The 142839-nt window shown below is 44.8% G+C and overlaps 4 protein-coding genes across 6 annotated transcripts; 2 read left to right on the top strand and 2 right to left on the bottom strand.

The window, feature by feature from the left end:
- Nucleotides 1-25962: 25962 nt before the first annotated feature.
- CREB1 (cAMP responsive element binding protein 1) lies at nt 25963-68916 on the top strand. The gene is made up of 8 exons (XM_086616092.1): nt 25963-26131; nt 45639-45760; nt 49273-49419; nt 52306-52406; nt 55181-55323; nt 56768-56950; nt 58372-58522; nt 64183-68916. Exons 2-8 carry the CDS (start codon nt 45647-45649, stop codon nt 64325-64327), a joined length of 984 nt encoding a protein of 327 aa, XP_086472218.1. The 5' UTR covers nt 25963-26131; nt 45639-45646; the 3' UTR covers nt 64328-68916.
- Nucleotides 68917-74902: 5986 nt separating this feature from the next.
- On the bottom strand, nt 74903-77702 carry METTL21A (methyltransferase 21A, HSPA lysine). Its single transcript, XM_086615795.1, has 3 exons — nt 77556-77702; nt 76460-76571; nt 74903-75408 (listed from the first exon to the last, which is right to left on the bottom strand). The coding sequence occupies exons 1-3, from the start codon at nt 77700-77702 to the stop codon at nt 75011-75013; spliced, it is 657 nt and encodes a 218-aa protein (XP_086471921.1). The 3' UTR covers nt 74903-75010.
- Nucleotides 77703-90586: 12884 nt separating this feature from the next.
- On the top strand, nt 90587-124518 carry CCNYL1 (cyclin Y like 1). 3 transcript variants are annotated; one of them, XM_086615331.1, is made up of 11 exons: nt 90587-90643; nt 90698-90815; nt 103546-103620; nt 105875-105909; nt 107656-107756; nt 109264-109299; nt 109972-110023; nt 112609-112728; nt 115081-115247; nt 119744-119906; nt 122778-124518. In XM_086615331.1, exons 1-11 carry the CDS (start codon nt 90587-90589, stop codon nt 122892-122894), a joined length of 1041 nt encoding a protein of 346 aa, XP_086471457.1. In that variant the 3' UTR covers nt 122895-124518. The 3 variants fall into 3 exon arrangements, with proteins under 3 accessions (XP_086471457.1, XP_086471455.1, XP_086471458.1); XM_086615329.1 differs by having other exon boundaries at nt 90587-90815; XM_086615332.1 differs by lacking the exons at nt 107656-107756; nt 109972-110023 and having other exon boundaries at nt 90587-90815.
- Nucleotides 124519-130680: 6162 nt separating this feature from the next.
- Nucleotides 130681-132411, bottom strand: FZD5 (frizzled class receptor 5). The gene has a single exon (XM_009990177.2). The coding sequence runs from the start codon at nt 132409-132411 to the stop codon at nt 130681-130683; it is 1731 nt and encodes a 576-aa protein (XP_009988479.2).
- Between the last annotated feature and the right edge of the window lie 10428 nt (nt 132412-142839).

Raw genomic sequence — 142839 nt, 5'->3', positions numbered from 1 at the left:
CCATGCACAGATCCTTGCAGCTTACGGCATGCAGAGAGAATTGGTGTGGGAGGAAGAGGAAGGAAGTTTGCAGAGATGAATTTGGGGACGCTGATTTAAATAAATCCCACAGAAGGGTTTTCTCACAGGAAATGTATTTATTGGATCAAGAAGGCAATAAACTGAGCAGATGATCCTTATCGAGGCTTCTGTGCTCAGGAGGAGCCAGGCCAAAGGCAGCCATGATGATCACATGGACGACCTCAGTAACGATTTGCTTTGAGTGAAGCGCCAAAGTTTTACACTCTTCTCAGATGCCCTGTCATTCAGCCACTCTCCTTACTATAAAAAAAGGCTAATTGATGCAAACCACATTTTTTCCACCAGCGTGTGCCAAAGCAGCCAGCGTATTGTACACACACACATAACAACAACCACGCTTCCGCATGGCTTGAATTAGATGGATGACAAGAGCTACCAGGGGGAGTCAATTAAGCTGCAACCTTGGAGTCAAACTTGCAGATTTTATAACAGTGCCTAGTAAATAATGGGTACTTGCACATCTCCTTTCACTAAGAGGCACTAGCATATGTCTTTGAATATGTTCTCCTCGTAATTGCACAGGGAGTGTACACATTTGGTCCTGTTGTCTACTATGAATAATGCATAGTGAGGAGGGGGGAGCCAAAAGCGTCGAGCTGTTCCTTTTTAGATGGACTTTTTTATCATTGTTATTTAGATGTCACAGCCATTCTGCTAAAGAATTGTTTGTCTCCTTTGTCACTGCAAAAGTGCACTTATTTAGGAGGGGGGAAACAAAAAAATAAACCATGGACTAAAGCTAATCCGAGATTATCCATGCAAATTGGCAGCTGAGATTCAGATGTGAAAATCTAACCCGATAAAAATGACTAAGAGGATTTCTGCTGAATTTCGGTTTTTCTCCTGACTCACTAATCCATGCTGGGGGAAAATCCTCCAGTCCAGTCTTGTTTAGGTTGAGTAACATTAATAATCTGAAGTTGAGGGCAGCAGGTACCGGGATCCATTTTAAGAGCGTGCTGCTGCTGACTGCCGATGCGCTGCTCACAAAGCGGAGGCTTTGCTTCTCCCCTCGGTATTTCCCACATTCGCCTTAAATCAAAATGGTGAGTCAGCACAGCTGGCTCCTTTGCTTTCAACCTGCTGGGATTTTTTTTTCTTAGAACTCCCGCTCCAAAGGCAGAGTCAATTCAAAACCCAGGAAGCCTAAAGGCTAAGCAGGCTGCCCAGGGAGAATACAAAGAGTATGTGTTTGCAGGCTGAGACTTGAGTATGTCATAGGAGCCAGAACCCCAACTGTGTCTGGATTGTACCTTTGCAGTATTAGCATGGAACAGGAGCGTCTTTCGGAGATGTCGTCGTGCCAGCTCTACCCGGCGCCAGCAGCTGTGGCAGTGGGGATGCAGCGATGCCTCCCAGCCATGCAGGCAGTTCAGGTTGCCATTTCCAAGGAAAACTTGATGCCAGCTTAAAATTCATCTTGCTGGTTAGGTATTTACTGTTCACTGGTTTGCACCGTACATAATACAATATGTGAGTTACCTCCAGCAGCGGTGGTTAACTTGTGCAAATGCATTTAAAGCAGCCCAGGTACATGTTGCACGTGTCCATGCTCATGTATCCAGTATGCAATCGTTTGTCCCTTGTAACCACCTTTAACTGCATCTTTATAGCACGTGCAATGCAAATTGCTTGCTTCAGCTCAGTTAAGCTGAAGTAGATTGTTACTTATTAATACAAAGAGCTTTTTTTTTTTTTTCTTGTGACAAACCTCCTTGAAGCCCTTTGGGGATCCTGAACAGCACATGCTGAGGTGCACCTCCCGGTGGGGTTTTGCTCAGGGCTTAGGATAAATACACACCAGTAGCTATGGCTCTTGAAACGTTGCTTGAGACAGCTCAGCGCACGGGAGTGCTGGATCAAAACCACCAGTTCTCTCCATTGTATCCATTCTATCCATTGACTGAGGATGCCATGAGGCTCCTGGTGTGGGCAGAGGACAGTCATATAAATACCCCTTATTGTGGGACCTGGTGGCAGGCTGTGGAGGGAGGGGAAGATGCTCACACCAAACACCACCCGAGCACCCAAGTGCAGTGGCCATGTGGTGCCGTGGGGCCGGGAGTGCTGCCTGGTGTGGGACCTCCCCACACCATCGCCAGCCCCCCTTCCTTGGACACCCATCTCAGCCATGTAGTGTGGGGGCTGGCGAGGAGGGAAACGGCCATTTGTGGTTTTTCTTGTATTTTTCAAGGAGTTTTTGGTCTGCTTGCTTTTAATTTCGTTAAAATCCCAGATATTTGGACGCATTCCATGGCTGACTGAAATATGAGGGGGCTGGAAAGGATTATGTGAAAAAGTTGTCAACATATTCCTCTTCCCACACTCAGCTCTTCCCCCAAAGTGCCCCGAAAACTCCAAAAATGTCAATCAATAATAATTAGACTGTCAGACACGAGCGAGAAAATTCAGGCCCGGGAGCCGCTGCGTTCCCCCGCCGCGAACCCTGCCGCGGCACGCTGTGAAGCTGGCGGGTGCTGCTGCCAACCCTGAAACCTCACTGGGGGCGTGGGAGGATTTGGACGCGTCCGCAGCCTCGGTGCCAGCTCCGGGCACTGGCAGCCTTGGCAGCAGCAGCCATTTCTTCGGATGCTCATGTCCCACGGGGGTGCGGAGGCTGCAGGGCAGCGCAGACGTGTCCCCAGCGCCCTGGGTTTGGGCTGGAGGGAACCCACAGGGGTGGGCTTGTGGCCGGGGAACTGGAGGAGGGCACCAGCCCCCTGCCTTGCATGCCTGGGGGACATGGTCTGGCAGCCAAAATTAGCACCCAAGCAAAGTTATAGTCAGGAACTATCTCGCTTGGACAACTTGGAAACGTCAGGGCTGCATTTCACCGGCTCCCGTAAGCCCAGCTGTTGTTGCAGCAGCATTTTTTAACATCCCACAAGACAGCTAGTTTTCATGAAAAGCTTAGAAAGAGCTGCCAAGGCTTGTGCCAAAGACATTCTGGAGTGAAAGAGCATTTCTGCCCTCCCGCTGGTGAGTGCAGACCCCACCGCTTGCTATTAATCACACGTTGGTGGTGCCTGGCTCTAGTACAGGATTTTTTTCTCTAACGAAATTCCCCCGAACTAATGAATGCCATTTAGCTAGAGTGTTTCAGAGGCCTGAGTGCACCCAGGAAAGCATCCCTGGGCAGAGAGGCTTGGCTCTGCCAGAGGGAGCAGGGCCACTCTGGATACAAAGGCTGCTTGGTGTGTTTTAACATTGAGATGTCTGGAAAAAGTCTGTGTTTTCTGCAGGAAAACTGCCATTTTATTGTTGTCGCTTGATTTATGAACACACAAAAAAGGGCCCAGCTTCCAGGTTCAACTCTTACAATGGTTACCTTTTACCTAGCAGCAAACAGGTGAAATGCCTTTAGTCTTACTCCGTTGTGATGGGATTTCACTGGACTTTGGACTCTCACAGTGACTCTTGCTCCTCTCCGGTGGGTGCATTGCTCAGCTGCAAGGGGTCTCGGGGCTTCCTGTTTCTGGTGGCTGTAAGTAACTAAAATCACACCGTTTTCCAAACAAAAGCTAGCATGCACACACGTGCCCACATCCCCACACACATCCGTGCTGCAAATGATGCAACTGACGCTGGAAATGCATCAGGGTCCCTGAGGGAGCCGTCGGCGACTGGTGCTCCCAGAGGCCGTCATCCTCAGCCCTCTGCAGCAGCAAGACGCCGTGGTCGGATCACCGTGGCTGAGGGATGTTGCAAAATCAGGACAAGCGGTGCAGCTAGTGGAAAAGCTGATATATTTCACTTTGAGGACTCAGAGAAGGTTTACATTTTAATTATGCCATGTTTTAATTATTGATCTGTTGGTCCTCCAGTGAAGCAAGGTTGCCAAAAAGGGGGTTTTGGGACAGAGTGAAGACCATCTGCACCTCTTAGTTGCTCAAGGTGTATTTGGTAGGGCTGTTTTCTGTGCACTAAACCACAGGCAGTATGGAAAGGAGCTAGGTTCATTACTAAACACACTGCAGGCATCAGTCCATCAGGAGCCTGCCGTCCATTCATGTATTTCCCATCTCCTAGGACCACTGGTCATCAATATGCAGAAGAAAAGTCTGCTGCCTCTGTCCCACGGCTGGCAGTGACCTCCCCTTCGCAGAGCTTGGGCTATCTGAGCCCTGGCGCTGGCACACAACCTTCCCCACCTCTCTCTGCTTCTTCTGCCACCTCCCGCTGCTCTTCTCGCTCCTCCTTCCATCTCTGCCCCATCCCTCGGGACACTTCCAGGGCTGTCCTGGGGCTGCCAGAGGGGTCTGGCACCACGTACAGACATACCCACACCAGTGATGCGGCCCAGAGCAGTTGCACATCTGTGCTCAGCATGCAGTGCCCAGGATGGACAGATGGACGAGTACGGCATCCCAAAACCTCCTGGTCCCACAGGCAGTAAAGCCTGCAGGAGGACTCATGCTCTGGCAAGGGCAGAATAGCAAAATTGTCATGTAACAACCCATTTCGGCCATCACATGGAAAGGTGGGAAAGGGGACGGGATGAAGCACTGGCTCGTTTATTCCCAACCCCCCAGTTGCCCCTGTCCTTTCCTCTTCGGGGCCAGCACTGCCTGGTGGGGTCCGCACCGGTGGGTCCCATCCCACACCCTGGGGGCACTGGGCCACCGCCCCACCCTGCAGCCCTCCCCTGCAAACAGGGAGGCATGCACTTTGGTTTAGCAGCACGAGGAGTCCCACCGGGGCTAATTATAACTCCTAGGATTTTATCAACAATTAGCTCAGCACGGATGGTCACATTTCTGCACAGCGCAAGCTGTTACTATCGGCCGAGCTGGTAATAATGCTGGCTACTAATTTTCCCCAGCATTTCCCATTATAAAACCTTGCTTTTGGTCACTCACAGTGTTGCCAAACTTTTAACCATTTAGACAGAAATTTTCCATCCCAAGAATGTGCCTCCAAGGAGTTTTTTTATGTCTGGAAAGATTTAATTGAAGCTAAGAGAAAGAAATTGCTTTGCTCATGGAAAGCACTCTCTGGCTGCAGGCAGCTCTGAGCATTCCCTACTTTGGCTTTGGCAACTGGATACTTTGCAAATGTGTTTTTTAGCATACGTAACCAATGTAAACCACTGCTGAGCGACCTCAGGGGTTGGAAAGACTTCTTTTTGTTCCCTGACAGGGCAGGCAGTGGTCACAGTGTCATGTCAGGTGGCTTCTGGCTCGTTGCTTCTCTCTGGAGCCACCAGCACTTGAGATTTGCTGCCATTAACTACCATAGTGTCTGGCTACTTTTTTCCAGCACAGTCTGTACTGAGAGAAAACCAGCGCCGCAGCTGGGGGTGTGTATCTCACGTGGGTCTGCAACACGGCTGCTAACATAGGAGAAGATGCTGGCAAGGAAGCTGCCTCTGTAATAGTAACCGGGCACACGGGTGCCGTAGGAGCCACGTGGCAAAGCCCAGTGGTGTCGGGGCAGAGTGGCTCTGGCTAGGGGACCCAGTGGTCCCTGGGTGCTGGGACCAGCTGGACTGCAGGGATGAGGGGAGCTTGGGAAGGGAGGGCAGGATGAGCGTTCCTGGAGGAATCGCATCCTCTGAAAAGTGTCAGGGAGGAGGAGGGGGGTCTGGGCTGAGCAGGGGTGAAGCACAGCACATTGCTCAGCACCAGATCACTGCACACACCTCCAGGGAGCAAAGGGTTGAAGACGTGGAGAAAATTGGGAAAGAAAGGGGAAGAGCTGATGGGGGAGAGCTAGCAAGGAATGAAAGGACAGGGTGGAGACATAGGGCTGGCAGGATGATTAGCACCAGATGGCAGGTATCAATTATTTACCATTTATGTACAATAAAAAAATACACTTTAACGATGGGAAGAGCACAAAACAAGCTCAATAGCAATTCAAAAGCATATGGAAATAAAATGCGGCAATTTAAGGGGTTGTAATATATGTGCATCGTTGGTTGTAATGCCCCTGCAAGAATTACAAATGTTAAGCCTTAGTGAATTACACTTAAAAATAAATGTAACATAAAAAAGAAATTAGGTACACAAATAACTTTACATTCAGGCATTTGTAAAAGAAAATCTGTTTGCAGCAGCTAATTAGAAAAAGGGCTCTAATGAGCCACACTTTTCTTTACCTTAGAGACAAGGCTGAAATGTTAAATGTGGATATAGGTATGGTGGGTGCCATTAAAAACTCAACTTTCCTAACTTTCCAATGATTTCAGAAATGAGATATCTCTTTTCCAGAGGCGAGAGCTGAAATTGTGGTGCTGTTAAGCCTCCGCAGTGTCTGGAGAGGCCATCTGTACCTCTCTGCGGACGCCTGGATCCTGGCACCGACTTCCTTTAGTATTACCACTCTTACTCAATCACTGCATCAATAAATTAGTGTTGACTGGTGGGAAAAGAGGTGACCACCTTAAATTTGAAATGTGCAACTCCCAGCAAAGATGCTGCGTTGGTGTTAGCGGTGTTTTTTGGTTTACCATAGGATGGGTACTGTTCCGGTTGGAAGAATGATCCTACCGCAGTGAGCAGTGTCAGTGCCACCCGAGCGTTGCACTTTGGGAAAAGCAGCGTGTCAGAAACAAAACAAGGAGGTCAAAACAGATATCACTCATTTCTAGTGGATTAGAAACTTTCCATCAAAATATCATGAAAGTGATCACTTCCCACTGAGCATTTGCTTTTCACTGAACGGCACTTTCCAAGGGCAGCACTGTAAAATGAAGGCAGGCCAGCAGTGCTCTTTGCTCTGCTCCCCCACCCCGAATTATCAGGAACGACTTTCAAGGTCTCCACAAATGCCCTTTCACTGGACAGAGGCATTTCCCCCCCTCCTTTGCTAAGGAGCCCTGGTAGCAATGGGAGCTAATTGGGGCTGGCCTCGTGCCCTGCAGTTTCTCTTGCAGGAGTTGCATGGAGAGGGGGGAGATGCCCTGCGGGGGCTGCGGGCAGCCATGCTGTGGGCAGGCGATTGGCAGGGTGGCTGCTCCCAGCCTGGGGAAGCCTCACCAGGCGAGGAGGCAGCAGCAGGGCCACAGGACACTTGTGGACCACAAGCTGGCCACACCTGAAATGGCAGCATGAGCGCCTGGCTTGCTCCAGGAGGTTGTTCTCACCCGTCAGGATGGAGCGGGGAGGTGCCGCTTATCTAAAGTTCTTGCAGTCACCTCGCATGCCAGCAACACTTCCATATTTTTAAATATTTAATCTTTGCAGCCCAGTTGCCATGGGAACCTTCACGCAGAAATCTGGACTTGGGGTTAATCAGAAGGATCCTTCCCCCGGCTGGGCAGGAGCTGGATTTTCCCCCAGTGCGGTGCCAGCCCGGCGCCATCCCTCTCCGAGGGATTAGCTCTGTCCCGCTCGAGCCCAAGGGTATTTTAGTATCAGCCCTTGATATGCTGTCACCAAAGTCTTGGGAAATCCCCTCCCTAACACTCAAATAATTCCTACTGGAAGTCATGGGCTGCCTCGGAGTGCTTATTGTGGAAAAAGCTCTTTTCCACGAGCAGTCTAGGAAACAGCTGTGACAGGAGGTCAGACGCCACAGGCTGGCCCTGGCTCCCCCCGCACCCGCCACCGAGCTTTGAGCTTGCAGTGAAAGCGCCGAGGCCCTGAGCTGCCCTTCGCCCATCGGGGGAAAAGGGCTCCGAATTCTCATTGCCGGTTGAAGGTGGCCATTCCCTTGCTCATTCCAACACTCCTGCGGGCAGCAGGGACTCGGGCTGGGGGCGCCGAATAAAGCACGCAGGTTATCAGAAGGGCTCAGCCTCTCTGATTTGGCCAACATGCACCGCTGTGTGTGAAAAGAGAAGCCCGCTCAGGGATTTGGTAGTCCTTTCACAGACCACCTTTTTTGTCTTTCTTTATTTTCTGGTTTGTGGTGGCGTGGAGCACGAGCTGTCCCACCTCCTGCACGCTGGCAGCGAGACGAGATGTTCCCCTCAATCTGAGCCCCCTCCAGCAGACTCCTGCTCCCACATGACTCCTGTAATTCATCCTCCAGCCGAGCTACTGAAAACCACAGTCTGACTGAGTACAGACTTCTCGTCCCATACAGCTGCCCCTGTTACTCCCCAAAAGTTTCATCAGGCACAGGAGATGCCCGAGAGCATGAGATGCTGGCAGAAACACAGCAGTGGCCATGGCCACGCTGCCGGTGACACGGGGAGTCACAGAACAGAAACCAGCACTACACAGAATGTTTTACTACTCATAATGACTGGGGTGCATATCAGCCAGATCATTTTTACAGCCTCACCCCGAGCTTTTTGTTTGGTGTGGAGGATTCTTACATTACTAAGCCTCAACTGGGAGCAAATCGGTGGCTCCTGCACCGCTTTCCCAGCCACCTGCCCCTTGTGTCAGCCAGGGAAGGCAAGGTGTGAGCAGTGTCCCATGCTCCCAGCTCCTGCCAGTGGTGGGGAGGAGGAAAGCATGACCAGCATCGCTCCTTCCCTCTCTTCTATTTTTAGACTTCTCCTCCCACTCTCGTTTAAACATATTACCTAGATCCATAATATTTGCCAGCTGGGGGTAGTAATACTGACTCCCAAGGTGCCTGCGGCATTTACACAAAATTAGGCAATGGAAGGAAACCGTCTCAGCAATTATGTGAGACATGATGGTGAGCCAAAAAAGAAAAACGTATGCAAAAGGTGTGCTCTCCTGCCAACAAATTAGAGCTAAATTACAGAGTTCAGGAGTCTTCAAATAAGTTAAATGTTGTATTACAAATTTCATTTCAATTAACAAATTAAATAGGAAAACAAGCTCACTGCCTAGCAGCTACTGTACGAGGGGAGGTGTTTTGCAGCGACGACCTTTTCTCCTGTCACCAAATGATACAGTTAAACAAAAAAAACAAACCAAAATTAAAACAATTTCCTCAGTGCCCACGATCACAGCCCTCCTCTGCTCCAAGCTCGCTCTGGTGCCAAGGCCGGCCAGCAGCGCGTCAAAGCCTCACGTGCCTCTCCCAGGTCCTCTGAGCCCTGCCTGAGCCTTGGCATGTGCTGGTTATTCCATGACCTCCGTGCCTCCCGACCAGGGCCAAGACCCAGCCGTGTTCAGCTCCACCTCAGCCGCTCGCAGGCATGCCGGCTGCGGGGAGCGGGGCCAGGGCACAACGCATCCCCACAGGGCCGGTGGGTTGGGTGCTGTGGCCATCGGTAACGGCCACCCCGCCGCGTCCCCTCCGACAGTGTTTCAGCAAACAACCCGGTGCCGACTGCCCTTTTTTATTACTTTACAGCACAGTTTTTCCTCGAATTTTATGGCATTTCATTAAAGCCGCCAGAAGGTGATACTGCCCCCTTTCCAGAAGTGAAATAAATTCAAGTTTTATCGCTTCTGGAAATGCTGGAACAGCTGTCAGGACATTTGATGGATTTTCTCAATTACAGGACTTGTGGAGCATTTTATACTTACATCCGCACCAAAGTCTAATATACTGTACAAGATGTTTGTTCCCCCCCCCCGCCCCTTATCTCTTTGCATCTCCCTCCCTAATAATGGTCAACTTGTTATTTTTCTCTTAATTCCCTTTTTACTGTAACCTTTTTTCCTCCTCGATAATCATCTGGCATTTTCCTTCTTTATTTCCCAATAATGCTTAACTTTTCTATAAAAGCAGGTGGTGACCCCAGAGCTGGTGAGTGCCTCTGTGGCGGCTTAATCAAAAGAGCACACACACCCCCATCCTGGCCGCTTGAGGAGAGGGGCTGAGTGAGGAGGACTGACTCTCTGGGCTGCCCTGCACCTTCTTGGAATGCAATTCAATTTTCTCAGAAATAAATCCCCTCTGCCTCCTCAATTTTGAAGCTTCCTGGTGCAGGCAGTGTCCCAAACGCAGGGACTCATCCCCATCCACAGGTCCCACCGTCAGGGCCAGGGAGCGCAGGAGGCAGCTTGTGGCCATGTCCACCTTCTCCTACAGGCGTCCCTACCAGATGAACGCTCCTTTCGCAGCACTCCCAAGGGAGCCCTTCTCATCCAGGCTGCTCTGGGGACTGCTTTCCAAGCGGTCTACATGGAATAATTTCTCAGGCTCTTCTCTGCCCCGTCGTGTACCTGACAGGCTGTATCGGCTCACGCGCCGCCATGAACACATCCCGTACTGATGGAGGCATTTCTTCGCGTTGCATCTTTCGGTGAGAATGCCCCACTGAGGCCCAGGGACTGATGGAGCGACGTATTTTACCAGGGTAAAATTGTCTCAGCTCACCAATAAAATGCACAAGGATGCCAAATTACACCTTTCCCTTCTTCCTGGCTGTAATCAGAAGTGGAGCAGCAGCTGAGGGTCTGTGGCTCCATGAGGCAGCGAGCAGCACAGGGGCTCCGGATGGGAACATTCCCTTTCGGGCAGCTGTGTCGTCCCCGAAAAGTGAGGAGAGGGCTGAGGGTGGCAGAGCCAAGCTCCGCTCAAAAGGCTGCTGCTGCTTTGCACCACTTAAAACCAGCATTTAAAATCAGTGCCTTCCTCTGAGGCATAGGGAGAGGAAATCCTGCAGTAACCCAGCCTAGAAGACGTCCAGTATTTGTACCCTCTTTTGGCCGAGATCAGGCACCACCTGGGTTTCCCACACCCCACAGGCCACCCGTGAGAGCTGACAGAGAGGTCTGAAGGAGCTGCTCCACACAGAACACCACGGACCCTCAGCAAATTTCCACAAGCCAAGGTGTGATTCCAGATTTATTCAAATTAGAAAAATTAAGGCAATTAAAGGCAAAGAAGTGCTTGGGGAAGAGGGGGAACGACTACCAAACAGAATTGCTATTACAGTCTATCAAATTGACACAAAAAAGATTAAAAACCTGATTTACATTTTTTTAAAAGGAAAAAAAAAAAAGTCTAGCGTTCCCTAAAATAGATAACACGTCCTGCTGAGAAAATCACTCCACACATAAAAGAGAAGCAAAGGTGATTATATATAACAAAACTAATCTTCTCTATTGCTTTAATCACCTCAGACCGTTTCACCTGCTTCTTTGGAAACTGTTAACCCAAGGAAAAAACTATTGTGAGAATGTCCTCATTTCCAGCACTGCACTCAAACGGGCTTGTTTTCCTAAACATCCATCCCCAGAGTCTTTAACAATGGCCATTGCTCTGTAAGATAAATGTTTGCTTAAGACTATTCCGTAGTTAATACATATATTCATGACTTGAGCGTGATGCAGCGAGGCAAGAGGGTGCCAGGAAGCTGCAAGAGACCTGTCAGGGCCGTGGCAGGAGTCTGTCTGTCCTGTTGCTGCCAATAGCCAGCAGTAAATTTTACCCAAATTTTAGGGGAGCATAGCATGGGGGTCTGGTGAGCAGCAGGGGCACAGGGTGCACAAAAGCAGCCCTGCACGTTTTCTTCCCGAAAACCTGGCTCCTGAGGTCAGGATGGAGCTTATCTGGGGCTGGTCACAGAGCTAGTGATGTGGGCGTCTGTGAGATGAGCAAGATGAGGGGTGACCATCTCCCCTTTCATAGGACACCTTCCACCCTGGAGGCTCTGGGACCTCCTCACATGCCGAAACCGCCGTCGCTGGGACCCCATGGCTGATCAGCAGCTCGTACCTGCACCCTGTAGCAGATCAACACCAGAGGGGAGAACGCTGCTCATTGCAAATAGGAAGAGAGTCTTTAGGTTGGCAGTGCCATCGGTGGGGGTCAGTCTGGTGGAGCAGTGCGTGCGTGCACGCGTGTGCACACATGTAGGCGTGCGTGGCTCACAGCAGCACCCGGACGAGCGCAGAGCCCCTGCGTGCCCGCGACTGTTCCCCCTGCCCTGCACGCCAGACCCACGCAGAGCCTGCGAGCCATGGGCTCGCTGCCACACTCAAGGGGATGGGCTGGTGTGGTGAAGGGCACAGGAAAGGAAGTGCTGTTAAAGAAATGGGTTTCGTATGTTGATGCTCTGGCTTCCTGTCAGGATGAGCTGGGAAGAGCCCCAGCTTTCAGGTCCGCAGGGTTTATCAGCGCCTGCCGCCTCTCCGCTGCCAGTAAGCGCAGGAGTGCCTCGCCGGGCTGCCTTAACATGCTGCGTCCACAAAGATGAACGTGTTTGCCCTCTGCCATATGTGCATGGTTATCTCAATTATCTCTTAATCGTCCTTGATACTGAGACACAACACATCTTTTGCTAAATCAGCCATAGTACATTAAGCGCCAATTCTTTCTTTGCCCAAGTAGAAGCTTGTGAGATTTTATAGACAGTTTATTTTTATATGTCACCGCTTTGATCCAAAACCTGCTGAAGCCCACGGAAACCCACAGATGCAGCCGGTTTTGTGTCAGAGCTCTGGCGAGTGAATAAACACACAGAGAAGAGGCTCTCAAGCAGCAGCCTGGGCTGGCATTGGGGACTGCCACCGTCACAGGCAGCTCCATGTTGTGGCGGTAAATTCTTGTAGGTCTCCATAACTCACCCCAAACGCCTCACTCGTTTTTCTAACACATGCAGTTTCACCATCATCTCCAAATTCAGGGCTGGCATGAGTAACGTGCTATTCTGGGCTGTCAGCAAGGACAGGTTAAAAAAATTCCCTTTTCCAGTTACTGGTAAACAAATCAGTTTAGGCAGGAAATACATGCACTCCCCTCTCAGACACTAATTACCTCCAAAACCCAGGATATTCAGAAGAGGGGAAGACATGGAGCCGGGGAGCATGGAGGGAGTGGGAGGACCATAAGCGTCCTCCTCTTAGCTGTAAATCACAGAAATCAAATTAGATCATCTCAAATTGAGGGACAAAAAGCCAGTTATAGATCCATTTTGCAACGGCAGCCGACACAGCTTCCATTTGTGACTCGTTGAGTGACATTACTTATCCTGAGTGCTCCTCTGACAATATAAGCACTTAATGTGAAGACATGTGTAAAATCACAGCAAAATGAATGAAACCCAGGAAATTATGTAAAGTTTATGGGATTGCTTTTTTTTTTTTTTTTTCCTTTTTTGAGGCCTCCTCTCAATTTCTGCCTTCTAAATGAGGATCTGGGCAATGCATCAGCTGACAGTGCCTTCCCGGAGCAACGGGCTCTTCTGCTCTTGATGTATCTGAGCAACTTGAAGCTAATACTGGCGTGCACTGAACGGCAAACAGACCTTCATGTTGATGAGGCAAATCCTGCAGCGCTTAAAAGCAAGCTATGCGGAGGTGTCCCATGTATCTCCATCTTCAAAGTGCAACACGCTTATGGAAATTGCAGATGCTGTGGTGCTATTTGTCTGGAAGGAGACATTACAGATGACATATGAACCTGATTTCTCAAACAGATGAGGTCTGTGAGAGGATTAAGGAAACATCTATAAATTAAGATGCAGAATAAAGTTCCTGCTGTCTTCCTTGGACTCTCTCTCGTTGGCTCAAGAGTCAAGCACTCACAACTGCCTATTTGGCAGAGCGCCAGGCATCCCTCCCTTGCCTACTACCATAAAATGGGCAGATCTCATGCTGCAATCACCCTTTGGTGGAGCAGCAAAATGCCAGCATCCAGGGCTCTTGGCAGTGCCCCCTCCCCAGCCACCTGCAGCCAGCCCCTCAGCAACCAGCCCCTGTGAGCAAGGCATCCGGCATGCAAAATGCAGTTATCCGGACATTTTTTTTCTTTTTCTAGCTGTGCACTCCAAACCTGCATGGTGCTGATTCCTGAAAGCCATCAGAGGTAGTATGTAGATGGCATTCTGGCTGGAAGCACAGGCAAGCAGGGTGCTTGTGGGGCTGTGGTTTCAGCCTGCAGTCCCTGCACCAGATGGGAGATACCTAGAAAAGGTGATCACCTCAGTTCAAGACCCACATGGAGATTCCTGGCTTTCATTAGTGTTCTTTGTGCATGAAGTAGGGTTAAACGCAAGGGGAGGAAAGTTCATCTTTCTCTGCAGTGACCCCAGGAGCGCTGTAATTAAACCCATACCGCAGCCCCGTTTGCACTCTGCAGCAGCGCCCCGTGCAGCTGTGCTTCCCGAGGAGACAAAATGCAGCCAGGGAAACCAAATTCCTGCTGCCATCTTCAGCTCTGCCCCGATAACGTATATGCGGCGGGCTGTGCAGGGGCAGTGGTGCTGAGATAACCTGCAGCTCCTCAAAGCCTCCCTCAGGCAAATCCCATCCTGGCTGCACCCTCCGCTGTGCTGGGTACGGGCGCTGGCTGCCGAGCCAAGGACCTGTGCTGGACAGACACCACCCCAAAATCACCACCCGAGAAATAAGTGTCTAAAGTCCCAAGATGTTTGTATGATTCTCAGAGAGCATTTGCAGTGGCAGAGAAATGGGAAAGCATCAAAATACTTTTATTTTTCTTCAAATTAATTTTTTTGCTGTTGTTGCATTGGATATAGGTGAAATAACTAAAAGCCCCGAGGGGCTGTCCCAGCCAAAAATCAATCCAGATTGGGAGTTGGGACAACTTACAGATCTAAACTACATCTTTTTGCCTGACTTGGTCAGAAAAGACACTGTTTGCATGACTCCACAGACTGTGTAAGAGAAAACACACAATAAGAAATCACTCTTTTCTTTATGAGCACAAATCTGGGTGGATAAGGTCAAAGGTTGCCATACAGAGAGGTGGTGGATGCTCCATCCCTGGAGACGTTCAAGGCCAGGTTGGACAAGGCCCTGAGCAACCTGATCTAGTTGGAGATATCCCTGTTCCTTGCAGGGGGGTTGGACTAGATGACCTTCGAAGGTCCCTTCCAGCCCTAACCATTCTATGATTCTATGATTCTATGAAAGGTAGGAAGGCAAATAAAGGGAATAGAGATAACCCGGTCTGATGGAGGTTACAGCAGATGGCATTGCCAGTACCCATGTTTGGTTGAAGTAGACTGATGTCCAGTGCTATCCCCTCGGGACTCTACTGTCCGCATGAGGAGTTAGGAAGGAGCAAGAGGTGAAGGAGCAAGAGGTGAAGGAGTTTGCCTCCGTCTTTAGGCCCTCACCTTTCCTGATGGCTGTGGAAGCAGAGCAGCAGACGCCGAGCTGAGAGCAAGCCCCAGAAAGCAGCCTGGGAGCATTCAGGCTGCAGCACGAGTCACCTCGCAGAAGCCAGCTGCAAGCGATTTTCCTTTTTGTCAGCACAGTCTGCTTCACAGGAACAAGGAAAATCTCCAAACCTGGAACATAAAAAAAGGCATCAAAGAAAGACACAAAAGTATTTCCATTTGTTTCATTGCAGATAACGGGTGGCAGCTACCATTTCGAGATCAAGTCTTGCACTGCCGAAGACCTCCAGCTGACACATCACCAGTCATTTACGATCTGCCATTAAACATATACAGTCATTATAGCACTTTCCTCTGCTAGTTGCAGCCTCAGGACTTTTTGCTTGGGCCGCACATAAGTTCTTGTTTGGAAGATTTAAAAGGAGAAAAAAAATAACAATCTTGGTCTCCCAGAAGCTGTCTCGCAGTGCTAGGGAGAGAGATCGTGCTGGTGCCCCAGCAGGAGAGCAGCCCCATCCCGTTCAGCACTGGGCACGGCTTTCATGGAGGCGTTTCAAGGGAGAGCAGGGCAGCACGCCCCAGTGCAGAACCTCAGCAGGAAGGTGACTCTCCAGCCACCCTGCACCCCCAGCCAGGCTCCTCCGGCCCCGGTAATGGGGGCGGCTGCGGGAAGAGGTGGGGGAAGCAAGATCCTGCCTCTGCCTGGTCTTTGTCTTTCAACACCACTCCAACCTTCCCAAAAGCAAGGCCAGATGTGCAGGGAAAGGTGATTGATACCCTCCGTTGGACCCACTGCTGCAGTAAAAGCAGACAGTTGAGCTTTGGGACCACTGGCTTCCCGCAGGCCCCTTGGCAGCCGCCCCTGCCCCACGCTGCATGGAAGCATGGAGAAGGGCTTGGCCCAAAGTCTGCCTGGTTTTCCCAACTGCATTCTCTGTTCAGATCAGAAGTATCACCTCTCCCTACAAACCTTTCATCATTCGAGACACCTCCTCGCAGAAATGGCATGAGAGGAATGATGGGGAAATAGATGACCAAAGAATGTTATTATCAAGATTTTTGGCAGCTGAGCTATGATTCCAAACGTAGGCATGGCAGACACTGCTCCGAAGCATTGACGGGCTCATGGCTGTGTAGCAGCCCACGCAGGGTGAGGTGTCCTTAGCAAGCACGGATCCAGCACAACGAAATCAGTGCTGGGAAAAAAAGGACTTTACCCCAGACGGCTGATGTAGGGTAGTTCATGTGAGCTAGCCTAGCAGAGCAGACACCATCATCACAGGGGGATTGGAACTAGATGATCTTTAAGGTCTTTTCCAACCCCAACCATTCTCAGATTCTAAGATCACCTGAATTTTAACTTGGTTAAGTAACCAGCATCCAGCCCAGTGCCCTCTGCAGACAAAGCTAACCCCAGGTTATCTGGACTTCATCGCTGTTTAACCTGAGGTTATTCCTCTTGGATTGGGGTCAGTGTGCTCTAAGGGAGCTACAGTGCTGTGCTTACAGAAAGAGCATTTCCCAGGAATTAGTGCTGTAGCATTGTGCTTCCTCTTGCATTTCTGGGTTTCTATGGCTCTCACAACTCCGCCTTGCTGAGATGTTTGTGCCAGCCAACTCAAGAAAATCTGGCACAGAAATGGTACCGTGCTGCATTGTTTTCTCACTGTATAACTCGTGATCCCTCCCATTCCTCACAAACCACAATAATCGTAAGGGCTGTCAAGCCTCGAAGCCAAAAGCAGCTTTAGGATATTTATCCCACCTTCTTGTTTGACATGTCATAGTTGATGTTGTAGCCATGATGGAAGTGGCAGTGAAGGCAAGCCCAGAGAAGGAGAGGAGAATGAAATTCAGTGCTCAGGAGCACAAAAACTGCTGTAACTCAGGAGAGAGTCTCATGTCAACCATAAGAATCTGTAGTGGAAGACATCAGGAGGGAGGTGACACCTGACTATTGCTTTGGAAACTGCAAAGTTTCTACTGCCTTTCTATTTTGCAGAAATCAAGATTCATCCAGATGCAGTTCACTGGAAACTCCAAATTTCAGTGAGAAACCTGGGTAGACAGTGTCAAATTTGTTCCTTCTCTGCTAAAAGCATCCATGAATGAAACTAAACTGTTGCCATGGATCTTTACATTGGTTTTATTTGTTTGCTTATGCTCCCAGAAGAGCTAAATCTATTTGGCAGATTGAGACAGGTTGGTGGGCAGAGGGCTAGAGATCACCCATGCCCCGGAGCTAAATAAAAGTGAAGAAATATTCTCTGCTCAGCAAACTCAGGTCCCCATGTGCTGCTCTCCAGCAGTGTCCTTGCCGCTCTCCTCCTTAATCTCTTCCTACAGATAGAAATGGACGGGAAAGTTCCTCTTCGAATAACTTACTCTCCGTTCAGGGCAGAGTCATTCCAACATGATGCTATTCAAATTAAACCGCAAATCTTCTTTTCTAGGGATAAGACTCTGCTGTCTTCCCAAACCTGTTCTCGTTTTCTTTTGCCTTTTTGACACCATTAGCCTTCTGAAAATGCTAGCACACAGAGATAATACTGTTAATTTTATCGTGCTTAGAAAGGCACAGAACAGCCTAAACTCAGCTAAATGCTTCGCTTTGGCTTTTCCTTATTGTATAATATCCTTTTGTATACAGCTCTGCATGGCAACTCATTTATATCAAATCTTACCAGCTAAGGGAGGGGGCAAAAGGGGGCAATCAATAGTTATCTTGTCAAAGAGACCTGAAGTCAATGGCATCCTCTTTTCCCAGAGGCATGACAGCTCGTGTGGGTGCAGGCTGCCTGCTGCCCGGCCAGCCTGAGTGCTCTGCAACCAAAACGTTGGCCAGGAGACAAAAAAATGAGGAGCAGGCAGCACTTTGCACTTTGCAGTCTTCTGCTGCCTTGCAGCTCTCTGAGAGCCACGAGCATCTCCAGGCTGTCGGTCACGGCTGCAGGTTGGAAACGTGAAAGGTTTGTAGCCCTCAGGGTTAGAGGGAACGGCAGGGCAGGAGGGGAGCGTGCGCTTCCACAGCTGTAAGGACAGGGGCTTTCTAAAAAAAGGGATGCTTTGTATTTAAGCCACAGGTAAGGAGCTGCTCTTCAGACACTAATTTCTCGTGCAGATTTTCATGCAGACAGTCCCAGGACCGTTTCCCCAGCCCTCAGCAGCGGCTCACTGAGGCTCGCTGGCAGCAGCCGACAAGGTGGGTGCATGTTGCAGAGCTGCTGGGCAGCTGAAAATGCTGCTGAGCGTGTTCCTGGCAGTGGCATGTGGGGGTCACTTCAGTGGGACTGAGGGCCATCATCCCAAAGAGGGGGACACCAGGTCAGACCGGGGCCTCGGGGAAGGCTGGAGGCCATGTCCCACCACAGCCCTCAGCTGCCCTCAAGAGATCACACCCAGAGGGAGAGACAGAGGGAGAAAGCAAACATTTGTCCCCTGATCAACTGACCAAGATTTTTTAAATGAGTAGGTATCTTCTGTGTGCAGTTTTCACTTCAAGCATGGTGTAGAAAAAAAATCAATTTGTTTTTCTCAGTCCAATTCCCTTCTGTTTAATAGGTCTGTTCTAAATGCCAATTTTACTGTCATTTACACTGTGCCCATCAGAGCTATTTTATCAATAGTTAAATAAGAATACTTTAAAGTAATGTGATTTTTTATTTGAATTCCAATTTATGCTCAGATGGTTTGACACAAATCTAGTAAGGAAGGCTCACTATTTTCATAGAACAAATTAAATTATATGGTATATAGCCACACAAGTAAATATGTTATATAATTGGATAAATAAATACTTGTGATTAGATACAGTATCTCATTCTTACCTACATATAATAGCAAGGCTAGTGGAAGCGTTGTACAAATCACCCTGCTTTAACAGTTAGCAGTCCATGAAAATCGACCTGAAAGACAATAGGCAAGAACAAGCACACAAAAAGGCTAAACCTCGTTATTTGAACCAACGCTTCCTGCTTGCCTGTTGAAGCGCGACTCAAATCAGCTTAGAGTCATTTTGCACTTAAGCCAGTGCATCTGAGCAGCCAGGTCAAAGCGTAATTAGTTGTGCAGAAGATGGCGGTGGTGGATGAAAGGTGATGACGGACACTGCCGGTGGGACAGATGACAGATGGGGATGAACGATGGGGATGGGGATAGACGATGGCAGTGTGCCACCAGTTATAGGGCACGGTTAAAGCCTGCAGAACTGAAATCAGTACCTGGACAACCAAATGGTTGAGATTGTCTGTTTGCAAGGAGTTTGAGAGAGAGTGTCGATCTCGGTTTGTATTGTCAGACAACGCTTTCCTCCTGACTGTGGAAGAGAAAATCAGTTCCTTTTAAGCTGATAAACACAGCCCAGCTGGGACTCAATTTGTTGTTTGGATATTACAGGCTGAGAGACAGACCGGAGTCCTGGCATGTTTTAAAGAAATTGTGACTCCCTCGTGCAGCTAAATTAGTAATAGATAGCACACGCCTGTGATGGAAACCGAAGAAGGCTAATGGTAATCATGCCTCTCTTCCACCCACCCTCTTTTTTGCCCGCATTTTGCTTCAGATTGACCTGCACTACTTTTTAAATGTTTCCACTGCTTTTTCTCTTCTGAACAACCTCCCCCTCCCTCCCACAACTTCTGCAACCTGACTTTATAGTAAATGGACACGCTAAAAATTGGAGCTGTTCAACATACATAGACATTTGTTAAACCAAGACAGTGAGACAGTGGTCCTGAAACCAAGCACCACACACAGACTCTCCTCTTTCTGCCACCACCAAACTTATTCACCAAATTAGTGATTGCTAGCTTCTTGCATGAAGGAAAGACAGCTAAGGAGGTGTAAGATTTATTTTTTCAAAGTGTGAAAGTCTGTCTAAATAATAGTTTCTATATGATAGGAACAGACTCAAAACCAGCAGGCTGTGCCAATAGAAATGGAGTATTTACCAGCAGAGCAATGTAGAATACACCACCCACAGCAGCCGCCTTTAAGCTAAAATGTTGGCACTCAGGGCCAAAGCTGAGGATATTTCTAAGAACTATTCCCTAACAATTTCCCCGCCTCCTCTCCATTTCACTCTGACAGCAGTTATTGGGTTTGGTTTGGTCTTCCATTTCAGCTTCAACTTCCACTGGGCTTCCTCCAACAGCCTTTTCCTCCATATGTGGCAGATGAAATCCCATTCTCATTTGAAAGGAAAATCTCTCTGACCAGTGGGTTACTGGGAAGCCTGGATTCTTTCTCCCTTATGTGTAGGGTCGATGTGGCATCATGACAGCAATTGCTTCATGGCATGCAGGGTCCCAGATGTACCCACAGTGCCTATCAGGTCAGATTCCCGTTCATATTATTTTTGCCATGGCGGGTAGATTAATGAGCAATGATATCAGTCTCGTTTTTTCTACCTCTTAAAGCAACAGAAAGTTTTTGAGGATAGCCAGGCCCACAAGCCATGAAGTATGTGATAAAAGCGCTTAACAGACAAGAAAAAAGTCACCATTGTCTGGAGCATAACCAGGTAGTTATAGCATGTCTAAGCCCCTCCTTGGTCAGCAATTCATTTTAGTTCTCCCTTCTGTGTGACAGTCTGTCACGTGAAAACACAAGATGCTCTTCAAAGTTTATGTGACCTTTAGAGGTTCAGCCCAAAGCAGTTTTGCTGACATCTGGCACACGAGGGACTTGCCATAAGATGGAACAAGAACAATAACGAAGCTTCTGCAGGGTTGTCATCTGTCAATCCCAAGCTGCACAGAGAAGGAGGGAGCCAAAAAGACCCTACCTGAGCTTGGACTGCAGTGCCCAGGCTAAGTCATGGAGGGGACTGAGGTGGGGCAAAGGAGGCAGCCTAGCAGGAAGGGGGTTTTAGGGGGAACCCAAATCATCATTTATCTTTGGATAAAGAGTGGGTGCCCCCAGAAGACACTGGGACTATGTGAACCAGGATGTCTCTGCAATGGGAAGACACTGTGTGAAGAATTTGGTCTAAATTCACAGATAACTCAGAGCACACTAACCAAAACCAGAAATGGTTAAGCAGGAATTAAGCAGAGGTCAAGCAAAGTGAAAGGAAATTCAGCTTAATGAAGAAAACAAAGAAAAGTGGAGCTATAGTGACAAGAAAACACTGACTTTCAAGAGGCATTTTTCATGAACAGAAGAGGAAGTCTAGACTTTTCCCTAATCTGCATGGAATTGTTCAGACAGTGGGCTAGGCTGGGCTTGCTGTAGCATGCTCAGGGAGTCAGACGATTTATTTTACTGGCTATGCTTAGAAAACATAGTGCATTGTCAAAGCATTGAAAAGCTGCTTGTTCTCATCTGTTCCTGCGCTCCTGCCCCTGAAACACTTCCTCTGCTTCTGAGGTGGATGATATTTGATAATTCAGATATGAGCTGTTATTTAGCAGAGAATGTAACCAAAGGCGTTCAGGGCTCAGAAACTAATTGCTACGCTGGCTGGAACGACCAAATCCTGGTGCAGCAGCCTGCAAGCCGGGGAAGATCCTCTATTTCACACAAGGTGAGGCATGGTGGGGAACGACTGTGTCCCTGGCTCAGGATGGAGGATTTCCCCTCCCCGGCTGCTCCGTCAGTGGAAGAAATGTTATCGTGCTCCGGCGGGATGGTGCGGCAGCGGGGCTCCATATTTCAAACGGCAGGGGTTAAGCAAAGTGACCAATTTCCTTGGACTAATTGAGCATGCAATCTGCCTGCTTGTAAAGCCTCTATTTGGCCAGGAAGATTTATTACTTTTAGCAATGATGAATGTCCAAGAGCAGTGAGGGCAGACCTGAGCTGCAGTTCGTTAACTTTAAGTGGGATGATGTTGAAAAAACATTTCTATTTTTGGTTACTTTGTTCTGAGTTAGCTGTGAATTTAGACCTACTTCTGTAATAAAGTGCTCAGGGAGTCCAGTGAATCTCGTTCGCTGTGGCAGGCACTAAACCTGTAGGGTTTTGTCCTTATCCTGATGAGTAAGCAGTTTCAGCTGGTCCTGAAAGGCTATGAAATGATACAAGACTGCTCTGTACAGGAGTTTGAAGTTAAGTCTCCATCTATCTCAGAAGCAGAGACCGAAATAGAGGACTGACGTGCCTTTGCCACTGGGTTTCAGAATAACAGCTCTTTATTATCTTCATCTTCTCCTCAGAAAGTCATCATCAGTTCAGTGCTTTGTCTGTGCTACTGAATGGCCACGTCCATCACAGGATTATGGTGGCACCCCCTACCTTCCCCTACGTCTGCTTTAAAATCAGTTGCTCGCTTTGTATAGGATGGAAAGTGCAAAGCAATACTCCCTACACTGAAAAGTGCTGGACAGTTGACTAACTGCCCAACGTAACATCTGTCTCCCTCCACATTCATTATTCGCAAACACTCTCCTTTCCTCCCTTTCCTCGGGAGAATACCCGTTAGCAAATGTAGCTGTGAAGCCCTAGAGCAGAGCCTGCCTTCTTTTCTCCCCAGCAATACCCGTGCTTAATGTCAGACTTGTACAAAACACTCTCTCTCTGTCCCTGCACTGCAAGACCACACTGGTCCTCAAGTATTTGATGCTGAAAGATTATTGTGTTATAAATCATTCCCAGAGGTGGCTGTGGCCAGTAGAAAATACTCTTGTGTTGCTCTCTTTACAGCGGTGTGTAGACTGAAAAGGGTCTATCTGTGTTTCCACAATAAATGTTATCTTGCATGCTACCAGCGCCAGCAGTGCCAACTGCTCCAGATTGCAATGTGTGCTGTGTGGCTCTGCCACACCTTGCAGCCAAGCGCAAAGCTTTCTTGATCTGTATGTCACCTGCTAGCCCCTGTGAACCCTGGGCCACAGGCAATCAACCTGCAATGCTGTTCACTGCCCAGGATAACCAACCTGGAAGATGCAAAGCTAATGAATTTACCTCTGAGGCTTAACTGCAAGAAAATTAATTAAACTTGCTGAGTTTCACTCATCATCAAGCAAACTTTTGCTGATGAAGAAGAAAACTGCTGAGCATTCCAGTTTACTCCCCAAGTCAGCCTCTCCCTGTTGGACTTTGTTGGTAATTGGCACATCATTACTATCCCATTTTCTACAGATTCCCCAAGAGGCAACGGTGAAAGGAACATGTAGGTGTTAGTGAGGGAAAGGCAACTAAACCAAGACATGCATTTTAGTTGCCTTTCAAGGACCAGAGTTTATTCCCTTAAAGACTTGTTGCTGTGATTCTTCAGGCTTGCTGCATGAGGGTGAGCAATCAAGTTCTGGGAAAGATGCATGGGTGCAGAATGGATATGATTTTGGTCACTTGAGGGGGCAAAAGAAGCTGATGCAACACAAACATTAACACAAGGAGAAAGAGAAAGGGAAAACAAATAAAGAAATCCACGGATCAAACAAAAGACACTCAGATGGCTACATATGTTCTGTTAATTCGTTCTGTTACTTCTGTTTTAAGTACTTTACTTCTCCTAAGAGGAGCACAAAGGCCGATCCCTTACACTTTGATTTTAGAATCACTCCTTGAAATGCAGGTGTGAGCAAACACTAAAATCCACACCGCAAAATGTCCATGTTTTAGCAGAACTAAACCATATTTTTTAATCACCTAGTTTGATTTACCTCTTTATATGGTATCAAAATGCATAGAAGATACTTTATTAAACACACATTAAAATATTAAAACTCTGTGCAATGGGGCTAGAGTTCAAATGTCAAAACACTACCAAAAGCCACCCTCTACCTTAGTATCTAGTGGAATGAAATGAGAAGGACATGATCGTGAGACAAGTTTTTTGCACCTCTACTGGTGATTTGGAGTGAGAAGCATTTCCATTTACTGTCAATGAATAGACCAAATTAGAAACACTGATCTTAGATTTCTCACCTGTCTCAAAAGCTTTAAATGGCAGAAAAATTCTGCTCCCAATCAGAGTTGTAAAAAACCTACTAGTGAATCAAGCTCTCATATCCTAGCAGACTCTGAAAAAGAGAGAATAATTTCCAAAAATTATGTCAGCTGTACACTACAGACAGGATCAGATACGAGCCAAAGGCACAGCACAGGTCCACAACACCCAGGGGGAGAAGTGGGCATGGCGAGGGTGGCAGCCGAGGAATGCTGTGCTGCAACCTTGGGGCTCTTGTCTGCAGGCATGGCAGAGCGGAAAAGTGCAGCAGAAGCAGAAAATGAGCTGTGGCCCAAGCCATAGTAAGTGTTGTCAATAAAACAATGTTTTATCTGTTTAACTTGAGCTGCCTTTTTTTTTTAAAATCTCAAATATTTTTTCAGTTCATTTTAGAATAATTGTAATCAACAAAATCAAAGGCAAAGTAAACCTGTGATTGCTCTCTGCACCATCTCTTGTAAGTTTTGATGAAGTTAGATGAAACTCAGAGTAAGTAAAATCAGTTCAACCTTCTTGAGAAAACAAGACTTGACAAGAGCAAAACTAATTTAAATCACACTCCAGTGTCGTCCGATGCAGCACCTGCGGCAGTTATGGCCTCGCAGTGGTGTCTCGCTGGGTGTCTGTGCCAGGCTGGTTGCAAAAATGACCCAGATTTAGAGCTTCAAATCTTGTTATGTAGTGCCATCTTGAGGTTTTGTGAAACGAAAAGTAGTCTCTGTGAGGAAATGTATAGTTTTTATCTGGTTGTAGTCTGAGAAGTTCATTCTTCGGGGTGTATGATCAGGTGGACTCAACTGTGTTCATGAACTGGAGCAGACGGGGCTGGACTCACCCGGCCAGAGCACCGCTGGCCTGTTCCCTGCTCCATGGTGGCATCAACTCTTTGAAAAACCTTTCCTACAAAAAGTCCAGCATTTAAAACCCCCAGCAATGGATGTCACGCGGCACTGCAGAGAGGTTGAGGGCCGCAGCATGTGGCTGCTCCTCTTCTCTGACGAGACACAAACTCGTACCTCGTCCCCTGCCCCGTTGTGACAATGTCTCCCTCCTGAGACGTGACAAAGCTCGGAGCTGGTGCTCTGGGTGCCAACTGCCACCTCGGCCACCGCTGCTCTGACAATTGTGGGTTTACAGCTTTGGCGCCTGTTGTCTGTGCCTCCAAAAAAACAAAACAGGTTTGTCCCTCCAGCGCCGGTGGCAGCTGGTTGCTCAGGGCTGGGGGATTTCACAGGGATATTTGTGTCATGATGGAGCAGCGGTTGCCTTGCGCCTGGTTGTGAGTCACCATGGCTGGCGACAGGGCCCGTGAGGGCAGGGAGCAGGACAGCAGTCGCACCCTGGAGCGAGAACCAGGCAGAGTTTAGAGGAGCAACACGAGGAATGGGAGCACTTCATCGCATGGCGGGGGGGGACGGGGACACGGGGGACAGCGGAGACGCCAGGCAGCCAGGAGGCACGGAGGAGGAGTAGCATGGCTTCCTCACGGCACCTCACCCACATGCTGTGCCTGCGAAGACAAGGAGTGGTTGGGTCTTGGGGGGAAAACCGAGGTCCTGAGGAAGGGGGTCCAGATGGCTGCTCCGGCCTCGGAGCCCCTAGGAAAAGGGTCCCCCGGGGCGCCAGGGCGTGCGTGGGAACGCGCTTGATGAACTCGGCAGACCCGGCGCCCACAGCGGGGTCTCCCTCCGAGGGAGACACATCCGCGCTCGGCCACCCGCCTCCGGGGCGGCTCGGCCGGTTCCGTGAGCGATCGCGGCTTTCCAGCCTCCCTGGCCCCGCTCGGGGGGCAAAAGGGGAGCAAAGGGGCGCGCGCCCCGCCGCAGTCCCGCTCGCCGCTCTCCGCGCGGGCCGCCCCGGGCGGAAGCGCCATTCGCGCCTTCCCACAGCCGCTCGGCTCTTTCCGCCTCCCCTCCGGGGCGCTTCGTTCGTTTCCGCGGTCGCTCGGCTCTTTCCGCGGGGGCTGGCGGCGCGCTCGGCCGTTCCCGCCGCCTGCCGGGCGCTCGGCGTTTTCCGTGAGCGCTCGGCGGTTTCCGTACAGGCCGCGGCGCGCTCGGCGCTTGCTCCCTGGCTGGCGCTCCTCAGTCGGCCGCTGCCTGCCTGTCGCCGGGCTGGGAGCGCCTGTGTGTGTGTGAGTGACGCGGCGGAGGTGTAGTTTGACGCGGTGTGTTACGTGGGGGAGAGAATAAAACTGCGGCGAGATCCTAGGCGCGAACGAAAGCAGTGACGGAGCAGCCTGGTAACCGGTAAGAGGAGGAAGGCGCCCAGCAAACAGGGGCGGGGGGGAGGGAAGGAAATGGAGCCCGGCGGGGACCAGGGGAGCCGCCGGGCGGCAGGACGCGGGGGCCCGGCCTTGCACCGCCCGCGGGAGGGGCGCCCGCTTTAAAGATGGAGCCGAGCCCTGCAACATCCCCGCCGCCGCCGCGCCGCGAACAAAGGATAATGGCGGATGGGAGCCGGCCCCGGCGGCGGCTGCCACGGCCGGGCGGCGGCGGCGGCGACTCTGGCGGCAGCCAGCGGCGGCGCTCACCGCGGCGGGGAAGGGGGATCGCGGCCCCCGGCCCCCGGAGGAGGCGGCGGAGGAGAACGACGAGGGGGGAGCGGCGGCGGGGGGCGGCCGCGCGCCCACCCGCGCCCCCTCCCCGCGCCGCTCCGCCGCCTGCGCTCCAGCCCGCTTCCCCGCCGCCGCCGCCGCGCGCCCCTCTTCCTCCCCCCGGCGCTGCCCGCCTCGCTCGGCGGCGGCCCCGGGCGCGGCCTCCCGGCCGGCGCTGCCCCGCCGGGCTCCGGGGACGCGCGGCCGGCCGGGGCGGGCGGGCAGCCCTCCTGCGGAGCCGCCCGGGCCGCCTGCGCCCGCCGCTGCGCGCCCGGAGAGTTTCACTTCCCCGGTGCTCCCGAGTGCGCTGTGTAAATAAATAAACGAACTCTTGCCGTGGTGAAAACGAGTGCGTGGGGTGCTCGTAGGCTCTGTAACACGCTCCTAGGCTCTGTAACGAGAAGTTTTTAATAAAATCTGTGCACGGAAGCTCGGGCCAGCGCTTGGTCTGGTGGTTTGCCTTTATTTGCAGCGTGGGTTACGGCCGTCTCCAGGAGGCTGCCGAAGGGGTGATGGTACGCGGTCACCCAACACCGCGCTCCGGGGCAGTCTCGGAGCGAAGAGCGTTAAGCCCGATGCGCAGGTCACGTAACAGAGATACGGTTCCCTTTTGCTGCGTTATTTCTTTCCTGTTAGTATTTTTAACCCAAAGTGAACTTGAGCCTGGCCATGGCTGGTGAATCTCGGTTTGGGATTTGCTTTTTGCCAGTTTTCCACAGACTCTTAGGTGCTGCACAGCGAGCAGGATTTGACCTCTATCCCTGCTGTGATAGCAAGTGTCAACTCGACTGCCTTTTCCACCTTACACCTGCCTTGCCTCCCTGCAGCTCTGTTTTTTTTTTTCCCAGTTCGTTACCTAGAAGAAAATACATTATTTTGACTTTATTTCTACTTTCAAAACCTGGATATCTGCATTTTTGTGTACGCTAATAAGTAAAAATTACGTGGCAGCCTTCTAAAAAACTTTTAAGCAAAGATTGTTACACCTCTCAAATCTATACAAGGATAAAAAATTTTTATAGGTCATATGACTTTTCTTCACAAAAACGTTTTTTTTAAATCGTTTTTTTGTTGTTTTCCGGTCCCTTTTAAATGTTGAAATGCCTGCACATAATCTGCTTCTGGAATAACACCTGTCATGAAAAAAAAAATTCTGGGTTTAGGAATAAGTTTCCTATTTCTTAAATAAAGGACTAGAGGCTTATTTAGGAATATGGGATATCTCTGTTCAACCCCATTGTGACCACCAAATATACATTGTGACCATTTTGAAACACAGGAATTTTGAGATTCTCCTTGTGTGTAGTAGAGTCTCCACCTTTCCCTGTATCAACAAATACGGATTTTTTACAGTAAGATGTGAAGTCACTGAAATAAGTTTTTATTCAAGATGGATTTTTGTGATTCATATGTGTAGATAGGCCTGGCCTTCCTTGTATGTGAATTTCTTCTGTTTTCTGTTACTTCCACCACTTCTTTTGAAATGAAGGCCAAAGGTGCTCTACATCACTTCACTCTGAATAATACCAACATGACAAGAGGGTTTCTAAAGTTGTAATTGATTAATAGACATCAGGGGACTACAGTAAGCAATGTAGCTGTTGATAGTGATTAAAGAGAGAGTAGTGGTTGTTATATTTCCTTCATTCTTGGTTTGATGGAATACACACTTTATTTTAAATACAAAAATGTGACAGTAAATCCTTGCTTATTTTTTGTAGCTTTAGAAACACAACATTTTACTTTATTTGATTTCATAACAGAGTGAAAGGCTCTCAAATCCATATTTTCTAACACAGATCTCTACATTTCCTCACTGGCTTTGTATCCTCTTAGATCAGAGAGAAAAGGGAGCAGAGGTGGTTATGTATTTGCTAAGCATCACTTACAGGTGACCTAAAATGAAATACCTGCACATAGAAAAGAGGAGTGTGATAATTTTTAATGCTTTAATTTCATTGATAGAGCATCAATATTTAGATTAGTACTCATGGTTTTGTGTCTGGATCTGCAATGAATGGTCTGCATCTGATCTATATATTTATTTTCTTTTTTCTCCCATAGTTTCAGTGATAAGGGTGTCTGCTACCCTGGGTGAAAAAAAAAAAAAAACCACACAAAAAAGTCTGAAAGGAGAAGAGGGGTCTGCTGATACAGAAAATTTAGAAACATCTCATTTAGACTGTCAAATCGTCAATCTGTTTCCTGGAAGCCTGTACCAGCGTAGCTATTGCTGGTACTGATGTCAAATATAAAATATTCTGTAGTAGCTGATCTTATTCTGGAAAGTGGCTATTCTGCTGCAGTAAGAAGCAAACAACCTTTTCTTGCCTAAGTACTACAGCTCTGTAGGTGCAGATTTTGTAGTAGACAAGGCCCTGACTAGGAATTTCTGTTGACACCCTTGTGAAACAAATGGGATATTCACACTTCACTTCTATTTTCGGATCTCTGGAAGCAAATGGAGATCATGCCGCACTTCTCAAGGCTTTTGTGCAGTGAGAATGCTGCGCTAGCTTTCTGCCTGTAATCTAAAGTTAGTTTCATGAGACATGACAGCGATCCTCATCTACAGAAACAACCCTGCTGAATTTGATTTGAGCTCTTTGGTGCCCTAGCTGCATACAGTTGAAGTTTCATGTCAAGGCAGTGATTTTCCTTTGAGTCACAAGTTGCGTTGCCTCATCTGCAGTTTGTGCGGTCATGCTTCATGGTGATTATGAAAACCTGAGCAATCTGTGGTTAACGATCTTTGTATGTTGCCTAGCATGAAGGCATTGATACCTATTCTATTCTTCAAAACTTTTAGATCATTTGATTGTACTGCAGTTAAAAAGGTGAGTGAGAATGAATACAACACGTTCCATTTTTCCATGTTTCTAAAACAGTCTTTGTCAACTATGCAGGAAGTGAAGATGTGCCAGGGTCTGGTTCATCTTTTAGGTAAAAAAGCATTTGAAACCAGACAAGGATTTTCTCATTCATGCTGCTGCTGTTTTTTTCTGGCAGTGCTGGATTTGGAGTTTCCTGTGCAAGGTGGAAAGAATAGAAAACTGTAGATGATGGAAGAGCCACGTAAAGGGGAGAGGGTAAAGAATTCGGAGGAAATGTGTTCCTGTTTGGATGTGTGTGTGTATGTTTTATATATATTTAAGTCATGTACATACACGTGAGTTTAAAGCAGCACTGATGCTTGTTAGGTACTCTCAGTGATTCTGAACAAAGTGCATAGGTACAGGGTTTCTTTTACCACTTAAGATAAGTGGTAATAAGCATACCTGTTCTTCTCCTGAGAGTATTGTGAGTTTTGATGTTTTTCATAAATCAAGCCCATTAGGTGAAAGATGGAAAAATACTTCCATAGATAGGAGAATCCTGTGAATCGCTGTTCTGGATTTCATTACTTTTTAATAGGTCTCTGAGACAACATAACACTAGCTAGTTTAGACAAAGCTGCAAGAAGCCTTATAATGATCTATTTTGAAGCTACCTTCATGCAGGAAACTGAAACAAGAATGTCTACCCTTGATGTTTTCACACTTTTTGGAGGGGAGAGTTCAAGAGGTGTGTAAAAATCTCTGATGCTCTGAAGTGTTAGAGTGATAGTTTGTATGGTCAATGAGGTTATCAGCAAAGTTTCTTCCCTCTCATTTGGAAGAACTGTAAGGCTGGGTTATATTTTCCGCTTGTGGCAGAAACTTTTTCAGATAGCTTTCTAAACTCAGAAAAGAGCAGGTTCTTCTCTTGAACAGACTCAAAAAACCCCCAAAAATGATAGCCTGAAAAATCCAGAATTTCTTAAGTTTATCTACTTCCTGATGGACTGAAACCATAGTTACATGTACAGTTTTTTTGACAGTAATATTGGCTGAAGCAACCTCCATGTCGATTTGTTCATGTCTTCTCCATTGCACTGGCACAAATGTTTGGGCAACTGCATGGTAAATCTGACTGGAGAAATGATCCAGCAGAGTGAGGGGTGGGAACCCTGGTTATTTTTCACCTGTATCATTCCCTCCCCTGGCTGCTGCATGGCTGCACTGTATGGCTGCACTGTAGCCGTACCAGCAGAATCAGGGGAAGGGATGGGGCTGGAATGAGCAGGAAGATAAGGGCAGCTTGAACAGCAGTGCTGCTGAATGAGAAAATGCAACCTACATTGCTGTGTTTATCGCTAAACTGGGTGACATAGGTCCCATTGGAGTTGTTCTTGCTGCAGCAGTGGGTCATTTAGCTAAGTTTAAGGTTTTGTGTGGTACATACGAGCAAACGAACATGAGCAGCAGCTGTTCCCAAACTTTAGTATCATGTATACATACTGTTTGTTGTGCTGTTTATTTACTTGGCTTAAACATCTTTTGCGTGTGTTTTTTTAACAACTACTGTGTTCACCTCCTCAGTCCTGTTCTCACATGCTTTGTTCTAACTTCTAGCTTCCTGTCACTGTTCTCTGCAGCTCTTTGCTGCAGTCTCCTTGATCATCTATCCAGGAACTCTACAATCTCCTGTGACACTTTGCCTCAAATATTATGACACGCATTTTCTGATAGATGTTTCCCTAAACCTTCTCTCATTCTCTACTGCTAGTCAAATATCAATTTACTTTTGCTTTTCCTTGCACCTTTCCTAGGGCTTGAGTGTAATATCTCTTCTTATCTAGCTTATCTTTTATACTCTATGGAATAATGGATGGGAAGCGTTATTTTCCTGCCTTTATCTGATGACTCTTCCTCTGGCTCTGTGTAGTTGGCCTGGCCTCAAACTCTTCTGGTGCCTTTCCACTCCTGCAAGTGACATACAACATGAGCAGCGTTTGTAAATGTATGCCTTTGTAGATTGTAGAGAACTTTCTCTTGGAGAAAAAAAAGCCTAGGACATTACTACAGAAGTAGGACCCCTACCCCTCTTTGTGAAACTCATCCAAATTTTTCTCTTTTGTGCTGATAGGAAAATTCTAGGAGATACCAAGGGAGGGAAGACGTGAAAAAGGGCAGCGTGTACTAACACTACAGTGTAATACCAGCAGAAGTTGTCTGTTGCTGTGGTTTCATACAACCATATGTGGCTCTCAAGAGATGGGCATCTTACTCCTTGCTTCTCTCCTGCTCCTGGTTGTGTGGTGTTCACCCATCCTGTACGTTGGCTGTAAAATCTAACGAGCCAGTTCAAATCACTAAGCCAGAAGAAAAACATGCTTTTTTGTCTCATTAGTTTTCTTCTGTGTGAGTGAGCTGAATCGGGTGGTGATTGAGATGCTGTTAGCACCAACACTGGTGCAAATTCAGAGAGATCATCGGGAAAGGAAGGAGGGGGACACAACTTTCCCCCTTCCGTAGCAGAGAGCTGGGTCAGCAGACCCATTTCAGGGAACTGTGATACGTCCATGTGTGGATGTGAAGGGTCAGGCTCTGTCCATGGTGGTCACAGCCACATCAGTTTCTCGTTGCAGTTAGGAAAGCTAGAACACAGCAGGTGTCTTGGTTGAAGAAAAAAAAGTTTCCCTCTTTTGAAAGCCTGGTGGCACCTGCGTGGTTAAACTAGTTACTCCTCATCAGAGGCAGGTTTTAGTCTTCTCAAGAGATTGGATCAGGGTAGCTCTTTAGGTCCCTTTCTTTAAGAGGAACCCAGTGGATGGCGAGAATTATATATAACTTTTCTTTAACCAAGCCCAAGTTGAAAGATGAAGCTTCAGCAGGGGTCCAGGTCCAACACCGTGGTATAAACCCTGTCAGTTGGCCCAAGGCACCTGGGTGGTGAGCTCTCTTTAGTTTCACTGTTACTACAAACTGATGGATGCCTTGGCCTGTCTTCCTGTTTGTAGAATAATGCTTGTGGCTGAAACTACTAGCATGAAAGTTGTAGCGTAAGGAGTGTATAACCAGTGCACATTAACCTGGGCTGGGTAGAGGAAGAAGTATGTTACCTGCTGCAAACAGCTGCCTTGTCGGTGATGTGGCTGTTTGAAAAATGCGTGTCTCTGCCCAATCCTCAGAAGGCTAATGTTGACTATATAAAAATAATCATCCTGTTTCCAGCCTCCCACTCTTAAGCAGAGTCATCAGTAAAACAGTAATAATCAAATTACAGAATATAGATGTTTTCTTCAGCATCTTTGTTGAATTCCCACAGTCTTATGACACCTATACCCATGATTTGATCTACTTTGCTTTCATTTGCAGGCGGGGCCGCAGCAGGGTAGACTCTGCTCCACCTTCCGTGTTCCTGCTCCTGTGCCAGTAGCACCAATACGGCTGTCTGTGAGGCAGTGACATGAACTGGATTGAAGAACTGGTCTAGGATAAAAATAAGTTGTGTTTTTTGGTCTACCTGTAGTTGCCCAGTCTCATTTACTACACAGCCTCACAGACAGCTGTAAAGGTGTAAATAAGAGAGAATCTGGAGGAAAGCAGAGCCTGAGGTGGCAGTGCTGCCAACAGAAGTGCTTGTAAGACTGTAGTTGCAGAAAGCAAAATGGAGATTTTCTTTTGTGTGCAACACACTGATGCAAAACACAGATTCTCTTTCTTTCTCCGGCCCTTTCTGCTTCATCAGTGACTCCTGTTGCTTACTCAGGGTCATCGTTCTGTCCTTCGGTGTTACCAGCAAGTCATGTCTCTGTTCTGTTGAGACAGATGTGTTATCCACAGGTAATGCAGGTCTTAAACTCTAGTTAAGTATTTGAGAACCAAGATAAATTATTCTCTGTTCTGGAGATGATACTTTTGCAGAATAGATCTTCCTGGCAGATGTATGAGAGATCTTTCTCGTTTAAGAAGCTCTACTGCACTGTCCAGGCAAATATAAAAATACGTGAAAAACAGACTGGAACCCACTTGATTGATAACAGTCAAAATTTTTTTACTACAAAACTTGGTTACTGTTTCATTTAATTTGGTTTTTAGGGAGAGGGTGGTTCATCAATTTAACTTTGGTGCATTAAGCAAGATACTGTGTCTACCGTTGCTTCAAGACTAGTGCTAATTGACCAAGCAATGATGATTTCAGTACAACTAGTAAAACCAGAGCAATTTTAGGATTTAAAATACTTCCAAGTCTAAGCTGTAGCTTAAGCCCTGAATCTTTGGGTTTTAATGCTGCAATAAATTTTGTGAATAGGATGCATTCAGAAATTGGACACAAGCAAAGTTCGTAAGAAGGTGCTGTTTTTCTTGTGCATGCCTGGGCACACTCTACTGTAGCACTCCAACTGCAGAAAGAATTCGAAAGTTTTCACTTACTGGAGAGTGCTGAAGCAAAAAATAGTGTATATGGCCTGTTAAGAAGCAAACAAAGCTATTAAATCATAGCAAAAAGTATGTTGCTTGTACAGATACAGGTTATTTTTAATTCGTTTCAGACGTTTGACTTTATATCTGATAACTGTCAGCTTTGTGTAAATAATTCAGTCTATCGTACTTGCAGATGACCAGTTCTAAAGCTAATCTATTAATAAAACACTGAAAGCATTAGTCTGAAACATCCATTTTGTTGTGTTTTCTTTCTGAACTCACTAGAAGTGTTGTGTTTTTTTTAAACAAGACTTTGCAATATTTACCAAGTTACATAACTTCATGCTGTTACACGATAGGTTGAACTCTAGAAATACCACATACATTCCAAACATCAAATGGAAAGAGCAGTATTTGATTTCATAGTTTAGGCCTATAAAGCTTGCTGCATAAATACGTTAAGTGGCATTTTTTATGAATTAATACTTTAGTCACTGACACTCAGAAGTGGACTGGAAACATTAGCAATGGAGCTGTCCCTTCTCACCAACAGACAAAATCTCATCAGAGACACAAATTCTATCTGGAATTCTCTTGTCAAGTTTAACTATTCTACTGATAATGCCTAAAACTCCATGATTGCCTTGAATTTCTTAACACATTTGATAGTTCTCTGAAATAAAAGAATGATGTGAAAACAAGTGTGATCTGTGTCACTTCAGGATTCCAACATCTGACCCTCTTCAATCTGCAGTATTTTGCTAAGGTGACCTACAGTATTCCAACCTCAGGCTCTTTTGTTTGTTTTTGCATGAACAAAGCAAATGGATGATGAAATGCAGATCTCTAATTTAGTATTTTAGGCCAAATAAAGAACTTTAAATACTGCCAGTTGCCCTCCCTCATTATAGGATGGGAAAGGAAACATTTGCTTTATTCATGGGAAAGTCCCCTGAATTTCTGGGACTTTCCAGAAGATTAAGTTTCAGAATATAAATTTACATTCATATTACATTAGAGTGTCATCTTTAATCAGTGTAATCTCGAAGAACCTTCAGTCCAGTCTTACAGATGCTATTCTGATTAATGTGACATGTCTGTTAATATTTTCACACTGTAAAATTAACAGAGACTCTGAAGACGAGTTGCTTTGGAATGGAAAGATTTCAGGTAGTAATAAACATGTTTATATGGTTATCAGTCTTTATCACATTCCTGCATATGTTTCCAATAAATCATACCTGGTATGTGATTTAAATTACTACAATTAAAGAAACACCTGAATGGAGGTGATTCCTTTCTCTCTTACAGGTGTAAGATTACTATTTGTTTTATTCTTGGCCCTTGGGCTTGGAGCACTCAGGTTAACTAGACTGATTTGAGTCTGTGTCATGCTCTGGTTTTAATTTTTATTTTTTAATAAGTTCTTCCTGACCTGCTCTGAGCACCAAAAGAGAGCTGGGTGATTTTCTATGTAATTTGAAAGTAGCTTTAGCATTGTTCACTTTTTCCAAGCTTTTGTCATGGACCCAATGATTGAGACCATGTAAATCTCTGTACCACATATATATAGCAAAGCTTGTGCAGGAGGCAGTGTTATTAAATACCTTAACAACATCATAGTCCTGCTTCACTCTCTGTAGGTGAGTAGCTCTGTTGAGCAGTCCGTCATCACTCCTGTGGTTGTTTGCTGAGAACAAGTTTCAGTAGCTTCCCCACCTTGGAGATAACTGTCTATTTAATACAAATGTGTAGAGCCTTTCCCTGCGGAGTTGCACGCTGCCACAGGTTTGGGATTGCAGCAGTCCCTCCAGCTGATGCCTCTGACCTAGGATGTTTCAAGGTTGCTTGGCACATGGATGAAGATCTTTACAACATGTCAAAAGTTTTTCAAATTTTTCATGTACCTTGTAGGTGGGTCTTCTTCTTCCGGAATGAATGATAGGGCAGTAAAAGGCCGTAAGATACAGAAATGCTTCTGGAAGAGAACAAACACGATCCATCTGAACAGCTCTGGCAGGTCAAGTAGAAATCTCAAGTCCTGACAGGTCTACCCAGTGGAAAAAAGGAACACATGCACCTTCTTAGATGAATCTTCATTTTACTAACTTGTCATCGTTTTCTGCTCCGAATACTCTTTTCATTGTTGGTAGGGACACAGTCCTCTTTTCTAACAACATCTCCCATTTTATCCCTGTCACTGGGGAAGGAGGAAGTGTCTGTCTGCTTGCAGAATTAGCTCTCCTTTCTGCCACTCTGGACTGCCTTAACTCTTCTGCTGGAACACCTTCACATGCCAATCTTTGTTATGAAGGGAGGTGGCCCAAAACGTTCCGCTTGTTGACCAGCACAGCAGGATAAATTATTTATTTGGCATGTCTAGATAGCGGGGTGGTAACAGAGCACTCTTTCTAAATTGCTCACTGCCAGCCAGGTATAACCTACCTCCTTACACAGGGGTCACGTAGGTGGCTTTAGCGTGGCACTGAGCCCAAGCTAACAACCCATACTAAGGCGTAGGGTGTAGCAGCTTGGGCACAGGGCCTTGTGAGCAGAGCAGAGATGTTGGTTTATTGTACCTATTGCTGTACTCTCACTGCTTGGGTTCAGCTGCAGTAGTACACCCTGTGGCTTTTAGATGGGTATTGATGGTTCATGTCCAGCGAGCTTTCACCACGGGCTGAGCAGGGGCCGTCCCCACCTCGCTGTGTGAGGTACCTGCTGTTTGCAGAAAGGAGCAATACTGGTGAACTGCAGCATCTGGTAGCATCACAGAGGCTGCCTTTTGGAGTCACACACACACAAAAAGGTACCTCACTGGTCTCAGTACAGATGTAATCGTATCCTCTTTTTATTAAAAACTGCCATCAGAGTAGCGTGTGGTCACAGTTCAGCACTAAAGTTAGAAGTGTGAATATGAGAAGTGGCTGGCTATATGTCACCACAGTCAGTTGTGCTGAGAGGTCAGCTTCAGAGCTCATGGAGTCATTTATTTGTCAGTTCTTCACTCGCTGCTGTTTCAGTCAAAGGTCAAAGGAAGATTTGGCTAGGGCCAGAAATTAAACCTCGTTGTGAGTGCCTTTGCTGATTGTTAATGTGCTAGGCCTGTACCAGTCACAGAGAGCTTGTTCTGGAGTTCGTGATGCATTCAGTGGGAGCATTAGCTCCTAGATGTTGTCATACTTTTGATGCCTCTTTTTTATCATTTTTTTTAAGATGTCTGTGTACAAATAGTACTTTTCAGCTACATTTTTGTGATAATTTTTATTAAGTAATCAGCAGCTACACATCTCAGAGTAAGCCACAGTACTTTCAGCAGACACATGGAGAAAAGAGACATGTATTTTTACAATTCCATGTGGTTTCATTTTTGTGAAAGGAAGGCTGCTTTCTACAGTTAGTAGGAGTTACAAGAAATCAGCATAGATTGAAAATTAGGTGCTTTTTATGTTATAAGAATAATGTCAGAGAAAAGATGGTAAGCTGTAGTAAAATGCAGTCCGTTTGTATGTAAATACACTGCATAAATAGTGATACTGGCAACAAATGTGTAAGAACTACAAAATGTGCTGAATTCTCAGAACCACGCAAATCCTCATGAAGCCTTTGTGAATAGATTGTATGTACTGCCCAGGACATGCTTAAAAATCTCTGTTTTCTCTAAAATTCAGTTTGCAGGCATCTTTTGGAGTGGTTTGGGGTTTTTTTTCCTACACATATCCACTAACGGTGTTTATTAAGTAGTTACCACAATTCTGTTGCAAGTTAAGGATCACAGGCGTAAAGCATGTGAATTAGTCTTGCAATGCCCTAAGTGCATTCAATATGAGGACAGAGCATTTATAAATAGAACCTATTTATGGATTATATTTTCAATAATAATAGTAATTACCCAGTGACTTTATAACCTTCCTGGGATTTGTTTTGACGTTTTGTCTAAATGAAGCCTGACAGTATTTTGGGGGAATTTCTGAACTAGAAGGGGATAAATTATCAGTAGAATTAAAATATGTAGGTGTTTGTGTTTTTTTTTTTTTCCAAACTGGGCGGATAGGTTCATGCTTACTTTTAGTTCCCAGTTCACATTCTTGAAGGGAAAAGTTGTAATTCGGTTAGGGCCCTTGATGATTCTGTATTGAGCAAGAAAAGGCAGTATAGATTAAACTCAAATTATGTGTGTGTACCAAGTGCTTGCTGGATGCTCTTGTATTTATTCATAGAATCCGTGATACAAGAAATAAACTGCAGTTAGTTGCTGTCAGAGTCTCTTTTCCTTTTAAAAAGCTTGAAGACAGAAACCCTAGATGCTGCTACAATGCCAAGAGTGTGGAGACAGATCAGGAAAGTCCAGCAGCAAAGGGTGTTTAAACAGCTTTCACTCACGCCTTAACGTGCGCATGATGATTTAGGTGCTTGCCACTGTAGCTGTAAGATTAGATTTTTGGTCTTCTGCCCTTGTTTTAAAATCTGCCACTGCTTTTTCTTTAGAGAAAGGGAGGCTGAGCATGCAACTCAAGTAATTTGTTCCAGTACTTTCATCATTTACATATCTAAATCTGTTAAGTATGAGAAATTTTCACAGACTTTGGAAGTGCAGCTACAACTGCGCTAGAAGTTTTGTTGGAAAAGTTATGGCCAGAAAAGTTTGTTACACATAATCAAGGCTCCTGGTTGCATTTATTCCCTGATCTACATTGTTCACTTCTCTTGCATTGGCTATTACAGTGTTCAGTCAGCAGAGAGTTTTCAGACACTTCTCCAAGTGTCATATGGATGTAGACAGAAGTGGAACTGCAGGTATTGAGTTCACTGGGTGGTCTGAGTCTGCTTTATGCAAGATTTACAGTGAGATTAAATTTTTCTTGTAAATTCAAGATAAAATATTTTCACTTCAGTGACAATAAGAATTTTTCCAGCTTTTAATTTTTCAATTTACCTGGCAGATTGCTGTGTGTGAAAGCAAAAAATCTGAAGACTCTTCTCCATTTTTGGCATTTTCAGTGGATGTGGTTGTTGAGACCATTCTTTTACTTCCACTTCCACTTCCACTTCCACTTCCACTTCCACTTCCACTTCCACTTCCACTTCCACTTCCACTTCCACTTCCACTTCCACTTGGTTTCTCCAGCCCTTGCACTGCCCGGACCCAGAAGCAGGCACCACCATCTGGTGGCTATGTGGTGAACCTGTTCAGAGACGTGGTGGAAGGTAGATTTAAGATGAAGCACAGACGTAGGTTTGTGTTCACAGTATGGCACACAGTCTCGTCACCCAGAGGAGTGGGCAGGCCGGAGTCAACACCCAGAGCAGTGGCCCGGGCATTGCCAGCTTGGGATGACAGAGAAGAGCTGGTGTAAATTGCAGTTCCTGTGCCAACCCACTGTAGTCATTAGCGACAGAGAGAGATAATTATGGGCCTGTCTTGTCCTGTTGAGCATTTATTACTGGTTATTTGAAGTCCGATATGTTCGCTGTAAATAAAATTATTTTTCTCTGAACATTTTCAGTCTGGCAGCCATTGAATGGAGTTCGTAAAGCAGCTGTTGAGCCGCGGCTGAAAGGGCTGCTGTGCTGCAGGGTAACAGCGGAAATGTTTACAGATTCCCTGTGAATGTTCTCAGTAATTACACTGGAAAGGTGAAAACAAATAATAGCATACAAGAGCGGAGTTTGGTGACTTTTTCAGTGCTTTTGTGGTGGATCTGTGACTTTATAAAGCCGTATAAACATGGAGTGAGTCGAATGCCTGAAACTTTAAACAGTGGAGCTGTATTTGCTTCCTGAACAATTGTACTGGCATGCTTGCTATGAATAAAGCCGAATACAGGGTTTGTGAAACAGGCATTGCCTCCAGTTCCCTTCCCTCAGCCCCGTCGCTGCCCTGGCCCTTCATTGCCATGAGCAGCTGAGTGGCTGGATATTGAACTGGACCAGGAACCTATTGTGGCAGTAGAGGTGGCCTCTGCAGGTGATGGCTGGGTGAACGTCTGGCTGAATGTGGCACAAGTCAGGCTCTGAATGGGCGCAGGTTTGTTGGGTCTCTGCTCTGCGCTGTTTTTGGAGGCTGTCATGTTGTTCTTCAAAATCTGGGTGTGTAATAAAATAAAACCAGAAGTCGTCATCTAGCTGTGGAGGAGAAGGGAGACTTTAAAACATGTCACTTGGTAAAGCTGTTCTTGCTTGCGAGCGGGCTGTGACAGAATGTCTGAGGTGTAGAGCAAACCGTGTTGCCTCAAGGCCTTAGTTATATTTTATGGGCAATAACTGTCAGTGTAAGCATTAACTGATAACAGCGAATTGTCACCACAATGTTGCTGAAGACAAACTAAAGAAAGGCTTGCGGGGAGAAGTAGTATGTTTTACTGTGCCAACTGGCGCAACTGAAAAGCACAGAAAGCATTCAGGACCTTCGCATATGAAAGTGGATGGAAAGTTACATCTGCTGTAACAGCCACAGTGAAGTATTTTGGTTCTTGGATTTAGTGGTGTTTGGGAAAGGACCTCCATCTTTTTTCTTCAGTCCATCCTGGGAGACAAAAAGCAGCCTCGTCTGCAGAGCAGCAAAGCTCTATGGCTCATGCGAGCAAGAAGAAACCAAGGAGCAGCGCCTAATGTTCAGGAGAGATGCTGGAGTTTGTGAAGGCATTTGTTATAGGAGATAGAAAAAGAAGTAAGAAAGCAAAGTATACCAGGGAGACCACAGACGTGGGAAGCTGTGGGAAGACAGAATTATGTCTTCCTGGCTCAGTAAGCAGATGGGAGGAGTGGTAACTCTGCTCATGCTCTGAATACACAGCATAGATATGCACTTTAAATAACATAGATTACAGGAGTTACCATTATCTGTAGGGCACCTAGTTCAGCATCCTGTCTTTAAGATACTGAAGATCAGTAGGTACCTCAAAAGACTACTGGAACCTGCAAGAATTACATGTGACATAATCTTCCCCCTCATGAAAATCTTTATTTGATTTTTTTAAGGATTAGAGATTGATTTAAATCCTGACTCATGATGTTTTATCTTCCTTTCAGTTCTGCACTGTTTTCGTTATGAAATAACCACACTAATTCTGGATATTCTTGGATATTCTTGTTATCTGTGTGCATGTCTGATGCCTGTTTGAATCCTGATAAATTGCTTATCATCACCAGCATCAGTGCTCTATTTGTGCAGTACGTGAAGTATCAATTTTCATATTTTTAAAATAGATATTTTTTAATTTTAATTTTTATACTTTTCGATTTGCCACCTTTCAGCTTCACTGTTCTTATAATCAGACAGTGACTGTTTCTAGTTTACTTACTCTGCTACTAATTTAAATATATTTTTAGTGTTTGAAGCATTTCTCTCCTTTCTGGGGAAAATAATACAATTCTATCCAGTCTCTTCGTACAACAGGTTTTCATTGCCACAAATGGTTGCTTTCTCTCAACACTTTCCACAGAACCCATTTTAAAGATGGACTTCCAGCCTCTGTGCTGTAATCCAGCTGATGTATAGGGTCCATCCGTACAAATATAGTTTTTAAAGATTACCCTGTATCTTACTACTGTTGCAGTCTAACACTTTAGCTTTTCATATCATAGACACATACTAAGCAGAAATCTGATGTGAACTATCTGCAGCAGTGCCTGGGCCCCTTTCCCGGGTTTATGCAGCTAATGAGACAGGTTTATTTGGATTTTTTTAGAGTTTGTGTAGTTCAGTTTCCCCTGCATTCCACAACCATTTGTGTGTATTAGCATCTGTCTTCTGCTGTTGTGGTGTAAATTCAGCTAGTACAGTTAGTTATCTTCTGCTGAACTTCTTTCTCCTAGTCCTCATTTGGCTAAAACAAATTACTGGATGTCAGCTGAATGCTTCGCTGTTTGGTTCTTCACCTCCAGAGTTTCAGATCATTAGTAAGTATATTATTAAGAAAGTGTTAGTAAGTATAATTCTAGCTCTTTTGAACTAATAAAGAAAATTGTGTATTACCTAAAAGTCCGAAGTTAAACCACGTCTAACCAGGTAATCTCATCAGCTTTCTTAACCTGTGTTCAGAGTTCATAGCCATGGTGTTTTAGTCAAGCAGACTCTGGTTTTCCAACTCTGTTGTTAACAGCTAACTATTTTTTCAGTTAGTTTCATTTAGAATGCTTCGTTCAAGATGAACTACAGCAGTTACTAATTTTTTATCAAAGTGGGGATGCATGTCCTCTCCTGACAAGATGAAGAGTAGCCTGGAAGCAAGGAGGAATGAGAATAAAATGTGCTCCCTCTGCTCCCGTATGCCTTCCCTGCCCTGATACTTGTTCCCCACCAGGACGCTTTGGGATCCTCGCCTCCCTTCAAGAAGCCCCAGTGGGGAGCGGGATGGGCCACTGTGAATGGGGCAGGAGGAGCAAAAGGAAGGAGTGGTGGGGTGGGCCTGAGCACCCACAAGAACAGAAGGACACCAGGGTACTGGACAGCAAAGCTTGTCTAGACTAGGGATATATGAGAGCTTAGAAAGGAGATGTAAGGATTGCCATTCCATATACCATTCACATTGGTATATGTGAACAGGTTAAGGTTTCAAACCCAACATCATTTAATCTGTTAACTTAGTAAATTGCAAGACCTAATAGGAATTGATAACCTTAATTTCAGCCATCATGGTCTTATCCATAACACAATAAGTATTTATGTTCTAGGTGCCCGGTCTTGTATATCTTGGCAATCTTAATAATACTGTACAGTTAAAGCAAACGTGAAAGAATGTAGTCATCAGTGTATCTGGATTATGATGCCATGATGCTGAAGAGTCTGCTTCCTTCTTTTTCTCACAAGTTATTGTAAAAGGTAGCAGTGGAGATGTTAGAATGCAAATACTGTGATGTATAAGTGCAAGGTAAATTGAACCAAATTCAAGAGTACTTAGAACCTGCAAATAAAACAAGACTAAGAGCTTGTCAAAAAACCTGCAAGTTACATTGGAAGCTCACTTAAACTTCATGTGTCAAGATGTAAATCTTGCAGGCAGCTTCCTGCATTGCTTGGTGCTTACCCTATGTTATGAGGAGGTTCCTTTTAGGTGTTTGCAAGTCACGTTAAGAATTTGATTTCCCAAACGTTGGTGCTGTAGAGGAGGGATCACCTCAAACAGTTAATGCTTTTGCTGATTACATATGCAAAAGATGATGCAAGTGTAGAAACCAAGCTTGTAAAAACAGAGGTCTTTTGCTGAATAGTGTGTGAGAGGATTGGAAATTCTTCCTAGGAAAACATTGCATTTATCAGCAGGAATTTGGCAACATCTATCTTCACAGACATTGCCAAATACCTGATTCAAGAGACTCCTCGCTTGCACATTTGATCTATTTCTAATCCCATTTGTATTGCAGTTGACTTCATACTGGAGTCACGATTTCTATCAGCAAACAAAAAAGCATTATTAAGTTTTGCAACATACTTGAGTTTGTAGCTGGGAAATTGCTTTTTAAAGTTCCTTTCAGATACTTGGCTGGGAGATGTTGCTGATGCAAAAGATCTGCTCCTGAAATGGTTCCGATGAGGTAGTTCTTTGGCTGGAATCACCATGATACATGTATAGGAATTGGGAGAAAGTTGTTGATTTGCTTGTCTTGGACAAACTGGCTGATACTTGGGAAAAAAGTGATAAAACCGGATACCTCCTTAAAAATGATAAAAATCAAAGGGAAACCTGCAGTAGTCTGATCTATGGTTTGCACTTCTAAAAAAATGCAGACTACTCAAAAAGAAAAATCGGGTGTATAACATGGAGGACTAAGACTGTTAAAATATAATTCGTGTGTTAAAGTTGGGATAGAAAACCACTTAAACTTGTCATTAATGAAACCTTTAAGAACTGTTTGGTAATGTGTGTTACGAATAGTGCATGAGTTTTCTTTTGTGCTTTCTGGAAGATTAAATGCAACATGAAGACTTGGTTCTCTAGGAAAGAATGGGGTTATCGTATTTGCATGGACATAGGCTATTCTTGAAATTCTTAAAAAAATTGTAATGTCCAGACTAATTAAAATTGAGTGAATTTACAATTAATTTCTTTCATAGACTCTTTATCAGTACATACATATAGGTGGAGTTTTGTTTATCTGTGAGCATTTGTCAGACTATTACTTGGTTTATGTGGCACAAAATTCATGGCAACAGGGAGAGGCAGAACAAAATTCTAGATGCTTAGAAGAATTTAAATTACTTTTTCCAAAAATGTGTTTTCTTCCATAGTTTGTTTTTAAGGAAAATCAAGTTTAATTCTTTTCATTTCCTAAGAGTTTCTAAACTGTTGTTGGAACTAAATATTTGTTACTTAAACAGTTCAGTGTTCACACACACACAAACAAACACAAAAGCTCATTTGAACAGTCACTTTCAGTGCTAAATATACAGATTTTGATTTGTATACATTGACTTGCTTTCTTTTGATGTGAGATGCAGCTACGACTTTGAAAGGCTATTTTATCTTTGTGGATTAGCAATTGTTTACTGTAAGACAGAAATTTCATATTACACTCAGGGCTGAAATGTGACTCTGCTGCTTTAGGCAACCCATCTCCACAGAGTGTTCTCTTTCCTGTGACACTGGAGTATACTTTGCATTGAAATTGAAGTTTTCTTGACTTCGCATTTAAAATGAAATGTCTGGAATGTGATCACGGTACCATCACCTGTATTGACACTTGTAAGTCTTTTCCTTGAGGGGGCCAGTGAATTTGAGCAAGGAGAGGGGCAGTTCTCCTTCTTTCCACCTTTCTTCTGATCTGAGCATCCTCTGCCTCCTGGCCCTTTCCCAAAGCAGAAATGCTCTGCTGGTTGTTTTGCTCCAACTCTGAAGAGAGGTGTGCTGCCTCAGGATAGCCAGAGGCCTGGGTAGGTTGGGCAGCACAGGGCAGTACACAGGATTAGTATTGTGGCTATGGAGGTAGTATCCATTCTTAATATTTGGTATTTGGAGTTCTGTATAATACAGTGGTATTGCTCATATCACCATTGGGAGCATTTCCTTGTGTTTTGAAGTTCTTTTTTGTATATTAAATATTTTCATGTTAGTATTTAAAGAAGAACTAAAAAGTAATTTTCACAGATCGGTGCAGAATTTAACATTCATTGCACTCTGCCTACATGCATGGGTTTGGAAGTTATGCAACTTCTTTTTATAGAGTTATGTGCTCTGGCGATCTAGGCTTGCTCAGTTATTGCTCTAGAAATGTATTGCTTAGAAAGGAGCTATGTTTGGTACAAAACTTAGGTGATGACAAATTACAGTGTACCTCTAAATATAAAAATATTTATTTGCAATAAGGTTCAAGTAGAAATGGCTTCCATCGTTACGTATACTGTCTTTAGAATGACCGAGTAGAAAACACTAAATTGCTGTGACGTAGGGCCGTGCGCAGTCTGGTTGTGGAAAGAATTTGCATGGAGATATTGCATATTTAGTTCAGACAGAATAAGGCTGAAAACTAGGTGCCCAACACAGGAGCAATTGCTGTTGGTCATCTGCAAACTGCAGTTGAGGGGGGGAGAGGGAGGGCTGTGGCAGGGCATATTGTCACCTTGGCACTGAGAGAGTGCCCTTCCCGACAAACTGCCCGTCGTTATTCCAAATTGCGGCGGTACTGGATCATCATAGTGCAATTGCTCACGCATTTTTTTTTAAGATGAGCCAAATGCATTTTTTCTCATCTTGTTATTGGAGGAGACTGGACCTGTTTTTCAGAAACATTACACACAGAAAAGTCAACCTGAGGCAGACACTTGGCATGAAAAAAATTTGCCTTGAATGCTAATAATTTGGCAATATTTTAATAAGCAAATGAAAACAGTATGTAGTAATGGGAATTCAGCTGCAGTGATTGCTACCAGATCCACCAAGAATAATGGACTTGCATACCAACCCAGACTTACGACAAATATTGTGATTGTAGGTAACTAAATGACCATGGAATCTGGAGCAGAGAACCAGCAGAGTGGAGATGCAGCCGTTACAGAGGCAGAAACCCAACAGATGACAGTACAGGCACAACCACAGATTGCAACGTTAGCCCAGGTATAAAATCATACGGTGTCATAGTTTTACCTATTGAGTAATTTTTTTAAGAGGGATAATGTCTGCTCATGGGCCTGAGAGAAGGTTCCATTGATACAATTCTGAAACAGGTGTGATGTGTAGTTCCTTTAATATTTGTCTTCACATTTGTAAAGCAGTAGAGATTTTTAACTTCCCATCACACTCTGCTGTTAGTTCTGAAGAACTGTATGTGTCTAAACTGTGTAATGTTAACAGAATAATGAATTAAAATATTTCTAGCATTCTTTACCACAACCATACCACTAGAAGGTGTTTTTTTCAAAACATGTAATGTACTGTCTTTTTATATTGATTGGATTGTTTTGCTGTTGTGTTTTCTGTTAGAAACTTGTCTGTAGCAGTCAGTTTAATTCTGAAGAAAACAAACTGAAAATATAGATTAATAATGCAGCAAATACAACATCTTATCAGATGAATTTAATATTATAAACACCATAATCAAGTGGCACGACCTGGCATTTGACAGCTCGTGTTACCCTGTCGTCTCCAGAATTTCACAGAATTGTTGGCTGTTTACAGGGACAGTAGTAGATCATTTATTATCCCCAAAATATTTTGGAAAGACAAGAAATGTGATCCCAGCTACATCTCTAGTTTTGGAACCTGGCTTCGTTCTTGGATACACCGATGGTTGGCAGAAACAGCTCCATTGTTTAAATGAGGACGGAATCTGTTCGGCTCCCTTCTGTAACCATTCCATTTTAAAACTCTTTCCAGTCTGCAAAGAACAAACAGGTTTTTTAGATTTTACAGTTTGGGGAATTCAGTATCTTTTAAGTTGCACAAGTGTTAAATCATTTATTGTTTTATAAATGATTAATATCTTTTTACAGTCATTACACCTTTTGTTAAACCAGAGATAGTACACTTCCATTCAAGTGATAGTATAGAGATCGGAGCTGTTAAAATGCACAGGGTGATTTTGCTCAGTGAAGCTGTGGTGTGAATTTACAGGACACCAGCTGCCCTGCACCAGCTTGCCTCTTTGGGCAGTTTTCTCACTGTCTAACTTAGGCAGAGGATGTAGGTGGTGTGAATAACACTTCAGTGTGAACTGAGTGGAAGTATTTCTCTTGCAAAACCAGTAAACTGCTTCTCACTTGGTATGCATTAAGATTTAGTCCAGAGACGCAAGAATGTTTCAGCTTCGTGTGCTAACATACCAGCCTCCAGGTAGCAGAACTTACACATATGTAGTGGGTTGAATGCACTTTACTCGAGCAAAATTACCTCCGTACTTGAATGAGAATTTTTTCCGAGTAAGGAGAAACTATACAGCTATGGTTAAAATCCGTGTGATCCACAAAGAAATATGTTATATTTTTCCTAATTTCCTCTGCTGTCATTCACTGTAGTATTTACACCTTAGCTTTTCTGCAGGCTTTATATTCCTCGTGGAGGTGACAACATAGTAAACATTATATGAATATATGTTCACATATTATGTGAAAACATAGTAACAGTCTAAACATAATTCCTTGTCTAGTTCATATCAGTGTTACGTTATTACAATATTTTTAATATCTGAAGTGGCAGTGTTTGGCATTAGCGAGTGCCCTCAGAGGGTTAGGCAAATCTAAATAACTAATTATGTCAATTTAATTCTTCATTATCTCTTGTAAGGTTATCCCTCTTGTAAGCTTAGTTTAATTGCTGCGTTTTTACAGAGTTCAGGGTAGTTTTCAGAGTCAAAAGGAAACTCGTTCCAGTTCTACAAGGTATGAGTCAGAGACAGCTGCGGAAGTTAAACTCTGCTGTTGGCTTAATCTAACCGCAGAGCGGCCTCCAGTTGATCAGCTTTGCTGTCCTTGCCAAGGACTGTTTAGTCAGACATGCATTATTAAAGAAGGTTGCTTGGTAAAGGAATATAATTTGCCAGAGGAAAGGGCGGTCATGTTAATCTCAGCGCCGGCTTCTCTCAGATGCAAGTTAAGTACCGCCATGTAGTGCTGTGGCCCTTTTCCTGAAAAAGGAAGGTAAAAGCAAACAAATTTGTGGATTAGGGAGAGACGGCTCTGGAGGAGACAGGTCTACATGTAATTCCCCTTAATTTTGTTGTTAAGCAAGATTTCCTTGTAAGTGGCGGATGTTTATGGAAATGCAGACATCAGCTACTGCAGCTTTTTGAGAACCACATGTTCATGAGGACAGCAGAGGATTTACTTCGGCATCTGGTACACAGCAACTCTTTGAGATTAGGTAGGACAGCAGTGCAGCTCTTTCTTGCATTGTAGCTACATGGGTGGAATTTCTTGAAAATGCCATTGAACACTGGAGGATTGTCAAATTTTCCAAACTTGGATGTCTAGGAAAAGGCTGGCTAGTCAGTGACCCACGACCTGTCTGTGGTCTGCTGGAGCTCACGCTTGCCTGCAGTCCTTCCCTGAGGGCTGCAATGGTGTTAGACAGTGCAAACCAAGGGCCACGTGCACTGGTACGGCAGCCCTGGCACCCTCCTGCCTTTCGGGAACCCCCCAGCCGTGAACATGTGCATCGTGGCACCGGTAAGTGGCTGAGTACTGGATGGGCACCCGCGCATCTGCCCAGCTGCATAGCAGCCGTGGTGCCTGGCCCTTCAGCTGCCCATAAGAGTTCTTGTGACCTGCCAGAGTGAGGTGTCCCCGTGTGACATGAACAGCTTTGTGTGGGTATCACTGTCCTCGGAGCCTGAGCAGGACACGCGTGGCTGTGTACTCAGTGCTAACATACCATGCTGAAGTCATTAACATATCCCTGTTGGCATAGGCACTATGCCTGCAGGTCTGTACTGAAGAAACAAAGTTGTGTTTAGGAACCAAGGGTTTAAAATGTGGGCCGTTTTTCCTCGTAGAAATAGCTCTAAGACTAGAGTTTGTGTTAACCCGTTACACCGAATCACAATAATTGTCTATAAACTGTTTGTTTCCACTGCAAACCCATGGGTTTTCTGTCTGAAGACATGGTCAGTTTTCTTTATTTAAATGGACTTTGCCAGCTACTCAATATGGTTTAGTCTCTAGAAAGTCTGAAAGGTATGACTCCATAAGAATTTTGACTTCTTACATCTGGCAAACACTTGGCGTTTTCTTGAGTGAGAACAAAAATAGCTCCACTCCCATATGTTGCTGTCTTTGACTCAGCAGTATCTGTAGGAGTACACCCAAGTCCTAGCGGTATCTAACTGAAGTAAGCGAAGGGTAATAATATGCTTTATTAGGTTACCTCAAAATAGAGGCAGTTGTGTTTTTCTCATTCTTGTCAGTGGTTTTACAAGCGACGTTTTGAGCCTGCAGAAATTCTGCATTAGATTAATTTGTAAAGTAGGTCAGATGTTGGGCTTAGGCAGTGCAGGGGGTTTTATATTACGGTGGAACATTTGGGTCATCTGACTGGGGTCCAAAAGAGACATAATTCTTCACCAAAAGGTGTTCTTGGTAATGAAATAAGATTTTGCAATAACCTAATTTATGCTCACTGTCTCTTCTTTGCAGGTATCTATGCCAGCAGCTCACGCAACGTCTTCTGCACCCACGGTGACCTTAGTTCAGCTGCCCAATGGGCAGACGGTTCAAGTGCATGGAGTAATTCAGGCAGCCCAGCCGTCAGTTATTCAGTCTCCACAGGTCCAGACAGTTCAGGTACTGACTGAAGAAATTCCTAATACGTGAATTGGGTCTTTTGCATAGTCCTGCCCATTCACTGGTTTCTAATGCGTTTGTGTCCTGGATTGTGTTTTCGCTTATATAAACTTGAAGAGCATGTTGAAGGCAAAATCTATACAGTATTTGCTACTCTGTGACTTTTTTTCTGTTCTGGTTTAGCCACTTTTCACTTTCAAACATTGCTGAGTTTCGTTTCCCTCTAGAATTTGGTTGGCAAGTTTAACAGCTTCATGTGTGCACCCTCAGCAAGTTTGCTGACGACACCAAGCTGTGTGGTGTGGTCGGCACACTGGAGGGAAGGGATGCCATCCAGAGGGACCTTGACAGGCTGGAGAGCTGGGCCTGTGCAAACCTCGTGAAGTTCAACAAGGCCAAGAGCAAGGTCCTGCACATGGGTCAGGGCAATCCCGAGCACAAATACAGGCTGGGGGAGAATGGATTGAGAGCAGCCCTGAGGAGAAGGACTTGGTGGTGCTGGTTGATGCGAAGCTCAACATGAGCTGACAGTGTGCACTGGCAGCCCAGAAAGCCGACTGTATCCTGGGTTGCATCCAAAGAAGTGTGGCCAGCAGATTGAGGGAGGTGATTCTGCCCCTCTGCTCTGCTCTCGTGAGACCCCACCTGCAGTACTGCGTTCAGCTCTGGAGTCCCCAACAAAAGAAGGACATGGAGCTGCTGAAGCAAGTCCAGAGCTGGGTCACAAAAATGATCCAAGGGCTGGATCACCTCTCCTATGAAGACAGGCTGAGAGGGTTGGGGCTGTTCAGCCTGGAGAAGATAAGGCTCCTGGGAGACCTTCTGGCAGCCTTCCAGTACTTAAAGGGAGCCTACAGGAAAGCTGGAGATGGACTTTTTACAAGGGCATGTAGTGATAGGACAAGGGGCAATGGCTTTAAACTGAAAGAGGGAAGATTTAGATTAGATATAAGGAAGAAATTTTTCACTCAGAGGGTGGTGAGGCACTGGAACAGGTTGCCCAGAGAAGTTGTAGATGCCCCATCCCTGGAAGTGTTCAAGGCCAGGTTGGATGAGGCTTTGAGCAACCTGGTGTAGTGGAAGATATTCCTGCCCATGGCAGGGGGGTTGGAACTAGATGATCTTTGAGGTCCCTTCCAACCCAAACCATTCTATGATTCTATGTTTTTTCTTAGAGTATTTCTCTACTTTTTCTCTCTACTATATTTTCTTATGTCTTTATTGAGTAAGAGTTCATACTATTCTGAAGTGAACAAAAGGGACTTTATAATAATGTAATCTTTAATCATTAATAAGGCTGATATTCTGGGATAAGAGTCTTTGCTACTTAGAAAATATTTGCATTGGTTTACAAAACAGATGTCTGTAAGTTAATGGTCCTTAAAATAAACCCAGCAGTCCTCTCATAAAAATGGTTTTAAAATTTGCCTGTTGAATGTTGTTTGCTTTGTAAAGCCTTAGCATTTTCTTTTCTGTAAAGCAAGACAGATAATGCAATATAATGAGACAGCTTGAAGACATAGGAGACAAGTAGTCTGAAATCTTTAAAAACTAGCTTTTTTTTCTTTAACCACTTTAAGCCCAGCGTGCAGAAAGAGAAATTGCTTGGTGTACAGCAGCTACACAGGGCAAGGACCGTACATCATTCCTTTGCTGTTAGTACACTGAATGCACAAAAAAGTTTCATTTTAAAAAGTAGACTTTGTGACTATTTTATATAGATACTTACCTGGGTGTTATTTGTAAAAATAATAAGGCATGCATAATTTAAAACTAGGCCATTCTGATAATAATCTTTGTTCACTCCTTGTCAGGTTTAGTGCTGAGTTTCTAGCAGGCTCTACCCTCCTCAGCCATTGGAGTCAAAAGTTTAATCTGTTGGAGGAGAGCATTTTTCAGATAAGCGCACAAGGTACTAGCCCAGGGGTGGAAGATAAGAGTTTGACAATGAAACCATGCTTGGAATTCACCTGGCTCAGTGCAAAGCGGAAGGTGCTTGGAATGTTGTGATATTCAAAGCTGGGTAGTTCACAGTCAGCCTTGGACCTATTCAGGCCCTCTATGTGATAAGGGTGAGATTTGGGCAACGGCAAGCTTTTTGAGCCTTTAGGAGTCTTCCTTACAGTGCATAAAATATCAGGCTGAGAGCTATGTTTCTCACACAAGCATTTCTCTATTCACTAACTATCGTTAGCTTTTGTATATTTGTCACGTGAGTATAGCCTTTTGGAAAACAGTCTCTGTTTTTATGTATTGGAGATGTTTTTACATTTTTGGCACACTTTGAATTTAAAACTATCGAAATACGATTGATGCAAACATTTTAGCTTTCCTTTATAAATCTTTTTCTTGAGTTAGCACAGATGTTCAGAATTGCAGCACTGCATTATTTTTTAATGTCTTTATGTATGACATTTTCCTGACAATTTTCCCCCAAAAAGGCAGTCTCTCTATAACATATCTACCCAACTGTTTGTAAATTGGTGTTTCTCAACTGCAGTAGAATACTGCACTTAGTTTCCAAACGTTTCTGCTATCTTAATTTGCTTTCAGTTATTCTCTCTCTAAATTTTACTAAAAAAATCCTTCTTTGTTTCCTTAAAATGAATGGAAACAAGGAATCATGGAAAGCAAAAAGTGTATAGAATTACTGTTTACATTTTCCTATTGGAGTATTTGAATTATAAAGGATATTCTCACAGGTAGATAACTGACCATGGTCATTCTTCACTGGACCTGTTACTGAACAGCCTGCCTCTTTTGTTCATTGCCTAGGTAGAAGCACTGTAGAATACTTGCATTGTAGTGTTTTCCACAGGATGTCAACATTTCCTTAAAATAAAAACATTGTGTCTTGTTAAGTTTGATTGCTGTTCTTATTTACAGATCTCCACTATAGCAGAAAGTGAAGATTCACAGGAATCAGTAGACAGTGTCACAGACTCACAGAAACGAAGAGAAATTCTTTCCAGGCGACCCTCCTACAGGTACGAAGGTTGAAAGCAGAAGCACTTTGCTTGATGGATGCATTCTTCACATGGGGAGACAAACGTGATTTAGATCTACCATTTAATTGAAATCTCTATTCTGCAATGTCTTTCTGTGGAATAGGATGTAAGAGATAAGCAAATAGGAGGAGGAGGAAGAATCTTCAGCTGTACACTCAGTTAAAACAGAAGTGAGCTGAGAGTAAGCTAATTGCCAAATTTGTGAAACATCGAGGTATCATTGTGCTGGGTGCCTTTAGCTTTAATGGATACTTAATACGTGAAATACACTGAAGCTTTGCAAGAAAGTGGCTTCTGTATAATCCATAGTCTGCAAAAAATCAACTCTGTTGTTTTTCATTATCGTTGAAACGCTAGCAGCAATCAAACTTAATTCCTTTGTCCCATGAGTCTTTCAATGAACATGTGGTGTTCTGTGCCTCAGAGAGAATTTCTGCTTGAGCGAAATTGGTTGTGTTTAAAGTTTAAGAAGTCAGGGTATGAGCTGAATGTAGTGATAGGCATCTAGTATCTTTAGTTGTCATGGCAAATACTTCTGCGGTAAGACCAACTGAGGTGCTCCTTCACATGGTGTTAGTCATACGTTACTTCATTAATTATGCCCTTACGCAGCTTTTCTAGCTGTTCTAAATCTCACTTTTAATTCTTAAAACATGCTAAATAATGGTAAGGAATGGCTCTGGAATTCTGGATTCGTGCCACTTCAGAAAATTCAGATGCTCCTTTTTTCTTCGTGAGCATAGCCTTAGAGATATAAGCTAGACTCTCGGCCTGAGCATGTCTCGCCCATGTTTTTTTTTAGCACATGCAGATTATTTTCTACCTTCTCCAGCAGCCTTAAAGGCTGTTCTGCTGAAGACAGTGAAAATCGTTACTGAAGATCCCTAGCCGTGATAGATCTGGGAAAATAGTCTTATTTGTGAGGAGCAGTGTTGCTTAACATCAAGGCTGCCACAGACTTCCTTGCCGTCTGCTTCTGCAGTGAGACACTTGCTTTTGCTATTTATGGAAGAATGGCTGTATATCACGAGACAAGCTAAGTGAACAAGCAGCAAAGCTGAGAAGAGGGGTCTTGTGCCTGCTGACTTCTCATTGAGATGGACTCCTTTGCACACACTGGTGCCACACCACAGCCTGTGTTCTCAAACCAGATCCTGGTGACTCAGCAAAACGTTGTAATTGTAAACCTTGTACACGCAGCTCAGACTCTGGGCTGGCATAGGGGTCACGTCAAAAAGGCTAAGCCAGACTGCAGCTGTGTTTAGTGAGTTCCTGGTTGGCATTATTCGAGCTGCTGTGACTGGCCTCAGAGACAAGATAGGTGCAGATAGGTTTACAGAATTGAAAGCTATACCTCTTCCTCAGAAACTCCACTTTGATCGTGCTACTGAAGTACACCATGTGTTCCCCATGTCAGTTCATTGCTCCTATATTTGTAAAGCTACCACCTTACCTTCTATCTAAAATCCATCTTTATAATGGCAAAGTTAGGTTTTAACCACCAGATCATATCTGACACCAGCTTGAAATCTGACACCTGCTCTCTCCATGCTTTTTCATCTGTTTTGTCCAGTAGTGTTTCTGCTCTAATACCTATATTGCAAACTCTCTGGATAGTAATTTTTTATTTGTCCAAGTGGTGCTTAGCAAAGTGGAGTGCTTGTGCAATGCTGGGTTTCCTGCATGCACACAGAGTCAAAACAGCAACAGAAAAGGTTTGTTTTTTAAGTTGCTTAGCAGAGTAACTGCTCTCCCCAAATAGCTCGATACAGATGTTCTGGCTTCTGAAGCCCTAGGAGCCTTATTCAAGAAATGAGTGTTGTCTCGGAGCTTGGGGTCTACAGCTGTGTTTGCTTCATTAGACTTTGAGTTCTAGTGACAGTCCACAGGAAAACATATGAAGAGAATTACAAAAAATGTTGCCCTTCACCTAAGTAGCATTTTGCAGTGATGTAATAGAATATTGCAGCAGTGAAAAGGGCTTGACAGTCCTCTGAGGGACAGTGTTTGAGCTAAATGATGCAAATTGCAGTTAAGTGCTACGGTCAGTCTTGCAGTCATGTTCAGCAGGACCTGTAGCAGTTATGTTTTAGCAGTTTTGCCTTTGGATGATTAACCCATGGAAGTAATTAAACAAACCGTTCTTTCCTTTACCCATGCTAATCTCACAGCTTTCTCAGGCAGGGTGCCTGTAAACGAAACTGTCTGACTTTACTCCAACACTCAGCATTGTGTCCCAGGCAGGTGTTAGATTATAAACTGGTTGCTCTTTGCAAGAATTTCTGCTAACTTCCTTTATACTCAGCTCTCTGGCTGAGGCCTTTACGGTCTCTGAAACGGAGCAGTTCCCCTGATGTGAGGAGACAGGTTTTTACCTACATTTGCTTTCTCCAAATCTTTATGAGGCTAAAAGCAGGAAACAAGTAAAATGGATGAGAGAGAAACATGTTTTTAAGAAAAGGGAAGGTTGCGATAGCTATATCTTGGGTTGAGAAGAACCTGTTAAGAAGCACCTGTATCTTGTGTTGATAAGCACAGCTGTTCTGTGCTGGCTCCCTTGCCCATCTGTGCATGGCACGTTGAACAATCCTCTCCAGTAAGATTTTGAAGATAGTGCAGGTTTTTCATTCTGCACCCGTATTTTCCTTGCTGGCTTACTGCACTTTTCAGTTTTCTCCAGGATTATGTATCAAATAGACTTTTTTTTTTTTTCAATTTTTATTAAAATCTCTACAACGCACTGTCTTTGCCAGAAAAATTTTGAATGACTTGTCCTCAGACGCCCCAGGAGTGCCAAGGATTGAAGAAGAAAAGTCTGAAGAGGAAACAGCAGCACCTGCCATCGCCACTGTTACGGTGCCAACTCCCATTTACCAAACCAGCAGTGGGCAGTACAGTATGTAGTCTGAATTTCTCAGTGGTGCTAGTAAGTGGGGATGAGAAGATGAAGAACTGTTATTTCTATAACTGTTTGGACTAGGACAAAGCAGGAGGTGAAAACAAGTTTCCTTTAATTTGACTGTTTGATAACTCTGCTTTTTAAACACATTCTTATTGTAAGTATTTGAAATGTTCAATTAACATTCTGAGACTGCTTGGCAGTTAATGCAGCTTAATGCATCCCAAGGCAAAATATGAACTAACCATAATGCTATTGCAAACTTTTTCACTTCAGGAACCAGATGAGGTAATTCAGAAGTTTCTTTTTTTCCTGGCAGACTATTAATACTGGTTCACAAAATTGTAACCTCATTAATAGAAAAAACATTACCATCTGCAATTACATTTTTAGAAAGTCCTGAAAAAATATGAACTTAGCAACCTTATTTAAAATACGTAATAAATACAAGTTTCTGTGTTTTCTTTATCCATTAGGTTTTATAGCTATAGCGCTTTGACTTAAAGGATTTACAGCAGTAAAGCTAGAATTCATATGCTGTCTCACACAAACAAACACAGTATTAAATGTACAAAAAAGAGCTACTTGTTTACATATTTCTCTTAAAATTTCTTCAAATGTATCTCTGTTTACTTCTTAGTCACTGTGCCTAATACCTTACTTAATTTTATTGAAACTGATGTGGTTAACTCTGCTTTCCTACCATGACTGTAAAATAACTGCTTGTGCAGATACTTGAGATTTTGGTGTGTCTGTATATAGGAACACAGTGAAATTCTGTGGGATCACAAATGAGGGGTGATGTGTCAGCACACCTGCATGACAAGACTGAGGGAAAGAAAGGAAAAAAAACCACAGCAAAGTGAGACTGCTTGAAGGAAAAAAAAGGTGTGAAACTGGACCTTTATGAATGAAAACACTGCTAGGAAGGCGCTGAGGAAGTTGTAGAGAAGGGGGGATACAATCAGAAGAAAAAAAAAGTGGAAGAAGAAAGTGAAACACAAGACGGATAGCAATAGCAGCAGAGGAGACAGAAGGGCATAAAGCATGGAAGAGGAGAGGAATTTCAGATGAGAAGAAAAAAGAAAGGACTGAGGAAAAGACCTAAACCAACCGAGAAGAAAATTTTAACTAACAATTAAAAAGTATTCCCTGGGGGAGGATTGTAGCTCCTCTGTGTGATGCTGTTTTATCAGAGAAACTAATTTGTGTTTTAGGCTGGTTTTTAGGCCTCCCTAAAAATACGGCTCTCACGAAAAATTGAACTTACTTTCAAAGCATGATTTCTTTAACGTACATTAAAGCCATGTGTCTGATTTGAGATTGTATAAGGCTTCAAGGGATTTAACTCAGATCAGTATTCTTCCATATCTAGGTTTAATATTGTAAGTTAATGAGTAAATTAGTGTCTTAAATGCTGTGTTGATTTTTTTTCCTTCAGTTGCTATTACCCAAGGAGGAGCAATACAGTTGTCTAACAATGGCACAGATGGAGTACAAGGTCTCCAGACATTGACTATGACCAACGCAGCTGCAACCCAACCTGGCACCACCATCTTACAATATGCACAGACCACAGATGGACAACAGATACTTGTACCCAGCAACCAAGTGGTTGTACAAGGTGAGAAACTTCACAGCCAGCTATTCTGTTTAAAGTTTTCTCCATGCAGATATAAGTTGCCAACCTAACTCCTTCAAATGTGTCAGGAAATATAATTAACAGTTTTGGCACAGCTAAGTCTCCAAAATGAATAAAGGAAATTCTGGACAAAGCTATTTGTTGCATTTTCTTGGAGCCTTTCCCTTCATATTGATAAAATCATGGATATTTTGGGTTTGCTTCTTAAAATAATATATTTCGTTTTGGTTTTCCATTCTGTATTTCCTGTGTTTTGTCCACACAATATATTTTTTAATATATTCTGCAAAAACTGGTACCATTTTAGAGTTCTGAGTTCTCACAGATAGTCATCTGCAACAGTAGTATATTTAAAGTGAAGCATCGAAGTTAGGAAAGAAAGTTGTTTGATTGTTTCTATAAGGACACTTCAGTTTATTAGTAATTTTTTCCCTTTTTCATTTACAAGTCATAATTTCTTCCTGTTGTGGTTTTTGTAACTAGTCACCAAGTACTTATTCATTGAGTCTTAGAGTCATAGAATAATTCAGGAAAGTGCCTCAAGAGACCATTTGGTCTGGCCCTCCTCTTAAAGCAAGCAGGGCTACTTTAACTTAGAATAAGTTGGGATTTTTTTATTGTATTAAAATAATTGGTTTGGTTTATTAATAATTGGGGGATGTTAAAAATTGTTTATTAAAAATAACAGGAAAGCGTACTCCTGCTTTTATGATTGTAAAGCAGGTGATTTGAAAGTTATCCAGTGAAGAGGTCTCCAGGCATCAGTGAAAATACATAGCTGAGAAAAATACTATTGTTGTTTTGATCTTCTGCTCTTAAGGACATGTGATTTCTTCAGGTGGTATCGTATGTTCTTCACAAGCTCTTGCAAATATAACACGCTCCTGGGTTACAATGAACAACCAAAAGAAACCCAAGACCTTGTTCATTCCAGAGAAGTAGTGGAGTGCCTCGTTTGCACCGTTTCTCGTTAGAATAAATGTGACATTTCTACACCCTTTTTTCTGTGCCAGATACTTACACATGCAGTTTCTCCTTTTGTAGATAGACATTTGAAGCATAGCTAGAAATACTATTTGCCATCCTTGGTCTTCTTAAAACTGCTAAAACCGCAAAAAAAAACAGAGAAGTAAAAAGAAGTATACTAAGGGAGAAAGAAGTGCAGCAGTACAGCAAGACAAATCAAGTTACCAAGCACAAGTGAAGACTTCTTCAGGAAGAATGCCCAAAACCTTGCATACGTTAATAAACTAAGATTGAGATAGCAATGATGATCCAGATGATGGTCATCCCTCCTGTACTGTAGCACAAAGTGCATGGTTAGATAGGAGACTAGATGCTCTTTGCACCATGTTTAACAGCGCTGTCACCAAACGGAGGTCATGTTCGCTTGTGTCTTTCAGCTGCCTCAGGAGACGTGCAGACATACCAGATCCGCACCACCCCTACCAGCACCATTGCACCAGGCGTAGTTATGGCATCCTCTCCAGCACTTCCAACCCAGCCAGCAGAAGAGGCCGCACGGAAGAGAGAAGTGCGTCTAATGAAGAACAGGCATGTACATTTAGATCACTTTTTTTCCAGTCAGCTCTGTATAGAACTAGAGTGTTAAGAACTAAGAATCCTGATCTTTCTTAGTCGTTTTATGAAATGCTTTCTGAAGAGTTCGCCCTTATTTAAAGATACAAAGCAAAGAAGCACATCTGCTAATGCCATGTATTGTGACTGTGAAACCTTAAGTAAAGGTGTCAGACTCATTCTGTGAGGTGTGTGAATTTGTTTGTTGCCGTAAGGACAAAAGCCATTGGTGAGAGACTTGTATGACTGCAGATATGTTCTTACAAACACTGAGGTGAGTTGTTTTTTTTGAGTTAATACATTCATGTAGTTTCCTTTCCTGTATTCTTTACTTAGCCGTCTGCATGTATTCTCCTTGCTGCTGGCCCACCTGCACTCTTCACTCTTCTTGAATGTCTCACTTGTTCTCTTTAGCTGCTTACCCTTTGGGTTTTATCCTCCAGGGGCAGAAATAGTCAAGGAGAGGCTAAATGAGCACCTACTCCTTTTGAAGTCTTGTGGAGCCAGTAGTGGCAGCAGAGGGGCTGAAAGAGAGAGAGGAGACTTGACCCTGTAGGATTTAGTGTGTGAGGAGGAGCAGCCAAGCCTACTGAGGTGGGGCTTGGTGGGAGCAGCGAAGGAAGGGAGCAGCAGAGCGAAGTTGGGCGTGATGCTCTGTAAGCCTACTGCTGTGGGAGAGGGAAGGGGCGGGCCTGAGCTGACCCGTCACACCAAGCTTGCACTCCATCTGAAGGCCACAGATTGAGCCTGCATGTTATACTGTGACACTAGGAAAACTGCAATGCTTCCCTCCCCTCTGAGGAGGGGAAGCCCCATGAAAGCACTGTTTACTTCACCTGTCAATCTGAAAAAAATGGTAATGCTGTACAGGTGCATTTATCTTCTGTAGATTGCTGAGCTGCGAACACAATAGAAAGTTACATGAGCAGACCCAATGCTTATCTGAGGGGCTTTAATGAAGTAAATAATGCTTAACAGCAGAGTTCACTTTTTTTAAAGGTTTTTGTACAGAATGTCACTCATCTCCCCTTTTTATATATTTTATATATTTTTCTGATATCAGTGAATAGTAGATGTTACTGTATCAGGCTCTGCATTTGAGAAAAATTTAATTAGCATTCCGAATCCCCTCATTTAGTCAGCAGTCTTATTCCAGTAAAAGAAAGCTTTGTGTTTGGGAAAGCCAAGAAAAACAATGGGGAATTACCCCCACTTGAGTGAATTTGACAGTTTTTGCAACAGTATCGTGTTGCATGTGGTGCTTTTAGCCTGCCTGCTTAATAGGTATTTGCAAGTCTAAGCTCCATAGCAAAGCAAGGGAAAAGGATATAGAGAGGCAGATGGTGAGACGGTACTTACTGGAGGATTATGGCGTAAATATTCATAGATATTATTGTGCAAATTTTCTGTGCAAATTTTACATTTTAAAAGCTCTCTTGTAATTGAGTATAATTCTAGCTGTTCATAATGAATAACAAATGCACACAGACTTGAGGTGGCTTAATATACAGCCCAAGCTGGCACAAAAATCACAAAAAGAAAGAAAAAGTTGTCACCCAAGAAGACAGGTTGGTAGCTTGCACTGGGAGGCACTTCCTGATCCAGTGGTACTTAATCTTTTGGTGACAAGAGTAACACTCCAAAATTACTTAAATTCTAAATGTTGCACAAGGCCCACTGAAGTGCTGCAAGCATGTGAAATTGTATTTGTAGGAGTGACAAATGGATACCTGAGTCCTTTCAGGGCTTACAAACTAGGTTTTCTTCATCCTGTCTCATTTGTGGGGCTGAATTTCAGAATTACTTTTAGGGTCTTTTTACCAGGTAGATCCTGGAACAGACATTCTTTTTTACCGAGTACTACAACTACTATTTATCTGATAAGCAGAAGAACTGGGTTCCATTTTGTGCTCTCATTTCGCCGAACATTGACTGTATCACTGATCTATGTAGTGTTTGCAGGGACACCCAGGCTCTCCTTCTGAGGCTGCTCTGCTTTGAAGCTAAAGGTTAAGGGCAAACTTGCATGTAAATGTACATGCATCTGCAGTGTGCTGCTTTGACAAGCTGCATTGCAGGAGGAGAACCCTCTGCCTGGACTCCCATCTGCCTGCAGCTTTTAGCCTTCTGCTTACTTTGCACATTGGTACCATTACTGTTGCTGTGTAGGATAGCTTCTGCTTTGGTGTTACTGCCTTCAGGATGCACAGCAGCACATTAACACCTTTCAGGTATTTTTCATTGGTGTACTTAGTATGTTACCAAGTTACTTACACACTGCTCAGTCTTTATAAGCAAGCTTTAGAAGTTTCACTGTCTCGAGAAGTGCTTCAGCTTCAGCACATTAACACTGCCATGTTCTTGGCACAGCAGACAAGGACTAAGGAATGATATAGTTGCTAGTGACTGTTCTCTGATTTTTAATTTGAGTCATTTATATTGTCATTGCAGTGCTGCAGACATTATTAATAAAGTGAAAGTATTGCTCGAGAGCAAATATACGAATACTCTAAATAGAGCTGTTTTTTCACCGGTTTAACATCCTGACCATTAATATTTGGTTGCACTGCAGCAAAGGGAAGAGTTAAGACTATAAAGAGATTAATAGAGTAACAGTAGTCTTATCCATGTTTTTATTATTCATCTATTTATTATTATAATGTCATGGTTCAACCCCAGCCAGCAACTAAGCCCGACCCAGCCGCTCGCTCACCCTGCCCCTGGTGGGATCGGGGAGAGGATCAGAAGGGTAAAAGTGAGAAAACTCATGGGTTGAGATAAAGACAGTTTACTTAGTAAAGCAAACGCTGTGCATACAAGCAAAGGAAAACAAGAAATTTGTTCACCACTTCCCATCGGCAGGCAGGTGTTCAGCCATCTCCAGGAAAGCAAGGCCCCATCACATGTAACGGTTCCTTGAGAAGACAAAAGCCATCATTCCAAACATCCTCCCTTCCTTCTTCCTCCCCTGGCTTTATATGCTGAGTATGATGTCATATGGTGTGGAATATCCTTTTGGTCCATTGGAGTCAGCTGTCCCAGCTGTGTCCTTTCCCAGCTTCTTGTGCAGCCCCAGCCTGCTCAGTGGTGGGGTGGGGTGAGAAGCACAAAAGGCCTTGATGCTGTGTAAGCACTGCTCAGCAACAACTGAAACATCCCTGCATTATCAACACTGTTTTCAGCACAAATCCAAAACATGGCCCCATAGTAGCTGCTATGAAGAAAATTAACTCTACCCTAGCTAAACCCAGCACATTCTCCACTCCTTATTCCGTACCATTTATGTCATGCTCAGGGCCCACACTATCCCATACATTTTCATTTCCCACCACCACCCCTCCCATCCTTTGATATAATACACAGATATCATTGCCCCTGTGAAGTGTCTGTAAAGTGTCCTCAAATGTCCAGAAAATGTCCATTTAGTTCATTTAGTCCATGACTTTGGGTGCCATCTGTTACGGTGGTCAGTCAGGACAGGAGAAGTGGTGTGTTGAGTGGAGTTACTGGGCTCCGAAGCCAGCTCAGGTCAGGTCACTGCTGCACTTGCATTGCTTCTTGTAAGGCTTGTCCTCCATTGGTTCAGGTGGTTCCTGCTATAGTAATTCCTACCACACACAACTCAAATCCCAGGTTACAGCAATTTAAAGGTATTTCCATTACAGTCTCCACCCTTGATGCCTTTAGGCCAGGTTATAGGGTTTAAAATGGCAACGAACTCCTCCCATTGCCCCTGCTCCAGCTTGAACTTAGCCACAGACTGCAGTCTCTTAGGGTTGTACCTGCTCCAAGTGGAGCCTTATCTATAAGCCACAGTCTCTTCAGAGGTATACCTGCTGTGGCATAGGCTTATCCACAGCCACAGTCACTTTTGAGGTGCACCTGTTACAGCATGGCTTTATCCATGGAGCCACAATGCCTTTAGAGATACACCTACTCCAGCATGGCTTTATCCATGGGGCCACAATGTCTTCAGAGATCTACCTGCTCCAGCGTGGCCTTATCCACAGCAACAGTCCTTTCAGAAGCAAACCTGCTCCAATATGGCCTTACCCATGGCTGCAGTCCCTCCAGGGGTGTATCTGCTCTGTCATGGGCTTATCCATGGCCATATGCTTTGAGGTGCTCCAGCAAGACCTCATGCAGAGCCACTGATGCTTGAAGGTGAACGTGCTGCAGCACAGGCTTATCCACAGCCACAGATGCTTGGAGGTGTACCTTTTCCAGTGTGAACTTACCCGTGGACCACAATCTCTTCAGAGGTATACGTGCTGTGGCACAGCCATAACCGTGGCCACAGACACTTTAGGATGTCCTGCTCCCATGTGGACTCATCCACAGGTTACAGTCCCTGCCACTCGAGTTCACACTGGAGTTCCGTCTTGTCCAGTACAGCAGAAACAGCAGCGATGCCCTGGCCATCTGCCAGCCCAGGCGCATGGCCGTGGCTGTTATCAAAATGTGCCCAAGCACAGCAGAGTAAGACGATCAGCAGTACAGCAAGCAGCAAAAACAAAAAGCAGCCACTAATGGGCACTAGACTCCAACGTACAGTAAGGCAAGCGAGCCCCGTGCCAAGCACAGAAGCCTGCCGACTAATAGCTAAACAGCAGTAACAGTTACAGACTTGATCTAGCACATTCCAATCCAATCTGTCGTTATCTTGAACCCTTCAAGCCTCACATTGGGCACCAAAAAGGACTCTTGTGCTTTAACTCCCGGTGGCAACTAAGCCCCACACAGCCGCTCACTCACCCCACCCTCAGTGGGATGGGCGAGAGAATCAAAAGGCTAAAAGTGAGAAAACTCATGGATTGAGATAAAGACAGTTTAATAGGTAAAGCAAAAGCCATGCACACAAGCAAAGCAAAACAAGAAATTTGTTCACCACTTCCCATCGGCAGGCAGGTGTTCAGCCGTCTCCAGGAAGGCAGCCGTGACAGTTACTTGGGAAGACGAACACCATAACTCCGAACGTGCTCCTCTTCCTTCTTCTTTCCCTAGCTTTATATACTGAGCATGATGTCATATGGAATGCAATATCCCTTTGGTTAGTTGGAGTCAGCTGTCCCAGCTGTGTCCTCTCCCAGCTTCTTGTGCAGCCCTAGCCTCCTCGCTGGTGGGGTGGAGTGAGAAGCAGAAAAGGCCTTGACTCCGTGTAAGCACTGCTCAGCAATAACCGAAACATCTCTGCATTATCAACGCTGTTTTCAGCACAAATCCAAAACATGGCCCCATAGTAGCTACTATGAAGAAAATTAACTACTTCAGCCAAAACCAGCACAAATAAAATCAATGAAATTATTGTAGCAGCATTCGACTCGGCCTAAAGGCTCTAATGTAAATCCCGCAAGCAGAATTTTGTCATTGAGTAGGATCCTTTTCTCACAGAAGCAGAATTTTATTGGTGCTGACTTACTGGGATCTGCATGTTGAAATGATCTGTGGATTTAGAGCGTGTGTGATTTGTGAGGAGCAATTATTAGGAGCTCAGTGTTTCTTCCTAGCTTGCGTTTTTCACAATACCTCCATATTCTAAAAATGGCAGTATTAGGTAGACGTTTGACCTGAACTGTTAAGTAGCCCATGTCTGCAAGTAATGGTTCTGGATTTGAATGGCCTTTTTTGCTTTGCAGAGAGGCCGCACGTGAATGTCGCAGGAAGAAAAAGGAGTACGTGAAGTGTCTAGAAAATCGAGTGGCTGTGCTTGAAAACCAAAACAAGACACTGATTGAGGAGTTGAAAGCACTTAAGGACCTTTACTGCCACAAATCGGATTAATTTTGGATTCCCATTTTCACTTGTGCAGGTGGGATAGAGACTGGTTCTGACTATACCCAGAAAGACAAAGTAAACTTTTTATTTTCTAAACATTTCTTTTTTTCTATGCGCAAAACTGCCTGAAGCAACTACAGAATATACTTCATCTGTGCTTTGCATCAAACTGTGAATGTTCAAGTACTTGCCTCCACTTCTCCCCCTACAAGATTATTTTCATCATCGATCTCAGCGTGAAGAAGAACAGGCTTCTTTTTCGTCTCCCCGTCCTCTTCAAGGAGTAACAGTGATCACTTAGGAAGCTACTGTGGGGAGGGTCCTTTTGTAATGATTTCAAGAATTTGTGCTGAGCTCTTTCCATTGCCTTAGAGACAGAACCACCCCAGCCTCTTGGTCCAGAGAACTGTGGGCCACACACGTGGAGCATGCATGGTGCAATGAAGAAGCGATGGTTGCCAAATTGGTTTCACATACTCATTATGAACTGTAAAAATACACAGCTAAGCAGCATGCCAAATGAAAGGCGCTTCACAGTCATGTTCTTGGTGTGGAGAAAACATACCTTTTTCAACCTAGCCCAGGAGGGGTTTCGATTTGTGATCGTTATTAAGCCCTCCTGGACTAGTAGAAATGTCTCCATACCTCAGAAACAAATGCGTTAAAATGAGTTGCACTGGTCAGTCGCGTGCAAGTGTGTTCAGCATTCTGAATGCACAAAAAGCAAACACCAACTTCATAGGATAATTTTTTGGGAAATGATATTTGGATGGCGTTGGAAACAGTCACAGAGTAAGCAAGGATAACACATGAAAGCACTACCTATTTGTATGCAGAACAACTAAGCAGTTGAAGCATGGCCAACTCTACATACATAGTCCCTGATTACAGTATAGTCTGATCCCAAGTCCTCTCAAGCAACAAGGTTATTTCTGTTTCCCTACCGCTGTCTTATGTAATGGAAATTATTGTACTCAACAGAAACATCAGCCCAGTTTGCTCAGTTCTTTTTCAAACTTTGAGGCAGCCTTCCATACATAAATTAAATTTCGATATGACAACTACCAGGATAACCTCAAATATGGAAGATGACTTCAAACACAAATATTCCAACTTCTGCTTCGCAAGGGACGATATTAATTATTTGAACCCGGCCAGGCCATCTAAATTCTTAATATATTTGGAGGATTTTTTCATGTAAAGGGTGAGATTTACTGAGTAATTTACTGTAAGTAAAATTACTCGTGTGCCTCAGATGTTTGCAAGATCAACTTTTTCGTGTGCGGAAAAATGTGATCTGAGGAAATGTGATCTTTCCCAGATTTACGTTGTTGAAACAGGTAGTTCATATTTAAAAACAACTCTGTACTAAATTAGGACTTCATAAGAACCATGCTCAAAAAGAACCAAAAAAGAATGTCAAGAAGTCGTCAAAAAGAATGTCAAAGAATCATACAGTTTGTTTACTGGCCCTCTGAAGCCAGCCTCTTGATATATTAACTTGGGTCATTTGATGGAGTAAGTTTACTTTGGGCTTCTGCTCAAACTTTTATGTATAGAGACGTATGAATAAGACTCTGGTCTGTACTAATGCCTTGTCTAGTGAAGTATTAGCTAATATTTTTTTCCCATTCACTCTATCTCTTTTTAAGATAAATTTCAAACACGAGCTTCTAAAAGGTTACACAATCAATGTGACGTTGTAAGAAGGACATTTGGAAGACTCTGAGTGGTTGAGTCTCGAACAGCTAAGCAGTATTAAAAGTTCTATTTTTCTCATTTGAGAGGGCATTCAGTTTCTAAGAGACTTTAAAAGGAGCAGGGTTAAACTTATAGCATTATTGTTAAATCTAGAGTTATCAATAATTTCAAATTACATTTGTATTTCAAGAAGAGAACATACGTCTCAGAATTATGAAAGAATTCATTTTCACAAGTTTTGAGGGGTTTATAAATGGTCTATTTTTATCTGCCATAGAGAATTGATTTTCATGTTTTTATTTAATGGAAGATGAATTTATTAGTTTAGCAATGCAAATGTAAAGAAGACGCTAAATTCTCAGCAATGCTTTTATTAAAATTGTCTGATTCTTAGAGGATACAAATACATACAACAGTTACCAGCTTTTCAGAACCAGTGCTGAAGGAGCAATGTCGGTAACACAGGAGTCATTCTTGTAAAACATGAAGCTCACAATAGCCTGATTTACACAGTTATATGGAATGGTTCCTCCAACTTTGAGGAAGACGGAAAAGGCTATACATGCCTACATTAAGGCTGTTTCTTTTGTAGAACCATCTGTTTGCAAAAACTTGAGTTTTTGCAGAGAACCTGAATGAGGCTAGCTGTGATCTGAGAGCAGTTCCTAGTGAGTAATGAGCACTGTCTAGCGCCTGCTGATAGTCACTCAGCACAAAGCCTGGGAGCTGAATGGAATTGGGAGCCTAAACCACCCAGGAGCCTAAACCGGTACCCCGACGGGGGTTCGTCTGATACAGGGTTGGTGCAAATTTGTGTGGCAGTGGGAGGAGAACTGTGTTACCGGTTCCTCTGTGCGTGGTCTGCGAGTAGTCTGTAGTCTTATTAGTCTAGACCTCATTAGCAACTAACGTTTCACTAAGAAAAAGAACGTTATTTTAAAGTACATAGGGATCTGCAAGAATGTTTATTTTTATTTATGCTGCACTGAGGATTTAGGGACTTGAATTTCTTTAACAGAAATTTTAAATGACAAGAATAAAAAATGTATTAGACCAAGTACAGGGCTGGCTAGGGTTACCCATACATGCTTTACTGTTCATATTGACCCAGAAAGGGAAAGAACATGACGCAGGAATCCTTTCATATGTTATTTACCAAGTAGCGAGGTTGGGGTAATCAGCTTCTATGAACTAAGGCCATTTGGAAGATGGACGGAAATTATGCTGGCAGGGGGGAGGGAGGGTTAATTTTATATCTCACAGTCGTGAGTTTTCAAGAACTGATAGCCTGTTTTACCTGAAGAGAGGGTTAGAAAGGGCTAGATCCATTATGTTCATAATAAACAAGAATTGATTTGAAATATAATTTTTGTAATGTCATTATTTTGCAAAACAAAAGCACCAGTCAGGCAGTTAAGATATTGTCAGAGGTGCTCTTTTAATTTAGATATTCTTGGAAAATACATATGTATAATATATGTACATATATATATATATACACACAGTATATAATCTACAGCTCTGAGAGCTTTTAAGTCAGGAATGCTGAGTATTATAGTATATGGAGGTCAGAAGAAATTTTTACTTTTCTGTGTGTGTCTGAGTGTGTGTGGATGTGCGCGCGTGTGCGGAAGCTTCCCCTGCCCCAGTAGTTCTGGGCTGCATTATTCTAGCGCTTATTACTGATTTGTTTTGTGCTGTTTCTCAGTTAGCCATTTTCAAGAATTTTACTTCATCTTTCATGACTTTTGTGAGGTTTGGTTTTGTTTCTTATTGATGGAGATTTTTGAAATTACGTAAACAGTTGGTTTACAACCACCACCACCCCACCCCCCCAGAATAATTCACTTCTGTGCTTTTTCTCTTTGGCAGCTATGTATCAAAGGCAAAACAATTGGAAAGATTGTTAAGGTGTTAATTTCTAAAGGAACCACTGGTAAGACTTCCATTTTCCTCCTGAGGTAGTGGCGATGCATTTTTATTTAAGCAGCAGTTTCACCAGAATCAGGTCGTTGCCAGCACCATTGCTTGTATCTGAAAGCACAATTTTAGCCTGTCATGCTTGTCAGGACTGTACAGGCACCTGCAGGTTCTGGCTTTTCTATAAGTTGGCGTTTGTGTTGCAGACCACTGTCTTCTCTGGTACTTGTAGTTAATGAGAAAATTGGTGGAGTGTTTGGAAACATTAAGAGGCTCAGGAAAAAAAGAGTTCAATTTAATAAGGAAAAACAGCCCTGATAGTTTCTGGTCTAAATTTGTACTACAGGTTTTTTTAAAATCTGGACTTCCAGTAGACTGCAGCTCCAAGTAGTCATCTGTTAGCAAAAACTGGCCTCTGCTTTTTTATTTTATGTTTTTTTAATTTATGGCAGACAGCCAGTGCTTTTTGTGGGTTAAAGTAAAGACAAGTCTCCCCATGAAAGCAAGTTCCTTATCAGTGGTTGCAAATCTATGACAATTCATAGAGGATTTAATTGGTTTCCTAGGACCCTGTTTTTGTTGTGATCTTTTCACCCTGAAGCTGGTTAGTGATGTAACATTTGCCAATGATCTAACCAAAAGGTCATGTATTTATTTTTGTTACACTATATTCTTTGTAAATGTTTAATTAAAATGTGCACTTTTTAAAAAAAACACAGAACGAGAAAGAAAAAAAAAAAAGAGCTATCGGGTTTGCTTGAGATGCTGCCTGGCACAATTGTTGTAGTCCTGCTGCCTGCACACAACTTGCTTCTCTCCCCACAGCAGTGACTCCCCTGCCAGTTTATCTTGCTGATTAGCATCTGGCCGCCCAGCAAACATTACTTCAAAATGGCAGGAGATCTGAACTGGCAGCACTGAAGACTGGAAAGAATTAAGCATGTGGTGTCTCAGAGCACTATGTACAGGATGGATGTGAAATTATTTTTAGAATAGAACTAGTTCAGTGATCCCAAGTGAGAAAGGGAGGTTAATTTGGAAGGAAAGCTAAACTATTTTTCAGTCATTTTATTCCTCTTTTCTTAATTTGAGATTTGGCTGCAAATTTTACAAGCCGCGTTCCAAGAATAAATCAAAAGGCTTTCCAGTTCTTTGACACCAGGATGTAAAGGTACATTGACAATGTGTCACCCTGCTTTAAATGATTTTAAAAAAGCACAACTACCTTCCTTTTGCAGGGACAATGATAATTTAGCTATAACTCTGAAATCTGTCACTGTGAGCAGGTTTTAAAAGCACACAGTACATTGGTCCTTCTCTGTACTGTGCCTGGGAACTCGTTTCCCTGAGCTTTTAAATTTGCTAGCTCTAAAAGACACTGATTTTGCAGAAACCTGAATGTGTCATGAAGCTCAGTTGGTCTGGGAGCAGCCAGACCGATGAAGAGAACAAGGTGCTGAAATCCTGTCTGCTGTGTGCTTGTGACAGGTTCAGGTCTGCGGATGGATATGGCTTACACCTGTACATCTTTGGGGAAAAGGGACCAGATCCAGTTGGTGAAGAGGGTTTGCGTTTCAAGCGTTTTGCCTTGGAACGTGTTTTTTAAATGTATTGAAGCTCTGGCCTACAAAGAGACTTGCTCGGGCTAGTTTGCGTAGCACGAATTGAAGACAGTGACCTGTCTGCGTTCTGGTACTGCAGGTGCAGTTTGCGATTTGCCGTGTAAGTGGTGAGTTTAGGTCTCGCTTTCACCAGCGAGCAGCAGGCGAAGTCAGCTGTCCTCAGGAGCTGTGTGCTGGCAGGGAAAGGGCCAGGGACAGGCTGTAACGATCCACGGCTGGCTCGCTTCAGAAGCTGGCCACTTACTGTACTCACGACTTGGGAGCAGTCGGTTCGCTCAGTCTCAGCCTCAGCCATAGATTTCTCTAAACTAGGGGATAACTGAGTGAGAGCACGGGGAAGGAAGAGACCTTGAGCCAGGTAGTTATCTGGAAATGGCCACTCTTAAGAAGGATGTTCAGATGCTCTCCACAAGTTGTGTTTTATCCAGGTGCCACTCCATTTTTTGTGTGTGTAATGAGATTTATTTAAATTAAAACATTAATTTTAAAAAGTTGTAGAACTTCGAGTTTGTGTGAGATTTGAAACTGTGCTGCTCATGTGGTCTTCTAGGGATGGGAGGGCGAACAGGGCAAGATGAGGTGCTAGTTGGCAGCCAACCCCTCCACAGACTTGTCCGCAGAGTGGTCGCTCACTTCAAAAATGTGTTATTTCTACTATGGTTTATAATTAGAAATTGTTTTGGAACAATGTTTTTCAGGGAAGCTTCAGAGCGAGGTTTATTATTCTTCCTTTGTAGTGTAAGCTGGAAAGAGTAAGTTCACCTCATCTGCATTTCTCATTCTTTACCCAAACCATGCCAGCACAGAACAGGGTATTGGAGCTCGACTCCCACATACTTGTGGAACTTAAAAGACTAAATGAAAATCCATTACTGAGGGAAGATAAATTCTTATTTACATTTCCCCAAAAATCTAGAAACATCCCTGTTGTGTTTTGTTGTTTTTTTTTTTTTACTTAATTTTTTGTGCTTTATCTGTGTTTTTAAAAAAACGTACTGGGTTATAATGCATTTTATTAACACTATGTACATATTAGCTGCTTTGTGTTTCAGAATGGTAGTAATTGCTTTGTATATTAAAGTGATTCTTGTGAATTTGTGAATTATTGTCATAAAGAAGTGCTTTTTCTTACTGTAACCTTTGTGGTATCAACTGTCATAACTCCCTTTTTACACAAACATTTATGTGCAGTCACATAAACATGCTTTAAAAAACTCTACAAAGTCTCTTTTTTGAGCAGGATGTTCCATTTACACTAATTTAGTGGCAAATGGCAGCTAGATAGGAATATGGGAAAAGGCATGTTTTAAGCAGACTATGGTGCCCTCTCATGATCTGTGGCCTCCTGTAAGTATTCATGAGATATTTTCCCCAAAGGGGAGGTTTTTTAATCTTAATTAAATTGAATTAGATTAGTGAGAGATTAAATCCTGAAGAACAAAGTTTCTCTTCCACTTCTGATATTTTTAAACCTGCTTTCCAGCATCCATTCTGGTGGCCATTAGTTCTGTTGTTTAATAAAGTGTGGAAGACTTTTCCCTTTCACAGTTTAAGTAGGCTGTCTTTCCCACTTTTAAGCATTCCCGTAAACCATGTGCTACTGATGTTAATAACAGAGCAGAACAGAAGGCAGCAAACACTGCAAGGATCGCAACCCATTATGTAATCTGCAAGGCTGGATCCAAACACTGGGATGACAGCCAGAAGAACAAATTCAGTGCTGAGGTAAACACACCTCCAGTGTGTTTTTTCAAGGGGAAGCAGTAAGGTCAGCTCATTATGGCTGGGATTTTGTGGTTTTCACAACTGAGCGTTTTCGTAATGCCATTCACATCCTTGCTCAGAAAAATCTGCATCTCAGTAATGAGGGAGAATCCCAAACAGGAGTTAGTCCATGTGATAAAAATGCAGTTTGGCTTGAATTTCACACTGAAAGAATCTGGTAACACAGATCCCTGCGCAGTCAGTAGGTCAGCTAGTAAACCTGATTTCTTCTGGCACTGCTGCACCTTGAAGCTTTTCATCCATAAGATACAGAGCTGAAATTCATGCTCCATGTCTTGATATTAATCAAACATCACTTTAGTCGCAACAACATTTTAGAAAAGTTTGTTCCCTTGCAGTGTGGCATGTTGCAGGGATGGTTTCACAATCTCACAGCATGTTCACGTCTTATCTGGTCACTTCCCGGTGATGTGGATCCTCTCTGTAGGGTGAGTATTTTATTTCTCAAGAGACTGTTTAGGCATTGCCCCACTACTCAGGGACCCATGCCCAAATGTATCCTCCCTGCGGAGGAGTTCACATGGTCTGTTACAAAACAGGACCGATGCAATGCAACCACCCAGAGGGGAATCACAGTGACTGCTCTAGTGCTGGGATGAGCAGGGTGACAGAGAGTGCTTGGGCAGGGCGTTCGCGTGATTGCCAGACAGCCGCTGAAACATTAACGTGCATCTCATGGCAGGGCAGAAGCTCACCTCGGAGTGGGTTGGTCAGGGCACCAGAGTTTGCAGGAGTCATCAGGCAGCGCTGCGCTTTGCTCGCACACTGGGCAATTACACCTCTGCTACTTCGGTCCTGCGCCTCTGGTGTGGTTCATCTGCCCTGACGCCAAGTATGATGGGAGTATGAAAAAGCCGTGGAGCCCAACGAGGTACAACAGGAGGCACTGCTCAGTGCCTGGTGTGGGCGGCTGAACGGTCTCTAGGTTTCAGCCTGAGTTACATTCTCATGGTAGGTGCCTGCCCCTAAACACTGTAGCTTAAAAAGCAACTAATATGCCTGTGGTGGCCGAACAGCAATATTCCCGGGCCTGGCTTCCTGAGTCTAAAGGAGTGCCTGCACCCCAGCAGCAGTCAGAGATGTCTCTGTGAGGAGCTGAGGACGGGCCACCAAGAGCTCAGCTCTGCAGGTCAGAGGCGAAACGCTCACCTGAGCTGCCAGGGTCATCTCACGTTTTTCTCCACAACTATTTATTTGTGGGCAGTAGCATTGCCTCGGCCTTCCGTCGTAACTCCCTTGGGTTCGCGTACAGCTGCTGTGCAACAGCAACAGGGCAAAAAAGCCGAGCCTGGTCTCTTCCAGCACATGCCTGCTCTCGCAGGAAGGCTGTGGGCTCTAACACCAGCAACGGGAAAACAGACGCTGAAGGCTGCTAACAATTAGAAAGAGATGCAATTAAACTGATTTGTTTTAAAAGTACAAAACTTTTCCTATCGTCAAAGCAAGGCCTGGAGCAAAGCCCCCTTCTTAAAGCTGTGTATGCTGCTGCACAAGGCTTTATTCTGTACTACCCTGGGGTTTATTCCGTGCTATTGAAGCAGGCTTTTCAAGCACGTTCCTACTCTGCCAACAACACAAGCTGCCAAGGCTCTCGGTATCGCAAGCTGCAGCCTCTGGCGACGGCTGAGCACAGCCAGGTAGCAGCTTTCCCCACGGCCCGAGTCACGGGCACTCACAAGCCCGAGCACCAGCACGCTGCTTCCGGCCAGCTCCAGCCCGGGGGGAGCCCAACGTGCAATGACTACAGACCGGCTCGGAGACAGGGAAACACCAGTGGGGAGGAAAAGGAAGAGGAGTGGTGAGAACTTACAGCCACATTCCAAAAACTAGAGCCAGAGCGCGAGCCGTTGCTCAGCCAGTTGACAGGACAGAAAAAGCCATGTCTGGCACATTAAAGCTCATATCATGTTCTGGTTTTAATTAGAGGTCCTGTCTTCCCTCCCTCCAAGGGACTTCAACCGACCTTTCAGACTGCCAGTTCCCAGCCAGCTGCCTGAGTACTGTTTTAGTGACACCATGTGGCTTCCCAGGATACTGCTGTAAGCAAGTGTTTAAATTTTAGAGTCCAGAGCCAAGCAAGGAACAGCTGAAAACATGCGAGAGACGTGTCAGGGATGAAGCATAAGACCTTCAGGCCTCACTCATGAAAGCTAAGATGGTAAATATGTCATTTCCAGACCACGGTCTGCACTTCTGGACCACAGACCCTCTGCATCTTTTGCAATTAGTAAGTCTGATGGAAGCAGTAATGATAAAGAGCTCCTAACGTTCATGGACCAAAGAAGCTGCTGGTGTTTGCTGTTGCCCGTGCCAAAGACATGCACACACTTAAAGCCTGAACCTGACCTGGGGCTTTGTAAGTTAAGTTTAAAGAAAAAAAAGTTCCACATCCACCAAAAAAAAAAGTACTATAGCAATTCCTGCATTTAGAAGCGTAGCTGTCTTCTGTTAGCCTGTTGCTTTCACTAGTTTCATTCTTCCATCACTAGAAAGAGAAGGAAGTCTGCTGCTCACGCGAGCCCGATTCCAGGCTGCAGCATTTTTCACATAGGATCTTGTGCGATAAACACACGGAGGTGTTTTTACAAGCTCAAGGTATGAAATCAGTTACATAGAACACCGTCTAACCACCACTGCGTACAAAAAGCATGACGAAATCTAGACACTGCCCCAAGGTCCCAGGTGATACAAGAGTAAGTACTCTCCCAGGTACAAAGCCTTCACAGCAGCACCCTCCTCTCCTAAATAACAGCTCTCAGAGACAGATCGAGCCACAAACAAAGGCAGAAAGTAGAGCATTATTTAGCAGTACTTTGAAGAATTAAGGACTGATTTGATATTTAAAGAACAGTTTGAATCTCCTTGTTTCACTTTCCCTGCTGGCACATGCACGTGTATCTGCTCCAAGGAGCCTTGATCTGTGTGAGTGAAAGTTATCTTCTTAGGGACAACCCAAGAACCACGACTGCTTCGGTACTGCAGGCATAGCCTCCACACTTGCAAGTCAGGTAAAAACACCACTGATTTCTAAGTTGGCTTACCCTGAAATATTCCTTCCCAATCCCCCCTCCAGATCTCTTTCTGTGTTTCCCTATGCCTCTTCAATTCAGCAGTGACAGCAAGAGAACAACATTATAGCAGCTGCCTTTGTTGGTTTTGCCTTGTAAGTGGCTTCTTTTACCACAAATTTTAAGACGCAGAAGGCTAGAAGAGTTAAAGCATTGGGAGCTGGAATCTTAGCTTATATTTCATCCACACTTAATTTTCTAGAGTTAAGAAAGTGATAAAGGGAAAAAACCCACTCTAATGCATTTCTAAGTTTCCTACAGAAATTAAGTGTGGTTTGATTTTAAACAACGGATGTTTTGATGATATTTTTGATGACTGGAGATTTCTGCAACTTCCATCAGTTTCAGAATTTACATTTGATAAAAAGTCAGTGGAAGACCCTATACAACTCTACCGGGAAACGAAGCAGAGGTTCAACGTGCAGGACATAATTACAATCCTAACTGTATCAGACCAAGTGATCAGACAAGACCATCAGAACAACAAGCCACTGAAATAACACAACTGCAATTATATGCTCAGGAACAAGTGTATTGAGTAGAAACAAGAGGAGGATTGAACAGCATCAGTGGTTTACTAACAAAGCATAGAGTCAAAAGTCATCCTTGCGACTACCCCTCTGTGCTTTGTAGATGTGAACATCCTTACTGGAATCATAGTGGACCTCATATACAGAGAAATGGCCTCTCAGCATTTTCAAGAATTTGTGATCCCGTTCATAGCGGATACGACAGGAAAGAAGAATCACGCTTTGCTCTGAGCACAGGTGCTCCAGTGTCTGAAGCAGTTCTGCAAAAGTTTCTTCCAGATACACGATGTCCGCACCCAGGATGAAGTCAAATGCTCCTGGAGGGAAGTTGCCTAGGTCTTTTCCCCAAGTCAGTTCCTTCACCACAGCTCTCGGACGTAGTTCAGAAGGTAAGTTAGCCTGTACGTTTGACTCCAGGAACTCCAGTGCTGCCGCCCTGTCTGTGATGGTAACACGAGCACCTAAGCGGTACAGGAGTATATGTCTCAGACAAACAGTCAATGTCCATAAATATGGCATTTGGAATACAATGCTCTTAAGGCAAGCAGGCTTCCTAGTTCCTGTTGAACATTAACAACTCCCTTGAGCTGCCTGATTAAAAACAAACAAACAAAAGAACAAAACAAGCAAAAAGCCCACTATCTGCATACCTCCTACCCTTCATCAGTCACTTAAGATTATAAACTGTACTCCACATGAAGATTAAATTGGGTAGGGAACAAAAAGTGTTTGCTGGAGCTTTTTTTTAGTGCATGAAAGCAGGGAAGTTACTTTCTGCCTTTCCATAGGTGACAACAGAGTAAGTTACAGGGATTGTGACAACCTGCTCCAATTCTGTATTTGTTCAGAAGGAAGGAGGCAGCTAGAGAGCCTCTTTCACAGGTCAGACAAAAACTGTGCCTCTGTGATTTTGCATGGCATGATTGTATTTTGTCAAGCTGCTTTGTTTTTATTATTTCAATAGGCACCTTCCACAGCCTCTGAAGCTTTGAATTATGAAGTTAACCTGGGACAGTTAGTGCAGATTTAACATAGTACCCAGTCCCTGCCTCAGCCACAGACAGATCACAGGCAAATCACTTCATTTCTCCAGACCTTCGTTCCCCTGTCTGCAAGATAGGCTAACAAGGCTTACACAAGCTCAGAGAGTGGCTTCTGTCTGTAGCTTTATCTGCGCCGCATAGGAGGACAAGTGGAAGACTGCAAGCACGGCACTTGCTCCCTGGGGGAGAATCGCTGCAGAACTGAATGCTGCTGAGCTGAGTACCATGGTAACAGGCATCAGCTTAACAGGGTCCCACCATAAAGTAAACTGCAGTGGCACCATCGCTACAATAAATAACCCAGCAGGCTCTGAAGTCTAACAAGAAAGGCAGATGACTCAGAGAGGAAACATCACAGTTCACATATGTAGCTTTGGTGCTAACTTCTATACGAGACACGTAGATGTAAAAGTGCCAGTTTTACTACAGTTGTAAATCGCTTTAAACAAGCAAGTAAAAAAGTCCTTACCTAATAACGTGACCACTATTCCCAGCAATCCAGTTCCAGCTCCCAGCTCAATCACAGACCGATCCCTGAGATCAATGCCTCCCATCTCCAGATAAGCACAGAGGACAACAGCCTAAGCCAAGAGACAAGGGAAATTAAGCACAGGGCTCAATTCAGTCGTATGGAACACAAGATTTCTGCTTTAGACTGAGACAGAAGGTTATGGGAAGGGTCAGGCACTTCAGGTCTGCAGCAAGACTTTGTTCAGCCCTTCTCTGCTTCCTGTCTGCACATGTGGTCTTTGCAGGGGTTTTACGGAAGACTCTTACAGGCCAAAGAGAAAAAGAACCATGGAGGCTGCAGCTCGCGTGTGGCAACACTGCTCCATGAATCCCCAAACATAACAGGAGGCAGAAAGTGTTGCATTTGGAAAGAAAAAGCTGGGAGGGTGTCAAACGCTGGTGAATGAACACAGTATTGCAAAAGTCCAGGATAAGGATTCAAAGTATCTTGCATGCATGGTACTTCAGGAGGTTTCAGCACAACGCTGGCATGCTGTCAGGAAGGACATAGTGAAAGTAAAGTAGTTAGCATCTATCTGGTTGCATGTAATGTGTTATATTTTACAGAAATCTTGATGAGGAGTGCTCTCCATAGCAAATTCCGTCAAAGCTGATGTCGGGAAAGACCAACAGCCCTGTGCACCAATTCATTTGAGGAGTTTGCTAAAATTGCTGCGCTCGTTCTTTAAAACTAGAGGTAAAAAGTGCAATTTGTGTCCAGACAGAGACCCGACCAACGGGAAGCCCTTGCATTCCTACAGCGGTACTGCGGCCAACTGCCCTGCAGCCTTGGGCCCGCCACAAACCCCTCTGTTTTGGACGGCTCTTATCCCCAAGATAAGGTCTATCAGCAGTCCTCGACGCAGCAGGATCCGTACTGTGCTCCGAAGGGCGCTAAGCGAACATCACAGGCCACTGTTAAGAAATGGGTGAGAGTCCTGTGAGTTGTCCAGGATATTTCCTGCATGCGGCACTGGCCATGCAGGGTCTAAGCCGGCCCTCCAGGATCTCTCACGAGAAAAAACAAAACCCCTCCACCGGGTGCGAACACCTACCGCGTCCCAGACCACCGCCGCCACCCCCAGCCGCCGCCAGTCCTGCCGCACCCGGATGGTGCGGCCGGCGAAGCGGTACGTGGCCGCAGGGCTGTGCAGCTGCCGCGCTCCCCAGCCGGCTCCCTCCTCGTAGGGCACCAGGGCCATCCCCACGGCGGCCGGTCGCCTCCTGCGGCGCGGCGGGGCCCGGCGGGCACAGGCTCAGCGCTCCCGCGGCCTCCGCGCCCGGCGGGCAGGAGCCGGCGCCGCCGGGAGGGCCCTCCCCGAGCACCTCGCTCCCTCTCGGCCCGCCCCGCCCCGCGCCGCGCCGCCGCCCGAGGCCGAGCCGAGGGCAGGGCAAGGCCCGGGGCCGCCGCGGGGAAAGGCCCGGCTCTCCCCGCGGCCTGGGCCCGCGCCCGGCCCCTCGCCGCCCGGCCCGCGCCGCTACTCACGCGTCGCGGGCCCGGGGCCGCCGCGGAGCGCCCGGCGCGGAGCGCGGCGTCCTCCGGCCGCCACCCGGCTGGGAAACGGCGGCGGGGCCGGCGGCGCTCGGCGGCCTCCCCCGGCGAGCCGAGGGGGGGGGGGGGGGGTGGTGTGCGATCAGATTACGGGCAAAGAGGGATGAGGCGGGGGCTGCGCTGGAAGCGCTGCGGAGCGGTCCTGCCCCTCAGCCGCGGCGGGGCACGGGGGGAGGCGAGGCGGGCCGCGCGCCTCGGCTGTCCGCAGGGCGATGCCGGTGGCGGCCGTCACGGGCTTGGCAGCGCGGCGTGCGGCACCGGGAAGCCGCGGGCTGGGAAAGGGCTGTGCCTGCGCCCGGCCCGGGGAGATCGTCGGGGCATCCCGGAGGGGACAGGCATCGCGCTGCTTCCTGCGGGAGGCTGAGGCCGGGGGGCTTCTCGCATTGCAAGACCTACGTGCCACGGAAAAAGGCACGAGGTGCGAAACACCCTGTGGGACAGTCTGCTGTCCCCGCGGCCTCTCTGTGGTTCTGGCTTGTGGCTCTCCTTTCAAGGGTTTTTGGAAGTCAGCGTGAAGGAAAGGTGTTTGTCCAGCCCGCTGGCCTCGTCCTCCGTTGCCGGCATGGCGAACGTTGTCTCTGCGAGTGCTCGCCGCCAGCCTGGGCGCAGTCCTGCAGTAACGGGGTAACCACCACACACACACATCACTTCTTGTGTGTCTCGGTCAGGGCACTGGCTAAGGCGGTGAAGTCAAACCTGCTCCCGGGTGGTGCTGTACCCATAACGCTCCTCCAGCGATGTTTGTTCGTGGGCTTCTCTTCACCTTTGGCTCCGTTTAATCTCTTGTTTGGCAAAACAACACAGTGCGCCTCTCCTTTGTGTGTCTCCATCTCCAGTTACTTGAACTTCCTCCAAAGACTGCTAAAGGCTACGGGAGGGCCAGGGAAGCGTCCTGGCAGCACTTGCGCTCTGGCTGCCTGGCGGTGTTGCTGCAGGTACAGCGCCGAAAGGCGCAGGATGCAGCCATGCTCCCTGACCACTGCAAGGGGCCGGGCCTCGTGTGAAGGACCGCACACGGGGTAGCGAGGCAGGGGAGCCACGTACCTTCCTGTACCCATCTCCAGTGGCTTTGTGGCTCGGCAGCTCCCAGTGTCACCACTGATGGGGCGAGGCAGCCCTCAAAATTGGGGAGCATAACCAGTTCCATAAAACATCACCACTCTTTCCCGCAGGGAGCCTGCCTGGCAGATGAAAGCAAATGTGGTTGCATCGGAAAGCTGTTGATTTCAACAGAGTGGCTCAAGATCCGTGAAAGCCTTTGTGGAGGAGCATTACAGGCTGCACAGGGGTAGCAGGAATTAAAGCTCGTTTTTAGGGTTCTGCTACTGTAGGGGAATGGAAATCAGAATTTCATTTGCCCCAGACCAGTTCATACTTGTCTTATGGCAACTCAGACTTCTCCTCATAAACATGCCAGAGCAGGTGCGATGATTCAGCTTACTGTGGTTTTATGTCCTAAAGTGCTGGTCCCTTGCCACTACTCCTGCTCTTGAGAGTTTGAAACTGCTTGTGCCATTACCTCGATTATTTTTTTAATTATTTATATAGGCAGTGTGGGAAAAGCAATGAGAGTGATTACACTTGAAATGAGAACTCTGCTTGGATGAGTTTTTGAATCCCTTATGCTGTGCCTAGACTACACCATCAGGCAAATGGAGGGAAACTCCCAAACGGCACAAAGCTTTCACCTCCACCCCCTGCACCACATGCCGGCCCCGGGATCTCCAACCGAGATGTGGAGGACTGTGGCAGGCCTCCAGTGCTCCCAGCCGCCTCCTTTCTACCCACTCCCCCTCCATATTTCCTCCCCTGCAGTATTTCATAAGACCAAGGGTCTGGCTGAATAGCAACTAGAGTGAAAAAAGGCTCTATGTGAAAATTTATACATTTGTTCCCAAAGATGATAATGCAGCAAATGTTTTTATCCTGAGAACGTGGTTTTGTAACTCAGATATCCCTGAATATCCTTGGAGCCCAGCAGGTTCTCTACCAATCCTGCCATGCTTCCCAGAAGTATTTCCCCTTCTTCCCTGCTAATGTTACTTTGGCACTGACTTGATGAGCCTTAGACGAGAGATCAGAAGTTACTTTCCAGTTCATAAATGGATAGTAAAGCTATTAAAAGGGAATCAAGTCCACTAGAAGTTTAGTAAGGCCCCTGATTCTCCATGTTCATTCTAAGCCTATATTTGCCTGCTTTTCCCCTTTCCATATCCATTTTCTAAGAACATACAGTACCCAGGTATTATAGTGGCACAGAAAGACTTTGTGTCTGCCACCCTTCCTGACAGTAAAAGGATAAGGAAAACACAACAACAAGAATTATGACTAAAACAGTTACCCAGAACAGAAACACCAGAAACACTTTTTCTCCCAGCAGGGCTGGAGCTTAGGCACAACAATGAAGTTGCAAGGACATAGCCTGGTTCAGCTTTTAAACACTGCAGAAGGCTATAAGGACACCTAAGCTGCAGATAATCTTACAAAGTAGGAAATTGCTGATTTTAAGGTAAGCAAAAATGAATTAAAGTGTAAAGAAACACCAATTCAAGTCCATTCTCATCTCATTCAGCTACTTATAGGGCAGGAGTAATGTGTCCAATTATAAGTAAATCCTGCTACCTCAGATGCAGCTAAGCTGCTTGGGGTAATTAAGAAAAAGTGTATAAGAGCAATGGTGCTTTTAATACTTAGAAGATCAAAGAATCAAGTTGACGAGACAGAAATTAGTACAAATTATTTTGAATTATATATACTAATATACCTCCTTTTCCGAAATCTTCTCTTTCCTGCTTAATATTTAAAATCTTCTCTTAGAAGTGAATGTGACAGTTCTTGTGGTAGTTCTGCGGACACTGCGTGTACCGCATGGCTGCGCATGGATTTTGGAGCCATCCATAATGTGGGGAAAATACTGCATCCCTCATGCAGTCTCTGGTTACCAAGGCAAAGGCAATTATAAATAGAAACAATCTGATTATTTTTTTTTTTAACTCTATCTAGAAACCTGTGTTGTTGATAACCCTCTGACAGCAACGCCTTATTCCAAATGGTTCTGTTCCACATTTGTGTAGAAACTTCTGGTCATACACGTTTAATCCTCTTCTCTCTAAATAAATAGCAGTTACTTCTGGTTGTCGTTCCACTGAAATACAAAAACTGTATTTGAAGTAAAGTTTGGACAAATATCTGTTTTGCTAAGAGCATCAACCAAACAAATGTGAGCTACCTCAAAGCTCGAAGCAAAACCCAGGAAAGAAAGAGGTCTTTCTCCATAAGTACCACCAGAGGTGGCCGTTCAAACGACTAGCAGTGAAACAATTTTACAATTTTTACATTTTCATCTTCACCAGTAGCTTCCAGATTCTCCACATCAGTGAGATAGACGGAGTGGTGAATCACTTGCTGTTAATACAAAGGGAATGAACCAGAGATTAATTTGGCTGATGACAGCTTGCAGTTGCAGAATCAAGACAGCCTTGGCTTGAACTGATCTGGATCATCTTCAAAACCAATGGGGTGAATTAAAAATAAAAACTTAAGTTTCTGCAGAAACTGACTGGTTATCAGTAGACCTTATAACTTGCTGCTTCAGCAAGATCTCTGCAAAAAATGTTAAATATTGAAATAAATGTATGGTCTGATCTAGCGTGTCATTTCCTTTACACACAATAGAAGTAATGATCAAAAATATGAAGATGTATAATTTCATAAGTGCTTGAGCTGAGCTGAAACACAGGAAGTTTCTAGGCCTCTGAAGAGGGAATAGTTCCCGTTAGTAACATTACATTCACGCCTTCAACCTGGCATCTTGATACACTGTCATACATTATCACTACGTTTATTAAAATGTCTCGTTACAGAAAGATCACTTAGCTTTCAGTGGAATTATGCGACTGATCTCTCAAAGGCCTTGCAGGTCTGAAAGCTGACATTATTCTGAAGTTTTAATTAAGGAACAAAAATCAAAATGAGTAAGCTCTCCTTGGCAAGCAACCAGTGCCGTTCCAGTTGCACTTCATTTGCTGGAAACCTCCTCCACTTATCACTGCGCTTTCAGATGTTCGCAGACCCACAGCCTTACCCATGTCTCCAGCCACTGGACTTAGAGGCCATGAGATGCCACGTGTTGGGTCTTGTGACAGGAGAGTCCCTGACCCACCGGAGCATGGCTGACACAGGAGCAGGCGTCGGTGCACACGGAGAAGGGCTGTTCCAGCAGTGCTCCCGCCAGCACGGGGCCGTGGTGGGGAAATGGCAGTGTGAAGCTGTGATTTCCCTCCTCCGCCAGCAGCTTCTGTACTCGCTGCAGCTGGCTGATGGTTGCAGGCCAGGTTAACACGTGTCTGGTGTGCGGGATACTGGAGTGGGGAAAAAAGCTGCAAAAAGCTCCCTTTTATGAGGTCTGAGTATGGATCTAGAGGCTTTCCCTTTCTGAAATCTTCTCTTTCCTTTGTCCCTGTTTTAAATAGGGCATTCACAGAGGCGCTGATCGGCTCAGCCCTGGCCAGCGGGGATGGGGAGGGTCTGACCTGGCCAGAGGCTGGTCTGACCAGTTTTGGAGCTGGGGAAGCTTTTCATAGCAACTTACAGGGGCCATTTCTGCAGCCCCTCCCATAAACCCAGCACAAGTCCTTAGAAAGAAAATCCTTCAGACAATGGAGAATAAGGAAGAGTGAAGTCTAAGCAATTTCAGGTGCCTTAAAGCTAACAGGAAGGGCTCCTCAGCGCCATCTTCCAGGCTTTGGTGGCCTAGGATTGGAGTTAAAGCTTCAGAAGTTTACCCTAAACAAACTTACTGCAGAGCTTATGCATGCAATTTGACTTTTCTGAATGAAGTCACGCATTCATGTTAATGTTTGTGTTAAAATACTGGAAAACATTTTCCTTTTCCACATAGGAAGTTTCTATCCATGACCTCCAGTAACAGCTGTTTGTAACACTTGGTACATTAAAATCTTAGTTCTGCCCCAGAGCACAAAGAACACCTTTGCAGGCCTCTGTCTTTCTTGGCTCCAGCACATCTCAAACTCTCGTCTCGGTTATTAAGTCCCTATTAACTCTACCTTAGCCTTTGACAGCTGTGAAGCCAGTTTTATTTTTCCCTAATACAAAACGAAGGTAGGATCAGAAAAGAAAAGAAAAGCTAAGGTAAAGAAAACTTCACTGCCATGCGCTTGTGCTGTTGGTGTCCCTGCAGTGATCCAGATGCTCACGTGCTAGCCAAGAAGCCTCCGCGTCGCCTGTAATGACATCTTAGATTGCTGCAGAGGCAAAAGGACGGATTTAATCAATGACACCAGCACTGCGGTCTGTCCTGATGCTATAAAACAGCATGCTCCCAGCCCTGGTTTGCATGTATTCACTGCTAGCCAAGGGTACCACAGAAGATGATTTAAAAGTGTGAAAATTTAGGGCTACTAAATATCCACTCCATGTGTTCTGAACAACCTTGCTGGTTACTTTTTCCATGAGAACATTGGAAATTTCTGTTTCCCCAACTATTGCTTTGCTTCAGGCTTTTTCCCTTAAATGGCCATAGGTTTATGTTACTTGTTAGCTTCAAAAGACAATCACACATGCAATATTTTTATCCTGTCAGCTGGTAGTGGATTTCAAAACAGGATGCCTATTTTTCCCCCCATTATTTGCAACAGTGAGACAAAGAAGTCTGAGCTTTTGTTTTCAGTTGGTTATACAGGTTCAACCTGGTGATTCATTCTTCCTGCAGCTACATTTCCAGGAAAATTACAAAGTCCTGGCTCTTCTCCAAGTTATCCAAGCTTGAGAGTAAGATCAGAAAGCACTCCTTCTCCCACAGCTGGGACACTTTCTAAGAAGGGAGAAATTGAACAAAACACATCCCAGAGCTGGTGTTACTGCCCTGCAGATGAGCAAGGAGGACATGGCTTTGGAAAGGCAAGTGCAGTACTAAGTCAAGGTGAAGATAATGGCAGAATTTACAGGATTTAAGATTCTTGGCCCTATGGAGCACAACCAACCCTTTGCAAGGAGCCATTCTCCATTTCTGGGACTGAGGGTGACTGTGAAACTGGATGGCTTACGGAAAATCCTACAATATAATTTCAAGCATTTTAGGAGACTCTTGGCTTCTTGTTGCAGTTGGTGTGGTCAAGAACATACCCTTGGATTTGGGAATTTTTCAAGAGCCGTTATTCAGATAGGAGCTGGTAACTATGGTTTCAGATGTCTCCTCTCAGGGATACTGTTGCTCACAGATGAAGGGAAGCCTGGTTTTGCATCATGAGGATGGTCAGTCACTGGAACAAGCTCCCCAGGGAAGTGGTCACGGCACCAGGCCTGTCAGAGTTCAAGGAGCTTCTGGACAACATTCTTAAGTCATATGGTTTAGTTTGAGATAGTCCTGCGAGGAGCAGGGAGTTGGACTGGACGATCCTTACGGATCTCTTCCAACTTGAGATACTCTATGAAGCAAGGGACTATGGGGTTGTGTGGTTGTAGACGCAAGCACTAAGCTTCGGAGAGGGAGTTAAATAAAAACATGCACAAATCTACCTACAAGTAAGCATCGCAGGGAAAGCTTGAGGTAGGAAATGTAAAGACTTGTCTGAGAAGTGGAGTTCCTTTGAACACGAGCAGACACTGGCTCATATGTATGGGGCAAATGGGCCAAGTAAAGAGACAATTACCTTTGCCTGCGAGCCCACAAGCCAAAACACAGCTGGTAGCACTAATATTAGTCCTGTCAAGCCTGGCAGCCTTTATTATGCACCCTGCAAATAATTATACATATAGTTACGCTTACAGCTCAGAAGCTGCATTCAGTAGTGGGCAGGGTACGTTCCTCGCTGGTATAGATCCTTTAACCTCATTAGACTCACATCATGAGTGACTCTGGTCCTTTGTATTTTCAGAATAAATCATAGGTCTTTTTTATCTCTGCATCTTGGGAATATAGGTTGCTCCTCCTCCTTCAGCTCTCATCACGATATAACTTAGGTTTCGTTTCAGGGTTCCACCTGGGCTACCTTAAAGTCTGTGTGGAGTTCTCCTGGCAATTACAGCAACTTCCCCAGAGGGCTTAAATTAGGATTCATTTCCCATATTTTGGAAAGTTACTTTCCCTTTTGTGAAAATTAAAGCAAACATACTCTCTCCCTGCCACACATTATTAAAAGTTAAACATGAGCCATCACTTGGAGGAGGAATGAAGGTCTGTGTAACAAACTTGCTGTCTTTAGGGAATAGTGACATTAAGTGTCAAATTTATAAACTCCCATCCGCACCGGCATTAACACCACTGGAATCCACTCAGCAGTCAGTACCCTTGAGATATTACTTTGAAGGTTAATTTAGGTCACGTTTTCTTTGTGAACACAAATGCAAGAGAATTACTCTTTATCTTCATAAAAGCAAGATTCAGTTTGTTGTTTTTTTTTTTTAAAAAAAAAGGAAACCTACAAAGCAGAACAAGTCAAAAGCTGCTCTGCCTCTCTGTTCCCCAGAAGAAAGATGCAGTATGCTTTTAAGGAACAGACCTAGGGACCCTACTGAAGTTACTCCTACCCATGGTTTCCAGAGAGGTGCATCTCACCCCCAGCAGCTCTGTCCCTGCCCTGACCACATCCGTCCATTCTCTGGGTGTTGCAAATCCCCCGTCTGCCTGCCATGGCTCAGCTGGGTGGCACCTGGCAAGGAAACCTGCTATAACCCACTCACCAGGAAATGTTTGCCTTCACATTAAGGCATGGCTGCCTTGGTGGGGAATAGCTGGTGGGTGGGAGAGGAGATGCTCTTCCTGAGCTGAGCCGGGCATGATGCATGGTCGCTAGCTGTGGCGCAGTGGCAGCTCCCGCTGCATTACCCTGCTCTGTGCTCAGAGCCTGGCCAGTACACTGGGGGACTTCATTTTTATGTGCCAACGTTCAGGACAGTGCTGAGAGCCGGTCCTTCCCCATAGCGAGCAACTGAAACCTGTTAGGTATGCAACTGAAACAGGAAAAGGGAGAAAATTTAAAAACCCAGAACACCTTCATTCAAGGCTCACACCTGCCTAAAATCCAGGACATGGGTCTGTGCCCTGCTTGCCTGAGTTATCCTGCTCAAATGCAGCACTGAGGCAGTGTTCAGATGAAACAAAAAGTAACCCCTAAGAGGTTAATTGAGCACGAATGCTCAGCACTAATCCAAACTACAAATACTGCGTGCATTTAAAGCTAAGCGATAAACTGTTTTCTCATCCCATAAGAAAAAGCTTCACAATTTTGAGAAGTGTTTGTCCAGTGCAGAAGAGGACACAAGATCTTCCCAGTTTGTTTGAATTTTGTCTGCAAACATGCAGGTTCAGCCCCCACAGACTGTAGCTAATGATCGGGCTTCTTCCCAAGCATCTGCCTCTGGCTTGAAGAGAGCAAGCAAATACACCTGTGAATTCTATTTCCATCAACGTGCAAGTCTCTCTCACGGTGGTTTTCACCCAATACACCTTGAAGCTGGGGTGTCCTTCCCCAGCGAGATGTGGAAATGGCATGCTGCCATTGGTGGGACTGGCGCTTGCCAGTGTTACCCTCAGCTTCCCACTGGGAATAGCAGCGATTCTCCCCCTATTACCTGTCACATCATTATTGCTACTCTGCACTAGGATTTACTAATCTTTATGGGCCAGCCCTGTAATCAGGAGGGCTCAAGAAAATTGACCCACCCTCCTTGTACCATCATCTACACTGGGAATTGCCCTGCTCCAGCTGCAGCCCTGGTGAACCAGGACAGCCCTGAAACCAGGCAGGGGGAAAACACTGCAACTAAGAGAAAGCACTTCAAGTAGAGTGAAAAAACAGTTCCGTTCAATGGATTATGTAAAAGCATGGTATTTGGTGCTCGAGAGCGAGGGAATTTGTTACCCACTGGGTGTAGCTCTCAGAGAGAAGGGGCAGCGACTGAGGGTCCTGTGGCACAGACCCCTTTTCCTGGAGCAGGAGGAAAAAGAGTTGAACCTCAACGGTCTGTAATAAGCTATTTTCAGCCTATGCATTCATTATTGCCAAGATCCGACATCCAAAATGCCTACTTATCATGCAAAATGTGGAACTAGGTATGTGCTGCCCATTGTATATGAAAGTAATTGATTTTTTTACAATGGAAACTGTCTGATGACTCACTGGGGTAAATGAAGCAAAACAGTAGAAAGACGAGGCAGAAAATAGGAAGAGAACCAGGACTGGTAATAAATCATGATTGTATTCAGTATATTGCTATAGCAGTAAGCCAATAGAGTGCTAAGCTGCATATATAAAAGATAATGTGTTTCATCTCTGCAGGGTGTTGCTCAGGCTATACCTATTAAAAGGATCGCCTGGTTCTGCAGAAAATACACACAGCAACAGGTTTTGTCATATTACCCTGATAAATCAGATCTATATTAAGATTTTAAGGGTTACTTTGCCAAAATGGAGGGGGAAATGAATATTCCTCATTACTGCAGCTACAGGGAAACATGCACAGATATGGAAAAATACTCCTTACTGGCATGCTGAGGTATGTGGAAGCGGAAGCTTAAATTCTCCTGGAATGACGGGGCGGTGGGACAGTTTGCTGTTTGTGTGATTTCCAGGGATTAAAGTCGGCTTCCTCTTGCTTAGGACCTACATGAATAAGGCTACACAGGGAAACAGACTATTGATTTCTTTCCTCCCTCTGCATGTTTGTATAACTCCTGATTCTCTACGACAGTGCCAGTGCCGGGGAAGAGCAGCCCTAGTCCCTTCTCCTTTGCAGCATGACACACTGAGAACAAGGCTGAGACCCATGAGAAACTTCAGCCTCTGGGAGGCAGAGGAACCAAAACCTTCACGCTGAAATAGCAGTGAGACACGTCAAATGCTCCAGCCACTCCGAATTCCCAGCATTTCTCATCTATCGGGACGAGTATGTGGGGTTTTGGCTGTTGCCCTCAACGCTGGGTCCCAGCGCTCGGCTGCCTGGTGAGCCACTCTTGCTCACTTCTTCTTCCCCCTTGAACAAGGATTTTCCGCTGCCCAAAACCGCAGCTTTGGCAAAGGGCTCCCTGAGGCTGCTCTGAAGCCCAGACTGAGCAGAGGTCCCAACTTGCTGCTGGGATTCCACAAGACACTTGCTGCGGTTGTAGCTCCCTCGCAGAAGCTGGGCAGCCCCATCGCGTGCGCTGGCACGACTGCAAGGAGCAGGACGGACACGGTTTGCGAAATGGACACTCGCTGGTGTGGCTGTCTGTCTGAGATGTGCAGATTTGCCTGTGATTCCCACCACTGCTCTGGACAAAGCAGGCTCGCCAAGGTGGCATTGAGCCACTGGATAAGGCCTGGCAGGGCAGCGGGTGTGCAGCCTGCTCAGCCACCGCTGCTTTTTAAAATAGAGTCAGCCAGCTGCAAACAAGTAAGGGTATAGACTTTCTGGTGTAAGAGGGTAAATTACGCCTGTTTTAGCATTAAACAGCGCAGATGCAAGCCAGCTCTTATTCCTGCTTAAGAATTAATTTCTTCACTAAACTACACCAACCCTCCAGCGTTCTTCTCTTCCCCCACCATCCTCACCAAAAATCAGTGGATGCAATGCCAGAGGAATAAAACACCAACTTGTGAATGGCTGTTTTGTGTGAAACCCCTTTTTTCCCTCCCTGACTCAGATGAATCTCCTGTTCCACTCGATGGTTAAGTCCCAGTCCTCCCAAGACCTGAGCGTAACTATCACCCGCTGTCCAACAGCTTTCCAAGCAGAGTCCAGAGGCTGCGGAGGGACGTTGGGCTGAAGTGGTTCAAAAAGCACTGAAAGCAAATCTTCCCTGAGGCCCTCGTGTAATCCACAGCGAGGTCAGATTTCTCTGGAGTAACAAGGCTTTACAAACTGTCAGTAGTGCGTAGAGAGGCTTAGCTAACACGGCTTAGAGAACTTGCCAGCAAGTGAAAAAGTATAATTCATCAGTCCGAGAGAATAATCCTTGCATAAGACTATAAATCATTTAGTTCCTCCCTTTATTGTGCCTGGGATTAAGTTGTACAGATTCTAGAAACACAGCATCTATGACTTCCTCTCTTCAAAGTAACTAGGTATCGTTTTGTCTGAAAACTGCATCTGTGATCACATGGGAGAGCCAACATTAGCATTTGCCCTACAAAATGGAGTAAAACCCTGAGCCTGCCTATCTCTGGAATAACTGCCAGCACGATAGCAGTGTTTTGGAATACTTTGTGTATTCTTAAGTCTTCTGCAGAGCCATTCTTCTTATCAGAGGCCAGAGTTAAACTTCTGTAGCGATAGTGAGGTGATCCATTGCAGAACGACGTATGTTCGTGTTTATCAGGGCCTCTGACTGCTGTGTGTATCTTGCCCTCTAATCCGTCTTTCCTGGAGTATATTTGAGCATTCCACTCCTATGAGAAGCTCTCAGGTAGCTGAGACTCACCAAGCAGAACCGCAGCTGCTGGAGACTTTCAGCACAGCAAAAGCCCCTGAGAACGCCAATAGCTGCACGTAACGTTTCCTCCCCAGGCCGCTTGCCGGTGCAGCGCAGAGCAGCCGACCGTGAGCTGAAAGCGAGCAGCGGGACGCAGCGCTGCTTACGCTCAGCTGCTCGAGGGACTTCACCGCGAAGTCACGGGAACCGGCTGCAGAGCGCGGGGACAGGCGAGCAAAACACTCCAGACCAACCCAGAAGCCCTTAAAACCTTTAATACCTCTGATACTGGGGGGAAGGGGCAGGCGAGGCTCGCAAACAGCCTTTTGCACTCACAAGAGCCGCAGCAAGGGTGCCCGCCTCCCTCGCTACGCCTCTGCGCCGCCGCACGCCAGCGCCGCCCAGGCAGCACACGGGCGGGATAACATTGTTACTTATTAATACATTTAATTATTGTTTTATTATTATACTACATTACTACTTTTTATTATTTCGTTATTACAGCAGTAGCGCTGTTCCGATACTCCTGCTGCTGCAGCAGCCGCAGCACGTGACCGGCCGCGCGGCGCGGGCCACGCGCCCCGGGGGCGGGGCCAAGGGCGTGGCAGTGCCGGGGGCGGGGCCGGGGGCGGGGCCGAGGGGCAGCGGCCGGCGCTGCGTGTGCGTGCGCGCGTGTGGAAGTCAAGGGGCAGGCCCGGAAGGGCGCGGCGGCTGCCCCATGACGGCGCCCGCGCTCATTGGTGGAGCGGCGTCACGCGGCGCCCCGGCGGGAGGCGATTGGGTGGGAGCGAGGTGGGGCCGGGCTTCCCCCCCCCCCCGCCCGCCCCCCCTCCGCCCCTCCCCCGGCCCGGGGGAAGGTGGCCGCTCGCGCGAGGTCCGTTGCTCACCGCGCGCAGGAGGCGGCGGGGGTGGCTCGTGCGGCCGCTGGGGCGGGCGGGGGCCGCGGCCGCGTCGGGCCGGGGCGGAGGCGACGGTGACGGTGATGCGGCGCTGAGGCCCGCCCCGCCCTCCGTCCGTCCCGCCCTCCCTCCCTCAGCCCGGCGCCTCCGCTCCCCCTCCGCCCCCTCCCCCGCCCCAGCCCGGGAGCCGCGTAGCCGGAGCCCGGCGGGGGAGCTCCGAGCTCCATGGGCAACACCGTCACCTGCTGCGTATCCCCGGACGCCAGCCCCAAGCTCAGCCGGGCCCGCGGCGGCGGGGCAGCGCCGGGGCCCGACCGCTGGGCGGACGCGTATCAGGCGGCGGCGGCGGGCGGCGGCGGCGGCTCGGGATCGGCGGAGGCCGAGTCGGGGGACTCGGATCCCGCCGGCGGTGGCCCCCACCTCCAGCATATCAGCGACCGGGAGTTCCCGGATGGTGAGCGGCGGGGGGCGAGCGGCGGGGCCCGGCGGGCGGGCGGGCGGCAGGGAGCGCCGGGCACAGCATCCCCGCCTGGCCGGCAGCCGTCCCCGTGGTGCCCTCGCCCCGCTCCGCCGCGGCTGGGTGCCCGGGAGGACGGGCGGACCTGGGCGCGGCGCTTCCCCGACCGCGGCGCGCCCCCTTTGTCCCGGCGCGGGGGGAGCGTGCGGTCCGGCGGGCTGCTCGGGGGCGGGGGGCCGGCCTGCAGCCGCCGGGCCCCGCGCCCCGAGCCAAGTTCCCCGTGGCTGTCACCGCTCGGGCAGCTCCGGGGTTTTCTGCGGGTCCGCCGCCGTGCTGCCGCTGGACGGGGGAGATCAGCTGCGGGTCCGGGACCTCTTCCCGAAGTAAAAGACGCGGGGCCACGGCGGCCGGCGCGCCCGCTTAACAAGTGACCGGCCAAGGGCAGCAGAGGGGCCCGTTCCCCGCCCGTGCCTGGGGAGTGCCGTGCCGGGGTCCGGGCCGCTGGAGAGAGAGAGGTTGGGGAACCCGAAAGAGTCATGGCAGAACCGCAGGGTGCTCCCGTTTGAGGTGGAAGTCTGGCTGCTCGTTTCTCTTTAACTGTGGAGTCGTGACTCAGTCGTAATGTTCAGGCAGTTCACAAAAGCTGCTGCGTTTCCAGTCTCTGTTGAACAGGAGGAAGGAAGAGGGTGTGTGGGGAATAAGGGAATTAAGAATTACAAAGATTGTGTGCGTATGACATCATTGTGGCTGGACACGGGTAATTTATAATCTAGCTATGCAGGGTGCTCAGTTGTAGCTGCAGACTCGTTGCACTGAGGTTCCTTGTTATGTAGCTCAGCGTTCCAAATTTGCTTTCCTTGAGCTCACAGGAAAGTACGTGTTTGCTGTTCAGATTCCTTCCAGTTATACCTGGAGCACTGGTGTCACACAGGCTTGCTCTGTAATGCACCTCCTTTTCAGACATGCCTAGGAAGAGCTTGTGGGTGCGTGGCTGCAGTGAGTTAGCGAGACAACGTGTAACAGGTTAGGGGTGCTCCTGTCGGTCCACATGATACTGTAAGCATACAGCACAGTGTAATAGCTTATGGTATTCAAAACTTAGTTTTTTAATTGGCAAGCGTCTCGCCATTCCTTTTCATAGTTACAACCACACTATATGAAATATATTCATTTGAAAAAAGATAGCCTGTCAGACATCTTTAATGCATACAGTAACAATTATCACTGGCCCTATGCACTCGTCTTGAACTTAGGGAAAAAATTTTGGCGATCGGAGAGAAACTGGCTGCAGAAGAGTGTGAGGAAACCTTCAGTAATGGAATTATTAAACTCGCATGGTTCTGCACAGCACCATATGGTGCAGCTGTTACAGAAACGAGATGGAACAGTCAGCCCCTTGGATCTCCTTTGAGACAACTGTGCAGTACGGCAGTAGGAGAAATTATATTTGCCATCTAGGAGAAATAAAACTTTATTTTCGCAGGAAGATATTACAGAAGTCTCTCAGTTCTCCCATACTCATTAAGGGAGGAGGAGCTAAACTCTCTAAAGGTTCTAATAAGCCAAGCAAAAATGCCTAAGCTAAATAAATCTCAGGAATAAGGGTTGTATCTGTTTCACTCTTTAGTATGTGATCTTGTCAGCAGTGCCAAGTAACTAGGCTTAATTGTGAATTCATCCAGATGTCAGAAATGGCCTCGAAGTATGGAAGTACTTAATCTTTTGAATTTGCAGCCATTAATAAAAGTGTATAGTAGCTGTCTATCGCAAATTTTACTTTGGAAACTTTAGTCTTGAGGCAGGAGGTAATCCTAAAATTAGAACAGCATAAGTAGTCTATGTTTTAGATTATTTTAAAGATCACTTTTACAAGTGGTATGTGGTTCACTATTGCCTGGCCTCAGAAGTAGATCTGCTACAAATGATAGATGCTGTTTGTCCACGGTTTTCTGATTGATACAACTGTTCAGGGCTGCAAAAAGTATCAGTTTGATATCTTTATGAAAATACAATTCTGAATTGTCAATATTAGATGTAAAACTTTGTGAGTTCATTTGAATGTTACAAAGCGCTACCAGGGCAGGATTGAAGCAGTTAACTTAAAATGCAAAGCATAATTTGTGAAGTCTGAAATTGAGTGTTATGAAACAGACAGTATAATGAAATTTTAAGTGATACTGCTATCTTTAATTTAAGACCTTCTATGAAAGTAATAAATCTGTAAACTCAGCACTTGCAAATACCAGATAGCTATGCTTATCCCTCTTAGCTCTAGGATATAAAAGCTGTCAGCATACCCAAACCATGCAAGCAGCCTTCATGTTTCTTTGCTGTTGACTACTACAGAGCGTTAGCTTGTTGCTATAGTGGTAAGTAGTCCAGCAGTTTAATTTGAGGGATAAATATTACTCCTATAATCTTTTAATGTATAATATAATAGGTTAGCTAAGATGCCAGTTTTGTCAATAACAGAAGGCTGGGAACCTGCTAACTGACCTTTTCTTGAATGCTTTGGCAGGGGAAAAAAAGAGAGAAAACTACAGGGGAAAAAAGTGAAGACCATCTTGGCTATTTTTGTTCCATGCTGCTCAGTTCTAGGAGTTTCTAAGAGCACAGCTAAATATATCAGAAAGCTAGCATCCAAATGTGATGGAGGTGCTTCATTCCTTAAATTTCTGTCTTTAAGTTGTTTGTTATTCTTAAGCTGTCTTAATATTTTTGCACTTGTTTTGCTAAAATTACGTGTTTTGGTCATATCAGGAATGCAGAAGTTAACAGCAGAGCTTTGGACTTCTGGTTTTGTATTGTTTTGTCTTGCTTTTTTGTAGCAAGTGCAGTGTGGTCCTCACAGGTCTATGCTCTTAAATGAGGATTATTCTGTAGCTTCTCCAGCATGCTACTTAACAGGTACTGCTTTCCAGTCAGCACTGCTTAGATTGTCTGTATCAGATCAGAATTAAGCAAGAAAAATCCCACATTTTTAAAATGGGGAGGTTATGAAGTAGTATTTATGTAAGACAAAAAGGAGTGGTAAGTGGTATGGAGATAAAACACACTGTGAAACTGGGAATGTAATGTTTCAAAAAAAGTTAATTCAAATGGGAAGGGATTGCCGGATCCACTCCTAAGAGGGAATTTGAAGGATGACTTTGTATTTTATTGTTCTCAAGATCCTGAGCCATAACCTGTTCAGTGGGTGCATGCTTTTTCAGAATGAGAAATAAGCCTGCATTTGTGGTTTGATATGCTAAGCTAAGTTGTATTAAGTAAACGGGAATAAACATAACTTTGAAAATGATAATTTCTTCCAAATAGGTTCATACTTAATGTTAAATATCGAAATCTAAAATGAACCTGAAGCTGCTAGTTGACTGTTCAGCTGCACATTAAGTGTTCCTGCTTTCAGCTTGCAAGCGACAGTCCAGTTTGTATTGACCGAAAAGACTTTCCTCTCTAGTTTTAGAAATAGCAGCTCTTTGATCTTAGTTTGGGCTGTGCTGATTACTGGGGGCTTGGGGGATGGGGGTGGTGTTTGGATTTTGTTTCCTCAAATGTTGCCTACATGCCAGAGTTACTGAACAGTGTTGAAGATGAACAGATACTTGAATATATTGATTGTCTGTGATCTGATTTCACCAACAGGTTGTTTGTAAACCTCCTTGCAGAAGGACTGAATGCTGTTCATTTGTTCTTCTCTTATATAATGTCAGCTCACTTCAGGCATGTGGGTAGAGGGGTTTTTTTCCTGGTGTTTTTGTTTTTTTTTTTTTAAAAAACCCTGGTTAAAACGTTAGATAAGTTAGATAAAAAAAAAAAAAGATGAACACTTTCATGCAAGGAGTCAGCTTTTTGATGCCAGCAGTTTTCAGCAGAGGAAAGGCTTAACCATCTCGTGTTGTTTTTTTCTGCCTTTCTGTTTGAAGATCTGTAGCTGCATAGGCTGACACATACCCGTTGTCTAGTTAGACAAGTATGAAGTTGAGGGTGAAAATGAACTAATGCTATGGTCCCTGTTCTGGTGTTCCCTCTCCTTTTTGCCTTGTATTTGTCAAGTTTTTCACTTAACTTATGCTCACGCTTCTTTGCCCAGATCTCTCAACATCTCTTTCCTATATCTGACTAGGAATTAATTACCAACATATTTGTAGCAGTCACAAATAGTATGTGATCTTGACAAATGCAAAAGAAGTGACTCTCAACAAGCCTGAAACACCTTCCATGTTGTTGACTTAAGATGCCTAATGTCATGGACTTTACGAAATTATCTGTAAAGTGCCTGTAGTGGAAATGACTGATTCCGTAAGTTGATCAGAAACAATGATGATCTACAAATTTGGGAGTTGGAAATCATCGACGTAGTATAGTATCTGCATTTCTGTTCTTATGCTTGGGTACTGCTGACAGCTAAGGAATCCTCTGTCCTTTTCTCTCTTCACTAAATCTTAGAGACTTCTGCAGTGCACAAGTTTATGTAAGCCTTAGATTTTTAAGAGTAGTTGATTCGGTTTGTTAGAGTGTTTCTTCAGCTATTCTAACAGATTTTCATAAAATGGGAAATATTGAAAGGAAATTGTCAAGCATTGGAACAGGCTACCCAGGGAAGTGCTTGCGACACCGTCTATGGAGGTATTTAAAAGATGTGTAGATGTGGCACTTAGGGACATGGTTTAGCGGGACTTGACAGTGTTAGGTTTAAGGTTGGACTCAATGGTCTTAAAGATCTTTTCCAACCTAAATGATTCTGTTTTATAAAATATATGACTAACTTGAGGATTTTGATGAAACTTACGGAATTGAGGAAACAGAATTCATTTTCATCTTGACTTTTTTTTTTACTACGGTTTCCGTGTAACTTATCTCTAAGATCCTTTCCTTTTCTGGCTTGCTTTGCTCTTTTTCCTCCTGTGAGGGTAGATGTTGTAGAGGAACAAAAGTTTTGTGGCTGGAAGTATCTGTTCTCTCAAGTGCAATCAGTGTGGTGAGGTCATACTGAAAAGCTGACCAGCAGGGGAATAAACTCTTGCGCCAGCCAACAAAACACAAAACCCTACTCCTCCCAAATTCACATTGCACATTAAATTAAGGTTTCTAACAATGTTTCTACCACATATAGAAAGAAGTTACTGTAGGAGGCAGGAGGAAAATGCTACCAAACATTAAGAGCCCTGGATCTGTAGATCCTTGCCAGGAAGCTAATCTTGACGTTTCTAAATCTATTTGGTTTTAATTTATTACAGCTAGAGTTTGAATGTGCGCTTTTATTTCACTCACTAGAAAAATCATGTTTGCAGAAGAAAACTCTGAATGTTTCCACTTGGAGGGACAAAGAAAGACGCAACTGGCTTAAAAAGCTTGGTGCTATTAATTTAAATGTATAGTAAAGCCAGATGAATAAAACTGAAGATCTTACTTGCAGGTGATGCAAATATCAGGGTTACCTCATCATCTTACACAGAAATCCCACTGTCAGCCAGGCAGTGTTCTGCAGTGTTTGAGCTGTGTGTTTATAGCACAACTTTGCTTCTGTTTGGAGTTCTGAAAGGGTCTTAAGTCCTTGCAGTAATCAAACATAGTTGTTGAGGTTTTTCCAGTGTGAAAAGTAACACTGGCTTGTCATCAACTCTGATAATAAACTGTTGAATGCCAGTTTCTCTCAAAAATGAAAAAAAAAAAGCTTTTCTGTAAAACTGTTGAACATGTTTTGTTATGCAGATAGTTATTTTACTTTTAGAGAACAAACTGCAGGTAAGATGAGAATCCACAAAGCCACTGTAAAGAGTAACTGTGTTTGAGCTTGTGTCTAAAATGGCACAAAACTTGATGAAACTGTTAACTTTTATAAAAGCCCAAACTTCATTTGAAGTTTACATTAACGTAAGCAATTGGAAGAGGAGAAAAACCTTAACGTATGCCAGTCCATCAAGTGGCATATGCACCTAGCACGCAGTACAGTGCATCTTATTTTGGTTACCTGCAGACACTAGATAAGACTGGAATGGTACTTGCCAGTTTTTCTTTCTGAACCATGTCTTGTGAGAAGTAAGGCAGAGAGTATGTGAAGAGTTGTTATGGGGAAAGCTTCTCTTACACTTGCAGTTATCAGCATGGATCTAGGAGTGTAACATTCGTTTGGTCTTTAATGTGTACAGTTAGAAATTTTTATTTTGGCTTATCAATCAAAAAGTTAGAGCTGCAGAGTTCTAGAGTTCTGCTTTAGCTTCTCGTGGTAGTGAATTGTGTTACATGTGAAGGTCTATGTGGGGAATGAAAAGTGAACAGCATGGAACAGATTCTTTCTCCTCTTGTTAAATAGTCCTACCTTAGATGCAGTACTGAAACACATCTCTAACAAAATGTTACTTTCAAGATCTAGCTTGTGAACTACTGTTTTCCTTCTAGTTCCAACATAGAATCCTAGAGACATCTAGTTTTTTCTCCGTCTTAACTGGTCCTGCCTCCACCGTAGAATTTGGGGCACTCCTGACATCCTGCTGTTCTGCCTAGCTAAAATGTGTAGACGTGATTATAACCCATCATGAAACACATGGAAGCCTACTCGACTTTTTCCAGTCCCAGAAAGGCTAGGTATCGTGGTGGAATAGATCTCTTAATCATGGTTCCTCAACAGGAGCTGTGAACTGAGTGCAATAGGGTTGTGTTGAGGTTTGCTGTGGAGGCCAATGATAGTGGTGTGGATCCTCCTGCAGTTTAAGAAGTGCAAAGCACTAATGCTGCACTGATTTTTTATTTTTTATTTTTTTAAACCGCAGAAATTAATAGAAAACTTGAACCCTGGCTATCCCAAAGTGTTTAATAAATGGTCTACACTTTTGCTACTGAAATCAGAAGAGTTTAGAAAGCAAATTTGAAATGTTTACTGTGTCAATTTCTTGTTGAACCAGCCCAACTCAGGTGCGTGCTATAAAAAAGCAAAAAATTCCTTCTTGATTAAGAGATCTTGTTGTATATTGAAGTAATTTATGCAGCCTTCTAAAATATCACAGTGCACTTACGTATGTGCTGGGTATTGGTAGTGATTGCTGTACTCGTAGTAGTGCCGTAAGGAACGACTGACAGGTTTTCAATAGCTTTACAACATCCTTCTGCGTGTATTGTGTGAAGTCACGATCTTTAGAAATAATCTTTTAACAATGAGGGTGGTCAGACACTGGCACAGGTTGCCCAGAGAGGTTGTGAAGTCTGTGGAGATACAACCTGACGGATGCAGTCCTGCTGTGCCTGCTTGAGCTGACCCTGCTTGAGCAGGGAGTTGGACTTAGGGGATCTCAAGAGGTCTCTTCCAACCTACTCGATTCTGTCTTTATGTGAACAAAGGCCACTGTGTGGGTTGTTTTTAATTATTTTCCTTTTTAAATAAAGCAGGATTTCTTTTGGGAAACACAGTTAAGAGTGTTTTTAAGGGACCTATGCATATGCTAGTGTTGGTTGAGACTGTTTTCACCAAGATTCTCCCTTAAGACAGAGTTCCTTCCTGAGAACTGGATGTGTTTAAAAGCACTTCATTATGCAACAGATCCAGTCCTTTATGTATTCAAATTTGCTTGTATTAGTTGTGAAAACAGCAAGTTTTGTATCTTTTGTGTCTATCCCATTATGGAAGAGATGTGTTCTGTTGAAGATGAATAATCAGGAGATCAAAGTGCTTTCATTCTGTGCAAATCTGAGGAAGAAGCCACCGTGGAGTGTTTAAAGGATAGACTAACCTGTGTGTAACTGAGGACACAAAAGAAGGTGGCAAATGGAAAAAACAACCTACTTGTGCTGGGTTCCATGGTGCGTTTGGTGTTGCTGGTGAGGAGTAAACAAAGAAGACTGACTTTAGAAACCAGAATTGTAACTTTTAGGAAAGTTTTGGGGAATAGGAATAGAATAACCTAATTTAAAGGGTAAATAATTTTATATGAAGTTTAAATTTGTTTGTCTAATTTGTTTGAATTTTTAAATCCTTATTGGGAGTGTTAAGTAACTCTCATCTTTCATGCCGTAAGGTAATGAAATATGAAGGAAGCTCAAACATTAATCAAAGCCAGTAATCCACAGAGCAAGGGAACAAACTTGATTTACAGCAGAGAGATGATTTTATGATTTAATGCTTTAAATATATGCTATATCAAAATGTTACCTTTATTCATGAGATAAATACATGTAGCACGGTGTAGTGTGTAAAATGTGTTAATACTTAGAAATCACCTGTGGAGGTGTGTAAACCAGTAGGGAAGTAGCTAGCATTATAAATTCCTAAGATCCACACATATTCTTATATGGCATAGATGAGTAAAAGTAAGTCTCAGTGTGGATTTTGTGTTGAGGAAATGACATAAGATCTTGAGCTAGGGGCAGAGGTTTGCTTTTAAAAGCAATGTGATCTGCCCTGTGGAGGGCCGTATGCTCTCACCAGCACATGGGAGTGCACAGCAGCAGCAGAGGTAGCTGAGATTGTCTGAAGGGCAAGCAAGCTGCAAGGGATTCTTTAAAACGAAAATGGTGAGAGACCGAAGCAAGTTCAGGCTTCTCAGTGCTCCGCTTGGGGACAGGGTTGATCTGATAAGCTTGGTAGTACCACGTGAGTAAATAGCACAGAGAGATGCAGAGAAATAAGGGGGAAAGCTATTTTAAATATGCAGAGAGAGGTGCAGGGCCATTGTAGCGTAGCAACGTTATGTGTTGGTACCACAGACTTAATTTCTGGTGGGAATTTTCCCTTCTCACCTCTTTATCACTAAGTGTGAGTGTCTAATAGAAAATGTGTTTTGACTTCTGTTGAGTTGATAGCCTCTAGAATAAAAATGTTTTGGAGTTGTTTTCTTGCTTTTTGTATCATCCCGTTGCTTCTCTCATTCCTGTTTCTGTATATTTTAATTCCCATTATTTCTGTTCCTCCTGTGGCATACCATGCTTCTTTCTTTTTCTGTTAACTTTCTGTGAAGCTTGAGCTTTCTGTCATACATCTTCTGATGTAGCCCCTAATCAACTTACCCTTATTTTCAGAGCTAGATATCTTGATTTTGGACTTCTAAATGCTACTGGGATGAACTATTAGGAGATACACTTGGTTGTGAGTCAGATTGTTTGCAGACAGGTTAATCTCTTCCTCTGGCTTTTCTTTTGCTGTGTTTCCCATTACATTTTGCCTCTTCTCGTGTCCTTATCTGCCTCTTGCCTTATACTTCCTTCATCAGCTGTGTTGCTGTTGCTTTTTGGTTTCTCATGAGCAACACTGGCAGTTTAGGAAGAGCAAATCATATAACTGATTTTTTCATTGCTTGGAAAAAAACATTGTCCAGGGAGAACAGTGCGGAAAGGACCGTTAAAATTCTCTGGCTGCTTGGAAGAGTAAAGCCACAGAGAGGTGGCCTACTAAATGCACCTTTCTTTCTTTACAGTCTCTCGCAAGACAAAAGCAGATGTAACGTTTCTGCTAATGCCACGTTATTCTGGGATAAGAAGCCTGGCTACAGTTGGTCTTGATTGCTTCTTGTAGGGTTTTGTACCGAGGGCTGCACAATGTGTCTTGCACATCGTGAGTGCTGTAACTCCGGTTGTGTATGTGCCATGATACACCTGACTTTGCGCTGCAGAAAGCATTTTGTGTTTGACAGAGCTGCTGTGGAACTGAAGCCACTAAAGTCTATTTTCCTTTCATTGCTGTTCCTCTCCTCAAATGTGTGGGTCTGCTTGGGTTCAGGGGGGCAAGTTTGACTTGTGTGGCCGTGTCGATATTGTGTCTCTTGGTACATCCTGCAGTCCTGCGGATCTTAGACTCTTCTTGTCTGGGATGAAAGTTGGTTTTATTTGCGTGTGTTTAGTTCTTGTAGTACTGTTAGCCTTACACCTGATTGCTAACGTGTAAGAAGCATGGATATGGCACAAGAAGAGGCAAAAACAATGTAAGAAGCAAGCTTTAACAAGTCACATAGTTTCAAAGTAAATCAAAACCTCAGGGAAGTCAAGATGTTAGTGTAATTTTTTTATGGGGTGAGGGAGGATGGGTGTTATTCCGTACTATCTCTTCCCTGGAAAAAAGCACCTGTCCTGTTTAACATTTATCTGTGACCTGGAGGAGGCAATGGAGTGCACCCCAGTTGCAGATGACACCCAGTTGGGCAACAGGCAATATGCTGCAGGCTGCTCGTTCAGAGGGACTTAGATAGGCTGGAGGATTGGGCCAACAGGAGCCCTATGAAATTCAACAAGGAGAAACACAAAGTCCTGTGTTAGGAGTTACTGAATTTGGTAGCCATTTTCCCTGATTTCCTATGCTTGTTCCTCCCCAGCCTTCCTTGCTGCCTTCCCCTAAACAGAAGCCTTGTACAGTCCTACATGCTCTTCCCTACGATTCCATGGTGAGTCCCATAGTCCTATCCCCCTTGGTGGGAAAGGTGATCTGGGCTCTGTAGATCTTCATTGGAGGTTTTCAAGACTCAGCTGAATAAAGCCTTGAGCAACCTCGTTCTACCTCATAGCTGACCTTGTTTTCAGCAAGAGGTTGAACTAGAGACCTCCTGAGGTCCTTTGTAACTTGACTTACCCACTTATTCTAAAAGTTGCTGCTGAACTGTAAATAAATAAATTCTGAGTTGTTTGCTCTGTTTGCATCGTAACTTGCTAATAATAATCTGTATTTTAAATCTGCATATTGCAGTTGTGTTCTGCCTGTTGATGATACTTAAGTTATTCGGTAGACTAGCAAAATACTTTCATTTCTGAATTTCTCTCAAATCTAAAAAGTTGTTTAATATTTGCCATTATTAGTGAATTCCTTGGTCTGTGTCAAAGTTTGGTGGTTTGTTTTTGGTTGTGTTGGGTTTTTTTGTTTGTTTTTTACTAGAGCGCAAGCATTAGAAACTAGAGTTGATCTCTATACTGTCTCTTAAAAGTGATTTTGATAAGTCAGTGTTAGAAACTTGTCAACGTTGTGGGCAAGTTTTAAACAACAGTTACATTATTTTGTTGAGAATGTTACAAATGGTAGCTAAAATGTGCTAGTATGGCATAGTGTGCTGAATTTCTTTTTCAGAGTGTGTATTAGTGGGACTTCAGGTATGAGCTGTAAGGCAAATTCCATTCTAGGGCTTCTAAACCAGGACTTCTTACATTTTAACTACATGATTAAATTCAGGTATCTGTTCACTGTGTGCCATGACTGAGCACAGTAAGGTGAAAACAGAAATACTGGTTTTGTAAGTTAGCTTTTAGAAACTGCTCAAGATGGTTTGCTTTCATAGCTGACTCTGGCCTTTTTTGAGAGGGAGGGCAAATTCCTGGTTGAACAATCTTTGTGTTCCTAAACAGACGTTGGCTACCTTACTTACACAGTAGAGAATCAAAATTACAATGGTCTGCATCCTGGACAGTGTCAGAGCAATACTGTTGGACTAAGATCAGTGGTGTTGTAAGCCAAGTACTTGGAAAACAGCCAGGTCTGGATACCAACGATGTGTACCAGTGGGAATCTGGAATGAGCAGTCTTGGGGACATACGTGCTTTTGCAGTGACGTTCACTAGCTGACGCATGAGGGCCGTGGCTGTGCAGTGGGTTAAGTGCAGTAGCACAAAACATTCACGTAGTTAAGACTTCCAGCACCAAGACAGTTTGTGCATGTGTTGGCTACTATTTAACCAGAGTTCTGTTGGTTGAGTGCATAAAAAGCCCTTCAGATATTTTTTTTCTTTTTTTGTTAGAAATTGATGGCAATTCTTAGATGACGTTGGTTTTTAAGGGGGTGGCAACTGCACTGGCATACCGCCGTGGAACGCTAACGTGCAAGTTTCCGAGCTTGCATACTTTATGGTTAGCACACAGGAAGATCAGAATGACAAATGTAAATTGATGCGAATTTGCTCTTTCTAGGTTGTACAGGATCACAGTACTGGATTATTCTGTTCATATGTTCACATAAGTCAGTGTGTCTGTAGTGTGACTTCCTCAGAACAGCTGTTTCTTCTGTCAAAGCTAATGCAGCTCAAAATTTCATCATTATGTTTAGTTTCATCAACAAACTTTTTAGTGATCCCTCCCATCTTAATCTAAGGGAGTAATATATCCTCATCTAATGTCATCACTGGTTGATTGTGGCAAAGAATTAAAGCAATCATTTTGTTCTTCAATAATTGTATATTAGCTGTACAGGGCTTTAAGTGAAATTCCAAAAGAACAGAATAGTGCAAGATCCATGTTTTGATACTTACCAACACTGTAAAAGTTACTTTTTAGGCTTTTTAAGACCACAGAGATTGTTTCCTGCTGTACTGGGTACTTAAAGCATAGAGTGAAAGATCAGCACTGTCTTTTTTTTTTTTCTTTTTAAATTTTGCTCTTGCCAAAGTTCTAGCTTTCTGCTTTCTATTGAGCACAGGCTTCACATCCAGCTGTCCTAATATTCAGGAGCGCATAGTGACTTTTGAAGATGTATGTTGTTTTCTGAGATGTCCGTCACTTCTGTTTCGATGGAAACTATTAAGTTACTTCAGAGCTTCATGGCAGTAGGAATAAGTCCACAGGCTCTTTTTTTCAGAGGAGAAAATGTCAGATTTTTATTTATCATGGCAAAAGTAAGGTTTTGCTTTAGAGAGACGGTCCATTCTATATGTTTCTGATCTTGTCTCCATCACTGTGCTTGAGCATTTTCAGCCTGGGTGGGAATCGCTGTGGTAATCATCATCATCTGTTAAAGGTATCTTGTTTTTTTTGTCCTTTCTGTTTCAGATTTAGCTTTGGAATCTAATCCATCTGATCATCCCAGAGCAAGCACAATTTTCCTAAGCAAGTCTCAAACAGATGGTAAGCCAACCTTTTTCCAATTTAAAAAAAGGAGGGAGAAAAACTGGAAAAATAACTGCCTATTTTAATTATACAGCTCGAACACTTTAATTGCTTTAATTCTTTGAAATCATAGAGGTTAATAATTTGCATGTTTACACACATATGTGTTGTAGTCTATTTTACTTAACACTTAAAATCACATATTGTTCTAAATGCTTAAATATCAGGAGATTTCAGAGTCTGGATCCTAGTAGTCTAAAGGAGTAAGGCCTTCTTCACTAGTGTAATTCAAGCTTCAAGCAATGATGGGTTTTTACGACCAAGGACTGTTTTAAAAATTGCTTTAAATGGAAAAAAAAATATTCAAGGACAGTTTTCTGTAAGGAATAGTAAGCCTAAGCCATCAGTCTATATCAGTTGCTTTTGAATATGTTGTTTTAAACTGCTTGAATAGTTTCAGTAGCATAATTATTCTTGAATCCTGGTTTTAATTACATGGATATACTGGGATTTTCAGTTTCTTTGCAGATCCCTTGTTTACTTAATAAAGTAAATTTTGAACAATTATTATAGCTTGTGCATTCCAAAATGCTGTTAAAAAGTGGAGGCATTTCCATATTGCACAAATAAAAAAGAATTCTGACGATAGTAAATTTTGAAGTTGCAACTAAAAAGGAGTTCAAGATATTCTCTTAATGTTTCTGTTCCTTTCCTAGTTGGTTCTTGTTCGAAGCACTGTTTTTATAAGACAGTGTTGCACTTGAGATTGGATGTGTTGATGGAAAGCTGCAGTGTGTCTTCTACCTTGGCATAGCTTTGCCACAGAGGAGTAGAATTATTTTGACAGGTCTGTCAGTTGCAGTCCTGCTATTTAAGTCTTATGGCAAGTAGTAAAATTGTCAGTTGTATCAACTCCGCAATGCTCAGATAATCTGTGAGCAGTGGAAACAAGCAGTAGCACGATTCTCCAGAAGAGATGATACCAAGGAAACATAGACCTCTTTTCCTCAAGGCCTCTAAGGTCAGTCTTCAAACAGAGAGAGGATCTGACCTGCACATTTCAAACACCTCTTAGAGGAGCGCTGCTTAAGTTGCAATTAGCAAGTTGACACAGTTCTTGAACGTCGTCGTGCAGCTTCACCGTGCAGCCTTCAGCCTTGCTGCAAATAACGTTCAAACTACATGAACATCCTTGTTGGGAGTAGTATTGCTTTTAAACATGATTTGGTATTCTTCAAATGTCATGTATTGAAATGTATACACTTGTGTTCATGTAGAGAAATGATCTGCTAGGTGAGGTAATCACTATTAAACTATTCTCTGAAGTTTGTATTAGTTGGATGGGTTGATTTTTTTACAGGGTATTTTTACAGACAAGTCAGAAGAATTTACTTTCTAATTTCACAGGATCTTAGTTAACCTTTCATAGAACTAGTAGAATTAATATCCGTAAGTTCTCTCTCACTGAGATGTTACCAGGATTATGAGTTTTGATTTATGCAAAAAGAAAATTTGGATGCTCTCTTCCAATTAGTTCTTCTAAATATGTAACAGAATGTGTCCCACTAAGAAGTGGTAATGATCTGAGATCAAAACTTTGGAGAAGTCACCTGTCCAAGCTGGTCACGTTTGTATAGCTTTCTGCATGTGTGCAACTCTCAGCTCTCCTTTAACAACACCGTTTTACTGCTGCTGTTACAGCTGGAAGTTAAACTTTACAGTCTTTTTTGAAAGGCTGACACAGTTTAAAATGATCAAATAACATGGTTGCAGTTATATGATAAATAGGCATAGCTTGTGCCAGCATCTTCTGTATAATGAAATACCTTGGAGAAAGAACATGTATATAATGCTGGGCACCTCACTTCCTCCTTGTGTGCCTTTGGCACGTTCTGTGTGTGATGTTTCTAGTTCTGTTTGCTAAGTGGTTGCTGTTGGATGTTGGACATAGTTCAAATAGACATTTTGATCATCCAGTTTTTCATGATGCATAGCATCTTTTCAAAGCTGAGATGTTTTTCCCTTAGTGTGATGGGTAGAAGTAGTTCTTAAATGTACATGTGGATAGATGGAAGTAGTGTGTATCTTACTAGCTTGATAAAACTCACTATTTTTTTGCTCAAACTACTTTTCCAGACACCTAAAGTCAAATTTGAAACTTTTAATTCTCGTATACTTCAGAAGACTGGGTTAATAGAATGGCTTTATTGAATGTAAATTGAGATTGTATTTTAGAAACCTTTCAGTTCGCATTCTTTCTCCCTCTTTCTAGTGCGAGAGAAGAGGAAGAGTAACCACATCAATCATGTAAGTAAAACAGATTCTTAGTGTGCTATATAGATAATATTAGCATAGTGGGACAAAGACAAATTCAAGGAACAACTGTAGGAGTTCTAGGTATATAGTCCTGCACATGTTTCAAATCCTCCTTAGCAAGATAAAACTGAATTATCTTTGCCTGTCTTTAAAAAATGAACAAACAGGCACAGTATCACAGAGCATAGAATGGCTGATGCCAAAAGAATAAGAATGGAATTTGATTTTGTATCAGTCTTCAGCATTTCAGAACACTGAAGGAGAAAATATAAGTCAAACTGCCTACATTATGGGTTTTTTTTAAACAGAAATAAAACTGGATTAATTTTTCAGATGAGATCACAAGTCTTAAATGACTTGCTGTTTGAACATCACTGCAGGACGTATTATAAGAAATGTATCCAGCATGGGAAGAGAATAATGAACAAACATTATCATCAGCATGATAAATAAATAATAATCCATTAGTTTCAAAATCTGAAAATACGCTCTAAGGTTCTTCTGTAAATATTAGTTGATTTTGACACTTGACTTACCAAAAAATATACCAAAAAGATGTAATGTAATCAATAAGTAGATTAAAAATTATTGACTAGTAAAGCTAAGAATAGAAGTTAGTAACACAAAGTTTAAAAAATACTGTAGCAGAAGTGTCTACTGATAAGTTACTGATAAGATAATGATATTTCAAGTCTGTTATATTTAATATCATTATATATTAATATAATTATGATATATTTAATATCATTATGGGAGGTGTTTTTTTTTTTCTTTTTCAATTACAGTTCCAGCTTTAGTCTCCAGCACCAAGGTGAAGTGCAATTGTATTGCTTTTGCTGGCAAACTTCAGCTAAAATGGGACATATTCCCAGGCAGCCATTGAGTTGTGAAGGGTGCCAACATTTTCATATGGAAGACTTTCAAGTTTTTAGACAAGGCATTTAAAAAGATTCTGGCAAAAACTAATGAACCTTGAATTTCTTGATGAAAACTCCTCTGTCAGTTATGACGTCCTAGCTCTAGTGCAAGGCATTCTCTAAAAATGCTCAGGGAAGCTTGACTTAGTATTACATAGGAAGATTTCTTACAGTATAAAATCTACAGGATTAGGATAGATGATGGAACGTATTGCTAGCTCTAAATAGTAAAAGTAAGGGTAATAGTAGTACTTTATTTCCAGATTCCAGACACTAAACAAGACATGATTGAAGCAAGCAATGTCAGGAAGAGTTTCTTTGTTTCTAAAATGTAAAAAGACAAAACCCCAAATGCATTACTGTTTTTACAGGGATCGATACTGGATAACCAGAAAATTTAAAGGTATAGGATATAAAAAAGGGAGATGATGATTACGAAGTCACAGGGGAGTCTAATAAAGTACGTCATAGAGAGGGAAGACTGAGAGCTGAATTGGCAAGAATGGAATGAAGGAGAACTGAGAAAATCAGAGGACTTGCTGCTTTAACTGCAGCTATTTCTACTGAAAATTACTTACCTAGAAACATCATGCTGTATATTTCAAGAGGTGATTTATAAACCTACCTTACACAGAGGGTATCCTCAGGAGCTTGATGGCTATAGGGTACCTTGCACAGCAGGAGTAATCATCTACAAAGACCTCTGCAGTAACTACTTCAGGTGTAAAGCCAGTGTTCAATGTTTGGTAAACCAAAGCTTACAGAATCCCTCTTCTTGAATGTGTTTCTGTTTTGTATTGCTTTGTTTTTTCTCCCTAAGGTTTCTCCTGGGCAGCTTACGAAAAAATACAGCTCATGCTCAACGATATTTATAGATGACAGCACTGTCAGTCAACCTAACCTTAGAAGCACAATAAAGTGGTAAGAACCATTTGTCATCAGCAAGGGGCTGAGTAGCATTACAAAGTTTATTTGGGATTTTGTGGTGGTCTTGTCTGTTCCAAAGCCAGTCATAGACTTGAATGAGAGGAGCACAGCACTGCTTATTCAGGTTGGTCATGGAAGGAGTGTAGAGGTCTGGTTAATTTTGACTGCTGAAGCAAGCTTTTGGGTTTGTGTTTTTAGTTACAGAGCTAATGTACAGAGCTGATCTTGTATTTCAAAGCAGTTATCATTGTGCATTTGCGCATCTGAGGCAGTGCAAAGTGTGTCAGCATTTTGAGTTTAAAAGTGTGTGTTGGGGTGGGGAGCTGAAAGGCTTCTGTCGAAAGCCAAATCCAGAAACTCAATCTGGGAAAAACTTGAAATGGATTTTTGTATGGAGTTGCAGGAAGTTAGTAGGACTGTGTTTGCTACTTGCCAGTGGTATTAGTCTGCCCTCTAGTTGTGGATAAGAGTATGTTGCTGGCTTTGGTTTTAGTTCCAGCCTTTCTACTTTTTCTTCGTATATTTGTTCTTTCAGGCAGGTGAGTTTGATAATTATTTAGTCATCTTGGTTCTCCAGTGGAAACAGCTATTTGACCTATTGTTTTGGGTATCACAGAGACAGTTCTTTGTGCATAGATGATACCAGCCGAAAACTGAGAATGAGTTTTACTTGTGCTTGAAGAGAAAGTAAGGCAAAGTAGCTTCAGGCCCAGAAGGCTTTACTGTCTTAACACTTAGTAGAGTTTGGAAATGTCTAAGTTGATTTGTCGCTTTTAAATTTGATTTCAAACAGAGATATCTATCATGTCACTTCTCCTTTTCTAGAAGGAAAAAAAAAAGCTTAAAAGATGATGCTTGTGCCATTTTGAAGCGATGTACAGCTGACAATAGATCAGAGCTTCCCTGTGATGGATCCCTGTGATAGCAGTGTTCCTGTTGTCACTGCCAGTAAAGTAGCTGAAATTTGGCCACAGTAGATGAGTGTCAATATGAAATCTATTGCCTTACTTGACTCAGCAGAGACTGAGATTTGTTCTTGTCCCCTTCTTGGATTATGCTGGCATAATATCATCCTTATTGTTCTCTTTTTTTAAGACAGGTTCTAAATTAGACAGCCAGAAATACAGAGTTAAAACATCAGCAGAATCTCTACAACAGTATATGTAACATCAAGTAGAACTTTTATTGTATTTTAGTTGTGAATAGTCCACATTTTCAATAAATGTCACCTAATCAGGCAATGAAAGCAGTATAATGTTTATTTTGTGGCACAAATGCCTGTACAATGAATATAAAAGTAGTTGGGCTAGCCAATCTGATTCGGCCAGTTTCTGTTCAGGCAGGTAAACATTCAAAATGAGACGCAGAGTACTCGAGAATGTGAGAAGAAGTCAATACATAATGGATTCTGAACGTTTTGACCTGAACAACAGCTTTTGCAGTGGAATAGTGTGCACAGAATGTGCTTTAAGTCTTTTCTTTTTTTCTTTCTCTTTTTTAGTGTAACGTTAGCAATATTCTACCATATAAAGAACAGGTGAGTGAACTTTTTTTTTCTGAAACACAACAACTTTCTTTTTGAGCCAGGGATGTGGTCTTGGTCACTTCAGTAACAGCTAGTATAACTTAAAAGAGTTGAAAAATCTAAGACTTCATGCTGTTATCTGCTTCGTCTTTGTACTCCCTCTTGAGCTGATATGGAAAGGTCAGTAATACACCCATCCAATGGCACATGCTTCATTGAGAATGAAGCATAAGAAGTCAAAACAGAGGAAGTGAGGAGAATACACTGAACTCACTACAAATCAGCCTTTGAACTTTGTTTCCTGAATACAGAGATACAGGTTAGTTTTGATGGGTGAAGGAACACTGTCCAATGTACAATATAGCTAGTTACAGTGTATGCTTCAAAATCACAGATGCTTTTTTGAAAGAAATGCTATTAATGAGATTGTTTCACAGTTTAAGGGAGAACTATACTAAGCGTAATATGAGAACATGGATTCATTGTTTAGCTTCCTAAATATTCGGTTGTAAGATCTCATCATTAAATGCTTTGGAAAAATACAATATAACTTCATATGATATTCTAGGAAAAGCTGAACTATAAAGTATGTCCCTTTATCCTCTTTAATGAATAACACTTTTTAGTGGAGCATAGCATTACCAAGTAACTCTTGTGGCTAAACCAGAGATTTTTATTTTGTAGAGATTCCGACAGATCATTGGATATTTTTGATGAAAAATCTCATCCTCTCACAGTAAGTGTAACTTTTTGATCCTCTGAACGTATATCAATATACACAGTTTTAAACATCTTGATTTGTATTGTATAAGTCATAAAAATGTCTTAGCATCAGGTCATGAGCAAATTGATCTTAAATTGTATCTTTATACGTAGAACAGTGCAGACAATGTCCTCTGGACTTCTGATGTCAGCTAGATCATGAACAGAACTCAGTCTCTCTAAATGTTGCAGAGTATGTTTGATTTTCTGTGCTTTATCTGAATATAAATAGAAAGCAAGCACATGCTGATTCTTGCGTATTTGACATCAGAACTTTCTTGTCTGATTCCTTTCTTCCCCTCTTTAACACTACTTTAATTACAAGTCTTTCCTGTTTATTTAGGAAGGCACAGTTAGTAGATACGTGCCTAACCTTTTAAATGACTGCAAACAGGAGAACATAATATATGAAGCATCACACAAAGTAGGAGACAGTGAGTCTGGTCTTTAAAAAACCTGAAAGGCAAAATTTTAAAGCAAATACGCTTAATGCTGCTTGCAGTAATAGCCAGGAGCATTCAGCATGTGATTTTAATGTGACTGGTCCTGGTGCACCTTTTTAGAAAATATTTAAGGTGCAAAACCTCATAGCACAACCAAGCTCAGGAGTGGTGCGTGTGCTTTTTATGTCCAGTTTGAGCACTACTAGCTTAATGACTGTCCTACAGAACCACTTTGTTTTTTATTTGAAATGAATTTAGCAAAGCTCTAGAGGCTTTAAAAATGCTGTTTGGTCTGGGACTTACCTGAGTGAATGCAGCTTAATCTATCTCGAACATCTGGCTTGTTAATAAACAGGTTTTAATAAAAAAGTAAATATTTTAAGTTTGTTAGAATTTTATCCCTAAACATGACCCATTGTGCTAGGAATTGTACACTTGAATAAATACAACTCTATACTCCATAAAATAATGAACTTCAGGAGAAGAGCTATATAGGAGATTTCTTGTATGGACTGTGGTACTTCAAGAGAAAAGTCTGATCCAAAATTGTTTAAACAGCCTGAATCTGTTGTTTCACATTGAAAATTCTTTACGATAAACTCCACTTCATTGTACAATTTCTTTTTTTTTTATTTAGCAATGTGACATCTTTCGAATGTTAAATGCTTAAAGGTCTTTTCTATCTTACTGCAGTGTACAGACAGAACTATAGTCATGGCCATGTGTCATACTTCTGAGGGGAAAGATACAAATGGCTTGTTAGTTTCTGTAGCAGTGGGGTTTTGACTGGGTACCTACAGTTCCTTTAAAAAAGTTAATTATCTGGATGAAATCTCTGAACACCTTGTCCTCTAAAGATTGAGTCACATGGAGTCCAAATCCAGGCTCTATTGACCCTAATAGCAGAAGTAACAAACTTCAAGTTGCCAGCATCACAAGGCTTGGTGACAAATACCAGTCCAGTCATTTCCTCCTCAGTTCTAGTCAGCAAAAATGTGCTTCCAGATGTGCTTTTGTACTGCTCATAGCGCAGGAGTTATGCAAAGGGGATCCTACTTGTGTTACTCCTAATGTTGCATGCCCACCTCAGAGAGGTAACCTCCCTTGGTTAGTGGTGCATTAGAAGGCTGTGTGGAAAGCACAACATTAACTTACCTCTTCGTTTTATTGACACTCTTGCCTGGCTATTTTAAACTACAAAACCACGTGACGCTTGCTGCTTTGCTTACCTTATGACTACTTGTTTAATGTCAAGCAGCTATGCTGTTCTCAGCTAGTATCTTTACCATACTATAGGTCTAACTTGGACCATAGATAGAAACCTAATCCACTATCAGTCTTGCAGAACCAATGCGTAAAGCTGAGCTCTTGAAGTTTCATCCCTCCAAGAAGGGTGCTGAGCATCAGAATGTCTAGGAGGACAGAGTCAGAATACTCAAATGCTCATTTTAGGCTTGCTTTTACAGACTGCTTATTTCTAAGCTTTTCTTCTCCCCTGTATTTAGAAACAGTTTAGCATCGCATCAAAGTTAAATCTAGCTCTTCATTAGCTTTGTTGCATTTCTGGAATCTCTCAAGAATGAGTCCTGTGAAGACAGCGTAAGTTACCTTCCAGTTCTACCTGTGACAGAATTATTGACATGTGTTCTTCAGCTCTTTCTCAGCTGAATTCAGCTGGGGAATCTTATGAAGTCTATTAATTTTGCCTTTTGAAGAGCCAGTGCTTCCCTACTGTGTATATATCTCTGGTTTTCTTTCAGGGAGAAACTTTTTTTTTAAAATCTCTTTTATTCTGTAAAATGTTCCATGGACCATAGTTAGCAGTGGTAATAGTTATCATAGTAATTACAATGGTAGTTCATGCTCTTTCCATTATCCTTACAGATCAAAAAAGTGTTCAATGCAAAGATATCAGCTAAAGCTATTGTGCTGTGTTTGGATTATGCATAATACTGCAAGGCTGCTTCCTGCTTTCAGTGTAGGATTTTATTTTTGTCTCTGTGACAGAGAAGGGTTGTGTACACTTCTGCCCAGTGAGAAGAAACAACTGTGTTTGGCCGTTCTTTAAAGTATTAAGTAAGACGGATTTTCAGTAATTCAGAGAACTTTCTTTCAGCGGGAAGAAGTTCCAGATGACTACTACAAGCATGATCCTGATCACAAGCACATCTACCGGTTTGTTCGGACGCTTTTCAGTGCTGCACAGCTGACAGCTGAATGTGCAATAGTGACACTGGTAAGAGATGCCTGATTACTGAAACTTGTTTTGGAAGACTTTCTCCTCTCAATCAAGTGAACTGGCCTGAAGTGACATTTAAATAGTTATAGGATCTTGTGAAACCTTGCTAATAATGAAGACACTGTATAAGTGAGTTCATTAGAGGATATTTCTAAGTAGTCACAGAGTGGTTAACTAAAAAGGAACTTACCTTTTCTGTATGAGTATGTAATGCTTAATTACTTGTCCAATCAAACATTGTTTCATAATATATAACTCGCTGAAGAAGCTTGAGGAAGGCGAAACAGTGGGACACCATGAACAGTGTGGTATAATAAGATCAGACACAAAGACATCTTCTATTCCAGTTGTGTGGAGGGGAAAGAGGGTTAACCAGAAAAGTACAAGTAACATCACCTAAGGGGTCAAGGATCAATAGTGTAGGAACTACAAGATTAGCTTTCTTATTATTACATCTGTCAGTCATTGCCACCTTTCTCTCAAACTTTCTTTTTATTAAACCAGAGAGACTACAACTTTTTTTCCAGGTGACATGGAGATATTTGGAACGTAAGAAAGTAATCTCATTACAGTTTTTTGTTTGATTTTAGAAAGCAAGATGGATTATTTATACACACACATATATGCATGCATGTGCAAAAACCACAACCCATACAATTGCTACATTAGACAGTCTCTTAAACTGCGCTCTATTGCATACTGGACTAAAGTCTTCATTGTGGATTATTTCTGAAAAACAGTCTGAAAGGAGAACAGAAGAAAACTGCCACCAAAAGACAATGTGGCAATTAAGCTAACTCAGCTTGAAGGACTCTCTTTAATGAGGAAATAAGTAATTAAAAAGGCCAGATAGTTAGAGCTATTGTAACTCTGAAAGCAGTTCGAGGTTTTTGCTTTTCCAAAGACATGCAAGCAATCTTGACAGAACAAGATTATAGCTAAACCCCGGACAAACTAGCCAGCCGAAGCATTTACAAAAGAATGGAAATAGAGTTAGATCTTAAAGTGGATTTTACCACTAGGTGGCCCTGTTACTATAGGTTTAGTTCACTGGAATGTATAGTTTACTATACATTTAGTTCACTGGAAGGCTACAAGCAAAGGATAGGAAGAAAGTGTGGGGAGACCCTAGAAATAAAGATTGATTGTGCCCGTAGACCTGTACAACAGCTTCCTGCACCTGCTAGTTTATTAGTTTCATTAGGTTTCATTAGCACCTCGGATTTAGTTTAGGGCATAGAACATTAAAAACAATTTATGTTCAAATTTGAAAGTGCAAATTACTTAGTACGTGGATCATTATAGGAACGTGAAATAGCAGCTAGCTTCTAAGCAAGGGCCTGATTCAACATCTTTGGGCTGATTTGAGATTATGTGAGAAGACCGAGTAGAAGACCAAGACTTATCTTTGGACTTGGGTATCTTTCACTACCTAAGCAGTTGGTGATATAGATGAAAGCAGAGGATGACATTGTTGTAGGTGAAGGACTGAATCTCTTCTTTACAGGGTGAAGTAGAAATAGCATTGTAACACCTTTCATTGTGGAAAGATAGCAATTAATGCATCTTCGTCCCATCACAATGCAGGTTTTAGCACTTCCTGTTAAGCTACAAGTGCTGAACCTTAACTGTGATCACAGAATCGCAGAATGGGTTGTGTTGGAAGAGACCTTAAAGATCATCTAGTGCCAGCCCCTCTGCCATGGGCAGGCACACCTTTCCCTATGTCAGGTTGCTCAAAGCCTCATCCAACCTGGCCTTGAACACTTCCAGGGATGGGGCATCCACAGCTTCTCTGGGCAACCTGTTCCAGAGCTTCACCACCCACAGAGTGAAGAATTTCTTCCTTAGATCTAATCTAAATTTCCCCTCTTTCAGTTTAAAACCATTGCCCCTTGTCCTATCACTACATGCCGTTGTAAAAAGTCCCTCTCCAGCTTTCTTGTAGGCCCCCTTTAAGTTCTGGAAGGCTGCTGTGATGAAAGGTTAGTGTGAAGTTCAGTGATTTACTAACCCACATAGGCCTTAATGAGACTGTGACTATGATGAATAGAACTCTAGCAGTGTCTCGCTGAAACAGCACTGCTCATTGCTCAGAACTGATTCTTCAGTATCTTTATTGTATACCGTGGTGGTCCAGTTCTTGTGCTGTGCTAAAAAATGGAACCTGTAACTCCTGAAAGTTTGGGTTCTAAAGTGTAAGTAGTAATCACTAATACTTATTTTGACACACTTAATGATAATGGGATAAAATAGTCATACAAGACTGGTATACTTGCTGCTCAGAACTCAACTCCAGGTCTTAATTACACATATAAAACTGTTATGTCTGTTTTTTTCTTTTAATAGGTTTATTTGGAAAGGCTTTTAACCTATGCAGAGATTGACATATGCCCTAGTAACTGGAAGAGGATAGTCCTAGGAGCTATTCTGCTGGCTTCTAAAGTCTGGGATGATCAGGCTGTGTGGAATGTGGATTATTGCCAAATATTGAAGGACATTACTGTTGAGGACATGTAAGTTTCAAGGTTTGGCTACTCTGCAGTGGTTTGGGTTTTTTTGGGGTTTTTCTTGGAATGGCAGTTTTTGTGATCATACGGAAAAAATGTTGGTCTCTGGTGCTATGATATATGTACATGATGTGTATCTGGTGTCCGGCCTCATTCCCTTTTTTAACCTAGGAAACTTTGGATAACTCTATTTTGAGACAAATTTGTATTAATATTTCTAATGACTTGAGTGATTAACTTGAAAGTTAGTTTTCTTTACCTTCTTTCCCCCAGTGATGAACTGTGGGACTGGCTGCTTGTTTCCATTATTTTTTTGCATTGGTGTAACTCTGAAATGCCCAATTTATAGTCTTACCAAAAGTCTTTTTGGGAAGAAAGAAAAACAAGAAGTGAACTAAATTTGTCCCCTGCCTTTTCTGTTTTAGAATTTGAAAACCTGCAAGGTAAGCTGTAACTTGCGACTTAGGTGTCTGCTCTTGTATTATCAACTAAGGCCTAAATATCTCAAAGTCTGAATTCTCAGCCACTGCTGCTGGCAGACAGGTGTCATTTGTGTCAGTATCTGTGGTTGCATGTGTTACATCCAGCTGTTGCTGCAGCTCATCTTCTTTGGGTGAGTACTTAGACTTGCCTACAGTGCTGAGAACAAAATTCTCACTACTTCTTGTTTATGTAAGGCTATTTCTTTTATATACTCTTACCTCAGATGTAGATTTCAGTTTTTCAGAAGTTTTGAATCTGCTCTCTTTTCTTGGTGTGCTCAACTTTAAGCCCTACAGTTTCTGCAGTTTCAGAGGATGTTCATCCTTCTGCTGCCAGGCTCATACTACGGGCTGGAGGTGTGTTTATGTGGAGTGATTTGGCCCATTAGATTTTCTGTTAAATTCCTGCTTGCAAAGTTCTATCTCTGAGAGCTTCGAGATGTCAACATTATTGTTTTAATTCTACTTGCCAGCTTGTTCCCCAGTTTCCCTTATTACCACAGTGCTAGAAATGCTAGAAGGCTAGCTTAATATCAGGCTTTCTGGCCTTAATAAACTTCATGACATATTTTATGTGGTTTTGCGTTTTATCCCACTGTTGTGCTGTAATCGAACATGTGTCCAGGCCAAAGTAGTAACAGTCAGCTCTAGCACAGGAGCCGACTGAGGGGCTGCTTATCTGAGAGTGTGTTCTTGCCCTAAGCTCTCTTCCCTAGATTCAGACTAAAGCTAATGTCTAAAATACAGTGAGTAATTATTTATCTGGGACTCTTCAGGGGGAGAAATATCCAGTTTTCTTCCTTTTAGGTGGAGGGGCAGCATTTCTAAAAACAGGGGGTTTATCCACACCAAAACAATTTTTGTTACTCAGGTTATTTCACATCACAAGCAGTAACAGCAAACGTAGTAGCTTGTTTTATACATACCCCTTGCCTGCGAGTTCTTTGTCTCCAAATGCAGGGCTGCGCCAGCCATGCTTTCAGGAAAGCATAATTAGTGATTTTATACAGTGTACATCTTCACTCAACCTGGCTCAGAGTGCTCATCTGTCTGAGGAACATACTTGAAGCGTTGCAGCAAATAACTCTGAGATGGCTGAAGTGGGGTCAGTGATGCTAGGAGTGCTGGAGTATACATCTTGCTCTTTTTGATGTCTCTTCTTCTGGCCCTATTTGGGGCAAATCAAACTGATAGCACTGAAAATATCTGTAACAAGCAGGATGTTTATTCTCTATTGCCAATGCTGGGTCTCCTGAAATTGTGAGTACTTATATTTTCAAAGCAGTGTAGGTGGTAGGGAAAATAGACTGAATTTAGGCTTATTTTTTCCCCCAATTTGAAGATGGGATTTTTGTAATCTCATCTCATTTGAAATGACTTAGACCTTTGAATTTAGGTAGGGGCAGGAACTGTACAACCCTTTTCTGACAGTGACCCGGGGTGTCCATCCCAAGCCCAGCACTGCTGCAACTTGGCAGACTTCACTGCTCGTGGGTTAGATAACATCATCAAGATCAGGACCTTGGAAAACTGCTTAAAGTACTCTGCAAAATTGAGTTTTAAGTTTGTAAGTCTACTTTCAATTAATAGTTGGTACTATAGTTAATTGTAACTTTCTTTGTTCCAATATTTTTAAAACTAGTCAGTTGGTGAGTATTAGATATTCTGAATACAAGCGTTACGGAGAGAAAACATTTGGCAAAGGTTTTTTCAGGCGTAGTTGCATTCTGATGTTGGAGATGGCTGGTGATGCTGCCAAAAAACCCACCAAAAACCCTAGCAGCTCTCCAGGTAAAGATTGTTTGGCAGGATTCTGCCAGGTATCGTTCCCTGGGTGGGCCATTCTGTGTGGTAAAGACCTGTCTACCAGGACCGGTGGCAAGTTTGATGTGAATTTTCTGCGAATTTTCTTCTTGGCTCTGCATATAATCTCACTAACCTGACGGCTACTCTTGTTGAGCCACTGCAAGTCAAGCATGAGAGTTACACCACTCTGGAACTGGCAAAAGGGTTTATATCTGGTTTAGTTCACCCAGCTTAAAAATACGTGTGTGTGTGTACGTACAAGCCAGGCACCTCTTCTGAAGGCAGCGTAGGTGCACCTCGTTCCCATCAAACACATTCTCCTTACTGCTTCAAGACACTTGTTTGGCAGATCCATTTCACAACTGTGTTTGCAGCGTGACTGCACGGCTCTCGCAGAAACTGCTCATGGGTTCAAGTTTGTTAAAGGATATGTGATCCAGGCCTCGCAGCTGGCAGCTGAGTTAATTTGCCTTAGCCTTTTCCTACTCCACATAGGTAAAGCATTCATCTTGCTTTTTCTGTCACAAGCCCTTTCTTATTTGACCAAAGCAAAGTTGTGGTTTTTACTGAAAGGGTTTGTTTTTTGTTTGCCTTTTTTTTTTTTTGAGGGTGGGTTTTTTTGGTTTATTTTACTTATTTCTAATGGGGAAACAAATCAAAGGAAATTAAATTGATGTTTAGAAGTCATCCTTTGTGAAAACTTGTTTGCTTTGATGAGAGTGAATCCATAATCACTGGAAAAATTAAGTGTTGCAGCTGCTAATCTTGCTATGATTGCTTGTAAGGGGACACACGCTATTCATTCTTTTGGCTACATATGTTTGTAAATAAGGCACAGAGAACACATGGGCATTATCCTTTCCCAGGTTTTAAACCGCTGTTAATAGACTTGTTAATCCAATGAAGAATTGTATTTTTACACAATTAAAATGTATTAGCGTAGTGAGTACAAAAGGAGCAGTGAAGAGCGTTTATTTGCAGGGTAAATCAAGCTCTGATCAGCTGATCATCAAAACATTATCTGATTTACATTTCTGTAGGCTTATGACCGTATGAACAGGAAATTAATTTTGGCACTAGGTTCAATGGTACTCAAGTCCACCATGCTACAAACAAGCACAAAGCTGCTATTCATAGTGAGTTCTGCCATCCAATACAGGACACAACCTGGATGATTCCTCGATTCAACACACACACACACTCCCCTACTTTCCCCCCTGCTAGATAACACATCCATTTTAAAAGCTCTCAAAAAGCAGGAACAGCCTTGGCACTGAATTTGTGCAGCTTATCTTCTGGTGTTTTCACAGTTGGCCTATACAGCTGCTAAATTCTGTTGGGACAGGTCTGCTACCAGTAGGAACAATCATTGAGTTAGTGTTGAACTGAATTGCTTGGTTTGGGAACCACCAGTTTCTTTTAGGTGAATTTGTAAAACATTGGTTTTCCTCTGTAGAACATCTTTGGTTTAGCTGACTGTGGTACAGTAGCTGAAGCAGCCTTTTTCATGTCATGGCTCTCTCCCCACTTTCCTCCAAATATTTTGTCCAGTGAAAATAGACAAGAGTGAAAACTGGACAGTGCCCTTTGACATAGTACTTTGTTATCCTGCCTAATGCTATTGAGGAGAAAATTCCTTCTCCCACCTAATGCTGCTTATTTATTTATTTATTGGAGATGAATCCATGTTGCTTCAAGAGGCTTTTTTCTGTGAGATAATAGCAGCAGCTCTTCATAGATCCATTTGTTGCCGTGGTGATCTGCCTACTCCTTTTGTTAGTCCGCCTCTACTTCAATAAACCCCCTTCCTGTTATCAGCCTGGTGAAAATGTCTGCAAGTTCTTCAGAGCTAATAAACAGCATACATCATTCCTTTCATCTGATCACTATAGTGTGGGGCCGTACGAGAGTGAGAATGGCGCATGAATTGTACAGCTGCACTAATGGAACTCTGAAGAATGAACCTCCCCGGTCAGCCAAGCGAGTGCACGACAGGGCACTACCTTTCTCTCCGAGTCGGAGGTGCCAGGACTCTAAAGCTGCACCTTGTTTTGAGCACTAGTGATTAACGTGTCTCTCAAAACTAATAATGCAAAGCTCTTGATGACTATTTCAAAGTTGCTAGTTTTAAAAACAAGCTTGAGCTCTCTTCAGCGTTTTCAGCCAGCTAAACCAATCTTTTTTCCTTTGTCTTCTGTACCTTACGCCTCCTAGGAACGAGATGGAAAGACACTTCTTGGAACTACTGCAGTTTAATATCAATGTTCCTGCCAGTGTTTACGCCAAATACTACTTCGATCTTCGCTCCCTAGCAGATGACAATAACCTGAGCTTTCTGCTGGAGCCTCTCAGTAAAGAGAGAGCACAGAAACTGGAGGTAATGGTCTGAGATTGGCTGAGCAGGGGACTCTGTATGTGTAGTAAGAGCATCTGTTGCTAATCATATTAAGTGGCGGTTAGGAAAACTAAAAAGCTTTCAGATTAGTGTATTACAGGCTAATTTAACCCCTTTTAAACTACAGTTAGCACTTCTAAACCCATGCCTAGTCTAAACTAGTATTCTGAGGAAAGGAAGGGACAGATTATGGAAGTCTAACAGATCGCAAAATAAAATGGATGTTATTCTGGGAACCGTAGCTCAGCTAGGCTATTTAAGATTGAAAGGATTAGTGTCATATGTAATGGATTGTCTGTCCTTCCCTGGTCACAGTCTGTATTCCAAGCACCTAGAGACAGTCACACTCAGACCTTTCTAAATACTACCAGCTGAAGGTTTCCCACTGCATCCCACTGCACAGCTGCTTTTAGATTTAGAGGGAGTGCTCTTACTGCTCTCATAGTGTAATAAACCATTTGTCTGGGGACAGCTGCAGAAATGATAATATGTTTCTTTTCACAACTTCTAGAACCTCTGCCTCTACCTTTCCAAAGAAATGTTGCGTTCAGATAAACTTTTGGAATAGCCGCTTCTTAGGAGTCTTTCAGAATGTCCAGAGTGTAAATGTAGATTACTGGCCCTTTCTGCTCCATGGGAAAGGCTGCCCTTCTGTGAGTCCACACAGCTTTCTTTGGTATGAAGGCTCATTTTAAAAAACGAATTTTTTCAGAGTCAGTCTTTCTTCCTAGTTGTTGGAGATATGTAAGACATTTTGAAAATATCTGAATTACCTGGGTTCCCAGGCAGAATTTCTTGTTGGATCAATGCAGCCTTTCATCTGTCCAGGTTTAATTGATGACTCTGCATGTTATTTTGTTGACCTTTCAACAAAGGCATTACCACAGGCCCTGTGTACACTGATACCATAGCCCCTTTCAAAGAGGGGTGTGCTGCCGTATTCTTGGCTTATATTGTTCTATTGTCCACCCCCAATAATTCTGCCAAGTGCCAGGCTTTTTATTTCGTCCCAGAAGTGGCTGAACTTTGGGAATAAGCATGATCCCTCCTGGTCTTTTGGAATGATAGGTATGGTAGGCCTACAAATTCCTCTATTTAAAGTTAAGCAATGCAACTCTTCTGCTTTGTCTCACCCTTGTTACTTGCACTTTAAGCTAACACTGTCACTAATTGTAAATGTGGTTGTAGGGCAGTTCATATTCCACAGGAAATTGTTTATTGAACTGCTCAGTGCCCAGGCATAAGTGGATGATTTACATATCGTGAGCCTGTTTTGTTTCTTCTTTGCTAACATGTGGGGGCTTGGTATTTAAAACCAGAATAATTTTCAGTACAGTGTGTGATTTGCCATGATGCACTTACTAATGCGTGTATATAGGACATTTTGTGTTTTAATTCTGAAGTGTGATGAATATTTCAACCATTTGCTAAAATGTTTTATTCTACCTTTCGATTAGAAGCACACGGGCAGTTGGAGCCTGTATGAAGCAGTGAATTAGTATTCCAGAGATTGAAAACTGATTTATGCCATATGGGCGAGTGGAGCTAAATATGTCAAAACAGGTTGCTTTATGATTGATGATGCTAGCATTAAAACAGGATGGAGAGTCTGTCTGGTGTTGCACCAGGAGCTCACGCAGCCAGTGTCTCAAAGAATGCCACTCTTGAGCCAAATGCATGCCTCCAGAAGGTCGGCAGAAATAAATGTAAATAATTATTTTAAAATACACTTAGGAGTTTATTCATGCTCAGAGTGCTTTTCACCTTTTGAACTTCCAGAACACTGGGCTGTGCTGAATGGGTGCTGCCTTAAAGGGAAGGTGTAGGCTTGTAGCTGATTGCAGGACTCTGAAAGTTCATCTGGTGATAGGTGGTAAATTATTAATGGAAGTAAACGTTCAGGACTGAAATTCAGTTCAGCCTTTTATTACTGGTATCCTTATTTATTTGCATTGATAATGCCTGAAGGCTCCAATCAGAAATAGGCCTTGCAGGGGAGAACACAGTATTTTCTGGACAATCATGTGTTATTAGGATTTAAATAATTAGGCTTGTTATTGGAATAGCTGCACCAGAGTAAGGGCTGTTTGACTAGCCTAGGTAAGCAGAGCAGAGGCAAGCCAATAAATGGGTGAAAAAGCAGTTAAATACTAAGTTGCCCACATGTGCTGATAATGAATAGCTGTATTAAAGTGCCATGGCTATTGCCATGCCATCGAGCAGTGGGCTGTGCTCCCTTCTCAGACCTCTTCAGGAACCTGATCATGTGGGTGATCCTGGGAAGAGCATGTTGGGAGTGAGGGTGTAGAGAAGGTAAAAGCAAAGCAGACGTCCTAGTAGAACTTCATTTCCTAGGCTCACTTGCACTGAGTGGCCAAGAGCAAGGTGCCTGAGGGAGTGCAGAAACCTTTTCAGTTTGAACCTTTTCTCTCTTAGAAATGGCTGTGTGGGGTTTTTTTACTGTTGAAATAAAATTTTGGTTCTGCTGCCTGCAGCAGACCTAGCTACTAGGTGCAATTTTGAACACAACTTCCATAAACTCTTAAGTCTGAAATGGATCCAAGTTTTCCATTAGATAGTGAGACCAGTAAAAGAATGAAGATACTTGGATATGGAAACCACTCATCATCTTTGTCTTACTTTCTGATGGATAGGGTTTTGTTAACATGGGGACAGACACTCTTAATATTTTCCCTCCAAAGTAGTTCTTACTGTCATTCTAGGTAAAAAAGCCAGTAGCATCACTGCTACAGAGTGCCTGCTCTGTTGGTATTACACTTGTAAAAGCTTCCTTGAAATGTTGGAATTTTCCTAATGTGTACTTTTCATTTTGTATCTGAACATGGTACCCAGGCTATCTCCCGGCTGTGCGAAGACAAATACAAAGACTTGTCAAAAGCTGCTATGAGACGATCTTTCAGTGCTGATAACTTAGTTGGTATCCGCCGTTCTAATGCCATCCTCTCCTGAGGAGAGAGAAAGGTGCAGCACCATGAACCAGCATCCATATGAATCGGAGGAATACCACCACTCCATGCACACAAGCCAGCGGTGATGGTGTCTTCCAGCAAGAGGAGGAGAGGATGGTAAACTAGCCAAGGGAGCCCAGAGCCTGAGGAGCATACCTGGTGCAAAAGACAAGACCTTTGTCAAATCAGCTCTCTCTTCCTTCTCATGTATCCAGAGGTGCAAAAACAAACTTCTCTCCTTCTCTCCCCCACAGATGTTTGCTTACTATGTAGGCCTATAGCTGTGAACTCTTGAGGTTTTTAATAATAAGTAGTTTTAAATTTTAGAATTTAAACACTAACGACATGACTATAGTTACAATGTTCTTCCCTCCTCCCCTCTATCATCCAGAGTCTCACTGCATTTGTATTTCAGGTTGATGCAGTGTTAACAAAAACAAAACAAAACATGGGACTCTTAAAGTATAAAGCCACTCTGGAGCTGAAAACAGTAGCATAGACACGTGTTGATGGCTTTTCCCTGGTTTGGCTATTAAAAGCTGCTATTATTGGTGATCTGTTCATAATCAAGAAGCTGCCCAGCAGGAAGGAATTCCAACTCTGCACCCACAACTTCACTCCAGTAGAGATTGTCAAAAGACTTTGAATGTTTTGACTGGGGGCAGAGATATGGTTTTATGTATTGTTAAAATGTATAGGGTCCATGCTGCATTTCTTGTGAATTATGGTGCTTCTCTCATTTTCTAATACTTCTACTGCTCTGGAAGAGGCGCAATTGGTGTATTGTTCTGAGGCATTGAATGAGAAAGTTGGTCTGGAAACATCATCACCATCCCAAACAGTGTAGCAATCGAGTGGTGAATGGCGTGTGTGCAGCACTGCTGCTCTGACTTCTACTGCAGATCTCTTGTGCTATATACAGTGGAGTTCCTAAAGCTGATGTTGTGCATCCATCTGGCTCTCCTTAGGCTTTTGTTTCCTGGGAGGGATTTACGTTCATAATGACACAGTAATGAGTTGGAGAATTCTGGACTACCTAACAAGGTAGATGGAAAAATATTGTGTTCAATTGAGAATTAGCAAAAAGCTTTCTATAAAACCTATTTTTAATTATGTTCCGTTTTTTTTCCCAAAGTGAATTTTATCTTGTACAACTGCTCTAGAGACTTGGGTTTTGCTCTTTCTGAGACTTTGGAACAGAGCTTACTTTCAGGCTCTGAAACTGAACTCTAAACAGGATAAGTATTATTAGACTCTTCCTGTTACAAGTCTTTGTAGTATCTTCCCTTCTTGGATCCAAATAGATTCTAGGAGATTTGTCCTAGGAGCAGATCTCCCTCCGAATGGCATGGGTTTTGTGCACTTCCTCTTCCAGCCAAGGCCCAGAAACTTACACTGAATAGCAAGTCCGTGTGCCTTTGAGAGTGGGGCTGTAGGAGTGTAATCATCAGTTTGGCTGCACTCAACTGTTAAAATGGTGCATATTGCCTTTTGCAGTGTGCAAATATGCCAGCCCCTGGCTCCCAAATCCATGGAACTTGGCACTTCAGGTATTGATCACAATTCAATTTTGAAAATAACGCTACATCTTCAGGTGGTTTTCCTTTCTCATGTTTGTATTAAAAGAAAAGCTAATAAACTCTATTTTAATTAAAGTTAAAGGTGAATTGTGTGTTCTGTACAGCTGTCTGATTTCATTTCCCCTCATAAGTATTTGGAGCTTTGCAGCTTCTTTTAGGTATGAAAAAAGAAAGAGAGAACCTGAGTGGTGTGCGTCAGGGCCCTGCCGTTCCCCGTGCCTGCCCCTCGCCTTCGTTTTATCACAGTGCCTTGCGAATGTGTGGGCAGGCGGCAGCAGAAGTCACTGGGCACTGAGAGCCACTGGGCAGCCTGGGGCAGGGTGCCGGCAGCCCGCGTCAGCTGAAGGTGCAGTGGAGCCTTGCAGAGCTGCCTGCCTATTCCCTCGTGTCCCTTGGATTTAGAATTTGACTCGGGCTGCTCACATAACTACTCACTGACAGTTTCTTTGCACTTAAATGGCCTGTTAAGCAGGGCCAGTCTCTCTGCAGGTCACTTGATGTTTTTTGAGTCTTCCCTTGAGAAGCACTAAATTAGAAGCTACAAGTGACCAACTCCTGGATTGACTTGTGACCTAATTGCTAACGAGCTTTTCTTCCCTTGGCACCGCCAGCTGCCTTCAGCTTTGTGGGATTGGTCTGGATGTGCTTTGCTGTGGGCTGGCACATGGCTTCTGCAGATGCAGCTGTTCAGCTGCGCGGTGCTCGGCAGAAACCCAGGGCAGTCAGTTACCTTTTTTGCCAAATGAGATGAAGGCTCTTCCTGCTGATCTGGATGGCAGGTAAATGACAACTCGATCTGACGGCTGCTTCTGCGATATATCCTGCAGGAGACTGCTGCCCCAAACTTAATTTTTCCTCCAACCTTAACTGGCTTTAATTTTACTGTAGCATATCCCAGAGCACATTGTCAATAGGATTTTGATCTGTTCAACAGATGCTAAACAGGGCTCAACTACAACTCCTTAAGAGAGGAAAAATAGCAATTTTGTTTAACATTCTGGTCCCCCTAAAAGATTCTGGAAAGTGCAGCTAGTGGCTTTCTTAGGTAAACAAGAAAAAGCAAACCATACAGCTCCCTTTTGAAGGGATAAGCAGTGATAGTGTTTCAGAAGGAATTACATTTAGGTGGATCTGCTGGAAGATGAACTGGAGGAGGAAGGATGCCTGTAACTTTCACTATTCTTTTCTTAAAAAGGCAAAAGAAAAAAATATAGTTAGAATACTGGAGTTACCTACCTCTGCTCACATGGGAGAGCAACCAGCTACAAAATCGCTGTACCTTGTTTCTCTTTACATGACAGCTGAATAATATTTAGTCTACATTGAGGTGACCTCTGCCTGCATTCAGTTCCAGGGCAGCACTCCCCATCTGCAGGAAATACTATTTGCAGAGACAATAGCCATGTTACGGCCCGGCAAGAATAATGTGAGCACCAACAAGAACAACACGAGCATCGTGTGTGAGCGGTCAGCAGGGGCAGGGAGTCATGGACGTGTTTGTGGGCTACGTGATGCCCTTGGGCTTCAGCAGCCCTTTCCCTTTGTGTATGAGGACTGTGTATTTCGTTTCTAAGGGAATTTTATGAGAAGTACTTCAATGTGGGTTTGGCAGTTAAGAGGACAGGCACTTCAGGGATGGAATAAATGTCAAGACCATCGCTTCTGGGTAAGAGTATAGGCGTCAAGCATAACCTGAGCAGGCAGAAGAGGACAGAAGAGCAATTGAGGCAAGCACTTGCACAGGGGTTGGCACGCACGAGTGGGGCAGGGTGTGCTGGTGCGTTCAGAGCGCGGTGCTGGGCAGGCTCCTGCCTCCATCCTGTGCTGGTGTTTCCCACAGCACAATAGTGCAGTAGCATTAGGTAGGACTGACTTTCCGTAACCTTATCTAGGAAAACTACACTTGCAACAAGTAAGTTGTTTGACAGTATACAGTGAATTATAGGGTGCTGCTGAAGTGATTGTAGTGCACTTACTTAACACACATCTCCCCCCCAAAAAAAATCAATGAGCTAGGGAAAGAGTATTTACCTGACTAAAGACGGGTTTGTTTGTCAGAGGATTAGCAAAGTCTTGGGCTGCCTTTGTGGACAAGGCATTTTTTTTTTGTCTTCTGCTCTGTGATATTAAAACCTATTTGAGAAGCTATATAGTCCCCATGCTGTCAGACACTGTCATGCCCCATACCACCCAGTCTGAAATTGTGCTACATTTGCCCTGTTTAACCCCAAGGAAGCCAGTGGCTGCCTCGAGGCTGGCCTAAGTTGACCAAATGGGATACAGAGAACATGGGAGCAACATAGCAGTGCAAGTGTTAGGCTGGGCCACGTGCAACCGTGCGTGCACTCACAGGAACAGAGTCCTGGAGGTGCTTTGCAAACAGCTGCCTGCAGTAACGGCCCTCCCCTTGCTCCGAAGCAGTGGCTCGAGGTAGGCAGTGGCTGGCCACTCGGCCAAACTTCTGCTTACTGAGTTGCTGAGGACACAGTGGTTTCCCCGGGGTTGGTGAGGATGACAACAAGGCTGCCAGTGAGGTGCTGGAGTTACTTCAGAAGGCAGGTACTGTCCACAGCTCCTTAAGAACGTGGTGCTGAGATGGTGCATGTCCCCTCCACACCCCAAAACAGTTGCCCTGTGCAAGATAGGATCAGCCTCTGACAGCATGTTTTGCCTGTACTTGAGCATGGGGAGGCAGATCATCCAGCACTGAGGAATCAGGTGAGTCATTCTGTGGCTGTCAGGTTTATCGCTGGCTGCTGGAATGCTGTTTCCAGGTAAGAGATCCTATCTAGTGGGATCTGGTGTGTGCCTACACACCTAACTAGATAGCAGAGTCCTGCACCATTAGTCACCACGCAGCCAGCCTTAACCCCTTGCTGTTCTTCCTAAAGTGCTCCTCCCAACATGCCAGAGCGCACAGCAGATGGCAACACGGACATTGAAATTGGTGTGCAGCAGCCCACTGGCTAAAAGCTGTTATCTGCTTGGCCTGAAAAGTATCAAAGGGCAACTCTTCAGGGCCTGATCTCAGCACAGGGTGACTGACTGATACAGTGCAAACTGTAGAACGCCAATAAAAGTTGATAGTTAACCCTCTTCTACCAGCGTGGTGTGACCTTGGCCTGTCAAGGAAACATGCTGTCAGCAAGGTCATGGGCACCAGCCAGCAGCACGGCAGCCCCTGAGGGTTAAACCCAATTCAGTGCAGAGCTGGGCTGCTGCACCCGGACTGGGATGCACAGCACTGTGGTGGGCCACTCACTGCAGGCCAGCAGTGAGGGTCTGGGTGCATGACAGCCCCACGCAGAGGGCAGCGCTGCATGCGGTTGTGTACACAGAACGTGCTATTCCCACGCCATGCAAGTGTAGCTGCTGCACCATCGCTAGGGATAAAAGCCCTGCACATTTCTCCACCACACGCCTCTCCATCCCCCCCACAGTTAAGTCTTTGTGGTAATTAAGAGTCTAGCAGAAGCAAAGAAAACAACACACAATCTTTTTTTTTTTTTTTGGTCCTCATAAATAACTAATCTCGATACTTCTCTTTGAATAAAATTTCTTCAGCTTTTCACAAAATATAGTACAGTTATTTAAACAATATGTTGAATAACATCAGTAACGGAAGAGGCAAAAACCAACAGGTAAATTGGCTGCAACATACAGGGCACACGGCAACGGCTCCTTTCCCCTGCCTGCCACTTGTTGCTGAGAAGCCAGGCTCAGACACAAGTTGATTGTATTAACCTACCATTAGATCAAAGCTGAAAATGCTCTTGTATTTTTCAACAGGCAACAGTTAGTAGCTAATCTTGGATTTTTTTTTTTTTAAAAAAAGCTTTACACGGTCAGTTGCACTTCGAAAAAAAAACAGAAACAACAAAACACCACCTTTGACATGGTTTTGTTCATTGTATTGCATGATGTGTGTTTAGCCGTATCTACAAAAGGCACTATAGAAAGAGAGGAGTCCAGTGAGGCGTGGATCGGAGCAGGTTGGAGCCATTTAATGCCCTGGATTACCACACAAGACTACCAACCGCACCTCCGAGCTTGACCTGCCTCACTGCTGAGAACACACCTGTCCCAAACCTGTACCAAAGGTCACTACGGCTGCTGTATGTACAAACCAGGCTATAATACAACTATTTACAGTGAGTAACACAACATGGTGAAATTCTGTCCACGGTGAAGTACTGCAACACGCAGGAGGGAGCGAGCCCTCTGTCACAAGAGTGCCGATACGTGCAGCCGAGAAGTCTCTGCCAAGCCCTCCATCCCGGCACTGCTGGCTGCTCTGGCCAGAATGCCCCAGAGACGCTCATGCAGTGCCTTGGCAATACCTTTATCAGTAGATGTACCACTCGAGAGGCTCCTCACTTCCCAGGCTTTGATTTTAAAATGAGGTGGAAACCTTCTTGACTGAAGTAGTCCAAGGGTGTCGAGAACAACTTCAGATCTTTGCAGTTCTGCAGAAGCAAAGGTGGCAGTTGTTCTCCAGTGCGCGAGTGCCAGGTCATGGTGCCATGCTTGAAGGAGGGCAAAAAAGAACTCAGGTAATGGCTGGGTGGTTACATATGTGATCACCACTTGGGGCATGAAAAAAATTTAAAAAAAAAAAATTAAAAAAAATCGGGCTTTCACAAGCGGGTTGAAGCCAGAGGCAGCCTTGTCTTGCCAGCCGTGCCCCACCCCGTGCCACAGCTGAAGCCCCTTGCCTGGGCTGCATTCGGTGAAGGTGACAACAGGTGTGTGTCCCCCTCACCCTGCCATCATTCTGCTTATTGAAACCCGGCCGTCACCACTGCCTAATGCCAGGCACCAGCTCTGTCACTGCTCTGCTGCTGCCTGAACTGGGGAAGTGAAAAAGGCTTGGGAAGCTGGAGGAAAGGGAGTACGAGTGCTTTGCTGAGTTTTCCTAAATTAACTGCTAACTCTCGAACCCGACACTGTCTCTGACAGAGGTGCAGCTTTGAAAAAAAACAGCAAGAAGCGTTGCAGCTGACTGGTAAACCCAGCTGCTGCCCAGGAGAGACAGACTGCTGCGGGGCTCGGAACCCCCCACGCACTCACACGTGCAGCCAGCCCCGTCGGGTTGGCTGTGCCCCACTCAGCCGCTGCCCTGCAAGCCCTGGCCGGCCAGCGGGGTGCCGGGGCTGCCCACCTTGCCCCAGTAACCTGCACAGCATGAGGGAGACATAAGAAACACCCTCGGCTGCAGGAGTGAGAGGTGCGGAGCAGCCACGATCCCTTTCCGGAGCACACGGTGGCTCAGGAGGAGGCTGTCCTCAGTGCCGGAGCCAGCAGTGTCCCGGGCTCCTCGCAACCCCAGTGCTGGGCAGGCAGCACCGCCGCTGCTGCTCACGCAGTCCCTTGGCTCTCCGGGACAAGTTGCTCCACAAAGGCGGCAGCCGGAGCTGCAGAGCTGAGCCCACCAGCACCAGCCCCCACCTGCCCCAAGCCCCCCACCCAGGGAGAGCCGGCACGCGTCTGCCTTGGGGAGAAGGGACCTGCAGAGCCACCTGGGCCCTGCTGGGACCCTGCCCCTTCCCACCTTGAGGGCTGGATGGCAGATCTTCTCTGCAGCCTCTTCCTCCTGCACTGCCACCACCGGCACAGCCCCTTCCCCCCTGCCCAGCCGAGCAGGCCCAGTGGCAGCATCGCACCCGGGACCCCAGCCCTCTCCTCCGCCACACACAGCTGTGCCCAGGGTGCAGGGAGGCAGCCCCCACTGCCAGCTCTGCCCAGCCCCCTCGCATCCACCCGGGCTCTGGTGAGCCCCTCGGTGACAGCACCAGCACATCACCCCAGGTTGGGCGCCATCACCCGCCCTGCCAGTTGCAGCTTCTCCCCTTCACCCCGGCACCAGCAAGACCTGCTCAGAGGCTCATGGTGGGACACAAATCAGCACTCGAGGGCTACTTGACCCCAAACAGGGCACGGGACACCAAACGGGGCATACATCATAGCACCAGACTCCATGCCTCCCTGTCCCTCTGCCCCCACATCGCTGGCAGCACCTCTACCTGACCTGCCCGGGGCCACAGCTGCTCTGCGCCCCACAGGCGCACACACTTGGTCCTGGGCAGCACCACCATGGTGGGGCTGAGGACTCCCGGGGGTGGCCCAGCTGCCACCCCCCTCTTCTGTGGCCCAGGGTCTTTGCAACCCTCTCCTCCCTGTGGCTGGGGTCACCGAGGCTCCCTCTGGTCACACGTGGGACAGCGGGACCTGCTTGTGGTAGGAGGCCATGCTGGGCAACACCGTCCTGCCCGCCAGTGCCGGGCTGGCCTCACCGTACATGGAGGCGCCTGTGGGCTTCCTGGCCCGACAGCAGCGGGCTGTGAAGCGCCTCCAGGACTCAAGTGTCTTGCTGGACCAGATCCAGACGCCAGAGGTAATGCCCACCACAAGGCACATGAAGTACTTGAGCATGAAGACAGCATAGTCAGGCTTGGGGCGGTGGGGGTCCCCCGGGCAGGAGCAGTTCTGCGCCCGCTCCCACGCCTCCCGGTTGTGCTGCTCGTAGATGTAGCAGGCGATGACGATGGTAGCGGGCACAGTGTAGAGCACAGTGAAAATGCCGATACGAATCATAAGCTTCTCCAGTTTGTCGGTCTTGGTGCCACCCTGCTTGATCACGCTGCGGATGCGAAAGAGTGAAATGAAGCCAGCCAGCAGAAAGAGGCTGCCGGTAAAGAGATAAACCACCAGCGGTGCCAGCACGAAGCCCCGCAGGTTCTCTAGGCTCTGGTTGCCCACATAGCAAACCCCGGCCACTGGGTCACCATCCACGGAGCTGAGTGCCAGCACAGCAATGGATTTGGCGCTGGGGATGAGCCAGGCGGCCAGGTGGAAGTATTGCGCGTAGCTAGCAATGGCCTCATTGCCCCACTTCATGCCAGCTGCCAGGAACCAGGTAAGGGACAGGATGACCCACCAGATGGAGCTGGCCATGCCGAAGAAATAGAGGAGAAGGAAAACTACGGTGCAGAGGGCAGGGCCCGTGGTCTCATAGTGGATGTGGTGGTGCTCCGGGTTGCAAGCCACATTGGCATGCCCTGCCACCAGCCGTACGATGTAGCCCACAGAGACGAACAGGTAGCAAGCAGAGAGGAAGATGATGGGGCGCTCGGGGTACTTGAAGCGCTCCATGTCGATGAGGAAGGTGGCCACAGTGGTGGAGGTGGAGAGGAAGCAAAGGATGGACCAGAGGCCAATCCAGAAGGTGGCGAAGGTCTTCTCATCCTGGGTGAAGTAGGGCTGGTAGCAGGGGATGGCGCAGTTAGGTACCTGCCCAGTCCTGATGCGGTTATACAGCGGATGGGACTCCTTGGAGATGGGGATCAGGGGCGCTTTGCACTTGCAAGTCCGGCCACAGTCCGGCCCCGAGGGGCGCTGCCCGCCAAGCGGCGTCAGGTTTTTGGCTGCATCCTTGGCCGGGCGTGTGGGCTTCCCGAAGAAAGGCGGCAAGGTGGTGGCTTCCGTGCGGTTGTATCCCATGCAGAGCACCTCAGTGTCCCCCAGCACCGGCAGGCTGTCGCAGCTCATCCTCTCGGGCCAGGCAAAGCCGTACTGCTGCATGATGGGCGAGCAGCCCGCCTTGGCCCGCTCGCAGACGGAGCGGCACGGGGGCAGCGGCTTGGTGTAGTCGGGCAGGCAGATGGGGGTGTACATGCTGCAGAGGAAGAAGCGCAGGTCCGGGGAGCACTGGATCTCCACCAGCGGCCAGAACTGGTGCACCTCTAGCCCGGCCTCGTCCTGCGTGTCGTGGTTGAACTGGTTGGGCATGTAGGTGAGGTTGTAGCCGATGCCCTTGCACATCGGCACCGTGATCTCCTGGCACACCAGCGCCTTGGAGGCGGCGCGCCCCGCCGCCGGCAGCCCCAGCAGCAGCGGCAGCCCCAGCAGCAGCGGCACCGGCAGCCCCCGGCCACCCATCGCCGCCGCACGTCCTACCGCCGCCGCATGCCCCGGGCGCCCGCCGCCGCCCGCCGCCGCCGCCGCCGCGCCGGGAGCGGGGCCCCGCCGGGACCGCCGCTGCCGCCGCCGCCGCCGCCACCTGCGCTCTGGGGCGGGCGGGCGCCCTCGCGCCGCGCCGCGCCCGCGCCCCGCCCCTTGCCCCGCCCCCCGCCCCGGGACCGCCCCGGGACCGCCCCCAGCCCCGCCCCCCGCGCTGGCCCCGCCCCCGCCGACGCTCCCGAGGGCCGCGCCCGCCCCGGGGCACCGAGTCCCGCGGCGGCGGAGCGAGGCGCCCCGCCGGGACACCGCGCTGCCCTCGGCCCCCCCCTTCCCCTGCCCGGCCCTGGCTGTCGGAAGCGGCCTGGCGGACCCTCCGCCCGCCCAGCGGGAACCGGCGGCGCCGCCAGCCCCAGCGCCGCGCCGGCCCGGCTTCCCCTCCTCGGCGTGAAGAGCAAAGCGGGACGGGGGCAGCGGCCAGAGGAGGAGGAGGCAGGCGGCGTCTGCGGTGCTGCTGCCGCTTCGCGCCCTCCTCTTCGGGCCCTTCAGCCCCTCTCCGCGGGAAGGGGCCGGAGCCTCACCCTGCCCTAACGGGATGGAGGGAAAGGCGTGCGGGGGCCCTGGCCCGCTTTTGCCTCGCTCCGGCCATCGCACGCCAGCCCGGGTACAAGGGTCACGGCAGCATCTCCCGCTGCCTCCTGCTGCTGCTGCCTGGCGGGGCAGCGCTCCCGCCTCCCGGAAAGCTGAGCCTCCGCAGGGAAGGGAAACCGGCCCTGCCCGCGCCCGCCCAGCTGGCAGGGCGCAGGCAGCTGTGCTACCACATTCCTGGCCTGGGCTCCCGGCCGGCTCCCTGCTCCACCTCGGAGCCGCAGGAGATGTTTGCTGAACTGTTTTCCTCCCAAGCAGGCGGCAGGCGTTGGAGCGCAGCGCGAATGAACGAAGCCGGCGCTTTCGAGAGACCCTGCCCGGGGCAGAGGTCCCTTCCCACGGCTCCGGGAAACGCGGGCTCCTGCCGGAGCTACGGCCATGATGGCACTCAGCTGCCCGGCATAAGGAGTGTGAATCTGTGTCCTAGCAAACACCTGAATTACCAGCTCGGGTTTCAGCTGCTTCCACCGCTCCTGAAGTCCACAGCACATCCAGGGTACGCAGCGGAACAGACCTGCTTCACAAACCAGATTTGGGGATCACAGGCTGCACCCGCTAGGGTAGTGCCCTTATTCTGGCCAAAGAGGAAGGCTGCTCCCAAGCCCTTGCACAGGAGCTCCTCACTCCTCCTCTGTGGAGGGGGATGGAAGGGCAATTTGGACCAAAGTACTCGCATCCAGCACTCCATCTGGTTCTGCTTGAAACCACTAGTCAAGACATACCCTCAGCACATCACAGAGTCAGCTCATGTTCAGGCCTGGTGCTGGGGAATGCCAGCACCCAAAATCTCATGCACTCAAAATCCCCTCACCTGCATCCACAGCCCAGAAAGCAAAGACTCAAAGCACATGTCTTCCTCCCAGAGGTAAAACCTGGCTTGTCTACCACTGTGTGGCCAGCGACTCTTGTGCCTATCAACAGAGCACTGATTGCTGCTACCACACACCAAAGTTCTCAGGGATTTTAAGGCCAGAGACCTCATTACCACCTCCTAAATCCTCTGTGTCTTCGAGTCCACCCAGTCTAGGCATGCACATCATTTGGCACAGTCAACCTTGACATTTAACAACTTTAAAAAGAAGGCAAAATAAAAGTTCAAGTCTCCATACTTTTTTGCTTTACGCCGTAAGTTTTGCCTGTAATAAAGACATATGGAAGAGAATTACAAGTCGTGTTCCTTTGGAACACAGTGGCACATCCCCGTAGCAGGAGACATAACTTTTAATTCTCTTCAACAACAAGTTTCTGTGAACTAGCAGCCCAGCAGAAAGCAATCACAGACAGTTTCATTATGGCTTTCAGTTGATTATCCACATTATAGCTGAGAGCAGAGGGCAGCCTTTTTATTATCATCATTGCTGTACAATTAGAAAATGCTGATGAAACTCCACAAGAGCAGAAATTCTCTTTTTTTGCTGGTATTTTTTTCATTTTTATAAGTGTTTCCTTGGGCAGTATCTTGGTTTGATTTGACACACAATGCAGAACAGGTACGTAGGTGGGAAGAGAAAAGATAAGAAAGGGAAAATGGGGCAGCTCTTCATTTCAGTTAATCTATCAACTCTTGTAGCCTGGTTCAGGTTTCGCCACTCCTCCAGATGTATCTAATTCTTAGAGCCTGGCTATAAATAATGTCGTATTTGCTACACTGGGGACACATAAAATCCAATTAAAAGCCAGGTAGACATCTGTTGGCTTGCTCTGTGCTTCTGTTTCCTTTTTGTTTTTTATGAATACGTAGCAGAGCAACCAGAACAGGATTAAATATGGTGTAAGTGCAAGTACAGTTGATAGGCTTGTTATTCATCTTTACAGTGCAGTATGAGAGTACGGTGCTATATCCAGCACTATTAGTGACAGAAGCTGTGCCTGCACAAAACCTACCCTGACAAACCCTGGAGACAAAAGAGAAAGTGTTTCCCACCATTAAGAACTTGCTGTTGTTGTTAAAAAACTCTACAAATTGTTAGGAAATTGGTTTACCTTTAATCCATGTGCAGAGGTATTCATGAAGCTCCACCATGTAGGCAGGTCTGCTTGGGAGTCCAGCTAGCACCCCACGTGTGGCTCCAGCCCAGATGATATTGGGCATAGGCTGACAAAACGCGTCCTCATGGACATTGCTTCTACCCATTGAGGCATTTTCAGCTGGGATGCAGAAGTTTCTGACAGAAGCAGAAAGGAAAAAGGTGGTAAATATTTCTGTATTTGGTTCTTTCACTGCTGTATTGTCAGCCTGCGCTGTTTACCTGGACAAACTGCCTTTGTGAAGGATATTGTGACTTTGAAAAGAGTTTAGAAAAGGACTGTTAAGTGACCTTCCTTAGTAAAGACTAGCTATTGCCCTTGCCCTTGTCAGAAAAGTCAGCAGACTTTTGCAAAGAGCTTTTCAGTCCAGGCTCTGAGAAGGGACAAACCTGGGGAGCACTGATCTCACTCTTGGCTTTGCCTGTGCCAAAGCGGGGCAGGAGCCTCCTGCTCCTCTTGTGGCAGGACCAGCATGCTATCCCTGGCCCTCAACCCTTCTTGCTTGGAGCAGCAAATCCCAGTTCTGCCTGCACTGCTGACAAGTCTCTGGCTCCCAGGAAGGGTGCAGTGGGGGCCCAGTGCAGGTGACTATGGGCTCCCAGCACCGGTGGGCAGCCTGCCAGCCACCCCAGCTGGAGGCTGTGCTAACTCAGGCACTGCTCAAATTAGCAGTGACCCTTGATAATGAACTGCTTGAGCGAGGGGATGCTGGGGACCACGGGGTGGTTTGCAGCAGCACAAGACTGGCATGGCTGTGCCTTACAGCCTGCCACAGGTGCAGGAACGGACAGCCATCACGTCTGGCATCATGATGCAGCCCCCAGCCAGCTCCAGCACAGCAGACCCACCATGTACTGGTACAAAATGAGATCGGTGGTTCCTGTACGCACAAGACACGGTCGTACGCTGCACCAAGACATGTGTGCTTCTGCTCCCACCTGTGCTAAGTGTTTGCGTTCCCGCTTCAGAGTCGCAAGGCTGCGGGCTGCCAGCACTGCAAAGCCCACCACCAAGACTGACCTCGAGTAACTGGACCTGGAAGGGGCTCCTAAGTAAGAGACCAAGGTCCTTGCTGCCTCGCAGGCAGGGGGGACCTGGCAGGTAGGGAGACAGGGTGGGTCTTAGCCCTTCGCGAGCAGGCGGAGCAGAACGAGAATCTCCGCTGGCGTTTGTAGAAGGACCCTGGCACCTGAATCCTACTGAAGTGCAACAGCAGCAGGGGCAAACGTTTTCTCATGTGCCCGAATGATTTAAAAGCTGTGGGCTAGGGACAGGAATTCAAATTTAATTCACTTGAATGCTTTTCAGCATGGATGCCTTGTTGAAATTCCCTTGAAAATCCTCACCTATATCAATAGTGGGTTTTTTTATATTAACCTGTACAGTTACACACCTTAACATATTGCAGGAAAACAGAACCATGCCACACTGTGGTCGTACTCAAAAAGCTACAAGGAACTAGACAAGTTCTGAGTGAATTATTGCAAAACCTGATTTCTAACAAACAGTGACACAGACTTTAGCAACACCTGACACAAGTGCTGCAGTTTGTAGAACGCTACCAGAAGTTCGGATAAGTAAAACTGAAGCAAAATCAGGAAAAGTGGCTGCATTCGAAGCTCATCTTGCTGGACTCATCAATTATTACTTAACACTATTTGTGCGTACATATAAGTGCACATAAAATGTACACAATTAATTTCTGTTGGTGTCCCCAGGGACTGGGATCCCTTTCTGCAAGGCATGGCTGGTACAGTAAAGGAGTGTTCCTGTCCCGAGGTGTCATCAACACAGCACACAGAAGGCAGAGGCAGGATCAGGGCCATGGCCCAAAGGTGCAGGAAGGGTGGCTGAGGATGAGGAAGGGTCCCTGCCACGCCACAGCCCGGCCACCAGTGCAACCACCACAGCTGATCTTCACATCTCCCAGCTGTGATTTACACAATGCTGAGAAAAGGAGAAGGCAGTGAACTTTACATTTGATTTTCCTGGGTGGCATAGTGCAGCCTGAAACTTTTCAGATACGTAGCTTTTGAAACACATCACGCTGTGCTGGTTTGTTTTGGGTTTTTTTTTGCACATTGGCCCTTGAAAAGAAAACAGTCTCCATAGTGAAGCTGACATGATAAATTAGTATGGCACTGGCAAAGCCCTCACTCTTCATTGGGCAAATACTTATTTATGGACTTTCAAATTGTGGCTTATATAACAACAGGGTGAGTGACTTTCAAAAAAACCTCCGCCATGTATTGACCTGATGGAGCCTAATGGGTCCTTCAGACCAATTAGGATTTATTGTGTTAGCATCTATTGTGTATAGAGACCATTTTAAAAACATGTGTTATTTACCCAGAAGGCAGTAATGACTGTTTAAATACACAGTTAGATTGTTTCTGAAATGCTTGCTGCTCTATACATTGCAAAGAAGTTACTCCAAGTATTTTTCAGAGTTAAATACTTTGCTCTATTGGGATTTTCAGGCAGGGTGATTGTACTGCACATACATTTGTATGCTTACAGCTGTAAGTGAGTTGAGCTCTCAGGAAAGCTGCCAAATGAGCAACCTTAAAGCATGAAATGTGAGATTTTTTTCTTGACCAAGTGCTCACCTCTCCAGTGGTCTGAGCAGCTCAGGCCGTTTCCCAGCTGAGAGAGCAGGGCATTTCCCATCGACCACCCAAGTTTTGGCCTGTCCAGCAAAGGTTAACAGCCATGAAGCTGTGGTTTCCACCATGGCATAACTAACCCTCTCTGTGCATGTGAGGTGGGACAATCACAACTTCCCTGTAACCTACCAGGGACCAGCATGGAAAAAATACAAGTGCTGGCGCCTGAATCCTGGTGCAGATTTGAGAAGCCTGACTGCTGGCCAGGCTCCTCGGCAGGAGTGAAGGAGCATGGCTTTACTGCCCGGCAAAGATTGGCACTGCTTACACCAGCTTTGACTCTGACCACGAGTAAAACAAAACCCCAACTCATACATGGGAGCTATCGAATGCCTCTATGAAATAATAACGATATAGACTAATTACTGCTTGCTTTATCTTCAGATCAATGCTGTTTTGACCAATGTAATCTTTAAATGGGTATTTCCTTTTTCTGCCCTCTCCTTTGCTGTAGGAGATCTTCTGGGTGAAACTGCTCAAAGCAGTTCAGCTTTGGCACAGTGCTTTCCCTGCCCTGCCTCAGGCCACCACCTTCGGAAACTTGCTTACATGTTCTTGTTTTACACCAAAATTAAAACAGTATCTCTGTTACAGTTGCAGTACTTTATTTCCAGGGACAAAAGTACTAAGCAGTTTTCTAATCCAGCAAAGAGACAGAGACAGGTTTGAGAAACCTCTGCTTGAAAATGTTGTAGCAAATACTTCAGAGTTAGGATGCAAGTTTGCAATGGCTAACATGCAAAATTCTCTGGAGAAAACACTGAAGCTGCCTGGACTGAAGCTGGCTGAAACTTGCAACTTCTGTTTTTTGGAAAATTCTAATGTTAAAAACAACACTAGTTTGTGCCAAACAGGGCAACCTGCCCATGCTTCCGAGAAATCCTGCAGCATCAGGAAAAGCCAAGAGGTTTCCTGTCATAACATGGAGAAGTCCTCGAAGCCCCCTGCCCAGGGAGGCCTTGGGAGCACAGGACGCGGGAGGTCCCGGAGCGGGGGACACGGAAATCCTCGGGTGCCATAGGCTTGCTGGGAAACCAGGCAGACTTCAGCCAGGAATCAGCCCGGTGAGCACTTGTTCCTTAGGTCCTGCTTGGCTTTCAGAGAAAGTCGGTCAGTCAAAAGAGAAATGTTTCCAAGAAACTCTCTTTCTATGCTGAACTGGTACTTTACAAAGAAACTGCTATCAGTATGAACATCTGCAGTTATGGGTGGTCTCTCCTGGCCTTAAAATTCTATGAATTAGTGAAAAACGTGTGATAACAAGTGTCGCTGTTAAGAGCAAATTCAGTCTGTGTTCAGAATAGTTCAAGTTCAATCTGGCCTTTCCTGACTATACGAACTTTCGTACAATCGAAATAGGTTTCAGACACATACGCCACTTTGACTGCATTTCCTCACTAACCTCTCAAGACACTGTGATCAAGATTTTCCAGATGCAGTGATTCTGGACCCTCTTGAGGCCACCTTAAAGGATCTTTATTTCCAGAAATTGTTACGGACCTGTCCTCTGGAAATCGGACTTCTTTAAGACATGCCACATCGCCCACCCAACATCTGAGGCAACCAAAATTGACTCAAAATTCGAAAGTTTTATCCTGTATGTGTACTCACCTACAGTACCCTAGAAGGAGGAAGTTCATATGCAATACACACGTGCTGTGTTTTCAGTAAAACAGTTCCATTTTAAAGATGTGTTATTTACCCAGAAGGCAGTAATGACTGTTTGAATACACCGTTAGTGTAAGTATCAAGGCCAGAGACCTCCTGAAACAATGTCCTCTCCCTGACCTTTCAGGCATTCTTGCTAAGACCAGGCACTTCAGAATCCCAGTATCTGCTTTTGACATCCTTGAAGTGCTTGACATGGAGCTGGAGGAATATTTGGAGCTAAGGCTTAGTGAGTCATGTCATTCACATCAAATGAACCACATTATGTTGAAACACAGATTTAAATCCCTGCATAATCAACATTCATTGGACACAAGTAAAAAGAGACAGAAACAGATGAAAAGGCAATTAGCACTAGCTGGAATTATACATGTTTTGATTACTTTTTTCTCAACTCATTCATGGGATAATGTGATACACAGGTCAAAGGGATTTTTGGAAAGTATGTTGCTAGCAACCTTCATATTCAGGCATTAGTTAGATGTGAAGAATTAACACATGCAAGTGATCCACAGAACTCAATCTTAAACAGCAACGGCTTTAGCAGGGACTGGTGTTACAGAATCAGAGCACATCAAGAGATTTGCTGGGCAAACGAAGGAATCATTCTCTAAATCTTGTACGTCATGGCCACGTGCAGCACCATCAAGCACACAATGATGTCACCCTGCTTTGGATATGTCCAGAGGTGCAAGAAAGTGCTCCAAAATACTTTAAATCCTTCCACGAGTGCTGGCACAGGGTTGCCAAAAATCTTTGATGACCAGGTTTTGTAGTCCTCTTACAGGCTCTTTTTCCCAAACTTATACGATCAAACTGATTTTATATAAATAGCAACAAGCTGACAAAAAAAGGTAGCTCAACTGCTCCAAAGATGTAGGTTCACACAGGTTAGCACCTTCCTTATGGCATGAAAATGCTGGAGTAGCTTTGTTCAGCTTTTTGCTCAGAGAAGTCTGTCCAGCTGCAGCAGAATTTACTCTCTGTATGTATTTCTCTTACACTGGTGAAACTAACTGTTCCACTATTTGGGACAAGGGAGCAGCCGAGCCCTTCTTCATGCCTCCCACAGGCTGGCACTGCCATACCCCAGCCCTTACGCTGTCACGAGGCAGACAGGACCCCACCGGGTGCACTCAGAGAAACTACCGTGCAAGCTTCCACCACGCAATTTCATTGTTTGCCCCTCACTGTGCTAGGTGCTGAGTGTACCTGCAGTACAAACAGGTGTCAGGCTGAGCAGCCAAGGAACACAAAAAATGGGAGAAAGGACAGGTAATTCTCCCTGCTTTTGCAGACAGAAAAATTCTGTGATTTGCCCTTATGGCCACACAGAGCAGGGAAATCAACCCTTCAGTCCTGAGCTGGAAAAAGACCATTCTGGCTCCTGCTGCAGACGCTGCTCTCTGTTTCCGTTCCACTAGAGCACATTAGGCTGACAACCTCCGGTGCTACACTGCAGGGATGCGAGGCTGCGCGTCCGTTCAGTCAGGGGCCAGACTGATTGTCCTGGAGACAAAATCCCTTTCTGGTAGAGGGGCAGTCTGGAGGGGAGTGAGACTGATTCCTTACCTGGGCTGGCCCGGCTGCATCGTGACAGGACTAAACATCCCTCTTTGGGGAGGAAGGGAGAGGGCAAGGTGAGAAGACAATGTAATCCTTTCAGCTGAGACTCTGCCAGGGATGTTGCTAATTAGCAGAGAGAGGACGTGTTGTGGCTGGTGAGAGACAGACACGTTCTGCGTTGCGAGACAGTGCCTTCAACCAGCTCTATCTGTGAGACACGTACACCATGAGCTCCCTGATCGCGTTTGCATCGCAGGAGCCATCCCAGCAACGCCAGCGGAGTCCTTGATGCCCGCTGTGCTGCCCTCAGCCTCGTGTGAAACCTGTGATGGGATTTTGAATGGACCAAAAGTCTTGGTTGTGAATCCTATTGTCACTGTTCTAATACAATCAAACTTATTTTGTATAGATGTACGGAGTGGCTGTGGCTTGCAGGTCATGGAAAAATAATGGAAAAAGAATGGTACTGGAGGAGCAGCTGCATTTCCTAAGCTTGCTCAGGTATCTTAGAGAGAGAGGAGTGTTGCACCTGTAGCTAACAGAGTAAATAAGGAGGTGTTTTCAGTCTCTACCCAAAGAGAGACAGTGGTCCAGAACTCTGTGTGTGTGTGTATCACTTTCACATGCTGCAGTTTAGAGATGTTTCCAGCAGAGACTACTAAATTTGGTCAGTTGGCATCTGGTCTAATTCACACTGAGCTGAATTCGCAAAAGCCCAGTTTAAGTTTGTGGGGTTGTGCTTGAGATGAGTGCTTGCTCCAGTACCCCTGTACCCAAAGATAGCCAAAACACACATCCATTAACTGAGAAGAGCCAACAAACTAACCACCAGGCCCTGCAGCTTTCTTCCATAGATTTTATTTAGATTCCCTGACAACATAAATAGAGTGAGTCATAATTTTGTGTTTCTCTGGACTTTCCATTTGGGATAAGATGCCCTGGATTTCTCCTCAATATTGAAGCTCATGTATGTGAGGTCAAACCTGCCTTACAGATCTTCTAACTTGGCATATTCAATTTCATATTCAATATTCATATTCAGCTCTGGAGTCCCCAACACAAGAAGGACATGGAGCTGCTGGAGCGGGTCCAGAGGAGGGCCACGAAGATGATCCAAGGGCTGGAGCACCTCTCCTATGAAGACAGGCTGAGAGAGTTGGGGCTGTTCAGCCTGGAGAAGAGAAGACTCTGGGGTGATCTTATCACAGCCTTCCAGTACTTAAAGGGGCCTACAGGAAAGCTGGAGAGGGACTTTTCACAAGGGCGCGTAGTGATAGGACAAGGGGCAATGGCTTTAAACTGAAAGAGGGGAGATTTAGATTGGATATAAGGAAGAAATTTTTCACTCAGAGGGTGGTGAGGCACTGGAACAGGTTGCCCAGAGAAGTTGTGGATGCCCCATCCCTGGAAGTGTTCAAGACCAGGTTGGATGAGGCTTTGGACAACCTGGTGTGGTGGAGGGTTTCCCTGCCCATGGCAGGGGGGTTGGAACTAGATGATCTTTGAGGTTCCTTCCAACCCAAACCATTCTATGATTCTATGATTCCCGAGGCACAGCTCTGTTGGGCACATCAGCTCCTGACTAAACCCAGTACGAGCAGTCGAGATGAGCTGAGACTGATAACAGCAACAAACTGATCTCTGCAAAAGTAGAGATTAAACATGTTCAGCTGCACACTAATGCAGCCACCCAAGGTAAGCCCAAGCCATGCTGGGCCAAAATGTGCTTTAAGATATTCTGGACGTACCAGTGAAGGCCTCAGTGTGACTGAGAGCTGGCACAGAAACCAAGGGAAAGGGGTGGATGCAGGTGCTGTTTGCACTGTGCAGACTT

The sequence above is a fragment of the Tauraco erythrolophus genome, chromosome 8 (assembly GCF_009769465.1).
Source record: "Tauraco erythrolophus isolate bTauEry1 chromosome 8, bTauEry1.pri, whole genome shotgun sequence".
Taxonomy (NCBI): Eukaryota; Metazoa; Chordata; class Aves; order Musophagiformes; family Musophagidae; genus Tauraco; species Tauraco erythrolophus.
This window is presented reverse-complemented; position numbering and strand designations above follow the sequence as displayed.

Coding starts and splice junctions, on each gene's coding strand:
- FZD5 (XM_009990177.2), bottom strand. CDS start 132,411: ATGGGTGGCCGGGGGCTGCCGGTGCCGCTGCTGCTGGGGCTGCCGCTG.
- METTL21A (XM_086615795.1), bottom strand. CDS start 77,702: ATGGCCCTGGTGCCCTACGAGGAGGGAGCCGGCTGGGGAGCGCGGCAG. Junction 76,572..77,555: donor CGGCGGTGGTCTGGGACGCG/GTAGGTGTTCGC, acceptor CTCTTGGCTTAG/GCTGTTGTCCTCTGTGCTTA. Junction 75,409..76,459: donor AATAGTGGTCACGTTATTAG/GTAAGGACTTTT, acceptor TGTACCGCTTAG/GTGCTCGTGTTACCATCACA.
- CCNYL1 (XM_086615329.1), top strand. CDS start 90,587: ATGGGCAACACCGTCACCTGCTGCGTATCCCCGGACGCCAGCCCCAAG. Junction 105,910..107,655: donor AGAGTAACCACATCAATCAT/GTAAGTAAAACA, acceptor TTTCTCCCTAAG/GTTTCTCCTGGGCAGCTTAC. Junction 110,024..112,608: donor AAAAATCTCATCCTCTCACA/GTAAGTGTAACT, acceptor ACTTTCTTTCAG/CGGGAAGAAGTTCCAGATGA.
- CREB1 (XM_086616092.1), top strand. CDS start 45,647: ATGACCATGGAATCTGGAGCAGAGAACCAGCAGAGTGGAGATGCAGCC. Junction 45,761..49,272: donor AGATTGCAACGTTAGCCCAG/GTATAAAATCAT, acceptor TCTTCTTTGCAG/GTATCTATGCCAGCAGCTCA. Junction 52,407..55,180: donor TCCAGGCGACCCTCCTACAG/GTACGAAGGTTG, acceptor TGTCTTTGCCAG/AAAAATTTTGAATGACTTGT.